The sequence below is a fragment of the Adiantum capillus-veneris genome, chromosome 6, assembly GCF_014529385.1.
Source record: "Adiantum capillus-veneris isolate H3 chromosome 6, ASM1452938v2, whole genome shotgun sequence".
NCBI lineage: Eukaryota > Viridiplantae > Streptophyta > Polypodiopsida > Polypodiales > Pteridaceae > Adiantum > Adiantum capillus-veneris.
This window is the reverse complement of record NC_140936.1, coordinates 134611351-134755529: the sequence shown is the minus strand read 5'-3', so window position 1 is coordinate 134755529 and position 144179 is coordinate 134611351. Positions and strand designations below refer to the sequence as shown.

Here is a 144179-nt window from a genome sequence, read left to right as displayed (position 1 = left end):
ATTGAATAGTCTTGAACTTGGTGCTTGAAATCATCACTCACAAGTTCAACAAATGCTGCAATCATTCGAGCTTCTGGAATTGCTTGAAGCCTCATCTTTGTCACATAGCACTCAAGATATCCTTCTGGATCATAGCCTTCGAATATATTAAGCTCATTATATACGGATTGCCTAGTGCTTTCAATCGCTTTTTGAATCCGGTCTTCTTCTTCAAGCCATTTGCATCTGTCTGCAAGCTCTTTCATTTCAGCATATAGCTGCTCCGCTTTGCTAGCCATCTTTACGTACTCTCACCACGGCTTGTTCACGTCGGGTTCACCAAAAATATATTGAGAAATTTGCGGTCTTGCCGGGAAAGCACCGGGCTTATGGCTGTGAGAGTTTGTGAGAGAACTCCAAAAAACTATATGAAGGAGTTAAATCATAGATGCCATGAAGACTAGGGTTTGGAAAGAAGTGCAATCAAAGAAGACCCACTCTTTCTCTCTTGCACTCACACACACAAAGAAAGAACACAAAAGAGAATGTCAAAACAATACGAAAATGAAAACATCAAGGCTATGGTCATATCATATCATGGGTAATATGAAAAGGTTAATAGATGAGTTAATGGCATTCAATCTTGGCTGACCAAATAGGCTACGAATTGTTCTTTGGAATTGTAGTTTTGTGCTTACCATAATATATATATTTTGTCTAGTGATTGGGATTAATTGTGTGTACAAATCCTCTTGGTTCATAGCAAGATAACTACGCTTACGTCAAAAAAAAAGTTATAGTCTATGAGAGGTAGTATGATGGGATCCGGTGATAGAAGTATTTCATTAAGCCTTTCTTGGCCAAAGAGAAACACTATACGTTGTTGTATCATCATGTGGGTTATTCATCTATGATAGTATGTGAGAAATGTAGATATGAGAGAAGAGAAGAGAAGAGAAGAGAAGAGAGTTTCCCACCCAAGCCCTATTCTTGCACGTAGGCAATAAGGATACTGTGGGGAGAGATGTACCTGTAGCAGGGAGAACCTAAAATTTGTAGAGAGGATAAATTAATAAGAGTGAGAGAGATAGATTTGGTTAAGGAGATGAGATTATATATATATATATATATATATATATGTTGGATTAGAGATGAAAAAGAAAACAACAAGAAATAAAGAAAACATCAATGTAGAACACATCTTACTTGACAAACCCTTTGACACCATTATTGATGGAGAGAGAAGAAGAGTGGAGAATTCCACTTTGATTGATACGCCAAGTGCAAGACCTTCTTTGATTAGAGTTGATCTTCCAAGGATAGCGTACAAGAATGGCTAGTCTTCCTCTAGGAGAAAGTGTAGGCTTGGGCTTATGTTAATGGCTAACTACAATTAGGCATTACTACTCACTCCCTCAAGAATTCCTCTCATCAATGGCTTGAATGCTTGAGTCCTTTTCAAGGAAGAAGAGGTCCCCTTTTATAGGTGAAGGGAACCCCCAAGGGTTTACACAAGAAGAGAGGATCCAGTGTGAACAGAAATTGGAAATGTTGGAAATGAGTTGTCCCTGCATGATGTGGGCAGACTGGGATTCAGTATTTTGATCATATCTCCTCAACCGTGGCTCCAAATAAAAAAGTAAAACTATGGGCAAAAAATTTAGCTCATTAGCTACGATTTTCATTTTAAAATTATTTTCCAATTCGAATTGGAACCTTGTGTAAAAAAATCATCAAAATAGGGTCCATTTTTGGCAGCAAAAGTCTTCCTGTGGTCCCCTTAGCTTAGACTTTTATTTGATTCCAAAGGACACCTCATGCCATATGAAAGCATGACATTGCTCCTTGACAAAGCTTTGTAATCATGCTTGCAATAATGAATTAAAATAAGTGTATTTTTGAAATCATGCCACCTAGTGTCCCACTATGATTTGATTCCCTCCTAGTAGCTATTTAAAAGAAATATAAGAAAAATACATAGAATATATATATATATTGGAGTTTACCCTAGATATAGGATCTAGCTAGGGTGTGAGATGATAATGAGATAGTAGAAATAAAGAATCAATGCTTTTTGCCCAAAGTTAAAGAGGCGGAGCTATTGACGCTTTTTCCATAGCATTTTCTGATGGTAAAGTAAGAATAGGTTACCCTTGAGAAAAATAATAGGATGAGATAGAAAGCATATTATTATACTTAAATATGCATATGTAAATTATAGGAAATATAACTATGTATCTAAAAAGTTACAAAATAACTCTTGTAGCATGCGTTCCCACTATGTATGTGTCATAGCACGACAACGCATGTACTCCACAACCCTTTGCATGCCCAAGACCTCAATGGGAAGCGATCCGGACTCAAGAAGTAAGAGCATGTAGGGTGTTTGTGTCTTGACTTGGAGAAAGTTGGTGAGAAATTGCTTTTGGACATTCTTAAACTCTTTCCAAGTAGACTTCCCGATGCTTCCACCCCACACCTCCACTCCATAAAGAAGCAATGGTGTCACCAATGTGTCAAAGAGGTACTTTTTGAGAGCCCAAAACTTGATCTCTCCAGCATTGCACATGTTCTCAAATGCATAATAAGCCCTCTTTCCGGCTTCCAAGTGACGCATTGCAGAATCCTTCCATTTATGATTGGATGGAACCTCAAGGCCAAGGTAGAGAGAGAGAGAGAGAGAGAGAGAGAGAGAGAGAGAGAGAGAGAGAGAGAGAGAGAGAGAGAGAGATAGATCAAAAAGAGAGAGAGATAGAGAGGGAGAGAGAGGAATAGAGAGAGAGAGAGAGAGAGAGAGAGAGAGAGAGAGAGTGGGAAAGAGAGGAATAGAGAGAGATAGGGAAAGAGAGAGAGAGATAGGGAGGGAGAGAAAGAGGGAGAGAGAGAAAGAAGTTAAAGAGACAAAAATTGGGATCCAAAGGGATACCTGAGCAACCAGCACCAAGATTACCTTCAAGGCGAGACGCTTTGTTGAACGAAGTGCTTGCTTTGCTTGGAGGCGCATGCATGACTCTGGGATGGACCTTCCACTTCATAGTTCAACTGCATGACCGAGAAGGGGAGAGAGAGAGGGATAGAGAGAGAGAGAGAGAGAGAGAGAGAGAGAGAGAGAGAGAGAGAGAGAGAGAGAGAGAGAGAGAGAGAGAGAGAGAGAGAGAGAGAGAGACTCAGTGAGGGGTGAAAGCATGTTAACCTGTCGCACTTTTTGTGCTAGTTAGCAGTTTCAAGTGAGCACATCTTCGAAAAGTTGGGCGTCCGGTAAAATTTTTACAAATGATATCAAAATTTGTCGGAGGTTGTACATTTGGATTCCTTGTTTCAAGTGCTTTCTATTGATATATCATATGTCATAGATCTTGGAGATGTAGCTCAAGTTATTGTACTAGTTAGCATATGTCAAAATTGTGCTAGTTAGCATTGTCCGGGACATGAAAAAGCATGACAAGTTAACATGCTTTCACCCTGAGAGAAATGGAATTACTTATTGCATTACATTGAAATTGTAACGTTACGATCAATTGATCACTTAGACGTTGAATTTAGGTGCAACCAATACAAATTGATGGCTACATTTACAACCATAACATATATGTGTGTACATATATGTTTGTTTATGCATGTATGTAGGCACTAAGTACGAGAGCAAGTTGACCTTTGGCACTACTAGCCTCTACTTAGGTCTACTAGTATGTATATGTATCTACGTGTTTGTGGGCTAATATCCTTATTGATGTATTTATAGATGAGTGAGTAGGGTAGAAAGCTTAATCTTATATTCCTTTTTGTAATGTAGATGTCAGATGAGAGACCAACTGGTGAGGAGCAGCTAGCTGGCTCTTCTTTTGGTTGGTTCACATCCCAAGTGGGCTCCCACCAGGGGTGGACATCGCCTCCAGTGGACCCAAGTCTTGAGTCGGTGAGAACAAGTAAGGAAATAAAGAATGTTTCTACGTAGTTAACCCTAAACCATGAGTGTCATAGGGTTATTTTTGTTATTTGCAGGCATGGCCATCCTACACCTACGCTTCTCAGGTTCAGATTTGACAGGGACGAGATGAACGTAGATCACGTCGGAGGAGACACACTTTATCCCCTTCTTTGTATTTTGGATACTGCATGCGATGGAGATCTGCACTTTCCTTATACTTGGATTGAGCTTCTTTGATATAAATTGTAAGTTCTTTGTGAATTGCAGATAATTGTTGTGTAAGATGAATATCAGTTGGATTCTTGACTTGATAGTGTCTGTGGATATCCTGTTTGGGATGTTGATCATAATTAGCAAAGAATGGAGTGTGATGGGTGGAGGCATGAAAACTGTTATTATAGGAGAATTCTGCTAGCGGTAGGATCTCGACCCAATTATCCTGGTGATAATTGATAGTATAGCGGAGATACTATTCCAAAACATGATTTACTCTCTCTGTTTTTCCATCACTTTGTGGGTGATTGGCTGAGGAGAGGTTGATTTGTACTCCGAGTAGCTTGAATAAGCTTTTCCAAAAGCTAGAGATGAATTGTGGGCCTTGATCATAAATTATGTCATCCGGTAATCCGTGATAACAATAGATATGCTGTAGAAAGAGTTTGGCCGTACCTTCGCTGGTGATGGTTTTAGTGGTTGGAATGAAGTGTGCCATTTTTGTAAACCGATCCACGACTACTAAAATGGAGTCGAATCCTTGTGACAAGGGTAGCTCTACAATGAAATCCATGGAGATGGATGACCATGGTTTGGTTGGAATGGGCAAGGGGTGGAGTAACCCATGAGGGCGATGACGAGGGGATTTTTGCAAGTGTCACAAGTGCCTACATACTCCTTGACAAGATTCCACATTTGAGGCCACCAAAAGTCACAGGAGAGAAGCTCAATTGTCCTATTAACCCCAAAATGCCCTGCTGATGGAAGATCATGCCGTTGCTGAAGTACCTCCAAGCGTGTTGGTCCTGACGGAATATAGAGAAGACCCTTATAGTAAATTAGTCCATCAATTTCTTGAAAGTCCTCATTAACCTCTTGTCCTTGTAGTTGTTGTCTAATATTCTGAGAAAGTGGGTCTTTAGCAATTTGCGTCTTCACCTTAGAAAGAAAAGTAGAATCTTCAGAAGCTTGGCTAATGGTGGCGTTTAGCTTAAGCTGCTCAGGTTTCAAAATCACCGACTCTTGTTGATCAAATGCTGCATCGCCTTCTCTAGGTGCAAGGTAGGATCTTCTTGATAAGGCATCTAGCTTAGCTTGTTGACGACTAGGTCTATAAGAGATAAGAAAATCAAACCTTGATAGGATACCACTCCACCTGGCTTGGCAACGATTCAAGACGTGGGATGTCATGAAGTATTCCAAATTCTTCTAATCTATGTAGACAGTGATCTTATGAGGAGCTCCTTCAAGTAGGTGACGCCAAGTGTCAAAGGAGTCGATAATTACTAAGAGCTCTTTGTTGTGGATTTCATAATTGATTTCTGCAGCTGAGAACTTGTAGGAATGAAAAGACACTGGATGTACTCGACCATCCTCTCCTAGTTGGGATAGAATAGCGCCAAGGGCAAAATCTGAAGCGTCTGTTTCTAGGATGAAAGGCTTTGTAGGATCTGCGTGAATTAGAATGGATGTGGTCATGAAAGCTTGCTTGAGAGTCTGAAATGCTTTTGTGGCCTCTGAGTCCTAGACAAACTTATTATGGCCTGTCAACCTTGTGAGTGCTGTAATCACCTTGGAGTATCCCTGTATAAAGATACGATAAAAATTTGCAAATCCAAGGAAACATTGAACATCTCTTACCGAGGTGGGTGTCTCTCAATCAAGGATGGTTTGAACCTTCTTTGGATCCATGGAGATTCCCTTTTCAAAAATTACTTAACCAAGAAATTCCACCTTAGATTGATGAAAAGAGCACTTCTCCAACTTTGCATATAACCCTGATGCACAAAGCTTTTCAGGCACTAATCGTACATGGTGCTCATGCTCTTCTTGATCCTTGGAAAATATCAAGATATCATCCAAATATATTACCACAAAATAATCCAAATACTCCCGAAAGATATCGTTCATTAAATGTTGAAAAACAGCTGGGGCATTTGTGAGACCAAATGGCATGACGGTATATTCAAAGTGGCCATACCTCCGAAAGGCTGTTTTCCATTCATCACCTTCTTTGATTCTGACTAGATTGTAAGCACCACGAAGATCTATTTTTGTAAATATTCTTGCCTTGTCAAGGTGCTCAAGAAGCTCTGGGATCAAGGGAAGGGGATAGCGATTCTTGACGGTGATCTTGTTTAGGCCCCTATAATCCACGCACATCCGGAGAGTTCTGTCCTTCTTTTTTGCAAAGAGTATTGGAGCTCTTGCTGGGGACTTTGAATGCCGTATGAACCCCTTAGCAAGATTCTCATCAATATTTTTTCGTAATTCTACCAATTCATCTTGAGATAGCTTGTATATTGGGCCAAAAGGGGGTTGGGTTCCCTCCTGAAGCTCTATAGCACAATCATAGGGTCAATGCTACAGTAAGAGGTCTGCATTCTTCTTCTCAAAAACATCATTGTAATCTTGATATTGACGTGGCAATGCCTCCATGACTTTTGTTGTCGACGTGTCGGTTGGTGTTGCAAATATCAGGAAAGTTGGATACTTTTTGGCTGCACGTATGAAGACCTTGGCTCCAAGATATATAGGCCTATTATGCCTTCCCTTCTTCTTTTGGACTTTTCGTGGTTCAATTCTCCGAGCCCTCCAATCAATTTCAGGATTATGTAATTCAAGCCACGGTAGCCCAATAACAATTGGACTGCTTGGGCTTTGTATAATATTGAACGCTATTCTTGAAACATGCTCCTGCAATGTTACTTCTATGGGGCGAGTTTCATACTTGACATCCCCTGAGGTGAGGGGACAACCATCAATGACTTCTACAATTACTGGATTAGACTTTTCCACAAGTGGTATGCCTTGTTCTTTTGCAAATTCTTTGTCCATGAAGCACACCGTTGCACCCGAATCTAGTAATGATTCACAATCCATGTGCCTACCCGGCATATGGATCTTAACTGGTAGCATACAACTTGAATTGGAATCAGCGGGAAGAAATAGATCTTTTTTTGCTTGTCTTTTGTCCAACCGGTCGGTCTCTATTGGGGTTGGACGTCCATGTTTTCCGAACACGTTGAGGCCATTGCATCATGAACCTTCATCCTTCTCTTCCTTGGACATTGTCGAACTATGTGCCTTTGCTCTCCGCAATACATACATAAGCCATTAATGCGTCACCTTTCCTTCTCCTGGGCTGAGAGAGGTTGAAACCGTGCTGAATCAATTTGCATGGGCTCAATGCTTGATTCATGGCCCTGTTGAGGTGTGTAGCCATTATGTGTCACTTCTGTTTGGGGTCGCAATGTTGTCCCAAGACACCTCTCTTGTCTCCTCTCAAATAGTCGATTATCACATTCTATTGCCTGAGAGATGAACTCGCTTAGTGTGTGAACCTTTGGCATAGTCAATAAAAGATCTTTTACGTCATCCTTTAATCCCCACCAAAATTGGCTAATGAAATATTCCTCATGCCAAGTCAGATCACAAGTGAGCTGTTCAAATTCGGATGCATGGACGGATGCAGGTCTTGATCCTTGGTGGAGATTTCTAAGTTTGGTTTCAGCAACCCTTTCTCTATCAGTATCCCCAAAGGTTGTAGAGAACTCCTGCACAAAAGATTCAAAGTCATGAAGGAGAGGAGATTATTTTTCAAGTAAGGGAGAAAACCAAGAGAGACCCGTACCTGAGAGGAGGGTCCCATTAAGGCCTACTTGAGAGGCATCATTTGGATAACGCTCTCGTTGTATTCGAATGAAGAGACACACTTGTTGGAGAAAACCTCTAAACTTTGATCTAGTCCCATCAAATTTTTCAGGCATGCTGACCTTCGGCTCCTTCTTATGTTGTTGCGAATAGCTGGATCTTGCAGCTTGTGCTTGATGTGTGCTTGTATCTTGAAGCTCTTGAATTTGATGTTGAAGATCTTTCAATGCCAGTCCCAAGATTAGGGGTTGCCCTGCTTGAAGTTGAGAGTCACTCTCGCGAAGTTCTTGTAATTGAGCTTGAATGCTTTCCAATGCATTGATGAGACCTTCCATCGTCGGCTCCATGATGGCTTGAGAAGATTAGAGATGGTAGTCTTTCCAAATTGTTATGAGCACGTATAGAGCTAGAAGAGAGCAAGAGGAGGCGCTCACAATGTACAAGAGCTTGGATTTGATGCTAAGCTTAATATTGATTACAAGACTTAATACTTTATTAAGAGAGCTAGATACAAGACTTGAATTACATGACTTGAATTATGTAATGGAATTTGCCTATTCAATTTGAGAATAGCGGAATTTAATGAGAGTACTTTCAAGAAATGATTTTGTGAGCATAGCGGGTAGACATAATTGAAGATAGCAACATAATCATAGCAATTAGTTAACTTGGCATAGACAATACTTTTGCAAGAGAGAGAGTTTAGAGAACATGACAACAATTGAGGACCGGATTTATGTGGAGCCGGTCCCCCCTCCGATAGGCATTTGTATTATGATTTCTCCCATAAAGAGAGACTTGTTACAATACAGTCTTTGTGTTCCTTGTGACCTAGGTGATGCCATGAAGATGGAAGGCTTCATGCACCACAAACATAACATAAACTTGAAGAAAGCTTTAACTATCCCAAGCCTCAGTCCCAAGACCTCAAACACCTTCGAAGGTGGAGAGAGCTAGCAGGGAATGAGGGTAGGGAAGAGAAAGAAGAAACATTTCGTAGGAGAAAGAATTAGTTCCTCACTTATCATACTCTTGTTGCTAGCATACATAATAGCATAGTAATGAAGAAGAAGGATATGGCAATCTTAAGCATTGAAGCATGGCTCTTGGTTGGATTTGCACTCCATAGCCAAGAGTGTTGGTGTAGGCTCTCAACCTCTACTTGCTTGGAGAGGGAGCTCTTTGCACTTTGCATATCACACAATGAGAGTGATTGTGAGTGTGTGTGGGTGAGTATACCCCCTAGGCACCCCCCTAGCTTGCTTGGGTCGACCCCCCCTTGTAGCTCATGCCTGAAGCTCATTGGACCCCTCCAGGCCTAGCCAATCACAAGCAAGAGCCATTACAAGCAACATGGGTAGCCTTGGGACAAGTGTCCCCCTTTACCCTTTGAGAGAGAGGACTTGATAAATGCTAAAACAATTAGATAATTCATGTAATTTATCATTGGACCCCTTTGAAGCCTAGCCAATAGGCTTCAAGAAACACATGAAGGTAACATGGGTAGGGGCCTGACATGTGTCCTTGCTGCCTCTTCAAGTTGGGCTTCCCTTGTGTGTGTGAGTGGGTGTTCTCTCTCTAGCCCCTAGGAAAAGGGCTCGCCCCCCCTCTTGTAGGAATGCTTTTGACTTTTAGGTGATCAAGCACCTTACTCACCAAGCATGACAAAGCACTTGAACTAGGGGGTGTTCCCACAAGCATCTCAGGCAAGCTTCTCAAGGCACCTCAAGTACTTTAATCATGCAGCAAGTCAAGCACCTCAAGCATGGAGCCAGTCAAGCACCTCAAGCATCTTAATCAAGCACCTCAAGCATGAAAAACACCTCAAGCATGACAAGCACCTCGAGCTTGGTCCGGGTTCCCACCTCAAGCTCAGCCCTAGCTTACTTAAGGTCAAAGGACTTTTACACACATTTATTGGAGGTCTTCAATGAAGCTAACCCTAAGGTCTTATGCTCCATTGGTTAGCCTTGCTCTTTGATAGACCATCTCCCTTTTGGGCCCCTTTACCATTGGCCCCGTGTTGAGATAGATCTATAAGCACATACCTATATCTTAACACTTGTTCCCGTTTATTCTCCCACATTAAGTGATCAATTTAATATGAGAAAATCATTTGGGTTAGTTAGATATTAGATTTTATGACATTACCTCTCTCTTGAAATCATAGTCGTCCTCGACTTTGAGGTAGAAAAGATAAAGTCTTAGTCATTAGTCAATCGTACTTAGCGGGTAAAGGATCCCTTTTTACCCTATGACATCTTTCCAAGATGGATGACTAATCCATTTGGTGCTTGGGAGACATAGCTGCCGCAAGCATGTCTGCTCTTTAGTCCATTTTATTCTCCCAAAGTAGAGTGACAAATTCTACTTGGTGTTTGAGAGACGTCGTCATCACAAACATGATTCTAAGCATGCATACTAGTTAAATTTTGTGCACAATTAAAAAGAGGACTAGTCATATAAGACAAAAACATGAGTTATTTAAAAGAAATTTGTACATTTGCTTACTCTAATGTAGCATTGTAAGCATTGACAAGGTTCATACTATCCTTAAGTTGTACTCCTTGCATCCATTTAGCATCTTCAAAAGGATAATTTTTGAACTTAATAAGATACCGTCGGATAATCTTACCATGTCGTAGTACCTTGTCTTCATGCCGAAGGATAGCTTCGGGTTGTAGCACCTCTTCTTGGTCTTCAACTTCGGGAGGGTCTTCAATAATTGGTTCAATTGGTGGCTCTCCTTTGTAGGGCTTAAGTAAGCTTACATGAAAGGCATTGTGTATAAGCCAATGGTTGGGCAACTTGAGTTGATAAGCCGTCTCATTGATAGGCTTCAAGATTTGGAAAGGACCATAGTATCTTTTTGCTAGTTTAGCATAATACTTTTGATGGCCCGTAGGATTTTTGCCCGTCGTTTGCCTTAATCGAGCCTTAGGAAACTTGAGTAAGACCCAATCATTTTCTTTGAACATTAAGGCTCTTCTGTGCTTATCAGCAGCAGCTTTTTGCCTTTGTTGAGAGATGGCTATAGCCTCCCTAATCTTTTGAAAAGATTCTTGTAGGTCACGGCTATACTCATCGGCGGCGAAGATTTTCCCATGTACTTTCAGTAGCAAGGGACTTTTAGGTCTTCCTTCTATGATCTCGAAAGGTGCTTTGCCCATAGAAGTATGTACAGTATTATTGTAGGCATACTCTACTAGCGGTAAATACTTTTCCCATTGTGAGTGTTGATCTACTTCGGTAACATAAGTCTTGAGTAGATCGAGTATCGTAAGATTGGCTATCTCACTTTGGCCATCCGTTTGTGGGTGATAGGCCGAAGAGAAATTCAATCTTGTTCCTAGATTTTCAAAGAGACCTTTCCAGAAATTACTGGTCATTCTAGGATCTCTATCTGATACGATGGATGTGGGTAATCCATGGTGTTTGAAAATCTGAGATATGAAGAGAGTTGCCATTTGATGTGCCTTAATAGTCTTTTTGACAGGAATAAAATGTGCTTGCTTGCTAAACCTGTCGACTATTGTCCATATTCCTGTATTCCCATGGATAGACTTGGGTAATCCAAAGATGAAATCCATGGATATACTCTCCCATGGTGAATTTGGAATAGGCAATGGCTGGAGTAATCCAGGTTGCTTCCCTCTATCATACTTGGTCTTTTGGCATACTACACATTTTGAAACATACTCTTGTATGTCCACTTTCATGGTAGGCCAATAGAAATACGTCTCTACTCCTCGGAGAGTAGGTTGAATACCTCTCTACCCTGCATATGGAGGAGCATGGGATTCATACATAACCTTCTCACGAAGGGAATGGGTAACACATAGCCTATTTCCGTGAAGAAGATAACCATCCTGCAAGGTGAATGGTTCCTCTTTCTTCCCCAAAGCAAGGGCTGACATTATGTCTCTAAAGTCAGGGTTAGTAGCATACTCATCTATCATAGAGGATAGATCATTGTGAGTAGCTATAGACACCGCATTAACTTTTGGTCGTCGTGAAAGTGCATCGGCAACTTGATTGTGCTTACCAGCTATGTGAGCAATATGAAAATTAAATTGCGAAAGAAAATTTGCCCACCTCATTTGTTTGTCAGAAAGCTTGGTTTGCGTCATGAAATACTTGAGACTTTGGTGGTCGGTTCGTAGGATAAATGGAGTCCCCAATAGGTAGTGCTTCCATGTGTCTAGGGCATGTAGAACAGCTAAAAGCTCTTTCTCATAAATGCCCAAGACTCGTTCATCACCATTGAGCCTTCGGCTCTCATATGCTATGGCATGCCCTTCTTGAAGCAAAACCGCTCCAAGGCAATCACCACAAGCATCACATTGGACCTCAAAGGGCTTTGAGAGATCCGGAAGCACGAGGACTGGTTGGGAAGTAAGCTTCTCTTTGAGTTTTTCAAAAGCATTTTGCTCCTTAGCAGTCCATACAAACTTAACGTTCTTCTTGGTTAAGTCGTGTAGTGGTCCCGCCACTTGAGAGAATTTTGCTATGAAGCGTCTATAGTATGCACACATACCAATAAAGCTTCTTAGCTCATGTAGATTCCTTGGGTTAGGCCATGATTTTATTACCTCTAACTTTGATGGATCCATACGAATACCATCGTGAGAGATAATATGGCCTAGATATTGAATCTCTTGAAGGAAGAATTCACTTTTCTTTTGGTTGAGAAAAAGTTTGTTCTCCCTCAAGGCTTGAAAAATCACTTGGAGATGTTGCTTATGTTCCTCCAAAGACTTGGAGTAGATGATGATATCATCGAAGAACACTCCAGTGAATTTTCGATATGGTCTAAAAATTTTCTCCATCAAACGATTGAACGTAGCTGGTGCATTAGTCAAGCCAAAAGGCATGACTAGATATTCATAAAGACCAAATGTTGTGCGAAACGCGGTCTTTAAGATATCCTCATCCACTATCCTTATTTGATGATAACCTCTCTTAAGGTCAATCCTACTGAAGTAGGTAGAGCCTTGTAGCTTATCAAACAGATCTTCTACCCGAGGTACGGGAAATCTGTTTTTAATAGTGATATGGTTTAGTGCTCGATAGTCCACACACATACGGTATGTACCATCTTTCTTTTGCACTAAAAGGACTGGAGAACAAAAGGGAGAGGAACTAGGCCTCACCATCCCTTTGTCTATCAGCTCTTGTACTTGCCTCATGATCTCCTCTTGTTGAGCTTGTGAGACTCGATAAGGAGGTTTGTTAGGCGGTGAGCTTCCTGGAAGGAGCTCAATACGATGGTCATCATCCCCTCGTTTTGGAGGTAGGTCCATAGGGATATCATTGATGAACACATCTTGGAATCCTTTTAGAAAAGTAGACAAGTCTAACTCTTCTTGATTCCTATCATTTTCATTTGATGAAACATTATTAGCTTTTAGAGACTCTTTGACATAAATCATGTACGCAGAAACTGAGCTCTTCATTGATTTATCAAAAGAAAGAGGATTTACAAGTGGAATAGTGCGACCACGCTCACTAGCATCTACATACATGTTCTTTCCCCTGTAGGTGAAGTAAATTCTCCTTTCAGGGAACTTCATGTTGGCAGCCATGCGATCAAACCATGGTGCCCCTAGGATAACATCCTGATGTTGGAGGGGAGAGATGAAGAAGTCTTCTTTGTCGACATAGCTTTGGACATGAAGCCTCAACTTCCCAATCAAGGGAGTAACGGAGGCTTGTTGTCCCTTGAAAGCTGCATCAGCTGTTACTATATCTCCCATCTCAAAAGCTTGAATGCCCAACTTGGTGGCCAACTCTATTGATATGAAGTTGAGAGTAGAGCCAGGGTCAAACAAGATGAAGGCATCATGCTCTCGTACCTTTCCCCAAGCATAGGAGAGTGATGATCCTTTGCAATGAGCATCCTCTTTTGGAGCTTCGATGGTGGAAGCCCTAGGAGTCTCATTGCGAGTATTCTTCTTGGGGCAAGAACGATAGCCATGTCCTTGCTACCCACACTTGAAACACTTATGGTCCTTGCGAAAAGCTTCAAGATCTTCAGGAGAGAGTTTGTTTTTACCTTTGTAAACTCCCTTCTCCTTGGACCGATTGTTGTTGTTGTTGTTGGAAGTGCCTTGGGAATTATTTTGAGCATTGGATTTCCCCTTTGCATCATTTTTATCTTTGTTTTCCATGGGCTTGACATTACGTCTAGCCCCTTGATGGAAATTGATGCGTGAAGCAACCATGGTGTGGTGGATTACTTCGGTAATAGTACCGGGCCGTTGAGAGTTGATATATTCGGCCATCTCTTCAGGTAATCCCGCACAGAATTGCTGTCTTTGCTCGGCAAAGTCTATCTTTTGAAAGACAGTAGCTTTGAGATGTAAATCTCAAAACTTATCTACATACTTGTTGATAGACTCATGAGAGAGGAGCTTCAAGCTGCGCCATTCGGTAAGAACTTTATCTTTAGTATCGCTTGGAAGAAATTGCTTCATGATGGAAACTCGTAGAGTTTTCCATGTCTTTGGGGCTTCTCCATTGCCACTAAGGCTAGCCCACCATTGACGAGCTGATTTTTGGAAGTGCATAGCTACATGGCGTAGCTTGGAGGACTCTGTGAAGCCCTCGTCCCCAAAGGCCGCATCAAATTGCTGGATGAAGGCCAACACTTTGTCGGTAGCACCAAAGGTGCCATCGTAGGTGAGAAAAGAGATACTCTTTCCTCCCTCCTTGAACTTCTTTAGCTTTTGTGACCTTCGCCATGCAGGAAATGATTTGAGATGCCCTCCCCTCTTGTATTCTCTAGGAGAATAGCCATAACTTTCATCGGAAGAGAAGGAAGGTGAAGAAGAAGGAGAAGAGGGTGACCTCTTCCTAGCCCTTTTCTTCCTTTGTTTCCTCTCTTGCCTTTGAGAGTGATGAGGAGAAGGACTATGGGTTGCTCTTTTCCTCTTGGGAGGAGTAGGCGATCGTCTAGACCGCCTTCTTCGTGGAGCCACATCTTCAGAAGAACTTAGACTTTTATTGCTTTCTTTCTCTTTGGATTCCTCCTCTCGAATGGGAGAGAGTCTTCTTTTGGGGGTCTCTTCAAGAGGCCTCCTAAGCTCTCTCTCCTCTTGGAGAGGAAGGGAAATTCCATAGGCACGAAGTTGTTGAGTAACTTCGGCTTGCAAGGTAGGGTTGCCCATAGCTTGTTGCAACCTAGTCACAAGATAATTCACAAACATGGGAGCATCATCATTAGCACCTTCATGTGCAAAATCAAAGCTATCAATGTTCATTCTACTCTCTTGATTATTGTCAACCATGTTAACAAAATTTTATGTATGTACTTAGTGTATGCTTTGGCAATTCAAAACCTTAGTTGCCACTCCTCTTAGCCTTTGAAAATCGGCTCTTAAGTATCTACACCCACGGCTCAAAGTGGTTAATTATAGAGAGTAGAGGAGTAGGTCTAACATAGCAGAGTTGCCAAGGGCTAGCTCCTTTCGGACTTCTTATGGCTCAATAATGGTAAAGCCATAGGCAAGTCTAAAAAGACTCCATTATTAAGTCCAAAGCTCCCGAGGTGTGCACCATCCCCCACATAGTGGGCTTAACAAAACCGGTATTAGATCCCAGTTCCACTTACTCTATTATAATGAACAACATCAACCATTTATAGGCTACTTAAGGACCTCTCTTCTTAAGCAAGAAAAGAGAAACCAAATGCTCTGATACCAATGTAATGGAATTTGCCTATTCAATTTGAGAATAGCGGAATTTAATGAGAGTACTTTCAAGAAATGATTTTGTGAGCATAGCGGGTAGACATAATTGAAGATAGCAACATAATCATAGCAATTAGTTAACTTGGCATAGACAATACTTTTGCAAGAGAGAGAGTTTAGAGAACATGACAACAATTGAGGACCGGATTTATGTGGAGCCGGTCCCCCCTCCGATAGGCATTTGTATTATGATTTCTCCCATAAAGAGAGACTTGTTACAATACAGTCTTTGTGTTCCTTGTGACCTAGGTGATGCCATGAAGATGGAAGGCTTCATGCACCACAAACATAACATAAACTTGAAGAAAGCTTTAACTATCCCAAGCCTCAGTCCCAAGACCTCAAACAACTTTGAAGGTGGAGAGAGCTAGCAGGGAATGAGGGTAGGGAAGAGAAAGAAGAAACATTTCGTAGGAGAAAGAATTAGTTCCTCACTTATCATACTCTTGTTGCTAGCATACATAATAGCATAGTAATGAAGAAGAAGGATATGGCAAGCTTAAGCATTGAAGCATGGCTCTTGGTTGGATTTGCACTCCATAGCCAAGAGTGTTGGTGTAGGCTCTCAACCTCTACTTGCTTGGAGAGGGAGCTCTTTGCACTTTGCATATCACACAATGAGAGTGATTGTGAGTGTGTGTGGGTGAGTATACCCCCTAGGCACCCCCCTAGCTTGCTTGGGTCGACCCCCCCTTGTAGCTCATGCCTGAAGCTCATTGGACCCCTCCAGGCCTAGCCAATCACAAGCAAGAGCCATTACAAGCAACATGGGTAGCCTTGGGACAAGTGTCCCCCTTTCCCCTTTGAGAGAGAGGACTTGATAAATGCTAAAACAATTAGATAATTCATGTAATTTATCATTGGACCCCTTTGAAGCCTAGCCAATAGGCTTCAAGCAACACATGAAGGTAACATGGGTAGGGGCTTGACATGTGTCCTTGCTGCCTCTTCAAGTTGGGCTTCCCTTGTGTGTGTGAGTGGGTGTTCTCTCTCTAGCCCCTAGGAAAAGGGCTCGCCCCCCCTCTTGTAGGAATGCTTTTGACTTTTAGGTGATCAAGCACCTTACTCACCAAGCATGACAAAGCACTTGAACTAGGGGGTGTTCCCACAAGCATCTCAGGCAAGCTTCTCAAGGCACCTCAAGTACTTTAATCATGCAGCAAGTCAAGCACCTCAAGCATGGAGCCAGTCAAGCACCTCAAGCATCTTAATCAAGCACCTCAAGCATGAAAAACACCTCAAGCATGACAAGCACCTTGAGCTTGGGTCGGGTTCCCACCTCAAGCTCAGCCCTAGCTTACTTAAGGTCAAAGGACTTTTACACACATTTATTGGAGGTCTTCAATGAAGCTAACCCTAAGGTCTTATGCTCCATTGGTTAGCCTTGCTCTTTGATAGACCATCTCCCTTTTTGGCCCCTTTACCATTGGCCCCGTGTTGAGATAGATCTATAAGCACATACCTATATCTTAACACTTGTTCCCATTTATTCTCCCACATTAAGTGATCAATTTAATATGAGAAAATCATTTGGGTTAGTTAGATATTAGATTTTATGACAAATTACTTGAGGAGGTTGGGACTTTCTAGGTTCTTCTTGAGGAGGTTAGAATCTTCTAGAACCTTCTTGATCCCTCTAGTTCTTCTAGAACCTTCTAGATCCTTCTTCAACTTTCTAGAGATTTTCAGAAACTTCTAGATTCTTTCGGAATCTTCTCCAAGATTCTAGAAACTTCTTGATCCTTCTAGATTCTTCTAGAGCTTTCTGGATCCTTTTAGAACCTTCTAGATCCTTCTTCAACTTTCTAGAGATTTTCATAAACTTCTAGATTCTTACGAAATCTTCTCCAAGATTCTAGAAACTTCTTGAATCTTCTAGATCCTTCTAGATTCTTCTAGCGAATGATGTAGGCGATGATGCAGGCAACGACTGACTCTCAAGCATCCATGAAATTTAACTGTTATGAGCATGTATAGAGCTAGAAGAGAGCAAGAGGAGGCGCTCACAATGTACAAGAACCTGGATTTGATGATAAGCTTAATATTGATTACAAGACTTAATACTTTATTAAGAGAGCTAGATACAGGACTTGGATTACATGACTTGAGTACAAGACAAGGGCTTGATTGCAAGGACAAGACTTGGACATAAGAACTAGAAGAGGGATTTATTCATAGGAGCCTCACAAATGGTGTTGGCAAGATTGAGGGGCTTGTGGCCCAAGAACCCTATTTATACTAGTGCTTGAGGAGGTTACTTGAGGAGATTAGGACTTTCTAGGTTCTAGTTCTTGAGGAGATTAGAATATTCTAGACCCTTCTTGATCCTTCTAGTTCTTCTAGAACCTTCTGGATCCTTCTTCAACTTTCTAGAGCATTTGAGAAACTTCTAGATTCTTCCGGAATCTTCTCCAAGCTTATAGAAACTTCTTGATCCTTCTAGATTCTTCTAGAGCCTTCTGGATACTTTTAGAACCTTCTGGATCCTTCTTCAACTTTCTAGAGCTTTCTAGAAACTTCTAGATTCTTTCGGAATCTTCTCCAAGCTTCTAGAAACTTCTTGAATCTTCTAGATCCTTCTAGATTCTTCTAGCGATGATGAAGGCATCGGCTGACTCTCAAGCATCCATGACACCAACCAGAGAGATGGTCAAGTATTGGGAGCGACATACAGAATTTGATATTTGGCGATGGTTGTTTGAAAACAACCATATCTCTCGCGAGAAATTCGATGCAACGATTGGACCACTACAAGCAGTAAGTTTAAACAAGTAATTTTGTATTAATTGTTTTGAGTTGTTGATAATTGTTTAATTTGGTTTGGGTTTACGTAAAGTCAAACTGATCCAATATACGTGCCTTTGGACATCGTGATGAGATAGAGGAGGATTAGATAGAAAAACGTTTTGTCCAAACTTTCGTAAAGTCTCAATGTGGCACAATGTTATACAACTATTTACTTTTTATTGTAAATTTTCTAAATAGTTGATCTTCTACATTTTTAATTGTCAAGGTAAGTAAATTCAATTTCAGTTCTTTGGTATTTTTTATACTCTTCCAAAAAACAATTGATGTTTCATTGTTTTATGCATAAAGGTGCTCATTTGGGCCACCCAAAATTGGGTGGCCAAATAAGCACCTTCATTTTTGAATGGGCGTGTAGCAGTAATAAGCGCGGTAACTGGTACGGTAATAGCTGTGGGTATATTGCCGCGACTATCACCGTGCTTATTGCTGAGAAACCACTACCGCGTACATAGCCGCGGTTATTGCCGCCCCCGTAATTTTTTCTCTCTCCTTTTTCCTTTGTTTTTCCGCGGCAATGTTAGCGGTTATAGACAACTCCTCTTATAGTGTAATTGCAGCTTTCGAAGAAGTTGTAGCCTCCAATTTTAAAGATAAGGTTCGAGAGGAGCTGGCAGAAACATATCCCACACACTGGGACTATTTTGCATATGGATTTGTTCATGAAAGCTCAAGGATTATCGCCTTAATAGTGAAGAAGATTACTGAAGAAAGGCAGATTGCCTTTTGTAAAGGTGAAGGGGATCAAATGCATCTTGTAGTAGGTTCCTTGGTAGTAGATTTTGTTTTTTGGATTTATGCTAAGTGGGGAGAGGTTTTGGTTTTGTGGTCAGTAAGTTTAGATGGCCAGCCTCCATTGGAATTCCTCGGACAATTGATGAAGTAGCTTCACATCTTTTGGATTGGTTCCGTTGCCGAAACTTGAAGTGAACGACTTGACGGCCATTCCGTGTGCAGACAGGCTAAGGCTAAGGCATACTTGAGTTTGCTAGAGTTCCCTAAATCAAGCTTGATGGTCAAGACATATGCACAATTAAATGGAGCATACTTGAGTTTGGCGGGATTCACTATGTAGGATTTCCCATAATTGAGTGTGTTAGAGGATACGACAAATATGGTTCAAAGATTTGTGATGGGGCAGCTACCAAATAATAAAGCTAGACCATTGATGATAGGGCTTAAGCCTTATTTTGTTGTGCATGTACTTACCAATTATGTGCTCTTGATGATCGAAAAGATATTTAAGTGCTTATAGTAGATGCAAATTGAGGACCGGTTGGCACAGACCAGAGGCTGTGCAGGTTCAGAGGGGGTGGATGTCGTGCGGCTCCACTTCCATGATAGGAAAAAGAATAATGAAGTTTATATGTTTATTGAGAGGTGACACTCAATAACGAGAAAGTTCAGTGCTATGTATGCCATATATGGTGCAGTTAATAGAGCAATAAGTGCTTGAGGAGCACCCATTCAAAATTTCCGAAGGATGGTTTAGTAAGAGCTACATGCAAGTTGCAACTTGTGCATAGTGATGTTTGTGGCCCATGCAAACTCCCTCCTTGGGCAATTACCTTTACTCTGTGACTTTCATTGATGATTATGTTGAAGTTAATGTCATGTTTGGATGCTGAAAGTTGAAGGGTCACAATCCCATATGCAATGTAGTAGTGCACGACATGGTATAAAGAGGCCCATTTCTCACAATGAAAGATCATCCAAGTTTGTTCTTTGAGTACAAAGCTCTATTCATTAACTTGTGATCACCTTGCACTTAACTCAAGGCCGTGTTTATGACTCCAAGATAATATATCTTGGAACCTAATTTGCTCGAGTCATGATGCTTGCTCACACACACCCTTGTCACTTGTGCATACACCATGGTAGAATATAGAATCCATCCACCCTAGTTCAGTTTGATCCCGATTTTCATAACATAGTATCAAAGCCAAGGTTTCTAGGATTCGATAGTGTCTTGAATCAAGCATTGAGAGAGTCCCTATTATGTATTTAATAAGGATCATATCCCACCCTAAATGAGTTGTTTATTAGGAGCATAAGACCCAATAAAAGAACGCCAACTCTAGATTCCATTTTGTCATTGCAAGAAAATCTAAGTTTCGTTTCGTGCATCTTGATCATTTTCATTTCACCGTCATTCCGATAGGGAACCCTAATCCTAGCTCTTGCGAGCTAAACCCTCTTTGCATTTTTATTGGTCTGCTATTTGGCTCACTAGGAGCTCCAAGGTCGCAGTTTTCCCTTGTAGTTCAATTTCCTGCTCATCAAATTAGTTCACCTCCTTTTCCTCATATGGAAGCCGTAGGCGGTGCAGATCTGTTGGGTCGCTCCTGCTACGAACTCTCTGGAAAGGCTTAGGCTCGCCACTTGCAAAGGAGGTATGAGAGAGGTGGCTCTCGTTGGTGAGAGGTCAGACAATCCTACAAGACAATTCTACAAGAGAGGGCATCGGGTATGAAGGCCGGGGGGCAGCCAAGGGAGTTGGTGGAGCACATTGAGACAAGGAAAGGTCACCATTGTATCTTGATGTCCAACCATGAAGTAGTAGCCCTGCACGTTCCCAAGCCTTCCATTCCGCCGCCCACAATCTTGACAGGTACATTGATCCGGATCGTTCCCATGTGGAGCATGAACTAAAAACGTTGTGGGGGTTCTTTTCAAAGCTAGAAAAATACATTCTCCCTAATCGGTGGAAATAAGGGAAAACTTGAAATTCTCCTGGTTGTTTTGGGTCAAATTTTTGAAGCCTATTCTATTGTAAAAGCACAATCATGAATGTGTGTGTGTGAACCGTGATAAAGGGTTGAAGCCTATTCCATTGTAAAAGCACAATCATGAATGTGTGTGTGTGAATCGTGATAAAGGGTTCAAACAACTGCCAATGATATTGTCCGCTTGGTAAGACTGTCCATTGTTTTGTATGCTAAATTCAGCTTCAAAAGGCTCTCCTATTTCTCAACCAAGGACGAAAATGACAAGAGGAAGAGGTAGAGGCCAAGATAGAGCCATCGGGACAATTCACATGCCACATATGTGGACAACCATGACATTTTACTCGGGATCTCCCTCAGGAGGCAAATTTTATTGAAGGAAGAAGAGGAAGAGGAGGTACCAGCAAGGGCATAAAGCCTCCAGGAGGATTGAAGATTGCTCTTAGAAAATTTGTAAACCCCCATGTGTGTAAGGGCACATGTCAGGACTTGGGCTAATATAAAGGGATGGGAGATCCGTGCTAGATCATAGAAGTCTGGGGCACCTTCTTTGGGCTACTCAATGTGGAGTAAAGGGATGAGGAAAGTGAAAAAATGTAGGGCATTTGTCAAGACTCGAGCTAGTAGCCATTGCTCGGATGAAGGAGTCTAGGGTAATAAGTAAGCATTTGTAAAGATTTGGGCTAGCCATTGTCAGAGGCTAATCTATCTTGGAACCTAATTCGCTTGAGTCATATTACTTTCTCACACACACCCCTCTCACTCGTGCATACACCATGGTAGAATATAAGATCCATCCACCGGCCTAGTTCAGTTTAATCCCGATTTTCTTGGCAGATTACTCTAGACATGCATGGGTTTATCTGCTTGAAGCTAAGTCCAAAGTGTTTACATGATTCAAGATTTTTTTGACTATGCCTGAAAATGTCTCTATATGTATTATAGACCCCCTCGGTTCAGATCGATGGGGGGAGTATATGTTTCATGAGTTTAATGTATTTCATGTTAGTCATGGGATAAAACACAAATGTACATTGCCATATACACCTCAGCAGAATGGTGTTGCTGAGAGGAAAAATAAGTCACTTACGGAAATGGCACGATGTATGGTCCAAACTCAAGATTTTCCACATTCATTTTGAATTGAGGCTATCATGTGTGCCACTTATGTACTTAACATGTGTCCTATGAAAGCTTTGCAATCTATGACTACTTATAAAGCATGGCATGATAGAAAGACATCTATTGATCACATGTGCATTTTTGGATGTTTGGCTTATGCTTTGGTGTCACAAACGCACTACAAAAAATCGGATGATAAGGCTGTCAAATGCATTCTTGTTAGTTATATACTAAAACCAAAGGTTATTGGTTGTACCACCCACAAACAAAGTGTCTCTTGGTTTCACGGGACATTGTGTTTGTGGAAAATTCTATTCAGTCCTTCCTATCATGTACTTGAGACAATAATGTAAGCTCACAGAACATTTATGACAATTTGTTGCCTCTTTAAGTGGTGGAAATCTGAATGTAAATTTGAACGAGAAAAATGTACAGCTTGTGGGGGTTTCTAAAAATGTTACAGATTAGCCTATTACTGATGCGGATGTACATGATGTACTTGATGTGGAAAGGGCTAAGAATGAGCAAGCTAGAGCTATACCAAAATGGCTGGTGCATACTTTGCATGATAGTAAATTGGATGCACCTTTGTCCAATCATACTCGTTCACATTCTCGCGATGCATCTTATGCATCAGATTGTTATGCTTTGGCTAATTATAGCTTATGTGATGTAGAGGAACCTCTAGCTTTTGATAAAGCACAAAGTTCAAAAAAATGGATGGTTGCCATGCAATTAGAATATGATGCACTTATAGAAAATGACACGTGGAATTTATGTGATTTTCCTCCTGGGAAAAAGTCCATTGGTGAGAAGCATGTTTACAATTAGTTAAATCATAAGTTGGATGGTGAGATTGATCGCTATAAGACTTGCCTTGTTGCAAAGGGTTATGCAAAACAAAAAGGTATAGATCAAGAAGAGACTTTTTCTCCCACTTTTGTAGGAATACTATGCATTTTCTATGTGCATTGTCAACTCATTTTGGATGGGATGTACATCAATTAGATATTTTTACTGCTTTCTTAAATGGTGACATATTTGAGGAAGTTGATGCAATGCAGTCTCACGGTTTTTTCATTAAAGGACAAGCAGATTGTACAAATATAAGAAAGCTTTGTATGGGTTGAAGAAATCTCCTCATGATTGGTATAAGAAAGCCGAAACTCATTTGGTTAAACGAGACTTTCTTAACAGTCCAACTGTCATAATAATCAATATCTAATTCTCCTAAATGATTTTCTCATATTAAACTGATCATTTAATGTGGGGAAGTGCCAGGGGAGAAAAAGCTAGAATATTGGTTAAGCTAGCAGACCGGCCACAGTAGAGATCCAAAGGAGGGAAAATAGGGATCCAAAGAGGGGGCCATCTGCAAAAGAGCCATGTGCAACAATGGGCTTAAAAGACCCTAAGGTTCAGCCCATTAAGACTTCCAAAATGCTAAGGTTCCAAAATGCTGAGGTTCCAAAATTCAAAGGTTGTGTCCAAAGGTCAACCCTAGGGGAAATTGGATGCTTTGTGTGTACCAAAAAAGTCTTTGCAATCTCTACATGGGAGGGGGCGAGCCCTTATTCTAGGGGATGAGAGAGAAAGTCACACACACACACACACACACACACACACACACACACACACACACAGAGGCTCCCATTACACAAAGGGAATTAGGGACACATGTCAGCTTCCTAGCCCAGATGCCCACAAGGTGTGCCCAATTCGTATTGGATGGCCTTGGAGGTGGACCAATGAGAATTAGGCTAGAGTAAGTCTAGTTTAATTAATTTAAAAACACTTAATAAAAGAACCAATGAGATCGAATTAAGTCTCCTAGAAGACTATTGGACAGTCTCCCAAGGGGTCCAATGAGCATGCAGGAGCCCAATGGCTTGCCTGATTCCTATTGGCCAGGAGGCAAAGGGGTCCAATGAGAGTTTAGTTTAATTATTAAATTACCTAAGACTCTCACAAAAGGGGAAAGGGGGACACATGTCAGAAGGCTATCACTTATGTTGCTTAATTGTGATAGGCTTGACTTGGGGAGGTCCAATGAGGGCTGAGCAAGAGCAAATAGCAAGAGGGCTAGCCCAAGAGAGAGAGGGGGCTGATTTTTGCAAGGCATTATCACACACACACTCAGAAAATCTCATGTGTAAAGAAAGAGAAGACTATCTCTTCCGAAGCTTTAATGGAGAGCTCATCACCTACTCCAAGCTTGTGAGATAGAAGCCTACATCGACATACTCTTGGCATGTGGATGCAAATCCAACCAAGAGCCAAGATTCAATGCATGCTCATCTCCTCTACCATGCTAATTACTAAGCTAAGCTATGCTAATATGAGTGATTATGTGAGGAGATGTACATCTTTCTCGTAAGATACTCCTTCCTTTCAATCTACTCTCATACCCTGCTAGCTCTCACCATCTTCGAATGCGTGTGAGGTCTTGGGTCTGAGAACGGGGATAATTAAAGTTGTGTTTACTAAGTGTTTTTATTAGTGCATGAAGCTTTCATCTTCATTGCACTAGCTAGTCTTGAAGGAACACAAAGAATTGTATTGTACAATGACTCTCTTGATGGGAGAAACCATAATAAAAAGCCTTTTGGAGGGGGGACCGGCTCCATGCAAATCCGGTCCTCAACTGTTGTCAATAGCTTAATTTGTCTCTCTTTTGAAAGTATTGTTGATGCTATCTAACTAGGTGTTATGCTTTTTGTTGCTCTCTCCACCCAAGCACTCTTGTAATTCTCATTAGGATTCTATTCTAATGAAATGCCCACTATGTTCATGCTAATTTCCGCTACACACAAGTTATTAGGCCATTAAATGTTACATTGGTATCAGAGCACAAGGTTTCTCTTTTCTTGCTCAAGAAGGAAGGTCCTCAAGCTAGCTATAAATGGTTGGTATTATTAATTGCCTGTGAGTAAGTAGAATAGGGATTTTTCAGCCTTACAGTGCGCCTGCCTTTGTGCAGTTAGCGGGGCATCACCGTTGAGAGCTATGGTCTTAATAGTGGAGGCCTACGGGGCTTGCCTACGGATTAACCACTATTGAGCTATTAGAAGCTGGACAGGAGCCGATGCTGTTTTGGTGTCGAAAGACACTCTCTTCTATTCCTTGCAATTAATGGTATTTGAGGTGCGGGTACATTAGCTTGAGTGCTTTTTCTAAAGGGGTAAAGAGGAGTAGCAACTAGGGCTTGAAGTGCCAAAGTAGACCTAAAAAGTTTACACCTAAAAGTTGTTAGAATGGCTGACAATAGTAAAGAGAGTGAAATTAATGTTGATAACTTTGATTTTGCTCATGAGAAAGCTACTAATGATGCTTCAATGCTTGTTAACTATCTTGTTTCTAGGCTTCAACAAGCCATGGGCAATCCATCTCTCCAAAGTGAAGTGCAACGGCAGCTCCGTGCTCACGGGATTCTCCAAGCTCATCACCATGACGAGAGAACACCTAGGAAGCCTCCTTGTGAGACTACCAAAAGAGGTCTCTCTCCGATTCTGGAAGAAGAAGAGAATCCATACAAAGGGCTCAAGAATTTACTTCTTGATGATGCATCTCCTTCCCAAAGGAGAACTCAAGAGCCTCCATCGAAGGAACAAGAAAGAAGTGAGTCTCCCGCCACCTCGGCGGAGATGGCTCCACGAAGACGGCGGGCTAAACGCTCTCCATCACCACCAAAGAGGAGAAGACCATCGCACTCTTCTCCATGCCATAATTCAAAGAGGGATGATAAAAAGCAAGAGAAGAAAAAGGCGAGAAATAGGACACCCTCTTCTCCATCTTCTTCATCCTCTTCCTCTTATGAAAGTGATGGTGAAGACGACAAAGATCAAGACAAGAAAAAGGCGAGAAAGAGGTCACCCTCTTCTCCACCTTCTTCAAATTCTTCACCTTCTCAAGAAAGTGATGGTGCAACCTTTGAACCATCAAAAAGAAGAGGCCATAGGAAATCCTATGCCACATGGAAGAGGTCGTCCAAGCTGAAGAAATTCAAAGAGGGAGGGAAGAGCATCTCTTTCCTTACCTATGATGGTACCTTTGGTGCTACGGACAAAGTCTTGGCCTTTATCCAGCAATTCGATGCGGCGTTTGGAGATGAGGGCTTCACGGAGTCCTCTAAGCTACGCCATGTAGCTATGAAGTTTCAAAAGTCCACCAGACAATGGTGGTCTAGCCTACGAGCCAACGGTGAAGCTCCATGAACATGGAAAACTTTAAGAGCTTCCATTATGAAGCAGTTTTTGGCCACCGATGCCAAAGACAAAGTACTCACTGAATGGCGAAGCTTAAAGCTCTCTCCCAATGAATCCATCCACAAATATGTAGACAAGTTTTGGGACCTACAACTCAAAGCCACTGTCTTCAAAAAGTTGGATTTTGGAGAGCAAAAGCAACAATTTTGTGTGGGCTTAACTGAAGAAATGGCGGAGTATGTCAACTCCCAATGGCCACGTACCATGTCGATAGTCATACACCATACTATGGTGGCCTCTCGAATCAATTTCCAAACGGGGGCTAAAAGAAATAATAAGCCCCCAGAAAACAAGGGTTCCAATGAGCCTAAGGGGAAGGACAATTTCCAAAAGTCTCCTAAGGGCAACTCCAACAAAGATAAAGAGAAGGGAGTTTACAAAGGTAAGAACAAACTCTCTCCTGAAGAGCTTGAGCGTTATTGCAAAGATAACCGGTGTTTGAAGTGCGGCGAACAAGGGCATGCGTACCGTGCTTGTCCCCAAAAGAACAACCGCCAAGATCCTCCTAGAGCTTCCTTGGTTGAAATCCAAGAGGAGGAGACTCACCAAACTCATCACAAAGGATCTCCTCTATGCCATACTTGGGGAAAGGTAAGAGAACATGATGCTTTTATTCTCTTTGACCCAGGTTCTACTCACAATTTTATATCTATAGAGTTGGCCACCAAGCTAGGCATACAATCTTACGAGATGGGAGATGTCCTACCTGCAGACAATGCCTTCAAGGGGCAAGAAGCTTCAGTCACACCCTTAATCGGGAAATTGAGGCTTCACGTCCAAGGCATTGTCCTAAATGATTTTCTCATATTAAACTGATCATTTAATGTGGGGAAGTGCTAGGGGAGAAAAAGCTAGAATATTGGTTAAGCTAGCAGACCGGCCACAATAGGGATCCAAAGGAGGGAAAATAGGGATCCAAAGGGGGGGCCATCTGCAAAAGATCCATGTGCAACAATGGGCTAAAAAGACCCTAAGGTTCAACCCATTAAGACTTCCAAAATGCTAAGGTTCCAAAATTCAAAGGTTGCAAAGGTCAACCCTAGGGGAAATTGGATGCTTTGTGTGTACCAAAAAAGTCTTTGCAATCCCTACATGGGAGGGGGCGAGCCCTTCTTCTAGGGGATGAGAGAGAAAATCACACACACACACACACACACACACACACACACACACACACACACACACACACACACACACACACACACACACACACACACACACACACACACACAGGCTCCCTTTACACAAAGGGAATTAGGGACACATGTCAGCTCCCTAGCCCAGATGACCACAAGGTGTGCCCAATTCCTATTGGATGGCCTTGGAGGTGGACCAATGAGAATTAGGCTAGAGTAAGTCTAGTTTAATTAATTTAAAAACACTTAATAAAAGAACCGATGAGAATTAAGTCTCCTAGAAGACTATTGGACAGTCTCCCAAGGGGTCCAATGAGCATGCAGGAGCCCAATGGCTTGCCTGATTCCTATTGGCCAGGAGGCAAAGGGGTCCAATGAGAGTTTAGTTTAATTATTAAATTACCTAAGACTCTCACAAAAGGGGAAAGGGGGACACATGTCAGAAGGCTATCACTTATGCTGCTTAATTGTGATAGGCTTGACTTGGGGAGGTCCAACGAGGGCTGAGAAAGAGCAAATAGCAAGAGGGCTAGCCCAAGAGAGAGAGGGGGATGATTTTTGCAAGGCATTATCACGCACACATTCAGACAATCTCATGTGTAGAGAAAGAGAAGACTATCTCTTCCGAAGCTTTAATGGAGAGCTCATCACCTACTCCAAGCTTGTGAGATAGAAGCCTACATTGACATACTCTTGGCATGTGGATGCAAATCCAACCAAGAGCCAAGATTCAATGCATGCTCATCTCCTCTACCATGCTAATTACTAAGCTAAGCTATGCTAATATGAGTGATTATGTGAGGAGATGTACATCTTTCTCGTAAGATACTCCTTCCTTTCAATCTACTCTCATACCCTGCTAGCTCTCACCATCTTCGAAGGTGTGTGAGGTCTTGGGTCTGAGAACGGGGATAATTAAAGTTGTGTTTACTAAGTGTTTTTCTTAGTGCATGAAGCTTTCATCTTCATTGCACTAGCTAGTCTTGAAGGAACACAAAGAATTGTATTGTACAATGTCTCTCTTGATGGGAGAAACCATAATACAAAGCCTTTTGGAGGGGGGACCGGCTCCATGCAAATCCGGTCCTCAACTGTTGTCAATAGCTTAATTTGTCTCTCTTTTGAAAGTATTGTTGATGCTATCTAACTAGGTGTTATGATTTTTGTTGCTCTCTCCACCCAAGCACTCTTGTAATTCTCATTAGGATTCTATTCTAATGAAATGCCCACTATATTCATGCTAATTTCCGCTACACACAAGTTATTAGGCCATTAAATGTTACACCAACAAAAAGCACTTTGTGTGTTGTTCTATATGTGGAATATTTTTTTATTCACTGGTCCGAATGAGGAACACATATTACTAAGTTTAAGGATGATTTGAATGCTACTTTCAAGATGAAATATTTGGGGCTACTGCATCATTTCTTGGGCATACAATTGTAAGCAATCTGATGATGGCATTGCCTTGTGTCAAACAAGTTACATAGAGACATTTCTATGTAAGTTTGGACTTGAGGATTGAAAACAAATTTGCACTCCCATGGAAACTGATTTGAAGTTGATTCTTCATGATGTTGGTGATCCCGCCAATGACACTCTTTACCAAACTATTGTTGCATGCCTTATTTATGTATACAACACAAGGTCAGATATTCAATTTTCAATCTCATGTACAGCAGGTCAGCATATTTATGCATGCATAGCCTAAGGCCTAAGCATTGGCAAGATGTCAAGCGGATCTTTTACATCTCAATCTCTTTCATCCCAAGGGGATATTATTGCCGCTACATTTATGCATAGCCCAAGGTCTAAGCATTGACAAGCTGTCAAGAAGATCTTTTGCTACTGGAGTGTCACTTTACATCTCAAGCTATTTTACCCCAAGGGATTATCATTGCCTCTAGATTTACATGCTCTTTTAGACTAAGATTGGGATGGTTGTTATTACACACGAGGGTCCACGAGTGGTTTGTGTTTCATGCTCGCTAGTTCATGCATATCATGGTTGAGCAAAAAGTAACCAAATGTGTCCACTTCCAATATCAAGACTATCCCAAAACATGCTTGCTACTCGCATCCTAAGCATTGGCGTTCCATAACTATGATGTCGGTGGCATACAAAATTATTGCCAAGGCAGTTCTCTTATCAGCATGGGTTTATCAAAGTAAAATCAATATTTGACAATATTTTGGCAATAATGGTTGGCATTGAGTACGTATCCTTCACGAAGCAGAAGTGAATTTTTCTTCAACTAGACTTGGACAAGGAATGTAATAGGATTATGTGGTCCTTCATTGCATATGTCATGAAATCATTGGGCTTTGGGCCTCGCCTTTGTAGTCCTATACACACTCTGGGTGCAAGCAGTCAATCTGAGGTCTTATTCAATGATATAATTGTGGGCTCCTTTGATGCTATAAGATCTATCAAGCAAGGATCACTACAGCACGTTACGCGTTTTTTGACGCGCAATATTTCGACGCACCGTACCTTTTCATGCGCATTTCGACCGGCATATCCCTCGTCGATACATATGTGGTAATACACGTAGCAATGTCTGTCGAAAAGCGCATATTTCTACGCATATATCGACGAAAAAAAATTGGGGGAAAACCAAATCCGCGCGCAGGCGATCATTTTCGCTTGCGAGCGCGCACACAGATCTAGCCTTTGAAAACCTGCAGTGCAGGTATTGTTCTCTCCCCCCCCCCCCCCCCCCCCCCCCCCCCCCCCCCCCCGCCTCCCTCCCCGCCCCGTGTAGGAGAGAGAGAGAGAGAGAGAGAGAGAGAGAGAGAGAGAGAGAGAGAGAGAGAGAGAGAAACGTGTGTGTGTGTGTGTGTAGGAAATCAAAGAGAGAGAGAGAGAGAGAAATGTGTGTGTGTGTGTGTAGGAAATTAAAGAGAGAGAGAGAGAGAGAGAGAGAGAGAGAGAGAGAGAGAGAGAGAGAGAGAGAGAGAGAGAGGAAATAGAGAGAGAGAGAATGAGAGATAGAGAGAGAGGGAAATAGATAAATAGAGAGAGAGAGAGGCAGAGAGTGATATAGAGAGAGAGAGAGATAGAGAGTGATATAGAGAGAAAGAGAGAAAAAAATAGGGAAATAGAGAGAGAGAGAGAGAGAGAGAGAGAGAGAGAGAGAGAGAGAGAGAGAGAGAGAGAGAGAGAGAGAGAGAGAGAGAGATAGATAGATAGATAGATAGATAGATAGATAGATAGATAGTTCTATTATCGTCCTAGGAGGTCAAATATGACCTATGGGACCAAATGAACATGTCACGTGGTGTGAGTGGAGTTCATAAGTGACTCTCGATGCTCAAAAATGGCTGAAATGAGCGTCGCAATAGAGAGTCCACATCGTGGTTGGGAGAGGAAGGTATGTAGGGAGAGATCATGGCTGAATATATGGGCAAAAGAGGACCTAATGTGGTCAAAAGCTGAGCACTCAAGTAGTGTGTGGTACTCACTCTCTCGCACTTGATGAGGGCATAAGGTGCAATGTCTATGACACTCCTCGCCAGTGCCCCAACGTCCTGTCTCGCAGCGTAGAGAATGGGAGTTAAGACGAATGGAGACAATGGTGCGGATTGCACTCAACGGGATGGGCTCAAGGATGTAGGAATGGGTTCGGTTACCTCGTTCCGAGAAGAAGAGAGATTTGTAGTTTGGGGCAACGTGTGTGGTGTAATGGTTGAAGCGAGAACCTCCAGATTTCTCCCAAGCCGTGATACATTGACGTTGTAAGAAGTCCTCATTAACTTGGGAGTCGATCGACGCATCCTTGACCAAGTGACATGCATCCCATCTTCCAAACCATTTCTTGATATCAAGCATCCACCCCGAACTTAGTATTTTGCTCTTGTTGCATGTCTTTTGAACCATTTGACTTGCTTCATATGCGATTCTAGGAAGTCGATGCAAAGGGCTACGTTGTGTCTTACGCATGTACTCCACAACCCTTTGCATGCCCAAGACCTCAATGGGAAGCAATCCGGACTCAAGAAGTAAGAGCATGTAGGGTGTTTGTGTCTTGACTTGGAGAAAGTTGGCGAGAAAATGCTTTTGGACATTCTCAATCTCTTTCCAAGTAGACTTCCCGATGCTTCCACCCCACACCTCCACTCCATAAAGAAGCACCGGTGTCACCAATGTGTCAAAGAGGTACTTTTTGAGAGCCCAACACTTGATCTCTCCTGCATTGCACATGTTCTCAAATGCATAATAGGCCCTCTTTCCGGCTTCCAAGCGACGCATTGCACAATCCTTCCATTTATGATTGGATGGAACCTCAAGGCCAAGGTACTTGAAGTGATCTACCACTTCAAGTTTCTCATTGTTGTATACAATGCATGGATTTTCATCATTGAGGGTCTTTACAAGCATAACCTTGGTTTTGGATCCATTCACGATCAGCCCGCTATGTAGGCAAAAGCGTTCCAAGACACTCATAAGCTTTTGTGCATCTTCTAAGGTATGTGCCAAGAGTACTACATCATCGGCATAAAGCAAAAGCATGATCACCGCATTTCCGATCTTAACCTCTTCTATGCCTTCTTGCTGCATAAAGTGAAGAACCATACATTCCAATTCATCAATGAGTAGCCCAAAGAGGGTTGGGGAAAGTGGGCATCCTTGTTTGACACCAATAGTGCTTGCAAAAAATTTTGAAATTCCATCTCCCATACGTAATCGACATATCACTTTTTGGTAGATGCGAAAGACTGCATGCATAAATTCTCTCGGCACTTGAAGGCTTTGCATACGTCTCCAAAGATTTCCTCGCGGTACCATGTCAAAAGCTTTCTTGAAATCCACAAAGCAACAATACAACTTTTTCCCTTTCAATCGAGACGCTTCCATAAGAACTCGAAGAGTGACAAGGTGATCAATAGTGCTATGATGCTTTCGAAAACCTGCTTGGCCAAGTGCACGTTTGCCATTCTTTTCAGCCCATTCACTTATCTTCATCTCCATGATACATCCAAATAACTTTGCCATCAAAGAACCAACCATTATAGTGCGATAGTTGTTCACATTGTTTACATCTCCTCCTTTGTGCAAAGGTTTGATCCAATTTGGACTCCAATCATGAGGCATGCCATACTGAAGTGCAAGGTTAAACATATCGCATATCCAATATCGTGTTTTCTTGCTTGTCCATTTAATCATTTCAGCCTTGACACCTTGAAGGTCACCTGCGTTGCGAGTAGAGAGAGAGAGAGAGAGAGAGAGAGAGAGAGAGAGAGAGAGAAATAGAGAGAGGGAGAGAGATAGGAAAATAGAGAGAGAGAGAGAGAGAGAGAGAGAGAGAGAGAGAGAGAAATAGAGAGTGATTATATATATATATATATATATATATATATATATATATATATATATATATATATATATATAGAGAGAGAGAGAGAGAGAGAGAGAGAGAGAGAGAGAGAGAGAGAGAGAGAGAGAGGTAAAGATAGAGAGAGAGCCAAAGATAGAGGTAGAGAAAGAGAGAGAATTAACTAGAGATAGCTACGGAGAGAGAGAGAGAGAGAGAGAGAGAGAGAGAGAGAGAGAGAGAGATAGTAGTAGATAGAGAAAGTAGTGGTGAAAGAGTTAGCTTGACTGACCAATTGTGTGAAACGGACACAAACTCTCTCTATCTCTCTCTCTCCCTCTAGAAGGAACTATGGAACTAAAAGAGGCAAAGGGGTTTTGCCCGCTACATGCATTGTCATGTACACTTGGGAGAGCACGTATGTGTCTACCCATATAGGATTTGACCAATAAAGATGAGATTTTGACCCGATGGTGCAGATCTTTGTACACCTCTGGACCGAGGTGTACGAAGATCGGGCAAGGCTAGAGAATGCAAGGTAGTTTACATTGTGAGGAGTATACATATTAAAATAACATTCATAATCATTGTAAATGGCAGTGTCATCAACTAACATGGAGGAAAAGATTGCATGCTCGTGCACGCTCTGCAAGTATCAAATCCTGCGCAAGCGTAGGATATGTAATGAGCATGTGCACAAGTACGGAGAGGTTGCTAGAGAAACTGTACCGAATCTACGATACGACTCCTACGGAACGGGCATTGATTTTCGCGACGTAACACCTACATCAGAGGGAGAGAGAGAAAAAGGATTATGCATGAAGGTCCGACCAATCCAGAGCCAAGAATGGAAGCAGAGGAGGACTTACAGACACAAGACGACAGCATGGAGGGGATGCTGGATGCCTTCTTCTAGACAAGCAAGGAGAACGCCAACGAAGCAGCACCAGAAGACGTGCGCCTATCTCTTGAGGACATGTTGAGAAAGTTGGCACGTCAACCAATCTATGAAGGCGCCAAAATATCTGTGCTTCATACTTGTCTGTCGTTTTTGAATCTGCAGTCAGTGCACGGGTGGTAAGATGCAAGCGTCACTACTTTGTTTAGGTACGCAACTTACAAAAGAGATTTTTCGATAGCAACGGTGACGTGCTTGGGGAGATTTTAATTTAATGTGGCTTAAACAAGTTGTTGCGGGAGCAACTACTATCGGCTGCAATGAAATGCCCCCCTCCAGGCCAGACGCAAAGCAACTATTGACCTCAGTTGGCTTGGACTACAACAAGATTCATGCATGTCCAAATGATTGCATTCTTTTTCGCAATGAATTCGCAGATTGTCTGTCGTGTCCTAAGTGCGGAGCAATGCACTACAAACAAGATGCGGTTGGCGAGTCAGTGCCAGCTAAAGTGTTGCGGCATTTCCCTATTATTCCAAGGATAAAAAGCATGTTTTGTTGTGATTCCATTGCAAAGTTGATGTAGTGGCATTCTACGAATAGATCCAGTGACGCAACATTTAGGGTGCCCGCTGATTCAAAGACTTGGAGGCACATTGAAGATACCTGGCCACATTTTAAGAGTGAACCACGCAATTTGCATTTGGGCATGGCAATGGATGGAGTCAATCCATTTGGCTCGAGAAGCTCGTCATGGAGCACTTGGCCTGTGTGCCTTGTCAATTACAACCTCCCTCCATGGCTTGCCATCAAGATGGGTCATTTGATATTAGGCTTGATTGTGCTTGGTAAGGTCAAGGCAAAAAACATGGATGTTTATCTAGCACCACTAGTTGATGAGCTCCAGGAGTTATGGCATGGGATCGACATAGCAGATGCGGTTGAACCAGCAGGACAATAGCATGCAAAGATCCATGGAATTCTTATGTGGACTATGCATGATTGGCCACGATACGGTGAAGCTTCTGGTAATGGTGGATGATTTACAAAATTCTCGCTATTCGCAAGCACTTTGCTGCTGTGGCAGGTACAGTCCCCAGCCGTTGGATGTTCTTTCTAGAGAGGTTCATGAAAACACTTCAGGGTTTTATTCACCAAAAAGCGCGTCCAGAGGGGAGCATGGCAGAAGGTTGGCTGGTGCAAGAGTCTCTTGTCTTGACAACCGAATTTCTATCCGTTTCTGACCTAGAAATGCCTCAACTATGGAGCAATGAGGAGGATGCAAGATTGGTGGGAGAGGAGCTGCAGGGGCAAGGGGTGCCAAAGAAAATGGACGGCGCCATGCGAGAAAAGATCATGAAGTTCTGTATACTAAATTCAAATCCGATGCACGAAGAAGAGAAGAGAAAGAGAGATGTAATAAGGAGAGACACATAGGGGATTCACACAGGGGCCCTACTGGCCATCACCAGTCTTGCCCACGGCATACAAATCTTCTAGTGCTCTAATCTGTGTTTGCAGCCCGCACCCGGATCATGTCTTCCAAGAGCTTTCTTGCCATGGGAGCTGCTCCAAGAAAAGACCTCTTCACCCGTCAAGATGCACGGATTACAATCCTAGAGGCACAAATTCAAGAGCTCATCAAGGAGAACTAATATCTTAAGCACCTGTTGCATTTGCTTGAGGAAGCCAAGGAAATAGAGAGTCAAGTTCTACTTGCAAAAGCTCACAAAGTCGAAGCTTCTCTCACTAAAACTGTCATGGCAATACAAAAAGAAATGAAGGAAACACACAAAAATACATAAAACACTACAAGAAAACCGACTGGAAGAGTCTCTTGGTCTCAAGGTCACGATTAAAGGGCTCAACCTCCCATGGTTCACCGAGGAAGACACACTTGAAGAAGCCATCACCAAGCTCAATGATATTCTCTGACCAATTCACATCAAGCTAATTCCATCTCTTGAATCAATGATACGAACAAACAAGTATCCTTACATTCAAGGAGAAAGAAGTGCGGGGAAACTACTACAACAATCTCGCCTCCTCAAGGGAAGAACGCTTTGGATTACCAAGGAACTGACTCCAAATCAACTCAATCTCAAGGCAAGCGAGCTCAAGAAGATGCACGAAGCTCATAAACAAGATAAATGGATCGTCTACCGAGGCGGTGAAGCAATCATCTAGGAGTTTTGAACTCCTAAACTGGCGCTTCCGTCTCTTGATCCCCCTTAGGATCAGCTACTTCCTTTTGCCTCTTTTTCCTTCCAATGGACCCTCAATCCTTAACTGATATTATCTCTTTGAAAACCCCGTTGTACGAAGAATAGAAAGAGAGACGCAATAAGGAGCGACGACTTCAGGCAAGGCCGAACGACTAGAGGCTTACCCTTGCCAGACCATCTCGCTCCCTACAATGGCATGGTTGGACAAGACAGTGAGAGCAACTCGACAGATCGGAGAACCTATATCTCCAGAAGAGGAAGATCTGGCTATTGGATGTGACTAGAGGTATCATAAATACATGGCACTGTGGTCATATGGAAATCATTTCAAAAACACAACAAATTGACAGCAGAAGAAACATTAGGAAAAGTTTGGACTAAAAAATGGGCCTTGTAAGAATTGTTGATGTGGCATAGCTTTCAAAGAGTGGGGATCGGTAAATTTTTTGCAAATAAGATCCAAACTTGTCGGAGGTTGGATATTTAGAATCTACTCTTCAAATGATATCTATTGATATATATAGCATGCATGTATCGGACATTGCCTTCATGTAGATCTAGAAAAAGGCGATTTTAGATTACCGTAACGGTAAAAAAACCTGGCTGATTGAAAAAAAATGGCATAACTTTCATAGAAGTCATCCAAACTTTTTGGACCTTGGCTCTCTAGAATCCATTTTTCAAAAATTTTCCAATGATAGGTCATATCATGGGGTTCTAGGCAATATTTAGAGGGGTCTACTGGGTTGCTTTCTTTTGTACAACTTTGATGATGTGGCACTCTTAAAAGGCCCAAAAATGAGTTCAAATTTTTCCTAATGCACGTTTGACAGTGTGGGATGGTTAGTTTCATGCAAAAGAGCAGGGCCAATGCCAGAGACACGAATGAGAGCACTAGCAACCTGGATTACTGTGGTCTGGTGTCAGATATCTTGAAAGTCAGCTTCAGACGGTTTGAGATGTTTTTGTTGGATGTGAAGTGGTTCAAGGTGATTATTTCTGGTCGCAATGCAACCGTATGCAGAGATGGAAACAAGCTTGTGCATATAGATTCTACAAAGGTTTGGACAGATGCGAGCGACACGTTTGCTCTCCCCAAACATTGCAAGCAAGTGGTCTTTGTACCGGACCCTCGAGAGAGACAATGGTGGTTTGTGGTTTAGGTTGCTCCAAGAAATAAACAAGTATTTGAAGGGCAAGAGCTCCTGGAGGAAAGTCGGCCAGACGACGCAGTACTACTGTGACATTAGATGAGATGGACAAAGGTATGGTAGAGGAAGCTGATAGATATACGAGGGATGACACAGACGAGGCAGATATGAAACTTCTAGATGAAGATGCAATGGATGAAGACAATCCGCCAGAACGAGTTGGGGCAGAGTTATGTCTGTAGGACTTTAGAATGGCAGACCAATCGCTAGAGATCCTGCTTCTATGAGTGTGGATGCATTCATGGGCTTCATCACAGGGATGACACCCACTCAGATGGCAGATGCATCTCAGTATTTGATAGCCAGAGGTACGGGTACCACGCCTTTGAGCTTCACACCCGAGGGTCCGACGCCAATGGGGGGGGGGGACGCCTATGGGTACGACGCCTATGAGGTATCCCATTACGGTCGGAGGTGGTGGTTGCTGTGGATGAATGCCCACAGATGCTTCGACCCCTCCTCGCTCACGACCCCCGTCCTACCCAGGCACACCTCTGGACACACCTCTTAGCACACCTTGGACACCTTGGGAGGCACACGATCCTAGTGCCTCCAAGGTCTATGTTGTACGGCCAGATGGACATGTTGACACTAATAGTGTCGAGACTGAGATGAGACAACGGGTTCGCCAGCTCGCGGAGTTGCAGTTTTCCAGCACCATCATGACGTCTTGGTCTCATCAGGATCGCAGAAAAATCAATTATATAGTGGAGACCATCATGAGAGAGTATCAGCCTGCTGCTCCGGGTTCAAAGGAGCTTCCGAGAAGGTGGATCACAAATGTTGCACGGGACACCGTGAAACATTGTCGAAATGCATCTCGTCGGGATTTTAAGCAGGGCTCGCCGAAGCCTTTGGGCATCTCACACGAGTCGTGGCACCAGATCAGGGAGGATGAGCAGACAGCGGACACGAGGTTCAGATGAGAGTGTCTCTCCGCGGAGGTACGTAGGACGACCAGGGGCACATCTCATCTTGGCAGTGGAGGCTTCGACACCTTTCGCTATGCGTTTGTGAGTTTCCAATCCAATCCTAGCTATGGCGTTTTTTTCAAGAGCGATGAATCATGTATTCTTAATTACTTTGGTTTTTGTATAAACGTAGAATCTTGCAATGCATCGAGCCCCGACATGCCAAGAGGAGACAGATGGATATCAGAGAGGCATTTATGAAGTATTGAATGATCTTGTTGCCGCAAGAGAGCCTGTAGACTGGGAGGCCTTAGAGTCTCCCTGATCGATTGAGGTGAGACGTTTGATCGAGACAAATAATACGTGTGAGTTGACTTAATTAATTAAGTATATGTGAAGTAATATCATACTAATTTTGTGACTTGTCCCTTTATGTGCAGGTTGTGACGCACGAGTCATCGGTGGATTTCTATATATGTTTTGTGAAACAGAGACAAATTTTTGTGTTTCTTTCTTGTATAGACATGGTTATGATTATTGTTTATAGACGTTATGGTTATGGTTATTGTTTTGTTTATGGTTATGTTTAACTTTGTAGTTATGGTTATAGTTATTGTTTTGTTTATGGTTATGGTTATCGTTATGGTTTTGATCAATATGGTTATGGTTATGGTTTTAATTTGGTTATGGTTTTGCACAAAGTTCGTTTCATTTCTTCCATCAAGTTGTGCCTTAAATCTCATGTGAGATCCTACATGGATATCATGTAGGAGGTGTATACATATGGTTTTTTTTTAAAAAATTATGTTAAAACAAAGGGAACTTTGCCGAAATTTCTATAGGAGCACGGTTGATTTTGGTGCTGCTCGCTTTCTTGGATAGAGGACAAGCAGTCTGGCTGTGTCCATCTTTTCACTCGACACAGCCAGGCTACCTGTCCTCTGTCCAAGTTTTTTTTTTTTTGATATGGTCGTCGAAATATGCATTGATACAGGCGTCAAAATACGCATCAAAAACAGGTTCGTTCGACGTAGATATCGACGCATATTTTGACGGTTTCATAGGGACGAAGATTTCGACGGTTCGCGTCGAAATCTGCATCGAAGGCACCTGTTTTTTTTGTAGTGGATGCCCCCTGGCACCTCTTCTCTTTGCTATTGGGTTGCATCCTCTAATAACGATGCTCAAAGATGCTATGACGCAGGATGAAATTCAAGGTTTAACTTTTCCCAACAAGGACCAACTCCTAGCCAAGATGTTTGTAGACGACTCCCTCCTCTTTTTGAAAGATTGCCCTTAGGTACTCAGGAAGGCGCTAGCTAGAGATTGTGCAGACATTTACTATGGATTTGGGATAAAAGTTTAGTATTGAGAAGTCTAGAGTGATCTCCCTAACGAAAAATGGCTCATTTGACCCTTCAGTTTGGTCAGGAGAGATTGTTTCTAAAGGAAGGATCTTTTGACAACAACAGAGCACCCCTTGGAGGTGGATGGTATACACAAGCAAAGTTTCTAGTGGATCCTGGAGAAGATCCAGAGAAAAATGAGAAGGTCAAAGTATATGTTGCTTCCCTTCCTTAATCGGGTCAGAGTGATCAATTCAATTATGCTTCCTTATATTTCCTTCAGCAGTCGGCTCCTCAAAATAACCAAATGTACATGGAAGGAATTTTTGAAATGTGTTAAAAGATTCTTATGGAGGAATAACATTAAAGCCTCCTCGCCATGGCAATGGGCAAAGTGAGAAGTTATAGCTCGATCGGTGGTCTACGGTGGCCTCAATTCTCAAATGTGTTATTCAGGTTGAGGCCCTATGTGCCAAGTTTTTGGTCTCAATTGCAAAATAAAAGACCAGTCTTGGGCTATCATGACCAAGGATATGATAGACAAGGCACAAATTTTCTCTAAATATGGTCAGTGGAAAGCGATCGAGGTGCACAACAAACTTTTAGCCCCGAGGTCGTCTAGCCTCAGATTGAGTGGCATCATGGGAGAGCTAGTGAAAATGTGCAATAGAGAGTCATGGAGTGTGGAATAGGGTGAATTAACCAAGTACTTCTAGAACACCATCTTGCACTGGTCCCTTGGCTGTCTAAAGTTGTCGTTGTATTTTTGGATCCTTATTGGAGAGAAATTGCAAGAAGAAGGAACAACAAAGGACTCTAGTGGTTGATCCACTTTTGGGATGGAAACATCAAGTGCTAGAAATGCGTTGACCAATTGGCTGCCCAGTTTCAACTCAATGGCACTGACAAGCTACTTGTCAACATAGCTGTAGAAGGCATGGACAATACTTTAATGCCTATTTGGGAATCCACTTTTGAGTGGAAAGCTTTGAAATGGCCCATGAGTAGCCAATTCTTTAAACTTCATACCAAGGGCATTTACCAAGCGTTAATGTACAAGGCTAATTAGTTTTCCCCGTTGAATAAACAATGGTCGGAAGCTCGATGGGTGGAGGTCACGAAGAAAATTTGGAATCCACAATGACCTCATTTTATGAAGGTATTTCTATGGAAGGTACTGTGGGTTTTACCGACAGGCGTCAAGATTCAGGCATCTAGTATGTTCAGGGTGTAGATTAGCTAGCAAAGACCTTGCCCACCCGTACCTTTTCATGGAATTCTCGACAATTAGAGGCCTAGTAGGAAAGGTGTGCAAATGGATATAAAGAACATGGAAGATAGGGTCTTTCAAGAAGTATTTGTCCCTTGGTGGAAAATAGTTTCAAAGTTCTGCGCTTCTAATTTGTAATCAAATTGCTAGATATTGTTTCTTCTGTAATATCTAGAAGGCCACGAAGTGTCGTGTCTTTGATAGAAACCTCCCTAAGGCTAGCTTCTCAAAGATTGTTCAAGAAAGTAAGGAGATAATATTTGTTGTAGGTAAAAGGCAAAACTCACTTAGGGCAACCCTCCCCATCCGGTTGAGCCTTTCTGTCTTTCGGTAATAGTACATTATGATGTACTTTTAATTAGGCTATGACGTAAATATATGTCCCTCAAGGCTCTCGGCATGAGCTTGAGGTTAATTTGTATATTTTTTTGTGGCATTTTCATACAACTAGCATGGTCGGTGGGCTTTTCCCACATCTCTCTCTCTCTCTCTCTCTCTCTCTCTCTCTCTCTCTCTCTCTCTCTGCGCTCGTTGTGTGCCTAGAGGCTGAAGGGGACACTGGCGATTGAAGCTCCTATTGACACGTGTTTGAGGGGAGAACCGGAATCTCTTCCCCCATTATAATTGTATAGATCACTCACAATTGTGAGGTTTGCAAAAGAAGAAAAAAAAGAGATTACAAGAAGCAAATAATAACCAATTTTACATTGAGTGTGATCATACAATGAATAAGGGTGTGATTAAATGTACTTGTGGTTGGGTATTAATTTACAACTTTTGAGTTTTTTCCATGTGCTCGTATGTACAAGGAGGTCCCCTTTTTTTCCCCCCTGAACTCACAAATTGTGAGTGGATCACTATGTACAATAAGATTTAACGTCCATAATTAAGCTTTGACCTCCTCAAGAAAAAAGATCCTAGCAAGAGCGTTGGATGCCACGTGATAGCGACTCACCCTCGCCATCACACGATCAAAATCTCTACTGAGAGAACTTGTAGCTATTGAATTTATAAAAAAACAATATAAGCTCACCAAAAAATGAAGACCAAATCATTCACAAATACATTCGCGATGAGGGTGTATGCCTTGCTACTTCAAACCAATAGAAGGACTATCAATGTATGAGCTAAACATGGTACATCAAAATATATTAAGGTAAGAGGTATCGATGATCGTTTGACGCTGTCATGGTTTGTGATGAGCATGGTAGGAATATGTAATTGTATAATTTTTCTAATATAATCTACTTACCATTATGAGTTTTTTGGGTTTTTTTTTTGTGTGTGGGGGGGGGGGGGGGGGGGGGGGGGGGGGGGGGGGCAAATTCATAGTTAATTTTTCAAGAACCATTCAAAAACATATATATAAGATAGGAGCATATTTAAATTTTTGGGAAAATTACCAAAATACCCTTTTAGCTTGTGGATATATTCAAAATACCTTTGTATCTACTATGTCAGGACAACGGCAAGGCCGGACTAGACAAGGGCAAGGCCAGGCTAGGTAGTGTGGAAAGGGAGTCGAACTAGGGCAAAGGGCTAGGAGCGATGCTATATAGTGGGTGGTTGGGAGGTGGACTCAAAGGTACTAGTTTCCCTTGTCTAACATTGGTATCAAGAGCAAGGTTCCTATTTTTGGAAAAAAACAGGCATGGTCCTTTGGAACCACAAAAGGCTTTGCATGAGTTGCATGTCGGGGTCAAGAGCACCGTTGAGCTCATCTCCTGTGAGGAGGATGACGAAGACGGAATGGGTGGGCAACACCGCTAGTGAGGGGAAGGGCCGAAACTGGACCTGCACCAAATCTCCCCCTCTCAGGCTTGACGACATCGCATGGGCCTTTTGAGCATTTCCCGTGCTTGTGGCACGTGATTTCGACCAACACCCAAGGCGGGGTGAACTTGGCTTGCACCTCGCACTGCCTGTGAGCCCGCCATCGCCTGTGTTATGTTTTTTGGACACCCAGTGGGTGCCCAACCCTTTGGGTTAGTGGCTACCCTAATTTTTTCCAGAACCAAGGGTCGGTACCCACAACAGGGTACCCCCCCTCCCTCTTGTGAAGCTTCAGGCAAGGCTCGGCATACCGAGATAGGCTAAGGCAGTCCGTGGCTCAAGAGCAAGGCCGGGAAATACCAAGCACAGGTTGCTAGTTCTGCTGCGTATACTGCATGTAATTTTTTGTATATTCATTCAAGTCATCTTTCAAGTTCTTCAAAATACAAAGACTAGTGCAGTAGTGGTGCTCAAGGCAACCACACCTACACTATCGGATTATTTTCTTGGAACCCGGAGCAAGATTCCATCCTCAGTGGCAATTGGAGCATGAACAAAATTGGCAAGGCTAATTACCGATATCAACGGGATTCTTTATCGGTATTTACCGGTTGCGGTACATCCTACATCTACGGAATATATTGTCGACATTAGGTATTTTTCTGGCTATTCCTTTCATTGCACTGTGTCACCATGGATTTAGATATCAATATGAATTTTGATTTCGAGCAAAATACACCTGATCCTACCCATGATGGCTCACGGTCGGATGCTCTCACGGAGAGTGCCCGCGATGCTACGACAGGTGTGACGATACTTATGAGTTGCTTGATATTCAAGAATTTCATGCACTTCAGACACGCATATCACTCATAGAAGGAAATTTTATTCAATAATTTCATGCACTTCAGACACGCATATCAGTCATGGAAGGAAATTTTTAATCTGGAAATGAAAATGTCACTACATTATCCACGTTAGTGATCCAATTAATGCAACGGCATTCCAAGGGTCCTGCTGACATGCCCTGTTGACACGCACATGCATGAGCACATTGCTACACAGAGGCAAGGCCCTTCTGATCATGGACAAGGTCCATCTGCCGATGCTTTTCACACTCTCACTGCAAAAGAGGTGGTTGAGTTGTTGAAAAACACCAAACCACCGACTTTTAAGGGAGAAGACCGAGATCGCAATAAGGATGCAGTGAATATCTTCCTCAGCAAGTGGAATAGAATTCACGCCTTACGACGTACTCCGGACACAATCAGAGCACTGCAAACAAGTTTAACTCTAGAAGGCAAGGCCTAGAAATGGTGGATGTCTCTCAAGGAGAAGAATATCATACCATAGAGTTTGGCAGCTTTTGAAACTATGTTTCGCAAAGAATTCTTGCCTACAAAAGAGAGAGATCGGAATTGGATGGCTTGGGACACGTGTTCCATGCGCCAATATCCATTATTACTGGAATATATATCTCACTATCGGGATGTTATCCTCAAGTTGGAAGACCTAAACACCTTTCAGCAAGTACGTGGGTTTATCCGTGGGCTGACGCCAGAGCTTAAGAAGCACGTCAAGACTCAAGACCCTAAAACACTCGAGGAATCCATACTGAAGCACATATTCACGATGATCTAGATGAAAAGAAATCACATCATAATCACGTGCCTGCTAATACACATGGTAATACACGCACACAATATGGGCACAATAAAAGAAAATTCATAGTAACCAATTCAAAAGCATCTAAAAAACCCAACGGGTCGAGAGGTCCTCTCTCTCTTGAGGACTTTGATAAAGCTAAGAAAGAGAAATTATGTTTTCAATGTTTAGGAAGCGGTCATGGCAAAAAGGATTGTCCCAAGGGGAAATCTACTGCTCATGGCAAGGAGAAAGCAGCACACACGGTGCAACTGCTACCTCTTGAGTCTTCCTCACAATTCTCTACAATGGAAGTAACACACACCGAGGTGGTGCATGAATGTTGTCTCACACCTTCCATGTGGCAACAGACCTTCGGACCACATGAGTTAGTACGTATGCATGGATCTGTGCAAGGACACAAGGTGCACATCTTGGTAGACGACGGTGCTACTCATAATTTTATCAATTACGGATTGGTGAAAGAACTCAAATTTCCTCAAACTCCGAGTACCCACCGCTACAAGGTAGCAATGATGAATGGACATGATACCGAAATCTGGGATACTCAAGTCCGAGCTATTCCGTTGGAAGTACAAGGCTACTCCATATCCTTGGATTTTCAGGTTATGAACATGGAGAGGGTAGACGTGGTCCTTGGTAGGGAATGGTTGCATAGCCTAGGACCATCACTGAAGCATAGCTATGAGCACAACAGCTTGATGTTCGAATCCCATGGTGCACATGTGTTGTTGTTAGGAGAGAAGGATGTACCTTCTTCACCATTGATATGTATAGTTGAGCTTATGCAGCTCGTTTCTAATAATGAAATAGATCAATTTTTATTGTGTTACTCATTGTCTCATTTTCTCTCTAACATTGAACCTGTTGAACATTCCTCAACGCCGCATGCTTCTCTGTCATCTCTTCCAACAATGGCTACTTCCAAACAAGCAAAAGTTGATAGTGAGTTACAAAATTTATTAAAGTAATTTCACGATGTTTTTCCTAATGATTTGCCACTAGGATTACCACCGACACGATCGGTGCAACATAGCATCGATGTGGTTACAAGCAGTAAACCTATCAGTAAACCGCCCTACCATATGAGTTACTCTGAAGCTATTGAGGTGGAACGTCAGCTTGCTAACTACCTTAGCAGAGGGTTTATTCAACCATGGGCTTCTCCTATTCTATTAGTGAAGAAAAAAGACGGCAGTATGCGCATGTGCGTAGGCTACCGTGGCTTAAATGCGGTTACTGTTAAGAACAAGTACCCATTGCCACGCGTGGATGCATTGTTCGACAAATTCACTCATGTTCGTATTTTTACAAAAATAGACTTGCGGTCAGGTTATCACCAAGTCCGTATTCAACTTGCTGATATACCCAATACTGCATTCCGAACAAGGTTTGGATACTACGAGTTTTTGGTTATGCCCTTTGGGTTAACCAATGCATCCGCAACATTCATGACACTTATGAATAGTGTCTTGAATCCGTATTTGGGCAAATTTGTCATCGTTGTTTTCGATGACGTTCTAGTCTACAGTGCTTCTGAAGAAGAACACTTACAACATCTGAGGCAGGTGTTTGAATTGTTACAAACAAATAAATTATATGCCAAGGAATCTAAGTGTGATTTTCTGAAAGAAGAAATTCACTATCTTGGGCATATTATTTCCGCTAATGGGCTATATATGTGGATCAATCCAAAGTGGACACAATCCAGTAGTGGCCTTCTCCTAAAAATCTAGAGGAGTTACAGATTTTTTAAGGATTTGCAAGTTTTTATCGAAGGTTCATTAAAAACTATGCTAATATTGTTGTTCCCATGACGGACCAACTAAAAGGCAAAGGCAAAGCTTTTCAGTGGGGACCCGCTCAACAACGCACACAATACTCTCAAGGATGCATTAGCTACAACTCCCGTACTAGCTATTGTAGATCCTTTGAAACCATTCATTTTGGAAACGGATGCCAATGACCATGCTATTGGAGCAGTCCTATTACAAGACGGATGGCCAATTGCATTTGAAAGCAAGAAGCTTGATGTAGCACAACAGAATTACTCTACTTATGAGCGCAATCTCTATGCAATAGTGTCTGCCTTAAAAAGATGGCGGCATTATTTGTATGGCTCTCAGTTTGAGATTGTGTTTGACCATGAAAGCATCAAATGGTTTACACAACAAACGGATTTGAAGGGTCGGAAAGCCAAGTGGGCCAAGATTCTTTAGGAATATGACGCCAAGCTCCGGTATTGTAAAGGACGATACAATGTGGTGGCTGACGCTCTAAGTCGTATGCTGGAAATCAATTCTCTCTTGTTCACGAAACTTTGTAGTGAATTTTTGGATTCTCTAAAGGGAAAATATGAGCATGATGAAGCATATTCCAAAGTGTGGTGCCATGTACAAATGAGGGATCCTTCTCACTCCAATAAAGGTAGTGTAACGTTAACCTCCACACATAGTTCTCCTCTATTGAGTGATGAACTACAGTGATGGAAGCATTTCACCATCGACAATGGGTACCTACTCCATAAGGGGAGTGTTTGTGTATGACGAACATAGACATTCGGCGCCAAACTCTTTATGAATGTCATGATAGTCCAAGTGCAGGGCACCCGGGTATCAAAAAGACTTATGCTCTCGTACGACAATAGTTTTACTGGCCAGGTTTACATGGCTTTGTTCAAGCTTATGTCTTGCATTGTCAAAAATGTCAAGCTAACAAAGCAGAGTGCCTGAAAGCAGGAGGACTCTTACATCGTTTGGAGATTCCCAATGGTAAATGGGAAAGTATCTCTATGGATTTTATTATAGCTTTACCAACCACTGTACGAGGTTGTAGGCCGGTTGACTAAACTATGTAAGTTTCAACCAAATCAACGATTAAGACTCCAGAACTAGCGAAGTTATTTGTGGACAATCTATACAAGTTGTATGGTTTACCAAGTAACATTGTCAATGATCGTGATCCCAAGTTTAACAATCATTTTTGGAGGGCCGTGTTCAAACAATTGGGTATACAACTAAACCTCAGTACAGCCGATCATCCAAAAACAGATGGTCAGACTGAATGAGTTAACCAAGTTCTAGAGGATATGCTAAGAGCATATGTTAGCAAGAAACAGTCAAATTGGGAAGAATATTTACCTATTCTCGAGTTTGCCTACAATAGTGCTAAGCATATCGCAACTGGATTTAGTCCTTTCATACTCATGTATGGTTTTCAACCTAGGTCACATGTTACGGTGGGGTTGTCAACCGAAAAGCTCCAATAGGTAAAGGATTTTCTCCAAGACCACATGGATATGCTGAGACTCACTTGTCAGAATGTCCGACAAGCGCAGGATCGGTATAAGAAGTACGCCGATGAGAAACGTCGGCAAGTTACCTTCAAGGAAGGGGAGGAAGTATTTTTACGTGTGCCAGAACATTCAGAAAGTTTGAAAACTGGGCCAACACCTAAATTATCTCCACAATATTGTGGGCCTTTTAAAATACTCAAGCGTGTAGGTGATCGTGCCTACAAATTATTGCTAAAGTTGGTCTACACATTCTCATATTTATCCGCTGTTTCATGTAAGCCGTTTACCTAAGCGGTTACATGGGGACGACAATGTCATTGACCAGTAGATTTTGGTTGATTTTGTTGAACCTCCTAGCTTATTGCATGAACTTGGATGCATTCTCGACTATCATGATTTACGTACGCGTCATCATGTACGTCCACAAGCCTTAATCAAGTGGAAAGATCGACCTGAGGAAGGCGTCGCTTGGGAAAACATTAGTGTTCTTAAGAAGAAGTTCCCCACTTTTGTTTTCGAGGACGAAAAGTCTTCTTTAAGGGGGGAGTAATGTTAGGACAACGGCAAGGCCGGACTAGACAAGGGTAAGGCCGGGCTAGGTAGTGTGGAAAGGGAGTCCAACTAGGGAAAAGGGTAGGAGCCATGCTATAGAGTGGGTGGTTGGGAGGTGGACTCAAAGGCATTAGTGCCCCTTGTCTAACATTCTATGGTTCAATTGTTCAAGATTTTCTAATATTTATTTCTTTTCGACAATTGAGATTCATGCTTGAGTGCTTGGCATGTAATTAGTCACAAATTATTTTGCAAAAAAAAGTAATTATGTCTAAAAATAATGAAGCAATTCATATCCAAAGTTTACATAATCAATCCAAATTCTAGTTTTAGCATCTTATTATATTGATAGACAGTCTTCTCATGAAAAGCTACAAATTTTTTTACCATTGGAGAAATTTAATCTCACAACCAAGATATTTTGAGACTTTTGGAAATTTTGAAGGACATTTTGGAAAGTTATGAAAAAATATTAGGCCTATTTTAGAGATTTTTGAAATTTGAAGGATATTTTAGGAATCTCCATAAATTACAAGTGTATTTTGGTAGTTTTGCCTTAGATTTTTCTCTTTAGTCCTTGGAAAGCTTGTTTGTGTACTTTTGATAATCACCCATAGGATGTGTGGGTATTACCGAAAATAAATTCAAAATTTCTCTACAATCCTTATAACCATAGGAAAGGGTCCATTTATACTATATACTAGTCATAAATAAGTAGTTTTAACAGACTCTCTGCCCGCAAGACATAGTCCTTTTCTATAGAGATTGGATCCCCCCCTCCCAAAAAAAAAACAAAGAAAACCAAAAGAAAAGATTTTTGCCTATGAAAGTCTAAGAAGATGGGATTTTTATTTCCTATAAATTTAAGAATTATTTTAAACATACAAATAGCGGATTGTGTTGAGCCTTGGATCTTTTTGGCATGCTAAAGGCCTTAGTATCCATACGGGTGAAGGTCGTTCAATTCTAGATGTTTGAATATATCTCTCAAGAAAGCCTTAAAAGTCTTCAAGCTTCCCACAATCGTGATTGTGCCCGAGGTGCCCTTGACTCTCAGACTTGCCTTGAGCACTGACTTTGACTCTATCCCATCTGTCCTCGACTCTCTAGCAGCATTGCTCTGAGTCTTGCTATATGAAGCTTTTGCCTGCCATGGCCACTCGAGCCTCATCTTGAGGCAAGTCTACAATCACCACGATTGTGGCAACACTCCTAAAGTGAAAGAACATAGCACACCTTCAAAATGAAGGAGAGAGGCTTCATAAGGAGAACAAGGAGCTAAAGCATAGATTCGTTTCCATCGAGGCTAGACTCACCATAGTGGAGAACCGTGAAGAGGAAGAGATGGAATAGATGGAAATCAAGTTCAATAACACAACGGAGGAAGTAGAGACCATTTTCACCTAGGAGGTCAAAACCCAATTTTAGGATATCATCTTTCATAAGGTTGAAGATCATATGGCATCCACACTACATGAACGACAATGCCAAGAAAAGGTTGAAGATCATATGGCATCCACACCACATGAACGACAATGCCAAGATAATATTGTCCTCTATGTAGTAATGGTTGGCTTTCTAGTGACTAGAAAGGGGAAGGCCCCCTCAAGTTTCATGAGGCCTTTGATTGCATCCAAAAAATAACCCACATGGTACAATGGTCCCCAACCATAGTCACCTCTCTTGTATCACACCAACCATGCAATCTTCACTTTCAAGACCAAGGCAGACCGAATCAAACTCCTTGATCAATCGAGGCTTCTCAAGGACACCAAAATTTGGTTTGCCAAAGATCATACACCCAACCAATTCAAATAGAAGAATGCAAAACTCCAAAAGATGCAAGAAGCGCGCACAACAGGGAAATGGGGAGTTTATCGAGTAGGTAAAGCCATTATTCAAGAGTTCCAAACTCTTAAACCAACTCCCCCTTCACCTAACCCTCCTTAGTTTTTATTCATTTCATCTTGTCTTCCCTTTATCACCCCTCATTGGACCCTTAGTCCTAAACTAGGATGTATCCAACAACCCCTTCACTTAGAAGGAGCTTTGTAATGTCTTGTTTTCAGTCCCATATGTCATATATGACCTTCACGGATGATGATTCAATCTATCTATACCTATTATAGATGCCATTATGAATAGAGTCCACAATCATCAAGAATGCAAAATGGACACCAACATGCATAGAGAAAATATCCCAGTGAGGTAGAGAAGTAGATCCCAGATAAATTCCAACAAAGGGGATCCAAAAAGATAAAATGTATAGCGGTGAATATAGAGGACCTTGGATTTTGCCGAGAGGTCAAAGCATATAAGTGCAAAAGGGTTGTAGTTTTTTTGGGATCTCAAGAGCATGTGTATGTATCCTTTCATTCAAAGTGTTCTTTTCCCTAGGCATCTCGGAGGCAAGGAGCAGCCACATGTGTTCAAACTCTATGTGTGCGGCAATAACAACGACAAAGGACCAAACATGCTTCCATACATGCATGTAATGACTATAAGGAAAAATTAGCTTGTATGAGGCAATTGGCACAGTCATGGCAAATTCTAAAAAGTGTCACATATGATGCTTATCGTAAAGGTTTTAGGTTTGTTCCTAGTGTTGGAATTAATGATCTTGCACAAAGGTTCTTAAGTCAACCATCAACTGCGTTAGCAGCCAAATCACTAGTTGATTTGACTCACTTTTTAAATTTCATTAAAGATGAGTATACAAACCTATTGAGATGAATAGAGCTCCCTCATAAGAGAAGAATATCAAGAAGTAGTGACCAATATTTGTTGATGTGGACTATGTGCTTGAAGAAGGCAATCATAGAACATATGACTTTATGTAAGCCAACAATAAAGATTCTCATTTGGCCATCCAAACTGGATGGCTAAGATGAGCATCTTTAATTTTGAAAAGTCGTGTAGCTGTGGCAATATACGTGGTAATATATGCAATAATTTATGCAGTTTTAAACACGATAATAGGAGCGAATATATAACCGCATTGTCGGGGATATGTGTTCAAAAGGAGAGTCAAGAAGGCGCGGGGACTCTCGTTGTGTGTGTGTGTGTGTGTGTGTGTGTGAGAGAGAGAGAGAGAGAGAGAGAGAGAGAGAGAGAGAGAGAGAGAGAGAGATCAGAACATTAGACACAAAAGCTATGACAATCACTATAATCATCAACAAACCTTCAATAAAAACTTGAGTACAACTTAATCATCAGTAGCCAAGGCTGGCCATTAACGACATTGTTAATCCGATTAATTGTAGATTAAAGAGTTCAAGCTCCCTTTACAAAAGCTAAGCCAAACTAATTTAGCATGCACAGAAATCGAGCGTCTGTCAATGCTCGATGTTGATGAATGTAAAACTTTTTACAATGATGAAGAAGAAAGCAACGGCAAAGTTTTGCTTATGCTTCTCCACCGCTACACACTCTCCCTACTTTCCAAGAGAGCTCTCCTCGATCGAGAGCGCCCTCCTCTTTCTCCTGATTTTTCTTTTACTCCTCTTGCTGAGAAAAAAATCTCTCCTTGATCGCCAAAACTCCTTCTCCTCTGATTGATATATGTCCTTGATTGCCAAACAAAACTCAAACTTCTCCTTTGCTTCATCCCTCTTCCTCGTTCATATTCTTGCTTACCTTCCAATCACATGCTTACTTCCCTCCTTGCTCCCAATCTCGGGCTTCCTTCATGATTTCTTAATCAAGAGAGATAGACCTTAGTCGGGAGAGAATATCCTTGAAGCAGCCCAAAATAGGGAGAGAGTTCCCACTCCCTTCATGTCGAGAGAGAGAGAGAGAGAGAGAGAGAGAGAGAGAGAGAGATAGATAGATAGATAGATAGAGAGAGAGACAGAGAGAGAGAGAGAGAGAGAGAGAGAGAGAGAGAGAGAGAGAGAGAGAGAGATAGATAGATAGATAGATAGAGAGAGAGACAGAGAGAGAGAGAGAGAGAGAGAGAGAGAGAGAGAGAGAGAGAGAGAGAGAGAGAGAGAGAGAGTTCATAAAGCTTCTCCCCTTCCTTGTTCTACCCTATCTCCTCCTCTTATTCATTCGTTTCTTCCCCACTTTCCTTCGTCCATACAACACTCCTCTCCCTCTTATCTATTTTTAGGCTTTCTCTATTTTATTTTATTTTTCATGCCGTCATGACAAGGCATGTGAATCATGTTCATGATGTGGCATGTGACATTCGACCGCCATCAAATGCAGCGGAACTAGAGCCAAATAGTGGTACCATGAGCCGTTGAATCTTTTTTGCTTCAGGGTCGACTTCTTTGAAGGCCCCCATAGTCTAGTGTCACGTGTGAGCCCATCTTCTTCGGTTTCTCTTGCCCTTGCCCTATTTGGCATAATCTCACACTCAATAGCTCCTCAAGCACTTGTTGCACTCTTAAGTGCACATTATTTGGCATGCATATCAACTAGGGCATTGTCCAATGCACATTATTCGGCCTAGATATCGACCAAACCACTGTCGAAATCTATTATTGCCAACCATGCATCAGCAAATTACCTCATTAGGCATATATCTTGACCAGGTAGTGCCGAGCACAAGTCTGCCATCATACCCCGCTATCAATGCACATTAAGAGATGGAATTCTGGACAAGATCCTCGAGCACTTATTTTTAAGCGCACCATATTTAGCATACATATCATTGAACGTGCTCATTACTGATCCCTGATCACTGCTCAATAGACATGTAGAGTTCAATTAGACTCAATTAACATCTTTTTGTTTTTTTGCCCATCATGGAAGCGGAGTGGCACAACATCCAACCCCTCTCAACTTGCACAGCCTCCGGTCTATGCCAACCATTATCCAAACTAAAAGAAAAAACTTGTAAAAATATAAGCACTACCCTACTGTGAGCATGCTTAAAAGAAAATTTCCAACCTGTGGACTTACTTGAATATACCCTCCTCCAGGATCATAGGAAAAACACAAGAATTTTCCAACCATAGAACATAAGCATGTATTGATCCATAAACCATAATTAACCCCTCCTGGATCATATGGCATATAAGTCAACCACCCTGGATCATACATATGTCCATCTTTGCCCGGATCAAATGACATATTAGTCAATTTTCCCAGAACATGCATATAATTGTCTTCTCCTAGAGCTAGCTCAAAATCCCCTACATCATAGGGTAGCATCAGATCCCATATAGCATCTGGTAACATTCAATATTTCCATATTCCATGCAACTGGCTCATCCAATTGTTGTTCATCGATCACGTGTAGGAGCATTGGTAGTGCACCTTCACCCCATCTAGCATTGGAATCCCAATCATGCATATCTGGATAGATCAATTCCTTGGTAAAATCCACCTCATTTGGCTCCCTATTTTTCATATGCTCAAAATCTAGTAGAGCATCATCCGCCAACAACTACATAAGGTCATCATCAACTGCATTGAATAAACTTGCTCATGCACAAATTTAGATTTTTAGACACACTTAGCATCTGTATTTGAGAATCCTTCCAAAGATTCATCCAATAAGCACATAAACTCTAGATCCACAGCTTCAAAAGATTCCTCCACCCTACACATCTTAGGCTGCAAACTAGTCTCCCGACATATGACATGCATATTAGACACATCTATTGTAGACTGTCCTTCAAGTTTCTCATCCTCATTCAAATATCTTTGAACTTCTGTAGCACAAAGTTCAGTATATGCACATTGAAAAAAACATCTATTGCCATGTCCATATCATTGGTATAATGCAACCAATCATATGCAACAACAAGAGATTGCACTTCATTATGCACCCCCTCTGAATAAGCATCATCACGTTCATGATCATTCTGCCATAGTGTAAGCCATGTCTTGATAAAGAAGGAGTCTGCACCCCCTCTAAATCAAGCACATACTCTTGCATATCCAAGCCCTCAAAATCAGGTGTATCCAGGCCCTGTAAATCTGGTATACCCAAGTCCATGTCCTACATCTCTCAACAACATCCTTGCTTTTTCCTATAGCATTTGCATCATCTATCAACTCTAGGGTAGAATCTGTACCACAAATTTTTTTTTCTAATTATGAGTCAATAGCAAAAGCATAAGCTATAACCACATCGTCATGCACGTCTACTTGAATATGGTTGCACTCATACACCTGCACAATTTCTTCTTGAGCTTTAGACACTTTGTCATTTTGATCCCTTGATTTCTTTTCCTCATGTAATGCTTGCATATGTTCTTGGCAAAGTTCACCTTCTGTACCTTGAGGCTGTATATCCTCACCCTAAAAAATTCTTACTTCATGTAATACATCTACAAAACCCAACTTTAACTATATCTTCACCATTAGCCTATAAGAAAGTAACATCTTGTAGAAGACACTCCTCAATCAAAACTTCTAAATTTGATCATACTTTCTCTCAAATATCTGAGTAAGTTTGTAGACTTTGAATCTGTTCTTGATATCTTGCATAATGCTCATCACTTACTTTGATAATAGCTTCTTTGAAATATTCCCAATGTCGTCGTAGGCTTCCGTAAGCTCTTGAACTTTCTCCTTTAAATTTGAACTCAATAACTGCTTAAAGGATCTAATCATCAACTCTTCTGGTATCCCTCTTGACTTAATTTCCAACTTATAGCACTCTACGTAGCCCTTTGGATCATAACCATCAAAGAATCTCCTCTCGTCGTATATAGCATCCAACGTTGCATCCAAAGCTTCATTCATTTGCTTCTTCATCTTCATCGTTTCTACTTCAAGCAAAGATCCTTGGACCAATTGGATCATCTTGAAAAATCTTGAACTGTTGACACTTTGCAGTAAACTCTTCAATCAACCTCATCATTTGTTCTAGATTCTCCATCTTCACCTCCCACCCCATCTCGTTTCGCTTCGGGTCCACTAAGTTTGTTAGAGGATATATGTTCGAAAGGTGAGCTGAGAAGGCGCGGAGCCTCTAGCTGAGAGAGAGAGAGAGAGAGAGAGAGAGAGAGAGAGAGAGAACATTAGACATAGAAGATTCGGCAATCACCATAATCATCAACGAACCTTCAATAAAGCCTTGAGTACACATTAGAAGATTTCGAAGGTCATTTGGAGGGCCTTCTAAGAAATTCTATTTCTCTCTCTAGAAAATCTTCTTAAAATGCTTATGCACTTATTGAGTACGTCGAAAAGGACAACTAGATACTTTGAAAAGTAAACCTAACTTTCTTATATTTTTTGAAAACGGTCACCTTTCCATTAAATGTGATTGTCTTTTTCGCGAGTTCGGTGCTGCTCATTCAATACAGCTTTTTGCATCATTAAGATTAAACGAAAAAAGATAAAACTGTGAGGTAATGTCAAAATTTGAAGACTTGGACACCATCAATGCGCTCAAATTGCTCAAATACCTAAAAATCGAATGTCTACATGTCCTATTCTAACACCTGGAGAGGAAGAAAATGCCAAAAAACCCCTAAAAGGGGATTTTATATGAACAGTGTGTGAGGGGCACTCTGAATTCTTGTGAAATGGCCTCTGCATGCCGTTCGGCTACTTCTCTCTTTTATGGGTTTATATATATATATATAAAGAACTATGTGAAGAATGTAAATCTTTTTACGATGATAAGAAAGAAAGCAATGACAAAGCTCTTCTTATGCTTCTCCAGCACTGTACACTTTCCCTGCTTTCCAAGAGAGCTCTCCCTGATCGAGAGCACCCTCCTCTTTCTCGAGCTTGTTCTCTCGCTCCTCTTGCTCGGAAAAAAATCTCTCCTTGATTGCCAAAACTCCTTCTTCTGTGATTGATCTGTGTCCTTGATTGCCAAAAAAGAACTTGAATTTCTCCTTTGCTTCGACATTCATATTCTTTCTTACCTTCCTAATCACGGGCTTACCTCCCTCCTTGTTTTCATGCCTTGCTCCCGATCTCCATCTTCCTTCCCGCTTGCTTAGTCGAGAGAGATAGAACTTAGTCGAGAGAGAATAGCCTAATTGAAGCACCCGATAGGGAGAGAGATCCCGCTCCCCTCATGGAGAGAGAGGGAGAGAGAGAGAGAGTGAGTGAGTGTTCGTCAAGCTTCTCCCATTTCCTGCTCGACCCTATCTCCTCATCCTCTTCGTTCATTTCTTCCCCTCTTTCCATACAACCCTCCTCTCCCTCTTATCTAATTTTAGGCTCTCTCTTTCTCTCTCTCTCTCTCTCTCTCTCTCTCTCGTCACGCCGTTGTGACAAGTCGTGTAAAGCATGTTGATAGACCTTCAATCGACATCAAACCTAGCGGAACCAGAGCCAAATAGTGGCACCAGGAGCTGTTGAATCTTTTTCGCTTGAAGGTCGACTTCTCCCAAGGCCCCCACAGTACAGCGTGAGCCCATCTCCTCCTCCTCCCTGCTCGTTGCGCTTAGCTTCGCTATTATTCTCCCACTTCCCCTTCTCTTTGCATTAAAGTTCCTTTAATTTGCTTTATTTTGGTCGCCAATTGCAGCTTTGAAACACGACGGTCCTAATTTTTTGGGCGGCCAATGCAAGGCTCTTTGATAATATCTCAAGAGAAGTTCTCATCCCCTTTGCGTCCGGTTAAAGAGCTAGAGCTTCTTTGCCACACTAGCCAGGTTGGCCATATCTTGTAATTCACTTGTTCCAAGAGACCACATTTGGAACACAACTCATCAAAAACTTTATGTGCTCCCGTACGGGCACCACATTTGATAACATAATGACCAAGTCATTGTTGAGCACAACATTTTTCCCTATAGCTTCGCTTGCCCTTGCCTTATTTGGCATAATTTCACACTCAATAGCTCCTCAAGCACTTGTTGCACTCTTAAGTGTGCATTATTTGGCATGCATATCAACTAGGGCATTGCCCAATGCACCATATTGGCCCGGATATCAACCAAACCAATGTCGATCACCAAATTACCTTATTAGACATATATTTCGACCACGGTAGTGGCGAGCACAAAGTATGCCATCGTACCCCGCTATCAATGCACTATAAGAGATGGCATTCCTGACAAGCCCCTCGATCACTTGTTGTTGTATTAAGTGCGCCATATTTGGCATACATATCATTGAACTTACTCGTTATTAAGTTCTAACCAGTATCAATAAACATGTAGAGTTCAATTAAACTCAATCTGCATCTTTTTGTTCTTTTTCTCATCATGAAAGTGGAGTGACTCGACAACGTCTAATGCTGTGTATATTGCTATTAAACCACTGTTGGTTCTTTGCCAATAACACAATGTTATTGTCACGCACACAATATTTTCTCTTTCTATTTTCTTATATTTTTGTTGATTGCTATCAAATCTAAAAGAATGGGCGAACCTTATTGGTGGAGCTGCACAGAGCGGCAAGGTGCGTGGGTGTGATTTAGGCTTCTGCAAGCTGCCGGCATCTGCAGCTGGCCGCACGTTGGCATCATCAGCTGCAGCTGGCACGTTGGCATCGTTTGCTATATTGTAATCAGGTCCTCCAGCTGCTGTAGGACGTGAGCCAGATTTATGGAAGATCGCGTTGACGCGCCAGGCCGTGAATCCGAAAAATATGAAGCAAACCACCAATACCACGACCGAACTTATGATGATGAAATCTGAGTTGTACTTGGAGTTTGGTGATAACAGCGAGATGACGCGTAGTCGCACGTTGGAACGTTCCACATACACGTCCTCCGATCCTAGATCCCATGTGTAGAAGCGTTTCTCCCTCTGTGACTCACTGTACGCGCCCACGGACATCACTGCCAAGAAGGACGCCGAGCTGAGCACTACATTGACAACGGCTAGCATCACCAGTACTGTGCCTTATATCACCCTGCATCGTCGTCGTAGAAGTCGATTAGGGCCCCTGTCATTGAAGAACAGGGGCCACCTCCATTGTATGATTGCTACTAGTAACTTTGTGAATTCGGGACCAGCAAAGGAAAATAGAACCGGAATGGCTGTGCTGACAACGAGTGCAGCAAAGGATATGGCATCGGTAGCCGGACCCTTTTCCATTGTGAAAGCCATAGTGTGCGCCCACAGGAAGCTATTGAGAGATGCTCTAGCATGGACTTGAATGACGTTGAGTAAGGAGGACTGGCTGGAGCTGGAGATGAGCAATGAAGGCACCTCGAGTGTGCAAGCTGCACTCATTTCATTCATTTGGTGAGGGGCATACTTAAATTCACTTCTGTCTCGACCCTTGGAGGAGGTCCAGGTACTTTTGCGACTAATTTGGTAAAAGGGGTCGGTTGTGCTTGACGTGTAGATCCCCACCATTGCATTGCAATTGATATCATTCATGATCTGACAATTAACAGACTCGTTAATTTGGACGCTATATTCCGAAGAGGCTATAAGCTTTCCACCTGACGGGAAGAACCTACAGGAATCTGCTAAGGTAACTACCAGCTGTAAGAACTTGAGCCCTTGCACACCATTGCAAGAGAAATTACTTGGATAACTATCCACACAAATATCTTCCCGGCAGATTGTGATATACTGCTGATCTGTCGAGGAATCAGTTGCAGGCAACTCCGTTAGGAATGCCTCCTCCGAACACTCCTCAAATGGTTGGCTCTGCCACTGCCCACTATCAACACCAAGCTTTACTTCAAGGAAGTTTGTGGTGGTTTTCCCAGAGTTATCATCCCTCTGCAACACGGTGACATCGCGGGAAGGAAGGGATACAGAGACTGTATGGCGGAAGCTGCTGGGCAGACTAGTTTTGCTCAGCTCTGGGGTGAAAAGAGCACATGATGTTACAGGTAAAAGGCCATACGAGGCCTCAAAAATGGGCCGGTATCTAAGGAAGGCAGGCTTTGGTGGGCACGGAGGGAAAGTTTGGTGGACATTGATGAACATGTCAAGCTCATCTGACGTTGGGATGGGATGGTGGATGGGGGTATATTATTGTTACTGATGAAGAAAGGAATGGCATTCACAAGTAGAGTGGATGTGCCCCGAAGCCAAAGGGTGCCATAGGAAAGCTGGACGTCTTCTTCAGCTGCAGGGGTCTGGTTGGAAGATTGATCATCTGGATTGGATGCCTGCGTGACAAGAAGAGGTACCATATAACCTTCATCACAGGAGCTATCATACTCGCACAGGAAGAAGATGGTCCACATGGACGCTTCGATGGTGCCTGTGCCTTTGACGGGTTTTTTAATTTTGTATCCAGCGGTGGAGAGACGATGAAGAGCCTGTGTGACATCAACAATGCCATTCACATTTGGGATTCCAGACTTCACCCAAGGGTTACTAGACGTGGTGCTGTTTTGGTCCGCAATATTAGCCAGCTTGGCCATCTCATCGGATCGCAGCGGACCCGCTGCAAAAAACCTCTCGATGGCGGAGTCATGCCAGGCAGTGTTTTCCAGCGTCCACCATGCCTGCCGATGTGCGCCCTCGCTCAGCTTCCGTAAGGCGTTCATTTCCGCAGCCTCAGGTGTGAACTTACCGATCCCAATTGAGCTCATGTAATTACTACCCTCGACCTGATCATCAGCGTGCATATGCAGCAGGCTGCAATATATTGCTACCAAATATCTTGTGCATGACAGAAACTGATGTTGCAGGATCCTCCTGCAAGTTATAGCTTCGCGAACCCGTAGCTTCTGCCTATTCATAGTGTGAGATAAAGGGAGAGAGAGAGAGAGAGAACACGCAGAGGCACAAGTTAGAGACAAGGCGTTAGCCAAGGCAATGTGCTAGAATGAGATGTGTATTGATTAGGGAAGACACACTTTTATATAGGACGTATGGCAGTTACAATAAGGTTCACTTCAGGTGATTCATGGGAATGCGGGCCGTTTGGCATCTGACCACGTGTGTGGGTTGCTGACTTGTGTGATGACATGGATTAATTATCTAACACGCCCCCATAAGACATGTCGTCATACAAGGGCATCCATATGTTATGGATTCATGGTGAATGCGAAGCTACATGCTTTGGTTTTTATACAATGAGCATGCTTATGCAACCTTTACATAATGGAGTCATGAACGAGGCTGGAAATTGATTCAGCCAGGGTCAATGGTTGCCTTCATCAAGAGTCGAATCTTCAACTCTGATCTTCGATTTGTATGTGCTTTAATATCATTTGACAAGTCCACTACGTGCATGCTTTCACGATCTTGAACATGGCATTTTCGCCCCCGCAAGAGAGATGAAAGCATGAAATCATTGGTTAGAGTCAAAGTTGATGTCGAGGTTAAGTGTGGAAAGGGCAGCAAGGTAAGAAATCTCAGAGTAGGTACCATTTGTTGAATGAACAGGAGAGCTTGCAATATGAGGGTTACACACACAAACTGGTGAGTTTGAGGAGTCAGCTCAGAATGGAAGCTAGGTAGGGCTCTTGTAGGCGAGGCCACCAGGGTCAAAAACAATGGAAGACGATGGGAGTAGGCAGCCATTCAGTGTTTGCATAAGACCTTTGAGTACTCCAACTACAATATTGGAAATGACTCCAACAAGGAGGATGTGGGCCAAAGACACTACAACAGCAGTGGTGTCAGAAAAGTGGTTGTCATTGGCAAATGTCAAAGAGAATCCATTCATGGCAGCATCAGATATCTGAGAGTCAGTGTGGAAGAATGTTTCAACTGGTAAGGGGTGAAATTGATTCTCAGGTGGGAGGTTTACAACCATGTAAGAAACATGTAAATCCAGCTTGAAGAATGGATTTGAATAGTTATTTACTGTAGCTTTAAGGAGAGGCCAGAGTTTGGATTTGCTCAAATCCTTGGAGGAAAGGTGTAAAACACCGCTCGATGTAGGAGGCTTGCGAGGTGGCTCACCATCAAAGCGGGTCTTCGGTGTTGAGCTGTAGGTTTTGTGCGGGGTTCTTCGACAAAAGCGGCATGTGGGACCAGCAATGTAAGAGGTGGCTCGATTACCTGCAACCAATGGATTTATGTAATTTTTTGCAGCATTGGTGGATCTATCAATGCTTTGAGGTTGGATAGAAACGTCCCAAGAGGCAGCCGGTGCAATACTGCGTGTTAAATTGCTCGCTTCAAGATGCCACCAAGCTTTGCGAGCTAAAACCAGGGAGTTGTTGGCAGCATGGGGCTGCACTGATTGAGAATGCAAGAGCTCCCCAAGGAAATAACTCTCCTTGTTGGCGCTGATTGAGAGGAGGGACTCAAGCGAGGAGGCGGCACCGACAGCACGAGGTACACTAGCATTCTTTGCAGCAGCATCTTTGGTTGCAACACCTTCTTCTGTAGGGATGGCAACTGAATTTTTGGTTGCTTTAAGAACTACACCAGTGTTGGCAGTGGCGTGGGCACCATCAGTTTTGATGGTCGCAGGGATTTTGTCAACCTAGGTTGCTATGGCAGTTGTACCATCTAAAATATAATCTGATGTGCACGCAGCAAGGGCAGACCTCTTTGCTGCAGTAGCTTTCAATTGGAAGGGTTTGACAGTGATAATGGCCGTAGCAGGGTCGTCTGCAGAAGGTGCGACAGCAACTGCATTAGCAGGAGCGTCATCTTCTGCAACAGGCTCGTCGTCTGCAACAGGCGTGGGATTCTTGTTGACTGCAGCAGCGTTGGCAGCAGCAGGTTGGGTTGCAGGGGTAATTACATGCCGAGGTGCGGCGGCACCTCCGACTGGAGCATTGGAAGGACCAGCCGCAGCAGGACGGGAGGCTTGAACCAATGCTTGGTTTGCAGGAGCCGGGTTCCCGAGAAATGCTGCAACGATGGTAGCATCACCATCACCATTCTCAGCAGCAAGGTTTGCAAGGAAGGCAGTGATGACCTGGTCATCACAAGCAACGTCAACATCTGCATATTTGCAAAAGGTAGGGCGAGCAGCAGTGCCTGCCGGAGGGGTCTGCGGCTGAAGCGAAGAGGCTGATGGAGGTGCAACAGCCGTGGGGCCTTCGGGCTTGAGGTGGGGGTACCTTCCCACAGTAGAAGGTCTGCAGAAGGCATGGAGAGCTTGCCGTATGGCAGCAATAAGAACCACCAGGAGGTTCTGCGCCCAGAGTTAGAGAGGCGCAGGTGACTGCATGGTGGGGCGCCTCACAGGTGTGGGAGGATCAGGCCTTGGCTGCGATGATACCATGTGAGATAAAGAGAGAGAGAGAGAGAGAGAGAGAGAGAGAGAGAACATGCAGAGGCACAAGTTAGAGACAAGGCGTTAGCCAAGGCAATGTGCTAGAATGAGATGTGTATTGATTAGGGAAGACACACTTTTATACAGGACGTATGGCAGTTACAATACGGTTCACTTCAGGTGATTCATGGGAATGCGGGCCGTTTGGCATCTGACCACGTGTGTGGGTTGCGCCTGACTTGTGTGATGACATGGATTAATTATCTAACACATAGAAACAATCGTAAATGCAGCTGCTGAATCAATCTGCTGCAGGAGTGGCAGCTAATTAGACAGCAAAATCCAAATTATGGCAAGCAAGGTTACGTTTGATTCGAGTGATTCGTAAGAGAGAGAGAGAGAGAGAGAGAGAGAGAGAGAAAACAAATGTCACCAAAAAAGAGAGAATTTTTTGAAATTTGAGGGGTATTAGAGGGGTTTTAATATTGGTAATTTTCCGAAAAAGAAAACAATATAAACGTGCTTCTAATGCAAGGCCGGCCCCGGCCGGCAGGACTAGCACAACGCGCAAGAGTTTTTTTTTTTTTCCCAAGTGGAAGCTTTCAGGAAATTCTGCATTTTCAAATCTACGATGACTAGTGGTTCATGTGCCCATCAAGACTAAGAGGGCTTTTACACGGAGATTTTCAAAAAGGAACGTTCCTTTTGAGTTTTGCAATCCCACGCATCGAAAGGAGCTCCCATTTATAGGAAGGGAAAGCCAATTTAAGTGTATCATTTCTACTTCCAACCATCCATCACGTCCAAACTATCCCAAACTACTCAAACTTTTGTGGTTTTGGAAAAGTTTTGCAAAAGGAACGATTACCACCTATATTCCCTCCACCTAGCTTCTTTTGGTGAGGGTGACTTTTGAAACTCACCGTGTGGAGGCCCTATAAGGGGGGGACACAGACGGGAGGGGGTAACGGTTATTGTTGACCGTTGGGTCAACAACACAACATAACTCAAGTTTCGTACCAAATTCTTATCTTTGGGGAGTTATGAAATGCTGCGGATTATGGCTATAAACGTCATTTGTAATGAGTAGTCATTCTAGTTTCAGAAGCCGAGGTGCAATGGCACTTCCAGATTGTAAATACAAAGACATTTGACCCTTTCAACCCCATTTTTGGTTAAACCTAAGGTAGCTTTAGTATATAAGGTACCTAAGTCATTTTGTAAAGAGGACTTTTATCATAATCAAACTTTAGCGCTGCCGTCTACTGTGTGTGAGAGAGAAAGAGAGTGAGCGTGAGCTTCATCCTCTTGCTATGCCCGGCTCGCTCAACACATTGGAGATCCGACTACACCATTGTTGTAGGCTCGAGGAGAGCTACGCGACGATGCCAAGCATTCCACGGGAGACGAAGCGCACACGCCGACGTATCCACGAGCTATTTGTGGCTGTAAGTGTATCAAACGATGTCTTTTTTCTGCGTTCTAGTAGTCTATAGAATCGTGGCGACATAAGCTACGCATAGGTACTCATAAATTTCAGTTTCAAGTACTTTCAAAATTCCGCTCTGTCATCCTACGCGTTTTCCGCATATGGGTTTAGAGTGAGGGTTTTGAGTGTAGAAGCTTAGGGACATGTGTATCCTAGTGAGGGGATGGTGTTCCTTAAGTTTCGTATGAATTTGGGATGATTTGGTGAGTTACCTTCCGTATGTGTGTATGTGGCTAGGTGGTGTAGTTGAGAGCAGTGAGGTTCTTGATTGTGGTTTAGTTGGCCTTCTAGAGTGTTGTATGTGTAGGATGATTTCAGCCTGACAAGCTAAAGAGATTTCCTCCATGTGCCTATCGTGTCATCTGTGTCCTCGATTGACATTATGTTGATCTAGGTAGTGTTTTGCATGCACTTCATGGGTGTGTGAGTCTCTCCCGTCCAACATTGGCACCGCGTAGGATGTCTTTTGTGTGATTTTGGACTCTAAACAAAATTCTGAGCATACCACAGTGATCAGCACCTTAAGGAGAGTCTGTGATTCAAATTTGTGGCAATTCTGAGCAGTTAGACATCCTACGCATAGGATGTCTACTGCATAATTCTGAAACCAAAATTCTGCTGTGACCATACCATGCTGTCATATAGCCTTAGGCAAGCCTCCTAGGCAAATTTGGTCCAATTTGGAGTTGATTTGACCTAGGAATTCATCAGACCAGACATCAGGTTTCTGGAATAGATTCTTGATCATTTGACCAGCCTATAGGTGTCAGAATAAAAAAGTAAAAATAGTTGTGAGCTTAGCACATCAAGGGGAAGCTACAGTGCAAGTTTGAGCTGAAACAGAGCAAAAAGACATCCTACGCGTAGGATGTGTCCAGCTTCATTTAGGACTCCAAACCAACCTATGAGCATACCACTGTGATCAGCACATCAAGGAGAATCTGGGGTGAAAATTTCAAGACATTCTGAGCAAAAAGACATCCTACACGTAGGATGTCTCAAGGCCATTTTTATGTCCAAATGAAATTCTGAGCATACCATTGTGTTGTTGGACTTAAGGGGAGTCTCTGGACCAAATTTTGTTAAATTCTGAGCAGTTAGACATCCTACGCGTAGGATGTCTCTAGGCCAGTTTTAGGGTCCAACTATAATTTTGACCATACAGAAGTGTTCACAGTGTCACTGAGATCCCAAATCTTCTTTCAAAATTGAATTTGGACTCATTTTGACCATTCTAAACTGCATTTCACTGTTTTGGCCATAACTTTCACAAACAATATCGGATCGGAAAAGTTTTCATATCAAAACGTAGCCTGAGAGTGGCTCTACCATTTAGTTCAATTTTGAAAAAAACGTCGTTTAAGGCCTCAAAATTCATCCGGAAATTAGGGGTGTCTAAAAGCGACAATTTGCGAGAATTGTGACGAAACGGTTGCGGTTTTGGACAAAGTTTCGACTTTTCCCTAACCAAAGCACTTGAACACAGTGGACTAAGTCTACTTGAACCAAGCAAAAGCTCTAAAGCCTAGAAATCATGTCTACCCTAGATTCAAACGCAGCTTACACAAGCTTGGAGATCCCAACGATAGAGGAATATCCTCCCACAATGGATCTTCCAAACTTGCAATTGATAGAGATCCATCATGTTGAGAGAGTTTGGATGATTGGTCATGAGAGTGAAGGACTATATAGATACATTGACAACAATGAGGTCAATCTCTATAGGTGCTCAGATCCATACCTAGAAGAGATAACGGATTACAAGCTCTTATATGTCTACACATACGGAGTCGACTGTCAATGGAGATCTATAGTTGTCGACAAGTATGGACGAGAATACAGAGTTGTAGAAAGCACAAATCCAGAGAGTGTACTAGAAAGAGGTGGATATTTGGTCAATGAAGGACCACAAATGCCTCCAGCAAACACGAGAATTCCTATAGGAATTCCAAGAAGAGAGCCACCAGGATTCCCTTCAAGAGCGATAACGAGAGAAGGATGGGGAGAGTCTTTGGTTAGACTTATAGACAATCAACGAGTTAGACCATCCCAAGTCCAGAAATGGGTAAACAGAAAATACTCCGGAGATAAAGATCCGAGAGATCACGTAACGGCTTTTCGAAGAGTGATTAAAGTAGAGGAAGTTTCAGATTTTGCGACATACAGTTTGCGGGATTTGGATTGACTCTAGAAGATGATGCTACATGGTTCGACTCAGTGGAAAAATGGGATTCTGAGACCCTAGACTCTGAGCTGTTTGAGGAGTTTATTGAAGAATTCTCGCCAAAAGGCATTGCTCACAACACGGTTTCGCAAATCCATAGATTCAAACAAAAAGAGAATGAATCAGTATGCAAAGCATCATTACGGCTCAAGAGATATGTTAAGCTCTGTACGAGAGCGGAATTACCTACGCAAGCACGACTGATGCTGATCTTTATCCAAGGAATGAGACATGCGGGCCTTAAGAAGGATCTGCATATGATAAGGAGGATGACTCTAAACGAGTTGATCAAAGAAGCTCTTTATCTAGTGGATAACTGTGAGGCATACAAAGAAAAGGATTTAAAGATACCAGCTACAATGTGGTATATCAACCAAAGTGGGTACTACCCTTTGGAGAAACAAAATGTAAGAGAAACACATGGAGTGATGAGGCCAGTACAACCTCCACCTCCTGGGTTTCATTCGAAAGAAAGAAGGTATGAAATGGACGAAAGGACATTGTGATTCATTGCAAATAGCGGCTTATATAGGTCAAAGCTTGCTTATAGCCAAGAGGAAATGCTAAAAAAATCTCGTCAACCAGAGATAGATTGTCACAAAAGTCGTGACAACCACTTGGTCAAACAGTGTCCTCATACGGAGATCACTGAAGTAAATGCCTATTGTCTTGAGTGTGGCATCACTCACTTGATCCCCGATTGCCCCGAAAAAACCAAACCAAATCAGGAAAATCGCGACAAATGTATCAGGGATTGTTCAGCTCCCTAGTAGCTCAGAAAATGAAAATGTCGTACCAGTTCAAGTGGTTACGAGCACACAAGCCCAAAAGAAAGCTGATGAGAATCCAGAGACAAAGAACACGGAAAGTGACATGAGTCCAAAGACAGATGATGGACCAAAGACAGACGCACCTAGTCAGAAAACCAAGAGCAAACGAAATAGTTGGAAAGCTAGAAAGACTAGGATGAAAGCACGTAGGGAACGAGAGCGAAAATCCCTAGCTGAGAAGCTTACCGAAGCCGAGGAAAAGATAAAACAACATGAGGAAAAGGAGGCACCTTCTCTTACACATATGGTTAAACCTCTAGAAGAACCATCCACGGATGAGAAACCGAGAAGTGCTAGTTCAGGAGGGTCTGTGTTGGCAGAAAAGGTTAATGAGATATTAGATGCCCTCTTGAAAGCCTATGATGTGAGGCTCAAAAACAACCAAACCCAAGAACACAGGTGGATGACATATCTCTATGCGAAACTAGAAAAGAAAAAAATTGAAATGTGCCAGAAAATGATTCAAATAGCCCAAGCTTTACTAGAACCACCAGTTGCAAAACCTGAGGATGTGATCCGTGTCATGCCTACACAAGTAATCCCACCAAACTAGGAACTAAAAGAGCCAGATTCTAGTCATGAGCACAGACCAAACCTCAAAGACCCAGCATTAGAACCAAGGATAGTACTGAATACCACGGATAACTCTTCCGAGGGATTTCACCAAGCTATACCTGAGGATTGTAAAGAGATAGATGGTCTTGACGAATTGTGGAAACAAGTTAGAGAGGCCAATGAAGCCGATGACCTCAGAAGACGAGTAGACAAGACTGGTGATGAACGAGGAGTGTTTCTACCACCAATAGAGGAATTTGAGACTGGATCTCAAATGAATCTAGACGTGCGATCGTATTGGGGCGACAAAGGATCTGTACAATCTATGGATAGTCAACCCCATTCGCTAAGAACACTACCGTCCTACATGGGAGAGTACAAGACCAAGTCAGATGTGGTTGCAGTCCCATCAAAGAGACTGTCTCCCAACAAAGCCATCGATTCAAAGGGGCTAGTAGATATTCTATCTACCCCAGTCACCTGTACAATAATGTTAGCCGAGTTTCTCAGAATAAGACCAAACATGTGGGCTAATGTGGGTAAATGTCTAGAGAAATTTGGTGTAGAAACCTCAATGACTCAAATCGAGGAAGGCATCAAAGAGCTTGAAATGCCTCAACTAAATACTAGGCCAGTGCCATTAAACAAGGTAGGCGAGTATTACGAGGGAGAAGATGGAAACACCACCATTCCTGTGGAATTCAATAATGTAAAAACCATGGCAATCCTTGACAGTGGAGCTGGTGTGGCCATTGCAACCAAAGAGGTTTGGAAAAAATGGAGAAAACCTGCCTTGATATCCACACGAATGACCCTGCAGCTTGCAGACGGACACAAGGAAAAGCCCATAGGACTGCTAGAAAAAGTACTTGTTACTTCTTGTGGCATTGAATATGAACACACTTTTGCTGTTGTTGACTTTGGCAAGAAGAACAACTATGACATCATTCTGGGAAGACCATTCATGCGACAATTGAAAATGGTTCAAGATTGGGGTTATGACCATATATACCTGAGACATATGAAAACCATAACAAAGATAAACTTGAGGGACCATAGCTATAGGGATGTGACGAGAACACCGGTAGAGGAGTTTGATTCCGCCACAGTAGCAGGATCAGAACTTCCAGCTTGGTTAGGTAAGCCTAAAGAACTGTGGATGTGTGGAGCTTCACAATGTGGTAGCTTGAAACGTGAGGAATGTATCCTAGAACGGGTTATAGAGGATATGGACTATATCCCAGAATCATTTTCTGAAGAAGAGTTAGAGCCTTTTGGATGGGAACACATCTTGGCTACTCTGGACGTGTGCGCCGTGGAGGATGCTCCCACAACAAAGTTTTGTGATGAAAATGGCTATGATGTTGTTCCTTATTTTGCAGTGAGTGTAATCTAGGAAAACGAAGAGATCGAGACATCAACAAGCTCTCGAAATAAGGAGCAAACAAAGAAATGTGGAGAATCAAAAGATGAAGAAGACAACGAGTTCTATGACTCTGTAGAACACTTCGAGCTTCAAGAAGATCAACGACCCGAGAATCAATGTCATCACTACACGAATAAAGTGCATCAAAAGTGGATTCCAAAGTCCTCCGTGAAGACACAGCCACCACAAGCATCCTCATACATGGCTCCTAATAAGGATGAAAAGACTCACATAGGAGGAATATGACTAGAGCAACGAGCTAACAATGCTCTAATCAATGGGCTAGAAAAGTCCTCTAGGAAACTACCACCGACGAGCAAACAGACAGTAACTTTCCACTACCAGCCAAAAAATCAAGGGAAAGTACAAGAAGTCAACCTTGCTGAGGATAGTAGCCATAGTGATGAATCTTACGACATCCCCTATCATCAACTCAGACCATCACTATCACCAACCCCTTCAGCAACAACCATGACAGGTCAAAAGAACGGGACAACAAGTCAAAGCCAAAAAGCTCGACAAATCTGGATACCAAAAATCCAGATCGGCCAAAAACAGATATGGATCAAGAAGACAAAGATCTCTAATGACAAATCACAAGATCCAACACCAAAACAAAAGCAAGGAAAGCGTGCACGAATGGGTAAGAATATCACAAAGTCGCAAGCTTTCACAACTCAGGTTTGGGCTCCAAAGAAGTTGATTCAAGCACAAAAAAGTCAGGAATTCATTTGGATTCCAAAACAACCACAGTATCAACTTTCAAAGCCTGAATCCCGTCACCAACCAAGCGTACAAGGGCTGAAGCAAAGACCACTGTTGACTCACACAACAAAAAGGTGGATGATCCCAAAGAAGTCTCTTCAAACACAAACGAAGTACGGGCAAGTATGGGTTCCCAAACGAGAGCCAGCAACAAAACAGCCAATAATCACAAAGAAATGGGTCCCAAAGAAGAACAACAAAACTGCTGTCAGTGCATCGCCGCTTGAATTCTTACAATTCTTCCTACGATTACAGTACAGTTAGAAGAGAGGAAGTCGCTTCAATCAAGCAACGATACAGGAGCTTCAAAGACCATTACATTGCTTAGAATAGGAATCCACGCCAACAAATGCCAATAAGCAAATTTCTTATACCCACATCTTGCACAACATAAATCTTTTCCATGCATTGACTGTGTACGCATAATAGGGCTACATTACAAGGCCTGCATAGGCACAACTTTTAATTGCCCAAGCACCACACATACCCTTTGCGATACCCTGTCGTAAAGGATGACTCCAAATAGGAAGGGGGGAGGCATTCTGAATGCGGACCTAACATTATGACTATTAGAGGGCAATGTTTGGTGAGATGCATTGAATTTTTCCATTTTATTGTGATAATTTTTTGATGAAATTTAGAGTATATGCCCTCATAGTAGTGTTACAGAGGAGTATGGGGACAAAATCCATATATGAGCCCCTAGGGACATGTGTATAGTGTACATAGCATTTAGATTTCTATTTGAATGATTTTTCTTTTGTTGAGTTGTTTTAAGATTTTCTTTGTTTATTATATATAAAAAAAAATCCATAATCCACATGAAGAAAAGATTGACGAGAGGCCTAAGCTCTACAAAGAGAAGAAGGTACAGGGAAACGATGAAACTTCACGAAGTATGTCTCAACAGCCACTACAACAGCCGAAGAACTTGTCACAAAGCAGTGTCAATAGGCAGCCAACAAGTCATAAAAGTTAGAATCGAGTAGCTAAGCCACAAAATGAGTGAAGTGTTAGTCCCAAAGCTTCAAGTAATATTCTCTGTGGTCTAAGCGTCTTAGCTATTCTAGGTACTGTTCAAGCTGGAAGAGTTGAGCATATTTACGTTGTGTCGCTCATGTTGGTATAGGTGAGCAAAAGAGTCGAATTCTAAGTACTTAAGTCTGGTGAAGTGAAGGAGAAGGTCCAAAAGACACTCACGTACTGAGCACAGTGAGATACGAGTGGAGAAACTTCTACATCGATAACCCTTCTTGGAAAGGTGGAAGCTATTGAGACATCTTTTGATGTCACATGTGCTACATTTATTCCTCAAAACACCCATCATCTCCTTCTTTCACATTGCATGCTTTTGTTGACAAATTTTTCATATGCATATAGAGTGTCCCATAATTGGCACTTGCATCAGGCACTCTTTCCATGTTTCACCCAAGCACTCACCTTTCATGAACATGTACTTCACGTTCAACTACTCAACTCCAATAAGAGCGTATACCAAAGGCATTTTTTTTTCCACCGGGTTTTTTCACTTTGGTCATCCAGGTTTTAGACCCTAATCTAAAGACACCTATCACCATCCTCTTGTACATATTCCTTCTACATCAACAATAAGGAAATGCTACTCAAATCAATTGAAAAATGAATTGGAGTACCAATTTCAGATCATAGCATACTTCTCCTCAATGGCGAGTCGAAGAATGGCCTACAATGACAAAGCTACAGACAACACTAACAACATGATTGCAGAGGAACAAAGAAGTCCTCAATGACAAAGAGCAGACATAAGGGTAATCAGAGGATCTCAAAAGCTTGTCCTTGATAATGCGCATCAAATGCTCGGCAGGGTTTTGAACCTCAAATTAGCATAATTAAGTCCTGGATTCGGCCTGACAGACAGACTTTGCATTGGAGTGCAACTTGGCCTAAAGAAGTTAAGGGTTTAGCCATACAATTTCTACAAAATCCTTACAAAGTTGTCATTGGCTCACAAGATCAGAAAGCCAATCACTCAATTCTACAGATTGTAGAAGTTGTTTCTGAGAATCACAAATACTCCGAATTGACAGATTTGCTGGAGCAAGTGATGGATGGAGCTTTCTCTATCCATGATGATAAGAGTCAAGTTAAACGACATTGGGTTCTTTTTGAATTTAGATATGGCAGTAGACCTATAATGACAGAAACAGATGCTGCAGCTCGGAGCGTGGATGTGAAAGACATAAAGTTCGTCTCATCAATTATGATTTTGAATCATGCGAAGACTATGTACATCGGATTGGACGAACAAGACAAGCTACTGCAAAGGCTATAGTCTATACTTTCTTTACAACAACAAAATGACAACAACGACCACATCGCCATCGACAATCAGGTCATGTCGGGGACGACATGAACGCGGAAGGGGGGAGTGTTGACCGTTGGGTCAACAACACAACATAACTCAAGTTTCGTACCAAAGTCTTAATTATCTTTTGCGAGTTGTGAAATGCTGCGGATTATGGCTATAAACGTCATTTGTAATGAGTAGTCATTCTAGTTTCAGAATCCGGGGTGCAATGGCACTTCCAGATTGTAAATACAAAGCCATTTGACCCTTTCAACCCCATTTTTGGTTAAACCTAAGGTATCTTTAGTATATAAGGTACCTAGGTCATTTTGTAAAGAGGACTTTAATCATAATCAAAACTTAGCGCTGCTGTCTACTGTGTGTGAGAGAGAAAGAGACTGAGCGTGAGCTTCATCCTCTTGCTATGCTCAGCTCGCTCAACACATTGGAGATCCGACTGCACCATTGTTGTAGGCTCGAGGAGATCTATGCGACAACGCCAAGCATTCCACGCGAGACGAAGCGCACACCCCGACGCATCTACGAGATATTTGTGGCCGTAAGTGTATCAAACGATGTCTGTTTTCTGCGTTCTAGTAGTCTATAGAATCGTGGCGACATAAGCTACGCATAGGTACTCATAAATTTCAGTTTCGGGCACTTTCAAAATTCGGCTCTGTCATCCTACACGTTTTCCACAGATGGGTTTAGAGTGAGGGTTTTGAGTGTAGAAGCTTAGGGACAGGTGTATCCTAGTGAGGGGATGGTGTTCCTTAAGTTTCGTACGAATCTGACATGATTAGGTGAGTTATCTTCCACATGTGTGTATGTGGCTAGCTGGTGTAGTTGAGAGCAGTGAGGTTCTTGATTGTGGTTTAGTTGGCCTTCCAGAGTGTTGTATGTGTAGGATGATCTCAGCCTGACAAGCTAAAGAGATTTCCTCTGTGTGCCTATCGTGTCATCTGTGTCCTCGATTGACATTATGTTGATCTAGGTAGTGTTTTGCATGCACTTCATGGGTGTGTGAGTCTCTGCCGTCCAACAGTTATCTACTATTAATAGAGCGCTCCCCCCCAAAACTAAGCTAAAGGGGGAGTACAAATCGCAGCCATGGAGCATGAGCTACCACACGTGGCAGTGACGACAGTGATTGTGTTGCCTCCCATTCAAAATGTTCATATTTAATTCTGACCTTGTGTTGCGTATCTTGTTTGCAATATATAGAGAGGGAGAGAGAAAGAGAGATTGGAAAAGAGAGCGCAAGTTTGATATTTGATTACCCCCCTGCGTGTGGGGGGGCTCTAATTGACAAGGACCTCCCCAATGGGGATCAATGGTCCATGTCAAAAGGTGCGGGCGATGCTCATCTATGTTGTTGGATCACGGATGTGATCAATTGTCATGATCACACCGTGATCATAGTGTGATTTTGATATAATCACAATATGATCGCTATGTGAGCTATGCATGGGGTGTGATCCCCATGTGATCAACAGAAACGTCAAAATTTGAAACATCCTTTATATGTTTAATTATGCACTCCCTCTCAACTCACGACAAATAGCTCAATGGTAAGGCATTGGATCAGTGTACCAAAGGTGGTAAGTTCGTGCCTAGGTGCTCTATCAGAACAAGGGTAGGACCAGTCACAGCCAAGGGTCAGGATGGACATGCAGTCAAGGGGGTCCCTATATTTAGCAGGCCAAGGGCCTATATAGGGCATGGCTGGGTGGAGATTAGAATGTTTAGTACCCATGTCCTTTCACTGGTATCAGAGCAAGGTGGAAAGGAGGAAGGAGGGTGGAGCCATGGCGCAGAGAAAGCATGGTTTTCTTCTCTCTCTCTCTCTCTCTCTCCGATTTCTCTCCCTCTCTTGTTCGTGGACCTTGGCATGGCGAAGCATGGCTTTCGCCAAGGAAGGGGGCATGAAGGCGTGGAGCCACTCTTGCCTTGCATGTTCATGCAATTTCATGACGAAGCCGAGGAGGTCGAAGGGAAAGAAATAGAGCCACAACGAGGGTAGGGCTGCCAGTGTCGGGCGAGATGGAGGTCCGTGGGAAATTCCCCTTGTGTCAGGGAGGGAGAACAAGGTCGACCAAAGAATTTTTGTGCGTGTTTGGTACCGTTGAGGTCGCCATGCTGCGAGGAGCATTTCACGACACTACACCATGGCTAGCAGAGCATCGTACTGCGTGGAGTCTCTCTCTCTCTGGCTTGTCTGCGTCGCCTACAAAGCCATAGCCAATTTTTGGCTTTGTTTTCAAACGATGTCCGGCCAAGGCCATTAGCCTTGGTCAATCAAGTTTTAAGGGATGTACCCACCCAAAGGCATCAAATTCAAGCTACGGAGTTCCCCTCTTGCTATGGTGTGGGAGCAACAACAGGTTCTCCACATTGTATCGCATGTTAAAAAATAGACAATTCTAAAAAAAAATTAGGTTTGGGAGGCCGACTTGCAATCTCAAAGCTTTATCATGAGCCTGCATGGAGTTGATTTGTGACCTCAAATCCTTAATGACATCCTTTTACATAAACTATGGGGCTTGCATGGGAACAGACGAGAATTTACCATGAGGGATTTCTCGCAAACGGCACGAGACATGCTCGGCATGAAGGTATGTTTTGTTTGTGTCATTCATGTACATGTTTTTATGATTTGAGTTTGGAATTTTTTTTCGAGAAGGTCAACAATCGGTGGTAATTATTTTCTATATGACATCACCATAAGATACACCATGGTAATTCAGTCATGTTTTACCAATGGATCAAGGCTCCAACAAGGCAAAAATGCCTAGCCGTAAGGGCAAGGCGAGCGTGGCTCATGACTTGTAAGAAAAACTTATTCGAGAAATGCTCAATGGCATCCCATAAACCTCAAGACAGAAGTGGGTTTGATCACGACAATGTGGCAAGGTTGCCTAGCAACAAAGGCAAGTCCGACAGGACCTGTTCCTTGAAAAGAAAAGATATATGGCAAGGCCGACCAATGATGTCAATACAAGCACTCGGCAAGCATATTTCTATCTACCAAGGCATGGTTCCTAGGTAGTTGTGTGTCCTCCATGCAGTCAGCCAACAGACAGAATCCACTCGTTGTTGGCTAGAGTGATCCAACGAGTTTTCACAAAGGTACTTGAGAATGAGCATATGCAAAGCCTTTTTGCACAGGTATGCTTTGTTTCTATCTTTATTGTTGATAGTTTTATGCCTTCAATGCGGTATACTATTCGACAAGGTTGCCGATCACTAGAATTAATTTTCTTCTAAGTTTGTTGAATATGAAAAATACCCTATGATGCACTGAGCAAGTCTCCATGAATTTAGTTGGCCATTGATTTCATTGGCCGGTATCTCCTTAATGTATTCTCTTGTGCTGTCGAGCAAAGGGGAAAAGCAAGGCTTTCTGATCATTAATTGCAATTCCAAGCAGTTATCAAGCAACTAGATCAGGCTTGACTTCTAGGCCAAGGAATTTATTAGTTTGTCTACGTGTTATTTCATTACATGCCAAGTGGGTGTATATGATATCCGCGAGAACTCTCTCTCATGCAACAGCTATGGCTATGAGCCATCTTCCAGCGAGTTTGTCCTTCAGGACAAACTTACGTTTTGCTTGTTTTTCCATGTTTTCACATTTATTTTCAAAAATATTGTATATTGTACAAAGCAAAGTGCTTTGACAGTTTCACGTGAATCAAGGCTTCTAACGTGTACACTGATACATCCCATTGACTCCAAATCAAGGGCATTGGTATACACATTTACAAGACTGTTAAACTATGGATATCTGCTCCCATTTTATGTGTGGAAACTTCAAGTTAGATGTCTCCCTAGCAGTACAGGCTACCGTGCAAGGCACTTTTGTTTTGGCTCTCACTTTTGAGGCCATCACTCTCAACAAGGGCTTACAATTCTACATGCAAGGCATGCTAGCTAGGTGGCATTTAGGACTTATTTCACACGCAAAGTGCCCTATTAAATTCATCCGCGTACCGTCACAACCCCTACCAGATTGATGGGTCAAGATGTGACTCGTGTTCTCGGTTACCTCTCTCGATGAGAGCGCCATACAAGAAAATTGTTGCATACTTATACGATACGCTGCAAGCCAGGCACAAGATGCATAAGAGAACGCAGATTGGGTACACACTCAAGAAACTTAAGGAAAGTTCCTTAGTCCAGCATGCTCTCTTTCTTTTTTCTCTCGAAGAATAATGACAACTTTCTAAGAAGCTTTTGCTACATATTTTGCTCGTGAGTTAGCCTGAAGCAAGGTGCTCTAACTCTCAGCTAGGAAGTGGCCAACACGTCACCCAAATTAGTCTTCATCGGCTCGTTGATTGGACACTAACTTGTTATTGGCATAAGGGCCATGAGCCACAAAGGGTAAGAGCCATTGGCAGATTTTGGGTGGGACCCAACTATTGGCATTCCTTGGGTGATTGTTCTTATGATCGAATAGATCTGCCCAGTGGAGTACACATCGAATACATCGACATTAATGGATGAGCAAGAGTCTTGTCATTTCAGAGGATTAGGGTGTCATTTTTGCACTGTATGTTTCTAGTGTGATGCTCAAGTTGAGTTTTTGTTACCCTTGCACTTATATCAACTGATCTATACCATGAAGTCTAGAGGCAGCAAAAAATTGAGACAGCATGGCTATTGATACTAGCTAGGCATCTCCCTTGTGTGGATTTCTTACTATCTCTATAGCACTACGAGTGTCTATGGCATCACAGTTTTGGGGTACGCCCCAGCGAGTGCTTACTAAATCACTCCATATGCATTGGGGATCACAGTTTGATCTTTTATACTTTCAAGGAAAGAATTTCGCAATCTACCACTCGGTAGCATAAAAATTCAACTTTTTAAGTCGATTTTCATCAATATGTACATGGTTAACTAGGTTGGTTATCGTTACCTGGTAGTTGCGCAGTTCTACAAAGGGTCTTACCAAGGCATTTGACTACGTAGCTTCTACCCAACGGGTTTGGATTGCGAAGGCAACACCCAGGGTTTCTAGTGCAATGATGCTTGTTTTTTCACACATGGACGACGTGTTCTCTGTATTTGAATACGGGTAAGAGAACATTCAATTCAATCTCCAGGTACGCATCTATTGATTTGGTGTTATTCCAGTTTTTAGTATGCATTGCTTGGTTCTGTCAAGTCATTTAAATATGCTTGAATATTTCAGGGCCATGCCAAGGGCATGTCAAAACAAGTATTTTGGGCCGTAGTTTCCAAAGTACATTATGCTGTTACGAATCCACTTGTAGGATTCGATTTGGCACATGTTGTCACATGGGATACAACATGGTCTAGGAACTCAAGGACTTCGGTTTAGCTAGTGTGGAGCAATGACTGAGGGTCCCTCTCACTCTTGTCGTAGAGTGTTTAGAGTTACCTCCACACACAAGTACATCTTGTACTTGAAGGATGTTTTTTTTCAAAAATCCTTACATGAGACAGATTCCACATGTGGAGAATATGAGTCTCTGGACTGACACTGGCGCCATTAATTCAATTATGTGTCACGACAAAGTTTCTAGGTACTGGTCACATCTGTTTTTTAGACCATTTTTAGCACGGCGTATGAAGAGAAATTTCAGTGTGGCAAAAAATTGTCGGATACTTAGAATGACTTGTTAAGGTACAAGTAATGCTAAACAACATTACAGATGGTTGTTTATACATATAGCAAATGAAAAAGTTTCATTGTTTATACCTAGAAGTGATCAGTGTTTCACCTTCTATTATGGTTCAGATGTTTCAGCAAAGCTTGCAAAAGATTGCAAATGAAGTATTTGGTTTCTTTTTAGAACTATTTACATTCTTTTTTAATGTGTGCTACGCGCATCACATTTGCCATAAGTATTGGCAAAGATCACCATGGATATACAGGTTCGGATCTATATCTTGCTAAATGCATGCAGACTAGGTGTTATGGGCCCTAGTGTTTAGCAAAGGCTGATTTGGAATGGCATGCATATTCCTCAGATTGTTGCTTATGAAGAATTTTGCACTCTATGTGCCCTATCTCTATGAGATTACTGTTGGGTCTACTAATCACCAATAGAGGTCATGGCTCGGTTTGGGTGTTTGTGGATTTTTCAAGTTAACGACGACGGTTATTCCAGACATTGTTGATTCCTCAACAATGTTATATGCTATTGTGATTCCCCATTTACCAGTCGTCTGGGAAGACTGTCTGTAAACCGTGGGGGAAACACACCTCGGTACTGTCAGTATCCAAGGGGATTGGCAGATTACAAAGTGTAACCTTGGGCTAAAAGGATATGCAAAGTGCGTACATTAGCACCAAGCAATCCAGTTAATAAGCATTTATTGCTCTTCTTGGAGTTTACTTACTATTAGTTAACGCATGTTGCGATTAAGTAGTCTCTTCATGTCTAAGTTAGGCTCTCCACCTTGAACACTCGTTAGGGTGGGGTTGTTTACTGATGATGAAAATTGGGAACAAGTCAAGGACTTAAACTTGGATGATGAGTTATGTCAGCAAGTTATTTTCATGAAAAGTGATAGGAGGTACTCTTTTTGGTACATCTTTGTTGTGATAAACTCATTTACCATGATCTTGAGCATTCTAAATGGAGTCTACACACCATGTTTGGATAGGAACCGGTACCATCAGATGGTTACAAATGGACAACAATGTAGAAAATCAAGATGTTACTCTTGGTTTCATTGAACTTCCTACTGACCTAGGTTCCGCTCAAATGAACCGTTGGATCCATGAGGGATGTTACGGTAGAAGACATTAGTGTTCTTATGAAGATACCATCACTTGTGTTTTCACGAACGAAAACGCTTCTCCAAGGGGGGAGTAATGTCAGGACAAGGGTAGGACCAGTCACGGCCAAGGGTCGGGATGGACATGCAGTCGATCAAGGGGGTCCCTATATTTAGCAAGCCAAGGGCCTATATAGGGCATGGCTGGGTGGAGATTAGCATGTTCAGTCCCCATGTCCTTTCATGCCCCACTCAGGTGGCATCTTTGTCTTTCCAAGGCCAAAAGATTTCTTAGAATTTTAAACTATTCCCCTTGTCCATTGGATGGCCTTGAATGCAGCTTACATGCACACTGTTTATCCCCATTGGGAAAAGGATATCAACTAGTCTTGTGGCTCAACGTTGAAGGGCATGTGCCCATCCTTAGCACTAAAGGGCACGGGTAGATTATGAATGAATATTTTGTTGCTCAATGAAACCCTAGATATGGCTCGGGAGAGTGTCTCGAACTCCCCTCTTGGAACCATTTCCTCCTCTGAAGTCAAACCCACTCTCACCAACAACCACCCTCCCACCAATTCTTGGCACCCATCACTTCCCCTACCTCACAAACCTTCTCTCATCCTGCTCAACAACCCCCCATCCCATGATCCTCATGGCCCCTGGCCGAACAACACATAGCTCTTCAACAAGGTTATCGCCTCCCTTCCTACTGACCTTGCTAGTAAGCTTAAAGTTGCAAAGGTGCTAAATGTTCTACATGGACACAGACCCCCCCAAAAGACCAATTTAGGAATTTTGAACACTACAAGAGGTTGTGTGCTCTTGTGACGCTGTTAGCGACGGAAATACACTGGGTTTTTATAAGCCCCGGCGTCACTAATAGCGTCGCTACGAGAGCGTCGCTATATGCGAAGCTATAGGCGTCGCTATATAGAGACGCTCATAGCGACGGTCATAGCGACGGTTATAGCGACGTTTACACAGAAGTCTATAGCGACGCTCCAGAGCCATAAATAGCGACGGTTATAGCGACGCCCGAGAGAAATTTTTTTTGGTGACAGGGCATTGAATGCCCTCCCACCCATCAACCATATTGTACTTGATTCACTAATTTTTAAAAAAAGTGGAAGGGTAGATAATAGACCCAAAATAGTCACCCACAAGACGCATTGTTTGCAAAATTGATAAGCGTAAAATTGACAATTGTACACATCATAGGCAAAATGAATTGATTGGCAAATGTAATAATGACAATTGTACAACATCATAGGCATAAAGAATTGATTGGCAAAAAGACGTATAAAATCCGTCTCATGATACATAAGCTATGAGAAACCCTAAACTAATGCTATCTAGCTACGGCTAAACTGACGTCGTCTAGTCAGACGTCTCATCGCGTCCAAGCGGCGTATCTGTAGGATTCTGCAAAAAAGACAATAAGACAGCTTTTAGTAAGTATAAACATATAACGACATTTATAAAACAATACAAAAAATAGAAAAGAGTAAACCCTAATACTAACCATGCCACCGCGAGAGCTGAGAATGTCCATCAGGGCGTTTAAGCCCTTCATGCCTGCGTACTCGCGCTCGTACGGTGTGGGATCACGTCCTGTCATCGACCACTGTCAAAACATACAAAGATTTCATTATGTTAGAATTAAAAAACTCATATACCCTAAACTATCGAACATAAAGAGCAATGCAAAAACACTTACAAAATCGACCTCAAATGATGCCCATCCACCGCTCCCCAAGTGGTGCGAGCTCCCTGCCTCTACTCGTGCTCTGGCTGCATCCTTTTGTTGCTTCCACTTGTCAGGATTCTCGCGCGCTGCTTTCTTCGCATTCTTCCAATCTTCTTTGGCCAGCCAATCTGGCCTGTTCCACCCATGCTTGATTGCTTTTTGCACTTCGGAACGCTTGTGTTTGCAGTATTCGCGCATTCGAATCTTCATCAGGTCTTCATTGAAGCGCTGATCCCGTGTTGGAACGGGAAACTCATCAGGAAGTATGCTGATGACTCTGTCTTTTAAATCACTTGGTACTTCACTCCATTTGTTTAGTATGTAGTGTCTAAACAGCTGAGAGCAAAGACCACGCATGCGCGAGATCACCTTCTTGCCGTCATCATCCATGATGATGCCGCCGCTGAAGTCGACGGAGTAAGGCAAGCCCTCTGGCCGGTGACGCGTGAACCTGGGTGTCCCGGTAAGGGTCTCTAGCGGCGTTTCGCTGGGGGTACGGACGTCAGGTGTCTCCACCGGCGTCTGGGCCCCGAAGCGAGGAGTGTCGAGTGGGGTGGATCCTGGCGGAGTAGGAAGAGGTGTGTAGTTGCTAGGAACAGTCAGCCGCACAAAACCTGGCGTAGATGGCGATGCTGTGGCTGGTGTGGGGGCGGCAAAGAAGGGGAGGGTAAAGAGCCTCGTCGAACACGAGGCGGTGTGGAGGCATCGGCGGCGGAATCCCCACAACAACCGCCACCGCCACCACTAGAGCGCCGGTGTCTAGACGAGTGTGAAGATCGTCTCGTCGACACCGAAGCTTCGGAGCGCGCCGAATGCTCCGAAAGAGAGGGAGATGCGGATGGAGTAGGAACGCGCGATGATGCACCAGAGCGATGAAGCTCCACGTACCACTGTCTCTGCTGCGGTGACAAAGAAGAAATAAACTCCTCATCATCCATACATGCATTAAACACACGAATATTTAAACTTAATATTGAATGAATAGAGTAGACAATGACGCAAAGACCATTAAATACTCTGATACCAACCAACCTTCTGCCATGCTACCCTCCGGACGTGCGTTTTGACGCACATATCCCTTAAGCGTTTTCATGAAACGCTCTAAGAAGAACATCCATCTGGAATGAACTGTGCCAGCTATTTCCACCTCATCAACTATGTGAACAAGAAGATGCACCTGAATGGTTCGCATTGTAGTAGGAAAATGTTTCTCAAACATGCACACAAGCTCCACAGCATTTAGTTTGGCGAATGGTATGGAGTCTACGTTGATCTCCTTTTGTGAGATCCATTGCACCAGCTTTGCAAGTTTGTAGACTGTGTTACGGATGTCGAGAGACAAACATCCCTCAATGGCAACCGGTAAAATAAACTGTAAAGTATGTGCAGCAATGATATTAAAGTCCACATTTTATGCAATGATATTAAAGTCCACTATGAACGTACCTGACACATTTTATGCCAATCGTGTGACTTCAAACCGGTAAGCTTTCCTTCTTTAGTAAAACACGTTCGGAGCGAGTGCATTACGCCAGTGGGGGTCCGCAAAGATCGAACGGTCTCTTTTACTTTGCGTTCTTGGGCTCCTGTGAAAATCCATGGTGCTTTAGGGAGTTTTATCGATCCATCAGACGCTGTTTGCGGCCAATATTGCTCCATACGATCCACATTTCTAAGGTCAACTCTGGCTCCCAAAGTATCTTTCTTGCCGGTCAAATGGTCCCATAGTAGATTACCCACATTCTTGAATATGTGCATTGGATCGAGCAAGTGATTGATCATGAGTCGGGGCCAGTATGGTAACTCGTACCATAGAGATAGTCTCTTCATCCCTGGAGGCAATCCGTCATCGCACATCTCCTTCTGCTCTAACCATGCTTGTGTAGACATCCTTGGTGGCTCTCTTCCCAAAAATCCATCGCGTAACACATGATTCTCTGGAAGATACTCTTGATGACCTTCGTAGATTTGCTTCTTCAGTGAGGGTGCCCTACGTGCATTCAGTCTAGGTCCACATGTGACACATGCTCTGTATCCGCTTGTTTGAAACCCTGCATGTATACACATGATAATAGATCAACTATGGGAAAAAACAAGATTTACAGTGTCTGAGTGAGGAGTGTCAATAGATCACCTGAGCATTCTGTTAGCCCGGGATAGTCATGCATGGTCCACATTAGAATGCCTCTGATCAAAGCATTCCGTCGTCCTGTGTGTCGGCTCATATCCACCACCTCTATGCCAATCCACAATTGTTGTAGCTCTTCCAATAGTGGACGAAGATACACATCCATATTCTCCACTTTATATCGCCCTGGCACAATCAAGCTTAGCCATAGGTGCCCCTTCTTCGTAGTCAACCACGGGGGAATGTTGTAGTTGACGATGACAACGGGCCATACACTGTAAGATGTTGATCTTTGACCAAATGGATTTACGCCATCCATAGCCAGGCCTAAGCACAAATTTCGAGCTTCCCTGGCAAAATCCGACCATGTTCCATCTATATGTTTCCACGCTATGCAATCTGCAGGAATTCGTAGCACACCATCCGAAGATTTATTCTCCTCATGCCATGATGCTAGGGCGGCCATGGACTTACATTCGAAGAAATGCTTGATGCGAGGAAGCAGAGGGAAATGTCGCAAAACCTTTTGTGGAATTTTTGTCCCGTGGAGATCTACTCGATATCTTTCGGAATCACATTTCGGACACTTCTCCATGTCTATGTATTCCCCTCTGAAAAGAATGCAGTCATTAGGACAAGCGTAGATAGAATTGTAATCCATCCCCAAGTTTCGCAAAATCTTTCTTGCTTCATCTCGGGAATCTGGCATCACATTGTCAGCTGGTAGTATGTGCTCTTTCAGCAATCTACACAACATAAAAATATGATACAGTCGTGTAAAAATCTATCAGATCATTATACATTTAGAGTTTTATTAAAGTAAACTAATTGTAATAGATCACCTGAAAAGCGTTGTGACGCTAGTGTCACTCCATCCAAACTTTGCCTGCATGTTGAGAAGAACCAGAAGTGCTTTCAATCTAGACATACGTTCTCCATTATACAATGGCGTATCGGCTTCACTTTTCATATCATCATAGATAAGCCTTTCTGAATCCATGATCGTCTCGATCATTTCATCAATCTCGGGCTCAAACATTGCCTCGTTGGGAATGTGCTCTGCATGATCATCCCCCGAGCTGTCAGAGGCTACATCTTGTGGCCTCACATATGCTGCTTGACCAAAGCGCTTGCGACCACGTCTATTGGGTTGCAAGATTGCTACTTGTTGGCCAGCGTCAGAGTCCAACGAGTTATAATTGGCAACAACTCGATCTATAATAGATGGATCGAACTCGCCAAATTCGCGAACGTGCTGCAAAGAAATACGTCTTGTCCGTCGCACAGCATGCTTGCATTGATTACAAGGACATAAGACCCTCGTTGAGAGATAGGTGTTTCGGTTGGACGGTCCCACATCCTCGTCGCTACTCATAATGAGGATAAAAAAATTATAACCTGGACAACAAATTTAATATTCTATTGGCATTCTTCGTCTTATCTCTCTCTCTCTCTCTCTCTCTCTCTCTCTCTCTCTCTCTCTCTCTACCTCACATTCTCTAGTCATGTCCAATCCCCGCACACCTCAGTCTAGAGGTGCACGGAGATCAGAACCACTGGGTTATAATCTCGTCTTTATTGGTCAATACCTATATTTGTGGGTACAAGAAATCTACACACCCACGTCTACATGATACTGCATGTAGTGGACAAAACCCCTTTGCCTCTTCTCTAGCTGTAGCACTTCACTTCATCTTAACATCTTTTCACAGTAGATCTTTTCACTGTTCGTCTAACTCTAAACCCTAAACCGTAAGTAATTCTTGCGTGGACTCGATCTAACGTAAATAAGTGTAAATCTAAATAAACGTAAATCTAACTAAAAATAAAGCTAAATCTAATTTAACGTAAGTCTAATGACTAGAGGTTGTCTAGATGGTCATTGTGTCGGGGATGTAGTGACTCTTGTCGCGCCCCTGAAGATCCACCTTCTTCCCTATCTTCTGAAGACATTTCACCAGTACTTTTGGATCGACAGAGCCCACCATGAGTGAAGGCAGCAATACCCTATATTCCATTGAGGGCTTTCTTCACCCGCTTCATGCAGGCATCGCAGTCTATGGAGACCTAAATCTAATCTAATATAACGTAAATCTAAATCTAGCTTAAAGAAACGTAAATCTAGTTAAAAATAAACCTAAATCTAATTTAATGTAAGTCTACATATAACCTAATCTTTAACGTCTTTTAAGATAGTTTCCTACGACGTTATAACTCTCTTCTTCTTGTGTGTGTGTGCGTGTGTGGATGTGTGTGCCAATAAAAAGAGATAAATGGTATAACCTTTCTATCACCCATGCCAAGTATGATAGATTGATTATGCCATTTCCCTCTTGAATAATAGGTCTTGAGTTCAACTTCTCGTCGGCTAGATCTTTAGGTCTTTTAATTTTAATTAGTTTCCTACGACGTTAAATTAGTTTCTCTCTCTTTCTCTCTCAATGTGTGTGCGTTTTTTTGGATCGTATGCATGTTTTCTCTCTCTTTTCCTCTCTCAATGTGTGCGTTTTTTGTTTATGCATGTTCTCTCTCTCTTTTCCTCTCTCAATGCGTGCGTTTTTTGTTTATGCATGCTCTCTCTCTCTCTTTCTCTCTCAATGTGTGTGTGCATTCTTTGTTTATGTATGTGTGTGTGAGTTTTTGTTTTTGTTTGTACTCTCTCTCTCTCTCTCTCTCTCTCTCTCTCTCAAAAACACTATGTGTGTGTGTGTATGTGTGTGTGTGAGAGAGAGAGAGAGGGAGAGAGAAAGAGGGGAAGGGAACATGAGAACGAGGAGAGGGAAGGAGCATACCTGGCTCTCCTTCCTCTCCTCGTGTGTGTGTGTGTGTGTGTGTGTGGAGAAGAAAAAAGAGAGAGAGAGAGAGAGAGAGAGAGAGAGAGAGAGAGAGTGAGGGAGAGCGTTACCTGCTCCTTGCTTGAGGGCGCCGAAAAACTCAGATCTGAGATCTGAGTTTTTGGGCGCGCTTGGTTAATTTTTTACCCCAGCCGGCGTCGCTATGAGCGTCGCTATAAGCGTCGCTATGAGCGTCGCAAATTTCTTTGTAAATTTGCGACGCTCATAGCGACGCCGGGAATTTTTTTTTTGAGCGTCGCTGTGTGAGCGTCGCTAATATGAAGAGCCTCTTGTAGTGTTAGAAATAAATTCACTAGCTAGTCGTACATTGCAAACTTACCTTGGTCGCGCAACCCCGAGAGTACTCCCACTCTTCCTCACTCACTTCGTCACCGCATTGTTGTGCGCTTTTCAATTGGTTGTGCAACCATCTTAAGCTCATGAATGTTGGTAGGCTCTCCAGACCCGTCGGATAGTGCATCGATGGTCGTCTTCCCCGTCTCCACTCGATTCGTGCCCTTTGTCGCTCTTGTTTTGCATCCTCATATTGTGAAATCCACTTTTGCATCACTGGATTGTGAAGCATGCAAAATCGGTTGATTTTAGCCTCTAGATCTTCCGTCATCTTCTTCTCAACACCGAGATTGCACATGACAATCCCAGATATGCGCTCATCATCTATGGTTTGCCATAGCGTGTCCCTGGCTTTATCAAATCCGTCTAGCCACTCTCCAATGGACACTAGGGACTCTAATACCAACCAACCTTCTGCCATGCTACCCTCCGGACGTGCCTTTTGACGCACATATCCCTTAAGCATTTTCATGAAACGTTCTAAGAAGAACATCCATCTGGAATGAACTGTGCCAGCTATTTCCACCTCATCAACTATGTGAACAAGAAGATGCACCTGAATGGTTAGCATGGTAGTAGGAAAATTTTTCTCAAACATGCACACAAGCTCCGCAGCATTTAGTTTGGCGAATGGTATGGAGTCTACGTTGATCTCCTTTTGTGAGATCCATTGCACTAGCTTTGCAAGTTTGTAGATTGTGTTACGGATGTCGAGAGACAAACATCCCTCAATGGCAACCGGTAAAATAAACTGTAAAGTATGTGCAGCAATGATATTAAAGTCCACATTTTATGCAATGATATTAAAGTCCACTATGAACGTACCTGACACATTTTATGCCAATCGTGTGACTTCAAACCGGTAAGCTTTCCTTCTTTAGTAAAACACGTTCGGAGCGAGTGCATTACGCCAGTGGGGGTCCGCAAAGATCGAACGGTCTCTTTTACTTTGCGTTCTTGGGCTCCTGTGAAAATCCATGGTGCTTTAGGGAGTTTTATCGATCCATCAGACGCTGTTTGCGGCCAATATTGCTCCATACGATCCACATTTCTAAGGTCAACTCTGGCTCCCAAAGTATCTTTCTTGCCGGTCAGATGGTCCCATAGTAGATTACCCACATTCTTGAATATGTGCATTGGATTGAGCAAGTGATTGATCATGAGTCGGGGTCAGTATGGTAACTCGTACCATAGAGATAGTCTCTTCATCCCTGGAGGCAATCCGTCATCGCACATCTCCTTCTGCTCTAACCATGCTTGTGCAGACATCCTTGGTGACTCTCTTCTCAAAAAGCCGTCGCGTAACACATGATTCTCTGGAAGATACGCTTGATGACCTTCGTAGATTTGCTTCTTCAGTGAGGGTGCCCTACGTGCATTCAGTCTAGGTCCACATGTGACACATGCTCTGTATCCGCTTGTTTGAAGCCCTGCATGTATACACATGATAATAGATCAACTATGGGAAAAAACAAGATTTACAGTGTCTGAGTGAGGAGTGTCAATAGATCACCTGAGCATTCTGTTAGCCCGGGATAGTCATGCATGGTCCACATTAGAATGCCTCTGATCAAAGCATTCCGTCGTCCTATGTGTCGGCTCATATCCACCACCTCTATGCCAATCCACAATTGTTGTAGCTCTTCCAATAGTGGACGAAGATACACATCCATATTCTCCACTTTATATCGCCCTGGCACAATCAAGCTTAGCCATAGGTGCCCCTTCTTCGTAGTCAACCACGGGGGAATGTTGTAGTTGACGATGACAACGGGCCATACACTGTAAGATGTTGATCTTTGACCAAATGGATTTACGCCATCCATAGCCAGGCCTAAGCGCAAATTTCGAGCTTCCCTAGCAAAATCCGACCATGTTCCATCTATATGTTTCCAGGCTACGCAATCTGCAGGAATTCGTAGCACACCATCCGAAGATTTATTCTCCTCAGGCCATGATGCTAGGGCGGCCATGGACTTACATTCGAAGAAATGCTTGATGCGAGGAAGCAGAGGAAAATGTCGCAAAACCTTTTGTGGAATTTTTGTCCCGTGGAGATCTACTCGATATCTTTCGGAATCACATTTCGGACACTTCTCCATGTCTATGTATTCCCCTCTGAAAAGAATGCAATCATTAGGACAAGCGTGGATAGAATTGTAATCCATCCCCAAGTTTCGCAAAATCTTTCTTGCTTCATCTCGGGAATTTGGCATCACATTGTCAGCTGGTAGTATGTGCTATTTAAGCAATCTACACAACATAAAAATATGATACACTCGTGTAAAAATCTATCAGATCATTATACATTTAGAGTTTTATTAAAGTAAACTAATTGTAATAGATCACCTGAAAAGCGCTGTGACGCTAGTGTCACTCCATCCAAACTTTGCCTGCATGTTGAGAAGAACTAGGAGTGCTTTCAATCTAGACATACGTTCTCCATTATACAATGGCGTATCGGCTTTGTAGACATGTAGTAGTGTTAGTGTGTATACGCACTTCACCAGGGGCACTTTTCTCCCACTGGGTTTTTCCCCCTGGACATCCGGTGTGAAAGGACACCTTATCTCTTAGGGTTTCATATAAGCTTTGTAGCTCTGAGTTTGTAGAAACAATTATTATTCCAATACAGAGAGATAGACTACAGAGATCTCGTACACAAGCTCTGTGTCTTCTCCTTCTCCATCTTCTTCCTACTCTGAGTTGCTGTCTTCCTTCTGTTTCCTGTTTCATCATCTTCAACAATTGGTATCAGAGCAAGGTGATTTCCAGAGCCTCTACTTGCGTTTTCGCGTCCGCGCGCGCAATCGCAGTTTTCAGGCAGTTTTCGGAAAATTTGTTCGTGGGAGCATCCTCGACGTTCCGGGAGTATTCTGATCAGGCAACCTGGGCTTTTACCTCCCTTTCGAATCCGTTCGAGCCCTCAGAATTTTGTTCTGAGCAGCGTAGCAGAAGTTACTTTTCGGAGGCGTTTAGATCAAGAGGGTGTGCTTTTTGACAGATTTTCTTCAGGTAAACAGTTCTTTTGGGAAGTAGCTTGTCTTAGCTTTGTGCTGAGATTTTGTGTAGAGTTTTGCTTGGATTGGAGAGGAGATTTGTGAATCTCTTGGAGGTTCTTTTGCTCTCTTGTGTGCATCTACAGTATGGCTCAATCTACGGAGAAAGAGATTTTTGGTGCGTTTACATCCGAAGACAAATTGGATGGTACCAACTATTCTCTTTGGTCTTTTATGGCCAAAAATGTTTTGGTTGGTAAAGGATTGTGGGATTATGTATATGGAGATGAAGTTCGTCCAGTTAGCATTGCACCTGTCACGCCTGGTCGTGGTGCGGCTATTGGTGCAGGACCCTCACAAGTCACTCCAGAGCAAAAGAGATGGGATACTAAAGATGCACAGGCTATGGCTGTGATTGCCTTAACCATAAAGAGGACAATCACACCACATATCAGATCTTGCAGAACTTCTGAGGATGCTTGGAACACTCTGCAAGCTATGTTTGGAGGAAGAAACGCTGCCAGAATAGAGTTTTTGAAGAAACAACTTGACAAAATACAGATGGACGAAGGTGACGATATTGTCGAGCATCTTACAAAAATCAGGGATCTTAAAGAGCAATTGCTTAGCATTGATGAAGTGATTCCAGAGAAGGACTTGGTTTCCAAAACACTCAATTCACTACCACCATCTTATTTGACTTTTCAGACTTCTTTGACTCTGTCTTTGCGAGCTAATCCTGACCCTCTTCATTTTGAAGAGTTAGTGGCTTTGCTATTGCAGGAGGATCAATCATGTAAGAACAAGTCTTTACAGGTGGATGGTATGGATCATGCTCTTGTTGTACAGAACAAAAACAGGGGTAAAGAGAGTGCTCATTACTCCAAGTCTAGTGCAGGACAATCTTCAGAGAAGTCTAAAGGTGATTCTGACAAGTCCAAGAAGAAAGGTAAATGTCACTACTGCAAGAAACCTGGTCACTACATTAGTGAGTGTAAAAAGCGAATTGCTAAAGAAAAGAAGAAAGAGTCAAGTTTGGTTGTTTCAGCTTCTGGTGATTCTTCTACAGCTAAAGAAGAGTCTGCAAACTTTGTGCAGGATTCTTATGCTTTTGTAGTATGTTCAAATTTTTCTGCTTACAGTGTTGACAAGACACAAATGATTTGGTACTTTGATAGTGGTGCATCCAGGCATATTACTTCAAGAAAGGATTTGTTTTGTTCATTGGATGCAGCTCCAACAGGAAAGAAGGTGACATGTGCAAATAATGCTTCTTATCCAATCAAAGGTGTTGGTAAGATTTTGATTACCATTTCAGATGGTTCAGATTTATGCTTGCCAGATGTCTTATATGTTCCAGGGATCAAGAAGAATTTGTTGTCTGTATCCTCTCTTGCAAAAAATGGTCTTCGGGTCATTTTTGAGGATGACAGATGTGTTGTATGAGATCGAGAGAATGGTTATTATCTTATCACTACAGGTACGCTGGAAAATGGACTATTTGTGCTAGATCATTATGAAAAGCAGATTCAGGTATGTATTGCAGAAACAAAGACTCAGGCCATGCAGGATGCTGAGTTGTGGCATGCTAGATTTGGGCATGTTGGTTATGGCAGTTTGATGACTTTACAACGTCATAATATGGTGCATGATTTGTCTTTATTGGAGATGCCACCAAGACATGTATGTGAAGGTTGCGTTCTTGGAAAGATGCACAAATTTGCATTTTCGCAGGATGGTTCAGTTAGAGCGACACGAAAGTTGCAACTTGTACACAGTGATGTATGTGGTCCTATGAGGACGCCATCTTTGGGAAACAGCCTTTATTTTGTGACCTTCATTGATGACTTTTCCAGGTTTTGTTGGGTGTATCCACTCAAAGCAAAGTCAGATGTGTTTGCAGTTTTTCAACATTATGTCGCCATGGTTGAAAATGAAACGGGTTGCAAAGTACAGACTCTTCGTACCGATCGAGGAGGTGAATACATGTTAGGTGCATTTAAGGATTTTTTGGGAAAGAAAGGCATTAAACACCAATGCACTATGCCATACACACCACAACAGAATGGTGTTGCAGAAAGGAAGAACAGGTCTTTAATGGAGACAGCTAGATGTATGCTCAAGGCTAAGAGTTTGCCTCATAAGCTATGGATGGAGGCAGTTGCTTGTGCAGCACATGTTTTGAACAGGTGTCCTACTCGTGCCTTGAAGACCATTACTGCATATGAAGCTTGGTATGACAAAAAACCTTCAGTCAGTTATCTTCGTGTTTTTGGTTGTCTTGCTTATGCTCACATCCCTCAGCAGTTACGTGGGAAGATTGATGATAAGGCAATCAAATGTATATTTGTGGGGTACAGTAGTGGAAGTAAAGGTTATAGACTTTACAATCCTGCTACAAACAAGATTTTTGAAAGTCGTGATGTAATTTTTGCAGAAACTACTGCTCAACCTATGGTTGCTTTTGATGTACCTCATATGCAGACACATGATGTATTTGAAGGTTTGCTTCCTTCTTTTGTGGAGAATCAAGAATCACAACAGGTTGATAATCTTGATCAATCTTTTGATCAGCATGTGACACCTCATGATGTAGAGGAAATTGTGCGTGAAGAGCAAGAAGTTCTCAGGGAAGAAAGAACCTTGCCTAAATGGGTTCAGAAAACTTTGCAGGATAGCAAGTTGGATGCACCGTTGCCACGGAAAACACGTGCTGGTACTACTTTTGGCAGAGAGCAAGTAGATTTGGCTTGCTTTAGCACTCTTTGTGATGCAGATGAGCCTGATTCATTTGAACAAGCTTTAGAGTGTATTCAGTGGAAAGATGCTATGCAGCAAGAAATTGATTCTATTCATAAGAATCATACATGGGATCTAGTGGACTTGCCTACAGGTAAAAAGCCTATTGGTACAAAGTGGGTTTTTAAGGTAAAAAGGAAACAAGATGGTACTGTTGACAGGTACAAAGCAAGGCTTGTGGCAAAAGGCTATGCGCAACAGAACGGCATAGATTATGATGAAACCTTTGCTCCTACTTCTCGTGCGTCCACAGTTAGATCACTAGTTGCAATTGCTGCTCATCATGGTTGGAAAGTGCATCAGTTGGATATCAAAACTGCTTTTTTGAATGGTGATTTGCAGGAAGAAGTTTATGTAATTCCACCAAGTGGTTTTGTTGTAAAAGGTCAAGAGCAAAAGGTATGTAGATTGCGTAAAGCTTTGTATGGTCTCAAACAGGCTCCAAGAGCATGGTATGAGAAGATACATACTTATTTGATTGGCTAGGGATTTCAAAATAGTCCAACAGAAAGTACTTTGTATGTCAAAAAGAGAGATGGAGTTCTCATTATGCTAACACTTTATGTGGATGATATGCTTCTTACAGGCAATAATGCAAATGAAATTGAAGCGTTTAAAGATGCTTTGAGAAAAACCTTTGAGATGTCTGATCTTGGTTTGCTACATTATTACTTGGGTATTCAGTTTGTGCAATCAGAGGATGGCATATACATGTTGCAGGCAAAATATTTGCATAAAATTTTGGACAAGTTTGGTATGCAAAATTGTAAGCCAATCTCTACACCCGTAGAAACTGGATCAAAGTTGAGCATGCACGATGCTGGAGAACCTTTTGATGTACATACTTATGCAGCAGCGGTTGGTTGCTTGATATATTTGGCAGGCAACACTCGTCCAGACATTCAATTTGGGGTTTCACAAGCAAGCAGATTTATGCACAGCCCAGGTATGCATCATTGGCAGGCTGTGAAGCGCATACTTCGTTACCTTTCAGGTACCCCTAATCTTGCCATGTTCTTTCCAAGGGGGGATATGTATGGAAAGCACAGTTCTATGCAGCTTCTTGGTTACAGCGATTCAGATTGGGCTGGTGATTTTGACACACGGCATTCCACAAGTGGCAATTGTTTTTTCTTGGGAAATGCATGTATATCTTGGCTAAGCAAGAAGCAACCCACAGTGGCTACATCAACTTGTGAAGCTGAGTACAGGGCAGCTTTCACGGCAACAGTTGATTGTGTATGGATACGCAGGTTATTGGCAGATCTTTGTGAGTGTCAACAGGCACCCACTACCATTTTCACTGACAGTCAGAGTGCTATGGCAGTTGCAAGGAATCCAGTATTTCATGCAAGAACAAAGCACATAGAGGTTCACTACCACTATGTCACGGAAAGGCTACATGCAGGGGGGATCACACTAACTTACTGTCCTACACAGGATAACATTGCAGATCTATTTACAAAGGCGTTATCACGAGAAAAGTTTGAAGCTTTCCGAAAAGCTTTGGGCTTACTCTCATACACATGATGATCTGCTACCTTGTACGGATTCACACTATCACTACAGGGGGGATTTGTAGACATGTAGTAGTGTTAGTGTGTATACGCACTTCACCAGGGGCACTTTTCTCCCACTGGGTTTTCCCCCCTGGACATCCGGTGTGAAAGGACACCTTATCTCTTAGGGTTTCATATAAGCTTTGTAGCTCTGAGTTTGTAGAAACAATTATTATTCCAATACAGAGAGATAGACTACAGAGATCTCGTACACAAGCTCTGTGTCTTCTCCTTCTCCATCTTCTTCCTACTCTGAGTTGCTGTCTTCCTTCTGTTTCCTGTTTCATCATCTTCAACAGGCTTCACTTTTCATATCATCATAGATAAGCCTTTCTGAATCCATGATCATCTCGATCATTTCATCAATCTCGGGCTCAAACATTACCTCGTTGGGAATGTGCTCTGCATGATCATCCCCCGAGCTGTCAGAGGCTACATCTTGTGGCCTCACATATGCTGCTTGACCAAAGCGCCTGCGAACACGTCTATTGGGTTGCAAGATTGCTACTTGTTGGCCAGCGTCAGAGTCCGACGAGTTATAATTGGCAACAACTCGATCTATAATAGATGGATCGAACTCGCCAAATTCGCGAACGTGCTGCAAAGAAACACGTCTTGTCCGTCGCACAACATGCTTGCATTGATTACAAGGACATAAAACCCTCGTTGAGAGATAGGTGTTTCGTTTGAACGGTCCCACATCCTCGTCACTACTCATAATGAGGATAAAAAAATTATAACCTAGACAAAAAATTTAATATTCTATTGGCATTCTTCATCTTATCTCTCTCTCTCTCTCTCTCTCTCTCTCTCTCTCTCTCTCTCTCTCTCTCTCTCTACCTCACATTCTCTAGTCATGTCCAATCCCCGCACACCTCGGTCTAGAGGTGCACGGAGATCAGAACCACCGGGTTATAATCTCGTCTTTATTGGTCAATACCTATATTTGTGGGTACAAGAAATCTACAGACCCACGTCTACATGATACTGCATGTAGTGGACAAAACCCCTTTGCCTCTTCTCTAGCTGTAGCACTTCACAACATCTTAACATCTTTTCACAGTAGATCTTTTCACTGTTCGTCTAACTCTAAACCCTAAACCGTAAGTAATTCTTGCGTGGACTCAATCTAACGTAAATAAGCGTAAATCTAAATAAACGTAAATCTAACTAAAAATAAACATAAATCTAATTTAACGTAAGTCTATATCTAACCTAATCTTTAACGTCTTTTGGGATAGTTTCCTACGACGTTAAAACTCTCTTCTTCTTTTGTGTGTGTGTGTGTGTGTGTGTGGGTAAACCTAAATAAACCTAAGTCTAATCTAATATAACATAAATCTAAATCTAACGTAAATTATGTTATATTAAAAACAAAGAACTAAACTAACAGGGATTATAAGAACCTTAAAACTGATTTAACACATAATTTTTCACATAACTCGGCAAGAGTTGGCATTCTCATCACTAAAGATGTGAGAGTTAACTTCCGGCGGTGACGCTGCCTCATATCCATCCACATCTGACGAGAGCAATTGGCCCTTTGGACCGTTCTTGCTCTTGTTACTAACTTTGAAGTTGCTGTTGAATGACTAGAGGTTGTCTAGATGGTCATTGTCGGGGATGTAGTGACTCTTGCCGCCCTGAAGATCCACCTTCTTCCCTATCTTCTGAAGACATTTCACTAGTACTTTTGGATCGACGGAGCCCACCATGAGTAAAGGCAGCAATACACTATATTCCATTGAGGGCTTTCTTCACCCACTTCATGCAGGCATCGCAGTCTATGGAGACCTAAATCTAATATAATATAACGTAAATCTAAATCTAGCGTAAATAAACGTAAATCTAACTAAAAATAAACCTAAATCTAATTTAATTTAACTTAAATAAACCTAAATCTAATTTAACGTAATTCTACATCTAACCTAATCTTTAACGTCTTTTAAGATAGTTTCCTACGACGTTATAACTCTCTTCTTCTTGTGTGTGTGCGCGTGTGTGCCAATAAAAAGAGATAAATGGTATAACCTTTCTATCACCCATGCCAAGTATGATAGATTGGTTATGCCATTTTCCTCGTGAATAATAGGTCTTGAGTTCAACTCCTCGTCGGCTAGATCTTTAGGTCTTTTAATTTTAATTAGTTTCCTACGACGTTAAATTAGTTTCTCTCTCTTTCTCTCTCAATGTGTGTGCGTTTTTTTGTTTATGCATGTTTTCTCTCTCTTTTCCTCTCTCAATGTGTGCGTTTTTTGTTTATGCATGTTCTCTCTCTCTTTTCCTCTCTCAATGTGTGCGTTTTTTGTTTATGCATGCTCTCTCTCTCTTTTCCTCTCTCAATGTGTGTGTGCATTCTTTGTTTATGTATGTGTGTGTACGTTTTTGTTTATGTTTGTACTCTCTCTCTCTCTCTCTCTCTCTCTCTCTCTCTCAAAAACACTATGTGTGTGTGTGTGTGTGTGTGAGAGAGAGAGAGAGAGAGAGGGAGAGAGAAAGAGGGGAAGGGAACATGAGAGTGAGAAGAGGGAAGGAGCATACTTGGCTCTCCTTCCTCTCTTCGTGTGCGTGTGTGTGTGTGTGTGTGTGTGTGTGTGTGGAGAAGAAAGAGAGAGAGAGAGAGAGAGAGAGAGAGAGAGAGAGAGAGGGAGAGCGTTACCTGCTCCTTGCTTGAGGGCGTCGAAAAACTCAGATCTGAGATCTGAGTTTTTGGGCGCTCTCTGTTATTTTTTTTAGCGCAGCCGGCGTCGCTATGAGCGTCACAAATTTACTTGCAAATTTACAAGTAAATTTGCGACGCTCATAGCGACGCCGGGAATTTTTTTTTTTTTTGAGCGTCGCTGTGTGAGCGTCGCTAATATGAATAGCCTTTAGTTGTAGTGGAAAAAAATGCACAAAAATGGGACAATTGTTCTTGCTTCCATTTCTTGAGGGGAAAGGAATTGCATCTGATGATGTACATTGTTATTGTTATTGTCAACAACTCTTGAGCTGACACTAATGAGCTTATAGGATGCACTCATCTTTGTTGTCTGCAAGTCTATTTGATACACACATGTGTGCACATCCATGTTGTTGTGAGTTGTTGATAGTTTTTGTGTGAAGCGTAGGAAGTTAGAGGATATACTCATTCGTTTGTTGCGAGTGCGCACACATGGGCACACAAGCCAAAGCATGTGAGTGAGAAAAATGGATCAAGAGACTGAAAATAACTTTGGAAATGTGGATGTCTAATTTGTAAACTGAATGTAGTTTTGCCTTGCTCTAGAGTTAGATATGGAGTGCAAAGCGCTCATGGAGTCTTGTGCAAGAAAATGAGCATGAAGTCTTGTGCAGTTTTGCATGCATCTTTGTATGAGCGCCTTGACCTATGCTTCATGGGACTCTTAATTCTTCATCTCAACGCGTTGCACAAATCTGTAGTCGTGCCTACCTATATATAGAAACAATCGTAAATGCAGCTACTGAATTACGCTGCTACAAGAGTGTCAGCTAATTAGAAAGAAAAATCCAAATTATCTCCACCAACATGGCTGGCGTTGGCTAGATTGGTGCTTGCCGTCGTGGCATGCACGCCCTAGCCGGCGGTCTCCAGTCACACCTCGCGGGCTACTGCCCGTTGACCAAAAGAATGCTCAACATGGTGCTCACGATATTGGACCCACCGCCTGGGATCTCAGACTCTGGAGCTCTACCGCCTGGGATCAAGAAAACTCTTTATCGACTTCACTCGGGATGCTCACAAAAATAGCTTCAAGAACCTATTGTTAAGCAGTGCATTGTTTAAAATTAGGCATGTATCATATCAGTGTGTGAATTTATGCACTTGTAGTGGGAATGATCATCAGCGCGCACGTGCAGCAGCCTGCAATATATTGCTACCAAATATATTGTGCATGACAGAAACTGATGCTGCAGGATCCTCCTGCAAGTTATACGCGAATCCGTAGCTGCTGCGCCCTATTCATAAAAACAATCGTAAATGCAGCTGCTGAATCAATCTGCTCAAGGAGTGTCAGCTAATTAGACAGCAAAATCCAAATTATGGCCAACAAGGATGTCCACCAAATTAAAAGGAAAACAATATAAACGTGCAATGTCGGATGTCCACCAAATTAAAAGGAAAACAATATAAACGTGCTTCTAATGCAAGGCCGGCCCCGGGCAGCAGGACTAGTCAGTGGTATCAAAGCACAACGCGCAAGAGTTTAATCTTTTGCCAAGTGGAAGCTTTCAGGAGATTCTGCATTTTTAAATCTACCATGACCATCGACTAGTGGTTCATGTGCCCACCTCAGGACTCCTCAGGATGCTGAGGCAATTGAACCTCTTTTACCTTCAGTTAGCATTACCGCCTGCTTTTTGAATTACGGATTCCTTCTTTCATTGTGTGGTTGAGTTGTGCGATGGGCGGGGTACGCAAGTTCCATTTCTTGAGGGGAAAGGAATAGCATCTGATTATGGTTATTGTCAACAATTCTTGAGCTGACACTAATGAGCTTATAGGATGCACTCATCTTTGTTGTCTGCAAGTCTATTTGATACACACATGTGCACATCCATGTTGTTGTGAGTTGTTGATAGTTTTTGTGTGAAGCGTAGGAAGTTAGAGGATATACTCATTCGTTTGTTGCAAGTGCGCACACAAGCCAAATCATATGAGTGAGAAAAATGGATCAAGAGACTGAAAATAACTTTGGAAATTTGGATGTCTAAATTGTAAACTGAATGTAGTTTTGCCTTGCTCTAGAGTTAGAACTAGAATTTGGCCAAGCTTGGAGACTTGGATGGCTAAGTGTGGAGCCTACAGTGCTCAATGTCTCTTCTGTGAAAGCATAGTCTCTATTTTTTTATTTCAAGAAAAACTCAATTTTGGAATCCGGCATTAGTTTATGATAGAGACACATTAACAATTTCATGTCCCAAACTAAAAGAATAGGGGCTATTTTTCTTCTTAGGTACTACTAAATTATGTTCTACCATATTTCATGTCTACAGGCTCAAATGCTAAAACTTGAGTTTTAGTCAAGCTCAAGTTTGAAACTTTACTTAGCTAAAACACGTATATTGTTGACCATAATAGCAAACAACACAGATTTCAAAATGAAGTCTCATGGTAAAGGAGCCACTAAAAGGATGGGTCCCTGTTTAGGCAAGCGTCGACCCTCACATAATAAGAAAACTCTGCGGCACTTTAGAAGTAGCTCCCATTGAGAGAGTGTGTGGCTAGTGGATTTGGGTGGAAATCAAGGCTATCCAATCAACAGTTAAAACCTTGCTGTCATTCGTATCTCTAATTACCCCCTCGTTGAGTTTGCCGTTGGTACCTCCTTTTATTGCAAATAAATCTCTAAATAGTGTTGTTCGTCACAAGAGGAGCTTTGTTCGTCCTAGCATTTTTTATGTACAAACAGCGATTGTGCATCGCTTTCACATGAGCCACTCCACGTTGGAAATAGTGCAACAGAGGTCTTTCAATTTGTCACCCAACTTGGGTGCCTCTAAGCCGACTCCTCTACCCTACTAGCCTACTATGTGCACTAAAGGCCAAGAGACCACCAAAACTCCATCAGCTCCAAGGTCCCTTGCATGAATAACACCTAGTTGGGTACATGGTGCCTCCTACCCAAGATCTCATGATGTTGTGGATGTTACAATTGTGGGAAGCAATATGAGAGTTTGCTCAAAACTTCCCATGGGTATCACTAGAAACTTACAAATTCTCTCACAACTTGAAATGGACAATTAGCTTCCTAGTACTTTTTATGAACATTGTAGTGTAGGTGGATGTTTGAGGAGCCACCGACATCGAAAACTCCAATTCGTGTTTTAGCTAAAATATATACTATACTAGAAGAGTAACCAACCCAAAACTCTCAAATGAAACTTCATGTACAAACTTAAAAGAAATTTTGAACATTTCTTATGTAGGAGATCGAGTGGATTCTTTCTCACTCTAATTTGTATAGGATATAATATCAAGAGCTTTCACTACAAGTTTTAGACATTTTCTTACCTATAAAAAGTGAGTATTAATTCGGGCTTTCACACCCTATCGTGTGAAAAACTTTTTAATAGAAAAAAAATATGGATTCCTATGGAGAAGTCATGTTTTCACTTTTATATATTATTTTCATGCTCGTATTCTACACTAATGTTTTTTTAAGCGATTAAAGTTCAAAAACTCCATGTATTTTGATATGTTCACTCCCTAATATTATACATAATATCCTTGTACTTTACATTGAGATTTTTTCTTTATGATTCATTTCTATTGGTACCTGTAATCTTTTCAACATTGAAAACATTTCTATACGTGATATAAATATAAATCTTTTACAATCTAGCATACTGTCAACATGTTTTCCTATAGAATTATTCATACCTTTAAGGGAGCATGAAAAATTCTAATTTTTATGCTATATTTTTTTTTCGTGGAGAAATTTCTCCATGCAAAAAGCAAAAGTCCTTTCAGATCATAATCTTTTTCACTTAAAAAATTTTCACACATGTAATGTCTATGATGGTAAGATATTAAAGAAAAATCATTCAAAAATTTTGCACGCAAACCAACGCGCATGCGCGCACAACAAGTTCAATAAATTTTTCCAATTGAAAAATTTAGTGGAAAAATCGAGATTCACACCTAGTGAGTGAGAAAACGACATTTTCACACGTGCTACCTTGAAAATTTTGAGCGTAAAAAATAGCTTTTTGAGTGAAAAAAATATATTTCTCACTCTTGGAATAGTACTCACGGTGTCTTGACTGTTCCAAAACTTAGCGGAAAATTAGTCCACATGCATTCACTACATTCCAAGCAACTTTTCTATTCAAAAATAATTACTAGTACGTATACTCATGGCGCCGATGTGATTGTTCTAATACTTAGTCGGCATTCACAACACAAAAATCATTTATTTTATGGAATTTTAAAAAAAATTATTGTGAATTTTTTATACTTCCTCCAAAATTATCTGATGAAGTGTGAAAATGAGTGGAAAAAACGCCCTTTTTCTCAGCTAGTGAAAATTCTAAAACTTGCAATGTAAAAGAATGTCTTAAAAATAAATAAATTAGTATCACTGATATTAAGGAATGTCGAATTAATATCACTAATTATTAAGGAATATCGAATTCATGCTTTTTAGAATTGTAGTCTTCATGATGTGCAATATGCAAGAACTAAAAATCACAATAACCAACACAATCGATTCAGGGGAATCTCATTTTGAGATAGTCACAAAAAATACAATAATATTATCGAATAGAAAAAACTTACCAACCTAAAGTACATAAAATTCAGCTTCAAACATTGTTCAAAAAGATCTAGAAGTGCTCTTAATAATATGTCAATGTTTAATTCACTGCTTTGAAGGAAGTAGGAATGCCATCTACAAGATTTGAATAATGAACCGATGACCATCCTTGTAAAATATCCAGACATATGCTCTAATCTTGCCATGTGCTTACTTCACCCTCTATCCAGTGTTCACTCTCTAGATCTTGATGTAGAAAACCTCTTTTGAAGGCATCTTGTTGCACATTAACATCAATTACCACTGCATTTCTAGTAGTAGTGTGGCTTGAAACTAGCACTATGTCTCCCTTTTCCATCCAAGACTGAGCACATCCTACAAATCCAAGCTTTAATAAACGCGTATGAAAGTGAATGTCACTCATTTTGTAAATCACTTTATCGCTCGTGGTATTCAAAGGTAGGAAGAAGCATTTGTGTAGAATTGTTTATGTTGGCAATGAACACCACCTCTTGCTTGATTAATTTCATTCCTGTCACTTTATCATCTTGGAGATCAATATCTATTGCATAACCTGCATTCATAAACTCTCTGGCAAAGAGGAGCTCAATGTTCCTTTTATGCTCATGTGATAAGAATTCGTGAATATTACATACACCCCTTGATATACATTAACGACTTGCATTGGCACCAGGACAGAGACTGACAATTACATTATCATTTACTTCATACCGTTCAGCATGCATATGGACCCTTGAGTAAAAATGCCCTCAAGATAAAGGTTTCCTTGATTCCAATAGTTTTTCAAGCTCAAAATCTCCGAACTCTGTAAAGCTCTTCTTTTCCTTTTGCGAGGACTAAGAGAAATTCCTTTTCTATCAATCATTTGAAGGCAAGGACAAGGACTAAGTCTATGTGCACTCTCATACAATTCCTTCGCCGATTTTTGTGAGGTGGAGAGAACTAAGCATGATGTATGCCAATTTGCACAATATGAAAGATCCACATGAGCTCTAGCTAATCCTTGTGGAAACTAAATATTCCTATGTATGGTTGAGAGTATCCTTACATAAGGAGAAAGACCATCCTTCTCCACATCTAGCTGTTTCAATGTTCTTCAAAGTAGCACTTGATTGTGATAATTTGTGTATGCCAACTCAATGAACCTATTATTTGTCGGTATCTCCACAATTCCCTATTCAAATTGATAGCACCAAATTCCATCATGACTACCATGGCGTATAATATCGTCAAGAATCTCTCCACAACCTGCAAATGAACACAGAAAATCAGTCCATTACACTTTGATCACAAGATTTTTTAATACAGATATATTTTATAAGGTATTAATTAGATACATGTACCCGCAACATGTTCAAGTGGTGAGACATTCTCACCCTCTTCCTCCTTTGAATAATTCTCCATACGGAAAACAACTAACAAGTAGCTGTAATGCTTTCTAGACCATCCATGGTTGCGAGTATAGTTATAGAAGATATGAGATATGTCTACCAAAATTATTCAAACATCTTGCAAAGTCTTCGGGATACTTTTCACCGTATTCAAAATGTGTGGTAAGCACCATTGTATGAACTTTTGGTGCTCCTCTGCTATAAAGGTACCATGATGTTTAACTGCATTTAATGGCCATCTCCCACTTCTACGAAGAGTCCGTGGTATTGCATCAGATACATCTTTCATAGCATGATCTATACTCTTTTTCGTTTCATTTGATGCTCTTTCAAAAAGAGTTTTCGTGAATTTCTTGAAAAGATTCAATGCCAAAATATGCATAACATCATAAACAAGGTCCAAACTTATATCAAAACCATATAAATAGTATAATCTCCAAAGTGGTGATTCTCCCGTTAAACCTGCCTCTGCTAGAGCTTTACTTCATTGATCCTTTGTTTTTTTCCATTTTGAAACTCTTATTGCGTCAAGCATCTCGGTAGCACATTGCTTGGTTGGTGGATATCGTGCAAGATATCTACTATCTGTATAATATAGATACTTTCGAATCCACACCCCCTCTGTCACCTGCTTCATAGGAGGCTTATCTCTTCTGCATCCGGCCTTTCCTCCATCTTTCAAATGCCCCACTTTGCATTGTGCAAGGTGATCTCCTATCCATGACATCAAAATTGCCCTAAGAGTACATAAATCTTGCATAACCTCTTGTGTGTCGTCAAAAATGGCAGTTGTTGGATAGTTGATGTTGACATAAAATCCATCTACAAAGGCTGATTCAAGCTCACTTACTAATGGTTCTAAAAAACATGGAAATATATCACCATATTTCTTATCGAGTTTTAATAAACTCAATGGAAAAAATATCATTGGCAGTGGACCAATTAATGATTTTTTTCCTCCATTAAGCACTACTCTTTCAATGACTCCACTCTCTTTTGGCTTTGTTGTCGCCATTTGAAAACCATCCCAATGGCACATCAATGCAAAGTTTCGAGGATCTCCCTATAAGATACCAATAAATAATTAATGTTCAAGTTTTACTAGAGAAGAATTTTAACACAATACTTTGAAGAGACTTATACCTTAACAACCATTCGTGTAGTTTGAATGCGAATTCTGCATAGAGAGCATAAAATATTGTACTCATTGTCTTGTTCTTTCCACCCATATGCAAGCTCACTCCTTCGTATAGCTTCTGGATATGTTCTATAGTACAATGTACAGTGGCTATTTGGACATGGAAAAGGAACATCCCACTCCTTTTTTATCCCAAAATTCTTGATACATTTTTAATTTATCTCCATCCCAGAACTCCTTCACATTTCTATTGAAAAAAATATTTGGACACCAATCTTATTTTGCTCGCCACATAGTAAGAAAATCATAACAAAAAGTTTTACTTTGACATAGAATTTGAAGCTGCTTGATAATTGATAAATACTCAAAATGCACCATGCTTTTTCTATCCTTTTCGCAATCATGGCATCACTCGTAGCACACTTTACAATTACTCTTAAGTTTTGGCCTTGACACAGTGGAAGGGCAACTGCATGTCAAAATATCTCCTTCATATAGATCTTCTGTATGTGGAGGACACAACATGGGTTTGTGTTGTTGAGTCTCACAACCAATGCATACTCGCCATTGTTGAGGATTTATCAATCCCTTTTCTTTATATCTTTGAAATATTTTGTTCATTGTTTTAGGTGTGCTCTGATCCATTCTAGGAAATTTCTTTTCCAAAAGAATCTTTAACAGCGATCTGATCTTTAATTTGCTTTGCACGGTTGTTTCTCGCTCGGTGTCTCATCTCCAGAAAATATCATTTTCATGATGTGACTTCGCATTACTAGAGGTGATCTAATCCAGTTTTCTAGCTCATTGAGTAAATCTGATCCACAACCTCTCTAAGAGCTTGAAGCTTCGTACTCATCATCCTTTCTACTATTATGCTCAGATGGCTATTCCATCTCATTTTTTGGCTATAAATTGCAATATATTTTTAGAAAATACACCATATAACTAAAGTAAATCTGCAAAATTTATGAGATTTCAAATTATGTAAAACCATATAAGTAAACAAGGAGTTATAACTTGATAAAATATAGTTAAAATGACATCCAAATACTCCAAGTTTTAAGAAATACGATAAAATTTCAATATAAAAGAGAACATGAGTATAAAAATATCATAACCAATAAAGGTTTCAACATACAACTTGTGAACAATTTAAAAATACAATCATTTGTTGAGATCTTGGTCAAATTGGTCTCCAACAAGATCGATGCTACACTCATGGCATTCATCATCTATCTCTATGCTGATACAATGGCAATCCATCTCCTCACATGCTGGTCCCATATTGGCAACACCAGCAAAGAAATCAATCACCACTTCTTCTTTTTGAGTGCACATTGAGATTAAAAATTTGCAGCACAAAAACGATATCATAAAGTAGAAATAAAATGCAATTATAATCGTAAACCTCCAATGAGGGACAAATACCTGCAAAAGTTTTGGTGTCACTCAGCAGCCCCTCGAGGAGTTCACCATGTGAATTTGATATCAAACTGCATTTCCTCCCTTAAGGTAGCTCTATAAATTTGTCTCCATGTAGATCAAATGAGCCTTTTATGACAGTTTTTGTTGCAGGTCCCTTGTCCAAATACGTGTCCTTTCATGAAGGGAAAAGAATTAAAGTGACTACAAGGGTAGAAACTTGCAAAAATAAACTAAAAGAATAAAAAAAGATTAACTTTTTAACATACTACAAATCTTAAAAATGATTTAGAAGCTCTTTTACTTGCATATTCAATGTCACTAAAAATAAGTTGTTTGTTCTGTTGTGCGGTTTCTAAACACAAAGTGTGGACTATTTGTAATTGTGATTGTCTTAAGACATTGGAAACAATAATTGGCTGATGTTGTATGCTCGGGGGGTTCACTATGTGTAAAACTATCATATCACGTGTGTTCAAGACATGTTTGTAAAACCCCTTATCTGTGAATTTTTTAAAGAATATAATGTACCCTTTTCTTTTAAAGTCTGTAAGTTTTTTTAAGATATGAAAAGATAATTCCCTTTTGTATATATATTTCTGTAAGTTTCAAGAACTTTAAATATCCTTCTGTTGAACTCACGTGATAGGTTACATTTTTATTAGGTGACCTCCCCGGGGTTGTATGCTACTCGTTGTGATGAAAAACTCTTCGACTGCCAAGAATTTCTCTACAATAGCAATAGATGCATGAAGATTCTCCCTTTTCCACTCATCCCATCCTGGGATCATTGTTTCACCCTTAAATGGAGCAAGACTTGATGGACGATCAACCCATATGAGTCTGCAAGGCGGCTCGCTAGGAGAATGAATAGGTCTACTCACTTTTTGCGAAATATTAGATATTTCCCTATAGATAGAACCATCAGGGTCTCTAGTTATCTCTGCTTTTAAATCACATATATTCTCATGTAAACAAAGATGCAATGGTGCAAAAGAATGGATCAAATCTTTTGGATACTCTTCAGATTCTTCAGCAACCTTTGAATATTTCCTCTCTTCACTAACTCTTCTTTTTTGACGTTTCTTGCTTTTTGATTTCTCCCTTTTATCATTGTCCGTGTTGATGATTTAGGTCGCTTATTGCTTTTCAAATTCTTTAAACTCTTTTGGGTCTTTGTGAGAGAGGAGCTCGTTGTGGGCACTGCATCTTTTTCCTTTCCACCCTTTGGCATTAGCTTTGTACGAGGACTACCAATGTTCTCAACAATGGTCATGCATTTATCTTTGTGGTGAGAGTCATCCTTGAATCCTTTTTTACGTATCAAATCTGCATACACTCAAAACTCTCATATGGGGCTACATACACAAGATACATGCATAGATGTATAGATAGAACCAAGTTACAAAACTATTAGTGATTTAAGAGAATAATATTTGTCTCACCATTATACAAATTCTTCTCATCCTCTGGATATTCGCCTTCTGAATATTCTAAAAACCATGGAATATCTTGTAATGATTCTGGTAGTGCTTTGCCTGTATCTAGCCATGACCGGGGATATAGAGACTTGTAACGAGCAATATCAGCTCGTTTCCAGTCTTCAGCCTCAAGTGGAATCTCGCTAATCTCCTCCTCTCTCAATATTTTTGCAAACCACCTGGCCAATTTCATTACACAACATCTGAAGAAATGATCAACTAAAAAACTGCAAATTGCGATACAAGTCTTGAGTACATTATACTTACCAATAGGCAAATCTACAACTAGTAGCCTCCAAATATGGCATCTTCTTCTTTGACATTTAAGGTGTCAATTTCAGTAGCTCCTTAAAAGCATGCGTAAGATGTTTTTGTTGACAATCATCAAAAAATGTTATTATAGCCTTGCTAAATGCATTGAAAGATACTTCTTTAATCCCTCTTATGAGCTCTATTGCTCACTCCACAACACACTCCCAATAAGAGTAATGTGAAACATAAGAACGCCATTCTTTGTCTCCTCCATCAAAGCCCCATAATCTTTCAGTGTCTTTGTTGAATATGCGATCAAGGGCAAACAAATTTCTACACATGAAATATTCAAAACTAAAATTTGAAGAATAGAATGCACTTCAACATATCAAAAATCACATAAAGCTTACCTCTCTGGTGAGATCGGTGGTTGAGTCGAGGTAACAAGCTTGTCAAGAGTTACATTATGGTCACTCTCCCAATCTAGACCATAAAGATTATTAGCCCACCTATCTCCCAATGCAGGGTTGGCTATTGCTGCTAGCTTGAACCCCTTTCCCATTTTAATTAGATGCTGCTCCACCTCATGAATGCAACGCTTGTACTCGATATCGTAGTTCTCACTCTCTGTTAAGACATTACCATCTGATATTTTTATTGTTAACTCCTCTTTAAATTCAGTCTACAATAACAATCAAATAGGACAAGGTAGTCAATCCACGATGTCATAAAGCTAGATCAAAGTTAAAGAGAGTTACCGAGTATAACAACAACATGAGAAGACCTAGTGGTATCTTCCACCAGATCCACGGATGTGTTTTCTTATCCTCAAAAGCAATCTCTTGGAGAGATTCTTCATTAAATTACTTCTTCCAACTTTGCTCATTTCCAAGTCCAAGCCTTTTGATTATAAAAATATCACTTGCAAGTATCCGCTTGATATGGGTTTGTGTCAAGCTTCAAAACACAAGTCAATATTACTACCAAAGCACTTGAGATGAATTAGAGAAGAGAAGCATAGGGAACGTGACGTCTTCTACCTGTTAAGACAATCTAAAGTCCACAACATTGAGCAATCTTCATGAGCCAAGAAGCATATCATGGTGCATTTGACACATACTTACTTTGAAGGATCATCACAACAAGCTATATGAACCCTTGTTAAGATTACAATGTGAAAAAATATTTGAGATCACTACCACTGAACCACAATGAGTACATACCATTATTAATTTTTGAACTCCAAGCTCATAAACGATTATTTTCGTCCAATACCACGAGCTTTCTGCTTACAAGGTGAGCCCAACCTTGGGAAAGTGAAAGCTGCTTGTCAAATTGCCAATTGATATCTCCCCAAAAGCAATTATCCCATTTTGTCTCATCCTCTTCAGTTACATGGATGGTCTCTCCATTGGGAAATATTTCAGAGACAAGAAGTTTTTGGGACTTGGCATATAGCCCACCTACCTGAACTTATACCCTAGCTCAGCAACATTACCCCTAGTACTACGTATGGCTTCATGGCCCACTAGCCGAAAAAGGGGAACCCAAGGAAGCTCGGTCTCGGTTTGAACCTCATGTTTGGCTACCCAGCTTTGCAAAAGTCTTGCGTCAATCTCCACATACCTACCATTTCATCTTTGAATGCTTACCAAAGAATTTTGACTTGAGCTACCACCATGCTCACCTCTAGCTAGCAAGAATATCCCGAGATTGGATGCTAACAACCTCTCCTAATTTAATTTGGGTGCTTTCCCCTTTCCCCTCCATCACCTTTTATCATTAAACATGGCCAAATTAAAACACAAATTCTTGATTAGTACAATCAAATCATCCTTGAAACATGGATCACAAACAAGTAAAGTTAAAATAAGCTCACAATGAGTGAGGCTTGGTGCTAAGACCAACAAACATCTTAAAATATACAACACTTTGATTAATATAAAGCAAGGGTTTTAGCCCCTTCTTTGGGCCTTGTTTTGGAGATTCAAGCTCACAAAATTACACTCCGGATCAACCAGCAAAACAATAGCGTTTTCAGCCCCAAAACACGAGCAAATAAGCCCTAAAACAATAGCAAATCATCCAAAACAGCATGTTTGCAACCCCAAGAAAGTAGCTTTTTATCCCTACAACACAAGCATTTTGACACATAAGGTCCGAGGACGGCAACCACCGGATTAGCTAACATTTTTAGATTTTGGCGTAAGTACCATATCAACCTGACATTTTTGTAATCCATCCCAAGACAGTAGATCAGTCAACGTTTTCAGTTCAACCCTCAGATTAGCGAGCGTTTTTCAATTCAACCCTCAGATTAGTCAATGTTTTTTAATTTTTAGCCATTGTTGATAGCGACATTAGTAGATCAACCATAGCATTGTCATCGATTGTAGATCCTATGATCACTATCCTAATATTTCTGCATCTCATCCCAAGAATCCACATCATGATCTCATTAGCGTCACAATATCTAGGAACATTGTATTATCAGTTGTGGAATTTAAACCAAATACCTCACTAAGCACTCATCCCGAGCATTCACCATCAATCACTTTTGATGCACATTACAAGTTGTCTCTTGGAACAAGATGGTTGCAGGATATGCACAACATAGCAAAGTGAAGAGTAATTGGCCAGAAAATGTGTCAAATTTCTACTTTCACGCATATGCTAGATGTGATGCTCTCAAAAAAGCACGTAAAGTTCTTGATGATCATGCTTTCCAGGATGCTGTCTCTTGGAGCACAAGAAGTTCTTGATGGGATTGTCACAACTCGGTGGCATGGCTGCCCTGGTGGGAACCCCCGAAAATGCAGACTGGTGATGTGGTTGCACCGTACGGACAGCTCCCGAAATTTACAGCGAGTTTCACAAAACACTGATGTGGCAACATAGTACGACAAAAAAAAGCAAAAGCGTGGGCTGTTTTTGGCTATGTAGATGGGCTACTTTTTCCTACGCAAATTCAACCATCTTTTTGTTATGCAAGACAGAGAAAGAGAGGCTTGCTTTATTTAAAAAAGGATTTTGATTATCAGCGTTTGGGCTTTGCTTTTAGCATCCCTTGTAAAACCTTTATAAGAGTCTTTGGGCTCTCACTTCTCAGAGCATCTCGCCGCAGAGTCTGAGAGTGAGTCCCGACTACTCACTTGTACTTTGAGTTGTAGATTAATACAAAAAGAAATATCGAAAGGGGCGCGAGTCTTTGAGACCAATATCTCTAGGCACAGAACTCCGCCGCGGGCCAGTGTCGAATCAATTGTGGACTGTGAGCTGTTTTGAAGTTTCCTGTGGTGTCGCAGTAGAATTTTGACTTGGAGTGTCCAAGTCTGTTACAAGGATTCTTATCCAAAAGGTCATCTCTTAGAACACGTTAATTACAAGACATGTTCATCACAAGTGACTGTTGGAATTAGGGTTGGAAAGAAACACACACAGCTTGGAGAAGACGAAGGAAGCTCAAGGCACACAATAGAGAGTGTGCTACTTAGTGTGCAATGGAAAGATAGATAGCCCTAGAGTGATAGGCATATATACAATGCACGGGGGAAAAAACCTCCTAAAGAGGGAAAAATGCCCCAACGGTCCTAGTGTGTTCACACACATCACTACCACATGTATATGGTAACAAATTGGAATTAGTGTTGCAGAGAGACACACACAGCTTGGAGAAGACGAAGGAAGCTCAAGGCACACAATAGAGAGTGTGTTACTTAGTGTGCAATGGAAAGATAGATAGCCCTACAGTGATGGGCATATATACAATGCACGAGGGAAAAAACCTCCTAAAGAGGGAAAAAATTTCCCGGCGGTCCTAGTGTGTTCACACACATCACTACCACATGTATATGGTAACAAATCCCCCCTGGAGTGATGCGGTGAACGAGAGCTAGCACATGAGTAAAGGGAAGTGCCATGCCCTAAGGACATGATCAGCCCACAAAAGGGAGTAAGCCCAAAGCTTTGCAGAAAGCTTCAAGCTTCTCACGAGACAATGCCTTTGTGAAAAGATCTGCAAGGTTGTCCTGTGTTGGCACATAAGCCAAGCTGATCTCTCCTGCTGAGAGCCTCTCCCTGACATAGTGGTAATGCACCTCAATGTGCTTTGTGCGAGCATGAAAAACTGGGCTCCTCGCAACTGCCAATGCGCTCTGACTGTCAGTGTAGATAGTGTTGGCAGTGTCCTGTCCAACACCCAAATCAGCCATAAGGCGTTTGAGCCATACACACTCAACCGTAGTTGTGAAGACTACCCTGTACTCAGCCTCACAACTGGGAGTGGCCACAGTAGGTTACTTCTTGCTCAACCATGATATACATGAATTGCCAAGCATGAAACAAAAACCACTTGTGGACACTCGTGTGTCAAAACAACGAGCCCAATCTGAGTCCGAAAATGCATGTAAGTCTTGGTCGATTTCATATGTGAGGATGATCCATGCAAAATATTTGTCACCTATGAAAACATGTAGATAAATTACTAAAGTATTCATGGAGATAAGTTCAATAACACATGCTACAAATACTTGTCTTGAATGTCCCAAATCATATTCAGGAGACAAATTTGTTGGTTCCAAGTAAGTGATGGCCTGTTTGGAGTGCCATTTTCCTTGAGAGCACAAAATTAATACATAAAAAACTCCTCTAAGAAGATACTTAAATGTTATGTAATTGACCAACCTCCAATTGAACTTCACAAATATATTTCTTCCTTTCTATAGTTGAATTGATACTAGACATTTCTTATAAAAATGAGGAAAGACTTGTATCCTTGCAAGGTTGTACCTAAAGAGTTAAAATGTCACAAAAAATTAAGCAAAAGATTAAAAGTATAAGAAAACATTCTTACCAGCTCTTTGGAAGTTGTTTTATTTTCATTCATACTTAGATACACAACCGGAACTTCTATCACTTGTCCCTAGATTCAAATATACCGAGGTGAGTTACTAATAAATCCAAAAAATAACTATATCAAATGACACAACATAAACTCAATCATTACTCACACTTTGCAATGATGATACTTGTATGAGGCTTCCGGGAATATAAAGTTCAATGGCATCATGATTGATTGATTCAATTTGAACCCTCCATTGGTCATACTGATTTCCACCACTTAGCTTTGAAATAACTACTCATATGCCAACTTGCTTCATGTTTGCATCAAGAAATAGAATAAAGAAAAACTGTTGTGGAATACCTTGAAGAAATAATTCACATCTACATTGGATACTCTCCTTTTATATGATCTTGGATGATCTCATGATAGTCACCTTCTCTTGTAGTACACTTGTTGGAACATAGAAAACATCATGCACGGTTGGTGTATGCAAGGCTTCGCTATCATTTCCTTGGCTTGCATCTTCACTATCCAAATCGACCATTATTGCATTCAATTTTTCACCTTCAATGATTTCTCCCGATATCTCTTGGTGGAGATCCTTCTTTGACATATGATTGCCTTTACTAGTGTTTGGAAATATTGGCTCTGCTTTGAGCTTCATATACTGTCTATGCTGATTTAGTTTGAGAAAAAATTGTTGCTCTGTCATGTAGTCACTATCTTCTAGTTCTTTCTTGTTACGCATAGGAGACAATGTCTTTCTTTTTTGATGGATGAACTTATCAACTGCCTCTCTCATTTTCTTGTCCTTATCCAAGTCTGCATATAAGAAATTTTTAGGTGAAAATAAACCAAGTCCTTGCTCAGCCTACCTGTGAATTCGCTCCAAGTTTCTATTATATGCACGATGCTCCAAAGAAAAATTCTTGTGAATAAAGGTTTTCTCCTTTGCGGTTGTTGGAAAGATTGGATTCCTGGATCTTGGTGTAGACTGAAGATTTTCTTCGTTCTCCTACTCATGTGACATTGAGGATGATTGAAATGTGGTGAGTGCCTTTTGATCATTTGGAACTTGCTTCTCTCTAAGCAATGAAGCCCGATCTCTCTCTGCAACTTTACTTTGAGCCCAGCTATGCAACGCAAACCTATGTCCACTTATGTCAACTCCTAGATCTTCCCATGAAGCAACAAACATGTACAAAAGACTTCTTCCATTGACATTGTTTCCGCATATGCTGCGTGTGTACGATCTTGACCCAAAAATCCTTCAATGAAACATGAGACTTGATGAGCATCCCATTTATAAATGCTCGCCAATGGCTTGTATTTCATGTTAACTTAAATAAAGATAACCTATTCAAAAAACACATGAATTAAAATCCAATGGTAAGAACCATAGAACGTAGATCAAATAACACTCGTTAGAAACCAATACAATACCATTGCCCCACTCATTATACCTAGTATGATTCTAAATTCTAAAATCCCCTATTTATGCCATTTTTATTTGCGAAGCAACACAAAGAGAGACCAATGTAACTAATAAATAACTGATAGCAAACTATAAACATCTCTCATGTAATTTCACCCCAATAAGCATTAACAAAAAAATTTGAATACATAGCTAAAAAATATGCATAATTTCTGTCTTTTGTAACACTCATAAATACAAAAGAAAGAAGAGAAATGTATATAGTCTCTCCTAAATGGTGATGGCTGTATTATGTACATTGCCATTTGAGAGAGAGAGAGAGAGAGAGAGAGAGAGAGAGAGAGAGAGAGAGAGAGAGAGAGAGAGAGAGAGAGAGAGAGAGAGAGAGAGAGAGAGAGAGAGAGAGAGAGAGAGACTTACTTCTCACTTGCAAATGCACTTTCAAGCCCACTTCAAGAACTTGTTGCAGATGAGGCACCACTCAAAAGCTACGAATGCAGAGGTGCCACTCAGAATCTACGGATGCAAGAGGCGCTTCCAACTTTTGCATGATGCAGTTGACATGATTGCCCATGTTCACTTCTTTTCAAACTAAGGTAAGCGTGAGTATTTTGGGCACCCAATTCTGGGTAAGTTTTATTGTAAAACATCATTGAAAGTCCTTTTTAAAAAAATTTAACAAAAGAAACAGTCACGGCGCTGTGACTGTTCCTTCATTGAAAAGAAGACGTTTTTGAGGAGCTCTCGAGTGACGTAGCTTACCATCTTCTGCAATCCAAGGTTTCTCCGACGGCATCACCCACAAAGAGGCTTAGCAGTGCTCCCTCAGCGTGCTCCTTGCTTACAACCTTGTGAAGGTGAAGGGAGAGAGCTGGTTGGCTCTTCTATCGAAGACTAGAGAAAGAGAAGCCAGAGTGACAACAAAAAGAGCTACAAAGAAGATGTACGCTTCATACGGTTATTGCAAGGTGTTGTGCAAATTTTGCAGCTTACGTGCAAGGATTATTTTGCAACGGCACATTCTCCAGGTAATGCCCACTTCTTGTCCCATTTGTGTTCACATGTGGTCATGAAATTAGTATTCGTGCAATAAAAAAAGGCATAATGGTATACATAAGAATAAGCGTGTATCTTTTATTGGACGAGAATTTTCTAATATTTGTGGCCTTAACGTATTGTTAGCATCAAGGACTTTGCAGTATATTTGATGGCTCATCAAAAGCATCTAAAGCATCTAAGCATCGCTTGCTAGTTTTCTTAGATATTGGGATCTCAACTTAGAGTAGTTTAAGCTTGACATTTTGCAAATGGATTATGTAAGTTAGAGGTAAGACAAAGTCTCGACCGTTTCAAAACCTCGGCATAATTGATTTTGTTGTAGTTAGTGACCTCTCAGAATCTAGGGCACAAGATATTCTCAACATGGGTAGGTCCAGGAATAAAGTGGCCTATTTTTCGTAAATTCAAATCTCTAGATGTAGTCTCGTGGACAACATTTTCATGAAAATGTGCCTAACAATGGTTGCAAATATATACATGGTTTAACTTGATGATTGCCATGGAATTCCATGGTTGATTTGTGTTGGCATGACTCATCACTACTAGTAGATCCAAGCTCTCACTTGTGTTTCCTCCTCCATGTGAGCCATTTTCACAACCATGTTGGGCATATCCTACAATCAACATATTCTATGAGACGACATGTTTGGATAAGAATCCCATCAAGAATTTCGTGTGCTTTCATAAGCACCACATTTTGCATACATAATGACCATTTGATGGTGCTAAGAAAATCCCTAAACTTCCTTGCAAGAGCCATGTTATGCCTATTTTAGGGCCAAAACATCACGTGCAGTGGAATTGAAATGGTGAAGATCTAGTTTTACACTTCTCAAAAATCCTTCTACTTATTTCCTTGCGTTGGTGATCCCGTTTTGCTTAGATGATGGTTCCTTTTACTTTCCCCATAAGAGAGGGGCTGAGAGAATGCAATAGAAATGGGTAGAGGGAGAGAGAAAGAGAAAAGAGAAGAGTGGCACCCGATGGGGTCCCAATGAACCCTCTCAAGAGCTCCCACACTGTTGGCGATGTGGTATTTACTTTAGATTGCATAAATGGGATGTACACACAATGCAATACCTCAAGTGAAGACTCTACTGACTTGAATGATGACTCGGTGATTTGATGCACCTTGGATCTCGATGTGGGATTGCGGATGGCCACAGAGGGTAGATCTGGGGCTGATTTGTGCTCCCGATGTGAGAGGAATGAAGAACTGAGATCTGGCTACAAAAACACAGATTTGCACAAAAAACACACCAAATCTCTTAAGTAGAGAAGGGCTGAAAACTCAGATCCCAATGATGTCAATGATGGGCGGCAATGGAGCTCTTGATGACGGCAAAGGAATGGCCAAGGTGAGGGCTCAATGGTCTGCTAAAGTGTCGGATTGCATATAAGATACGTAGCATTAGCAAATCTTGCACTGCCTCACTGGTGATGGGAAAAATGTTGGCCTACTCAGCCAAAAACTGAAAACGCTAGCTTGCTCTGATGCCAAGAAGTAGCACTAGAGTGTGGTATTAGGCATGGATCTATTAACATGAGCTGATACCGAAAAAAACACTGGTTGATCTTGCTGGCTGAAAATGCAAGGCTGGCTGTTTCAAAAACACTGAGGAAGATGCTCTCTTGCAACTGCCTCTGCAACTTGACTTGAAAATGGAAGCTCTCTTGCTCACCTCTACTGTCACTTCCATGCGAGCCATTGTCATAGCCATGTTTGGCATATCTTGCAATTAATGCATTCTAAGAGATGAACTTCTAGACAACAAGCCCATATAACACTTTAGCATACATATCAACCACTTGCAGGTGTGCAAAAATCCGTCATCTTCCTTGCCACAACCATATTGGGCGTATCTTGCAATAAATATGCTCCAAGAGAGAACATTCTAGACCAAAGCATGTTTAGGGACAATCATGAGCTTCAGATTATGTTGAAGGAATGCAATACCTCAAGTGTAGATTGTATTAATAGAAAAAAAATAGCGTTGACATACTCACGATGCCGTGACTGATTATATCCCAATTCTAATGAAAAAGACAAAATTGTCATTGAAAAAAAGAGTTTTAACACCACCTTTTATAGAATGAAAAATTGTATTGAGTAGCAAATAATTTAGCATGCGTCAAATCTTGATAGGCACCGAGTGCAAACATGGTAAGAAATATTATAGGTATGAAAAATTTACATTATAATTAGAGAAACGTTATGCTAAAGAGTGAATAATAAAATTGGAAAAGATATTTTGCCTACAAAAAATTGATGGCATAAAAAATATGCATGTAAAAAAATAGCAATTATTAATATTTATAGCATAAAATAATGCTAAGTGGAAAAAAAGTTCATAAAGAAATGAGTCATTTTTCATAGGCACAAGCGTAAGAATGGTGACAGGTATGAAAGATTCATATTATAATTAGAGGCTAGATAGTGAATAATCCTCATGGGAAAATTCTTTTGGGTGCAAATATTCTATGCAGGTATAAAAAATTAGAGGCTAAATAATAAATAATCCTCATGGGAAAAAAAAATGGGTGCAAATATTCTATGGTATTAAAAATGTATATGCAAAACATTAGAGGGTTTTTAATTGTTATAGCATGAAACATTGTTAGGCATGAAAATTTGTCATTGTCAAAATTACCAGTTTACATATTAGAGCGGAAATGATTTCCATGAAAAAGTTAGTTCTAGTTTAATAAATACATGGAAAATAATATATACATGTGAAAAAATAAGTACTATTAATGCTCATTGGGTGATATATTTTGAGGTACAAATGTTATAGATGTCTTTTTGCATGGATCAGATGCGAATATTTCACCCTTAGTGCATTGGCTAATTTAATGGCATCGATATTTCATCACAAGCATTATAAAAATTTTGCATAGGAAAATCACTTTTGATAGTGAAACAACAAATCTACACTCGTCGGACTTTTTCTAGTTGACAGTAGAAAAAATGGGTAGAAAAAGTGCCATTTTTCTCAAGTTAAGAAAAAGTCTAAAACTTGTAGTGTTTTACTTGGGAGACACCACATATCTATTTGTGTCAAATTGGAAGGCAAGGGCCACTAACCCCATCATCATCTCTACAAGAATTTTAAATTTGATGGAGGGTACGTCTACACCATCTGATTTGGCCTACACATGATGCATCTCGTAGCTTGTTGATTTTGCAGAAGGGCAGCGGGCTTGTGTGAAGGGGATGAGCTTGACGAGCATGAATTGTCTCTTCTACATTGTAGGAGATCAGTAGCCAAAATTCTTGCTCCTTACCAAAAAAAACTCCCAGCTATGGCGGGCTTGTAAAATCCAAGAGTTGGTTGCGATAGTTCCTTAATTTAGGTCCCATCTTGCAGTCCATTTATGTGCAACTCTTAGAAGAACAAGGTTGTTGAGGGAAAAATCTTCATGCCTAAGGGTAGCTAGGTGGCTCGCCATCATATGCGAGTATGTCAAGGCTCAAGGGCATGGAGTAAGGAAGTAGATAAGCTTGGCAGTGATGCCCTACAAGATCTAGCATGTGTGGAAGCATACACATCAACGGGCACAATTTTTGGGCGAGTCTTTTCTGGAGAACGCTTTTTAAGAATCAGGCGAGTAGATTCCCAAAAGAAGGGACAATCTACCCATCTCTCTCTCTCTCTCTCTCTCTCTCTCTCTCTCTCTCTCTCTCTCTCTCTCTCTCTCTCTCTCTCTCTCTCTCTTCAACTAAAATTTGATTGTTGTTTCACGACCAACTTACATTCAAACAAAAAACACCATGGATCATTCAATACACTATTAATAAGAGAAACAGAAGTTCCTTACACACAGTTATGGTCTATTCATATAGCAAACCCCAAATCTATGTGCTCCATTGCATCAAAAGTAAATACATATGGGGGGGGATACATCATGGGTGACATGGAAAGAAGGACGGTGGGGGGCCATATGCTCTAGGAGGAAACAAAGGTCGTGCCAATGGGGGAAGTGCACCAAATGGTGGGGGAACTCCTCTAAATGGTAGAGGGTACGAACTTTATGTGGGGGGGGCTGTAGGTAGTGAAAGAGGCAATGCATGAGGGCCTCAGATGTGGAGGCAATGAATGCACTGGGAGACGGTCCAATTGCACGCCATGCCAAAACTGGGGCCGTGAAAGTGGCATACGGTGCTGCTATTGCCCCGCCCGGACTGTTGAGTGGTGTCGCGAAAGGTGGGTCGAGCGGATGAAGCTGCTCGGACACCTGCTTCGGTTGCTCAGTTGCCTGAGCTCTGACACTCCTATGAAACATCAACGTCGAGCCTAAATCGGAAGGTAGGCGCTGAGCTCGCTCCAGACAAGCACTGGAAACTCCCCAATCATTCTCACAACTGATGCAATGTCTACGTAGTAGTAAACATTGTGCTACCAATGTCCCAACTCCTGCAAAACAATCCAACACAGCATCTCCCATGTCTGTGAAGGTACCTAGTAGCCATCTACAAAAGTAAAAGTAATCTTTAGATTTATTATACCTATAGTTTTATAGGAACAATGAGAAAAACTTCCAAAAAGTTTCTACCACCTGGAAAACGCTGGATTCCTCTCAACACCTCTACGATAAGGCCGGCCCATAGGATTAAGCGTCCACTGTGTGGAATCTGAACCTGGTAGTTTCTCCCACAACATGTCATCATCTGCAAAGAAGCCACGTACATTTGTTGCAATGTCTCTATCCGCTTGATCATACCTCGGAAGCCGACACCCACCAGTTCTAGGGGGTGAAAAAATGACCAGCAACAAAGTACCAACCTACGAATGGAAGTAAAACATTATTATTTTGAAATGCAAACATCGAAGTTACTATTCATTATCAAAAAAAAAAACATACCCCCTCTAAATAGTTATGAACAGTCGTACAACTGGACTCCGTCAGCCGTATGTACAATATCTTTAACAACTGGAAACCAGCTCCCTGTGCCTTCGAAGAGCCAATGGCAGATGTTCTGCATGACATGTCACCACAACCATGCCATCAACCAAAATAAACTTGATTTCTAGAAGGAATGCCGCATCCACAAGCTCACTATCCCATTGGTTCCATAAAGGTACCCCACCGGTGCTAGCTGCATGTGGCCTAGTGTGTAAGGGAAAGGCCATGTACACAAAATGTACGCCACCCAATCTCAAGCTGGGGTTCATCTGCCCTGTTCTTGATAGAGAGCCTAAGAATCTACGTAGTGACTGCATAGAACTGCATGCAATCTTCGTTAGCACTAAAATTGTGCACATAACTATGATTGTAAATTAGCGTGGCTTACTTGTCATTGAACAGCACATCTGGAATAGCTTTTGCCAGCTCTTTGGCACTAGCATGCATTGCAAGATGGCGTAGCTCTACATGCATATCTGTATGTAGCAACATAAGATCAAATATATCTTTCAATCAATGCTAAAGAGAACAACACAACATTAACCATTTTCACGTACCTGGATGGTTATCTCCCACAACTCTGGCCATGTGTGATAGGTCCTCTGCATCCCTGCCATGTGATGGTGAACATGGAGGGGACTCGTGGATGCCCCCCACTGGTCTTGGAGTGAAGGATAGTGTCGGTACACTGTGGATCATAGCACCAAGGCTATGAGCACTATCCGCTGACTTCTACAGAATACTCCGCAACCACATGCTCGCTCTCACTATCACTAGAAACTATAGCCCTCTTCTTTCTCTTTCCACGTTGCTTGTCAGCCGGTTGTGCTTGCGAGTCTTTCTTTGAGGTCTGTTTCTTCTTGTCTTGTTTCTTTGATGTGTTTGGAGATAGAGAATCCTCTATCACAACCGCTTTCTTCCGTGACACAGTATGCACCGCTATTAATTTAAAAAGAACAGTTATTGAGCCCATGTTGTATTGATGCATGACAAAGGTAAAAACTATATAGAATGATACCTATGTATAGATCTTCCTCTTTGGGTGGGTACTCCTTGTCCGTGTAGTCCAGCCACCAAGGACACTTGAGCCACGCTCCCTTTGGCTGCAAGTCGTCTATCCACTCGTCAAGATATAAGCCCGTCTCCTCTCTCTCCGACATGCACCATGCATCACTAGGGTGCTCGGGAGGGGGAAAGACAAGAGCATCTCTCCACCATATACAAGACAAACTACAATGTTTTGAGCCACCAAGAACAAGATTAGTGTGTCCTACTACATTCTTAAATTGTCAATTAAAGATGTCAAATCTGTACAACAAGCGTCGTGCAGTGCAAGCAAAGTGGGGTTGCTCTTCGGGATCCTGTGTGGACTTGATCCGAGCACTCCACTTCTTGAAGGCCTTCTCAAAGTGCTTGCGTCTGTATGTCAATAATGTGTGGGCAAGTACGCAACCCTGCCTACCTTCAGCCTTCTCGTGTTGGATAGCGACATCATGATTCTCGGCCTCCATTTTCTCGGCCATCTCAAGCACTCTTCTGCAGCAAATAATAAGTCACAAGTTACATTATCAACAAATTGCTAGCTGGTGCACATAATCACTAAATCTAACCTTTCCAATTGCCACCAATACACGTGATATTGAAGCCATTGGATCCAGGCCTTCTCCGTCAAACTTATGCCATTATCCTTCAAGGATGCATCACTGCCTTGGAGAAAATCAAGCAAGTGGCACTTCCTAGCAAAGGAAAAGCGAGACTTATTTTTTATTGCTACATAATAAAAAGAGAAATATATCAAATTATTTAAATGACTTTTACTTACTCTTTTGGGCTAATGTGTGCACGCGCAACCTTTGCCACTCTCGAGGGTGTCATTTTCGTGGTCTTCTTGTCCCAACCTGTAAATGATATACATTTCTGGAAAAAATCATTGCCATTCTCTGGATTTACAATGGTGGCTATCTCAAGCCCTTTGCGCATAAAGTATTGACCCATTTGAGATAGTGCTAGATTGATGCTTTCCTCGTATGCGTCAGATGCCAACTCGTAGTCAAAACTCCCTTTTGATGGCAGCCCTTCAGTTTTACTACTAAGCATATGATCAAACTCTTCCTATCATTTTCCAAGGACTCAATCAAAATACACATAATAAGATTTCGCAATCAAAACATATTCTCATTTAGCATTGGCATACCTTCCAAAGTAGTTGTGCAAGGACATCCATTGGCAATTTTAGCCACTTTGACTTGTTTGGACCTCTAAAATTCAAAGCCCTTTTGCTACCAAACGTACTCTTTCAGGGAATTTTTGCAAAAGTGAAGTAGGGTCCGTCAACCCTAGCTTTCTCATCATAAAAATATCATGAGCAGTTGTGTGAGGCATTGAAACCCTCGTGGCCCTGTTTAACACTCGATTTTAATTTATATACTTAAAAAATAAGATGCATTTACATTCACACAAAAAAAGGGCTTACCTATTAATCATTCCTAAAACCAATAGAAACTCCGCTGTCTCATGGGGCTGAAAATCAACTAGAATGCACTCCACCTTTGGTGCCTGCTCAATTGGGATGTCATTCTCGTTCATCCAACCGCATCCATGCCTCCAATTAGTGATTACCATCCCAAACCACAAAGTACCTCTCGACCATGTGACTAAGCTCGGGGATTTGACAAAGCTCCTCATCCAAATCATATGACATTGCAAGATCCCTCGAACTGTGAACACAATGAGAAAATTGTTTGTGATCCTCCCCAGGAATCCGTTCACTAACAATAAATATTTCCATGGTTGGCTGGTAGCTTTTATTTGCAATGAAGAGTTGCAAATCGGCCACATGGTCATCATGCGTGCGGATGGCGGGGTTTGAAAGGCATCGACATAGAGGCAAGCATGGAAGTTTTTCATCGTATGGTGCTCTATGAGAATCCACCCAGCCCAATGAAATGTGCTTGTTGACAACGTTTTCAAACGCTTCATCTCTTACATCTTCAATAGCGGTACCTCTTTCCACACGATGACTGGGTCCGGCGCTTGATTATGTTGTTCCATCCACTCAAGTTATGATGAACACAATGCAATCTAAAGAACTCAAGGCTTGAGATTGTTCGGTATCATATGTGCATAGCGGAGGTACGTCTTGTGATGTAGTAACATCAACCTCATCCACCGCACCAGTATTTTTGGATTGATTTCTTGTTCTCATGCTTGCACTAAAGAATTAAAGAAGATAGTGATAGCCGTTTTTTGGCTCTCCATAATTGCCATAGTAAGTTACTCCACCCTACCAAATTCACCCAAACGCTATGGCTGTCCCTACCATTTCACTGTACATAGGCGTGTGTGAGTTAGGGGGCTTTTCCCATATCTTCTTAAAAACCCTCAGCTAGCTAGTCACTGGGCTAGTTGAGCCAAAAAAATAAAAAATAAAAGTATATTATGGCCTCTTTTTGTGTAAATATTTCATTGTATATATGGCCTAAATATAGGGATTTTTTATAATTATTTTGGTATTTTATTTAAATATTTCTACTTAGGTGTGTGTTTTATTAAACCTAAGTACACCTTCTTTCATCCTCTTACACCATAATTATATTTTTTGCCAATATGTACATACTCTAACCTCATATTTTTCTTTTATACAAATCACTCCCACATTTTCACCCTCACCCTCGTGAAAACAAAAAATTGATTTCTACTCATTGGTTACGTTTATTATATTATTTACTTGCATACCTTTTCCTCTTTCACCCAAAATAATTCAAGGAGGGACCATATCATATGATTCCAATATCTTTCCATATCCATAACTCCTCCATATTTTTATTATTATTTTTACTCATTATTCTAACACCATGTGCTCATTGAGCTAAAGTCCATGAATAGTCCATACACTAGTCCCACCATGTATATATTTCTTTATTCACCAATAATCCTCCTCCATGCATGGATCAAGGGCAACTTGGATGCTTTGTATTATAATATGACAAAGGAGGGGCTCACTCTTGGATGCATTGTACAAATTCAACAAAGGAGGGGGCCACTAAAAGACTTTTGCAGGCATAAAAACAGGTTTTTTGGTGAAAATTTTGGCACCTATCTCCACTCTGAATTTGGAGCGGTGGTCAAAAGAGAAAATGTATCCCACGCTCTGAATAATCACCTCAAATTTTTTCATGATTTTTGGAGCTACCAGCGGTGAGCTATGATTTTTTGAGTGGACCCCAGTCTGCCCATTTTTCTCACAAGTAGCCCTTAGTCTTCTCTCACCCTTCCACACACCTACTCACTCTTACACATCCCTCCCTCTCCTTCTTGTAAAACAACCTCCAACATCTCACATAGCACCCCAACACTCTATGCGTGAGGAGAGACTTAGGTGTACCAACCACTTGTGAGCTTCACTCTTGGTGTGAGAGAAACCTTCAAGCTACACATTGCAAGTGAAAAAGCGTGAGTTTCACAAATCTCAAAACCACTATTGTATATGATCCTTCATCATCAATAAATTGAGGTTTGGTGCATCAAAGGCGTGATTCGACGTTCAAATCTTCGTCCTTCCATTTGTGCAATACGGTTTGGTGAATTCAAGGTGACTTGTGTATTTTGAGTTTTTATCGGTTGATCTTGATTTTAGAAAGTGTTTAGTGTGTTTTTCATTGCCAATTTTTTGTCCATTGTAAGAGGGTATTGTGGTGAGAGGTCTCCCATACCCTAAGACAGTGTGTGTGTGTGTTTTGGCAATGTTTAGCAATCACTAAGCATTGAGTGAGTTTTGTACAAATTCTACGATAGCATCATAACGAACCATCTCCATTTGCAAGTCACAAATAAGGTATTACGCAAGATCCTTTCCTCTCTCTCTTGCCTTTGCTCTAGCTCTCTCTGGTCCATTTCATGTGTGTCTTGGTGTGAGGTTGCTTGTGTGTGTTGTGTGGTGCATCTTCTTGGTTGTGCCAAAATCTCTCTTGCGTCCTAGTTCGCATACCATAACTAGGTGCTGCCCCTATCTTGTTGGGGTTTGGCTGTGGGTTTGTTGTTGTGTTGTGCTTGTGGTTGCCCCAGCCCCAATTGAGCATCATGGGAGCCTTGAGGGGTGTTTAGAGGTCGCCTCTCTTGTTGCCCGCCCCGGACCGCCTCAATTTTGGTGCCCCCACGGAGGACAGGCTTGTGTATGTTTTGTGAAGGCTCAACCTTTAGCATAATCAAGTAGCTTGCATGAATCACGAGAATTTGTATGATCTCTTCATTCCCATTGCAAGGCAAAAGGTACACATAATTGTTAGTACTAAGTTGCAATTTCAGCAAGTAATTCGTAGAATTTTAGGTCCTCTTAGGTTGGTAGAGATAAACGAATCAGTAAATCCTTTTATTTTGCCTCTCATTAGGTACGACCTTAGTTTGGACGTCTATATTTTTGTTTTGTTTTAAGAATTAGCTCATGCATAGACCATGGATAATAGCCTAGGAATACAGGTTTTTCCCTTTCATTTCACTCCACACATTAGAGTAAACATTGCAATTAGTAGAAAAATCCATTTTCAACAGCGTATGGTATTCATGTTTGGTGCCCAAAGAGTAGGAGAAATTCTCGCGTCACCAAACCCTGTCATTCTACCTCTTATTGATTATCATAGGTCATTTGATGTGAATATTTTTATTTTGTTGTAAAATAGATTGCAATTTAGAAAATATTATTGTGTAAATCTTTTAAAGAAAGAAAAAACAAAAACGCGTCACTTTGAAATCAATTCAACGGAGAGCCAATGCCAAATGTCTGGATATCCTCTTTTCTTTGAAGAGCCTGGAGAGGATGCAGAATTATTTCTAGCAAATTTCAAGATGTCTTGCCGTATCAAGAGGACAGTAACTGATCAAGAACGTGTAGAAATGTTTGAGGTGGTCCTTAGGAAAGATGCTAGCACTTGGTTTGACTCTTTGCTTGAGGAAGTTAAAGGGAATTACACGGAAGTTTTGAATCGTTTCAAGAAATACTTCTTTGATCCCCAAAACACTCAGAAATTATGGCAAGACATTGTTTCTCATAAGCAAAAAGACTTAGATGACTACTACTTATACAAACACGAGTTTCTACGTCTTTGGGCTGTATGGGTGAGAAATGTTGCTAACCCTGGTGATGGTGCAGAATTTCTCAAGAAGGAGAGGTTCATAGCTGGACTCTTTCTTGACCTTAAGGTAAAAGTTGAGGCCGGTGCACCTGCTACCTTTGATGCAGCTGAAACTAGGGCTGCTGAGAAATATAGGAAACTCAAGTGATTAAGGGGGGAGGTTCCAATAGAAGGTCTTAGACCCAAAGGTAAGTCACAAGAATCAACATCTAAGGAGCTTCTTGAGGTAACGGCGGAAGTGATTGAGAAGTTAAATGAATCTTTAAGCAGCTTGTCAATTCACCTTGCACAAGCTGTAGGTCCAAAGGGACAAGCAAAGAAGTCTGAAGAGCGAGACCCGCGACCTAGGAGAGTCTTGCAATGTTGGAATTGCGGTGAGTCTGGACATGGGATGTATAATTGTCCTTGGCCCCGTGGGGAGCCAGGGAGACCTAACTTGAATTACCCAGTGATGAATGTAGGTGAAGGAACTAGTCAGCAACCACGGCTTATACAAAGGCCAAATGGAGCAAGACCACCTCCACAAGGAGTGGAAGGAGTTCCACCTTTGCCAGACCCAAACGTGCATGTGGTAGAGGTGAAAAATTCAAGAGAGGTTGACATGGAAGCAAATGGCATTAAGCGTGGCCGAGGGAAAGGTAAGGAGAAAGAAGGAGTTACATCACAAAGTGACCATGGACGAGAAAAGAAGGCAAAGGAGACCAAGGAAGCTAAGAGGACTCGACGTCGTATCAACCTCCAAGAATTTCCTCTTGGACATGGAATGGCTCCATACAACCTGTTGGAAGACATGAGAGGTAAGGGTCCTGATATCTCATGGCCTCAATTTCTTGCATTATGTCCACAAGTTAGGAGGGATTTAACAAGGGCAGTTAGCACTAGGAGAAAGGTAAAAGAGAGTGTGCCTGTTGTAAAAATTGCACAAGCTGAAATGAATGAGGATATTACACCTGTGCTAGATTGTTACATAAAAGGGAGATTGGTTAGGAAAGGTCTAGTGGATGGGGGTGCACAAATTTGCATCATGACAGAGGGACTCATGCAAAAACTAGGCATGCACATCCATGAGACACCTGAAATTAAGGTCAAGATGGCAAACAATAGCAAGGCTAGGTGCGTAGGCATTTGTAAAAATGTTTTTGTTGAGGCCTTTGGCATTAAGAAGGCAGTGGATTTCTATGTCATGTCTACCAAAGGAAATGGTTACCCATTTATCCTAGGGAGACCATGGCTAATGAAAATGCGAGCTTTGCAGGATTGGGAGAGTGGAAAGCTAATTTGCAGGAACGACAATCATAAGAAGGTTATCTTTGACATGAAGGAGCAACGCCAAGAGGAGCTCCATGAAGAATCATCTCAAAGTGAGACGGAAGAAGGTTGGACCGATAACACTTCAGAAGAAGAAAGTAGCGGCAGCATTACTGAAGAGGAGTCTTCCATCGAAGTCATGGGGGTAAGGTTTAAGCCAACCAACCAAGAGACCTCTTGTCAAGGTTTGGAGGAGGTAGGTTCCCAAGGGAGATTTAACATTTGCGAGTTTTTCATTTCAATTTTTTTTAACAATTTTAGCAATCTTTAGAGTTTTTTTAACCAAATATGTGTCATAGCATAAAGTATCTATTTAAATATAATTTTCAATCGTCATAAGACTCCATATATGTGTGGTTGACGGAGAGAGAAAGTATAAATTCTAGAGAGATAGTATTTATGCGAGTTACCATTGAAAGAAGAGATCATAAATCCTTGAGAGAGAGAGTGACTTCTCTTCTAGAGAGAGAAAGTAAAATCATAGAGTTGTATATCACTACGCAGAGAAAGAGAGAGAGAGAGAGAGAGAGAGAGAGAGAGAGAGAGAGAGAGAGAGAGAGAGAGAGACCGAGAGGGCATAATGACGGAAAAAATGTAAACAAATAAAATCACCATTTCACAATCCATGCCATTAGAGTCAAATATGCTCGCAACGCATGTGATCAGAGTCAAATAATCCACAGCATATAAACATGCGATAAAGTAAAAAATCATGCAGAATAGAGACAACACTAATTTCAGAGTTAAATATAATCCACAACATATATAAATGTGATGAAGTAAAAAAGAATGCCAGATAGAGACAATACTATTTTTCCCAAGCAATTGCTTTTTGAAACAACATAAGTTTGAGGATGTAAGTACATTCGCAAAACTACCACAGGATAAGATCAAAATTAGAGTACAAAAAAGGATAGTCGCCATAAATGTAATGGTCACTCTAAAAGGCAAGTAATTTGCTCCCAAATAGCTTGCAAGATGCTTCATATCTTTTGCTTGAAATTTGAAATCCTTTGCTGCATAAACAATGTTTTTTCAAGATAAATAATCACAAGTATAATAAACCAAAATAAATACAGAAAAACACTTTCATATCATAGATCAATATTCTAGTTGAGTGAAAGAAGCATACCAAACCAGTTGTAATTAAATGGAGGGAGAAATCATCCTTGGTTGTCCAAAAATAAAAGCGATGTCCATTGGTGAGAGGGTTGGCTGATGAATAATCATGTGCTCCTTAGGTTCAAGTCCGAGCACTTTTGTGTACACATAGTACACATGTTTGCATGCCAAAAAGGATTTGTTGGTATTCTCTCGCTTCTGAAAATCCGGACACGTGCATGCTGGACTCTGTTTTATATGAATCTCATAATTATTTTCAGTGAGAACTCATAAAACTACATGCTCTTGAGACCTTTTCACTTCATCCAAAAATATAATTGTCATACTATTACATGCTTCCAATTTTTTCATGGCCTCTTTAGAGATTCCATGCCTCCACTTTTTCTTCCTCGAGCTGCCACCACCTTCTTTGCAGTCGCCAGCAAGAGGTTGTGGATTTACCATTGAATTCTCTGTCCGAAATCCACTCTGATGCAGCACGGAAAGTTCCTCTGTGGAGATATCTGTCCCTCTTGATACTGGCCAAACATTTGGAGCACGAGGTAAATCTTTGACTTGTCTTTTGATTGATTGGGTATGCAAAATATCATGATTACAAAACCATAACCATTGCTTGATTGTTTTACCCTTGAACATTCTTTCGGACCATATACATGGAGCAACAAGACCAATTGAGTGACTATGCAAGATATTGTCACAATTTTTTCTCCCTACTGTTCCAAAACATTTTCTTTGACTTTGAATGGGCATTCTCCTGAGGGCCCACTGAGTGCGTGGCACATCACTCTCAAACACATTGTTTGTTTTAGATGACAAAGGTGTGGTTGTTTCTTTTTGAGATCCAATATCATCATCACTGTCACTAATTTGCAGCGGAATGTTAGAAATACCTGGTCCTTGGGTATCAAACTTGATTTTTTTTTGTCGACCACGATGGTTTCGTTGCTTAGATTCCATGACATATTCCGGCCGATGGGAGCTACTTGTTCCTGTTCTGCCCCTCTTTTTGCGTTGTACTGTTTCTTTGTCTCCATGCAAAATTGGCTGCGCATACATGGGAGTCCCTGCAACAGCCTCGTGTAATAGATGGGCCACGTTGGTTGGAGTTGGAGTTTGCTGAGATTCAACTCGAGAAAGCAAGGTCTCCATTGTGGGACCCGTTCCTATATAACACCCAATAGTATATCCCAAACGCTTTGCACATTGAATATATGAGTTTATAACATCTGTTACACATGCATCATACAAGGATATTTTTCCCTTTCCACCTTCACCTGCTAACCAACTGGCATGTACACTTTCTGATAAATTAACATTGGGAATTTGTGCCCGCTCCCACGGACTTAGACCACCCTATGAAATGCAAAAAAACATGAATTAAAATTTATAAATTTCATGTATGAAAAGAAAATTTTCTAAAAATATAGATTGTCATAAAGGTACTTACATCTGTTCCAATTCCTCCCCAGTGTGAAATTCGTTGCTCCCACCATTTAAACCATCTGCTCACTCTTGTGATGCTCTCTGTAGATAGATGTTGTCTCCACCACTTTTGAATTGAAAGTGCCTTTTGAGATGCAAGCACAATGGTCTTACAAGCTCTCCAGTCCTCACACATATCAATGTGTTTATTTGTTAGATGTTGAGGTATCCACTTTTTAGCATATTTGTGGAGACTCTACTCCCAATGAAATAGGCATGATCGTTCACGTCCCTCCATGATATTATCTGGCCCGCCATTGAAGACTGTTCGAATAGCATTCCAATTTGCACCAGCTTCATCAGACATAAAACCTGCAAAGTCAGCTGCACCATGTCCGTACTTTTCCATTGTTGAATTAAGGCTCTCCCAAAAAATAACTTGAGTCTTTGCATCCTCCTCTTTAGTTTCACATATAGCAATTATTTGTAGTGATCGTATGCTGCAAGATATTCAACATAAACATTTTCACACATCTTCTTTTATTTAATGATAAAAAAATACGAGATATTTAAATACTTAAAGATTACCTTGGATCATAAACTGAGCATGACATTGTTGCCCATCCATCTATCATATGGGTAAAATCAAAATGTACCCACGCATTTCTCAAGTCACCAGTTTCAGTTCTTTTCATCCGATTTACTAGATCAATCCCAGAACCTGGTCCTTTAGTGGACATTTTAACTAGGAAGCACTTGTCAACCTCTTCATCCTGTCCAGGAAATCTACTCCCATGAAAAAAAGGAAACATGCACTTTTTTTGAAGCAATAAAATATTATCATATCCATCCCCAAAACAGCACCTTGACTCTTTCTCTCCTTTGAAACAATTGAAGAAAACCTACACGATGCATCACAAGAAGGCTAAATTTATAATAGTTAAAAAATTAATAAATTCAAGGAACCAAATTGAGTTTTCTTACCCTTTGGTTTGAACCAGTGGCATCATTTCTTCCAAAAAATCATTGAATTGTACATCGGATGTAGCTTCAGCTTCCTCACCAATCAAGGAGTGAAGAACAAGTTGTTGAGCCACCAACATTTGAATTTTTCTTGGGCCACCCTTTTCTATTTTTAGTACTGCACCTACCAGTTTCCGCACTCTTGAAATAGCAGCCCTAGAGGTTCCTGCCTTAACATTATGACAATGTTTACCAACATGTATTGCCAGTCGCGACATTGTACCATCTCTAGGCAAAACATAATAGATTTTGCAGGGACAAGCAACAACACAAGTAACAACCTTCTGACAATAATGACAAGTTATTGTTGTATTCTCTTCCATTGCAAGGTAGTCCTTTTTCACCTGTCTATCCAAATATCCATGAAAATCTCTACTATTGAATTCTTGTTCCTTAATATAATGAGGACACGTTGAATAATTACACTGCATGAATCCCAAACAGTGGCTTAGACGAATTGTGCATGCTATTGCCATGGTTGTCACAGATGGGCGAGTCCACAAGTGACCATCAAAGCGTTGTTCCATCCCTGTCATTTGTTTTGTTTTATCCTGAGTCGCAGGTAACTCAAAACACAAATTTCCATCATAATGTTGTGGAAGTTCAGCAACTTGCAAAGGAGCTCCACATAATGTTAACAGATCATTTAACTCTTTTGCCCCTGGATTTTGTTGAATCCAAATGACAATTGACTGAGTTTTGAGCTGTCCTATATCGTCACCACTACTTTCAAGATGCACAATGCTTAAAACATCTTCAGATATCTCTTTGTCATTTCCTTTCTCATTGTCAGATACCTATATAAATGTGTCTGAATGAAGCATCTCAAACAAGCTCGAAAAAGGACCATCTATTAAGAAATGCTGATGACCTTCTATATCCCACTATGGTTGCAGCAAGACTTTTGTTAGGCCACAATCACTTTCAATAAGAGCAGATAGTGACTAAAAATGGCAAGATGGAGGCAGCAAACTCTGCAAATAGTAAGCACTAAGCAACAATGAGTTTCCCTTCAACTGAATGTCACGGTTGACTATCTGACCACCAACCTTCCAAGTTATTGTTACTTTCATGTTGGACATATTCTCTCAAGCAACAGATTACAGGGTGGAGATGCGAGAAAACTGTGGTGGATTAAGTGAAGGTGGTGAAGGTTAATGAAAGTTAAAGATAAAGTGAAGGTTAATGAAACTGGTGAAAGTTAATGAAAGATGTGAAGGTTAATGAAAGTGAAAGATTGGTAGGTAGACGAAAAGACAGTTGCATAAGATCTTGTGACAGCTCAAAGAATAATGAAAATCATAATTGAAGAAGTGCATTTAATATATGACGGTTCTGAATGTATGTGCAGTGGAATATTTCATCAAATTTGAGGGGCCATTTAATTTCTAAATGGTGGTTCAAGGACTGCATTTAATGCAGTCTAATAGTGTCTTCATCTTTTGTGTATGTGTGTGTGTGTGTGTGTATATATATATATATATATATATATGATTGTGTGAGTGTGTGTATAAAAAACGTAACATTCTATATGACTGACTTTGTATAAAAAACGTAGCAATTTTTTTAGTTAAGTTATATATATGATTCCATCTTGCCATTTTATATATATGTGTGTGTGTTTTTGGTAGTGTGTATATATAATTATTTTAGTTAAGTTATATACATTATTGTGCGTGTGTATAAATGATTTTGTGGGTGTGTGTAAACAACGTAGCATTTTATTAAGTTAAGTGTATGTGCACATAGTTTAAGTTAAGATATTTTTAAGTTGAGTGTATGTGCATTTTTTTAAGTTAAGATATTTAAGTTGAGTGTATGTGCACATAAGATATTTAACTGTGCACATAGTTTTTACATTTTGTGTGTGTGTGTGTGTGCATGACTTAACTTTAAGAATGCTACGTTTTTTATACACACAAACACATACAATCATTTTTTAAAATATATGGTTGTGTGTGTGTGTATAAAAAACATAGTATTTTTTTAGTAAAACTATATATATGAATCCATTTTTTGTATATCTTTGTGTGTGTATATACATATATATATATATATATATAAATGAATGTGTGTGTGTGAGTGTTTATACCACAATATCATTTTTGTAATATATGGTGTGTGTGAAAAAAGTAGTAGTTGAGATGAAAGTGGAGTGAAGTTTAAATGGAGTTTTAATTGAGATTGAAGTGGAGTGAAGTGAAAGTGAAGTTTTTCTGTGAAGAAGGAGATGAAAGTGGAGTGAAGAGAAAGTGGAGTTTTGGTGTGAAGAAGAAGGAGTAAGAGAAGACAAGGTACTGTGTGTGTGTGTGTGTAGATTTTCTACTCACGTGTGTGTGTATGTGTGTGTGTGTGTGTGTGCTTACCTGCGTACGCTCGCCCGATCCACCGGAGGAGGTCCAATGGAGCTCCCCCATGCCTTGAAAGGCATGGTGAGAAGGCAACGCGCGCGCTGCCCTCTCACCATGCCTTTCAAGGCATGGGGGAGCTCCAATGGAAGCTCCATTGGAGCTCCTCCATGCCTTGAAAGGCATGATGAGAGGGCAGCGCGCGCTGCTTTCTCACCATGCCTTTCAAGGCATGGAGGAGCTCCAATGGAGCTTCCATTGGACCTCCTCCGGTGGATCGGGCGAGCGTGTCCAGGTAAGCACACACACATACACACACTCACACACACACAGTGATACACATACATCAAAACACTTGCACACATAGCACAAACACACACAGAGTCATGTATACGCACACACATTACACTTGCATACACACACATACATACATACATACATACACCCACATATATAAACACTTGCATTCACAACATCAACACACTTGCATACGTAGCACAAACACACACACAATCATGCATACAGACACACACATATTACACTTACATTCACACACACACACAATCATGCATACATCCACACACACACACACATATAAACACTTGCATTCACACACATCAACACACTTGCATACACACATATTAAACACACTTAGAGTAACAATTACAATGATGTAAGAACAGGTCGTTGTAGAGAAGAGGTATACAAATGTCAAAGTGGATTTGTATTTTTCCTTGCCATGAGCAAGTTGAGAATGGTTTTTTTTGTAATTTGCATTTTACGCCGTTATGCTGCCGAAATTTAGAATTTTATATTTGTATTGTCAAGAATATACACACATACACATATATAAACACTTTTATTCACAACATCAACACACTTGCATACACACACATACATACATACATACACCCACATATATAAACACTTGCATTCACAACATCAACACACTTGCATACATACACACATACACATATATAAACACTTGCATTCACAACATCAACACACTTGCATACATAGCACAAACACATACACAATCATGCATAAAGACACACACATATTACACTTACATTCACACACACAATCATGCATACATCCACACACACACACATATAAACACTTGCATTCACACACTTTAACACACTTTCATACACACTTACAGTGACAATTACAATGATGTAAGAACAGGTCATTGTAGAGAAGAGGTATACAAATGTCAAAGTGGATTTGTATTTTTCCTTGCCATGAGCAAGTTGAGAATGGTTTTTTTTTTTTGTTTGCATTTTACGCCGTTATGCTGCCGAAATTTAGAATTTTATATTTGTATTGTCATTGCTAAGAAGATTTTTGTTGTTTGTGGTTAATAGATTATGGCTCGTACACCATCTAAACGTGGCAGGATAGGTATCTCTCAAAGTAAGTTCAAATCCATTAAGCTATTTGTTTTCTTTTCTTTTGTCTCATCATACTCACTAAACTATTTGTGTTCTTATTGTTTTTTGCTTGTAGGAGTAGGATACACATTAAGGTCTGGCACTACAGGGCATAGGGCCAATGCACGATCTTCCATTGCTTCTTCCAATGTCCATCGAAAGGAGGATATTTTGGGTGATATGCATGAAGAAGAGGATATATTGAGTGATGTGCATGAAGAAGAGGTGTTCATAGATATTCATGCTACACAAGGTGAATTGGTGGCTCACAGCGTGTCTGAAGCAACAATAATTGTTTCTAAACCTCTCGATCATCCAACAGTATTTGGAAAGGATGTTCATGGTCGAATATTAGAGGAGATTGTAGAGGGTTTTATTGTAAAGAGAGGTGGGGAACCTCCTCGAATTCCTCTTTGTAGATTGATGGAAAATGAAGCCATTAGAGCGGTGGGTCCAGGAACTGAGGGCTTGGTGAAAAGTTTTGAGATGTCTGGATACAGTGTGCTTGGAGCTCCATTTCTTGTGTCATTTAAGAAGCCAGGCCATGATCAACATTATGTTTCCGACTTAGACAAAGATGAATGGGGGCCTATTTGGTGAGAAATAAGCGATGATTTTGATAATTCCCTTCCCCTTGAGTGGGAAGACTTAAGGGGAAAAAAATTTATCATTTGGGATGGTAATCACCGTTTGAAAACTTGGATGCGCTTAATAAAAACACATAAGTGATTTCTTTTTTGTTTAATGTAAAGTTGACTTGTATTACTCTATGCTTTCTAATTTTCTTTTTTGTTGTTGTAGAATTTTCAATGATAAAGTGGAGACATTGTTCTGTGAAATGTCAATTTGTCTTTGTTGATAGAAGTGCAGAGGGGGAGCTTATGCTAGCTTTGCGCTCTCAAAATGAGTAAGCACATTTGTTGTTTTGAACGTTATTGCTATTACTTTATCGATGTCATTCTACTGCCATTTAATTTAAGATATTGTGGTTTAGGATTGGTAGAACCATTGTGAGCACAAATTTTGGGCAGGAGATCTTCTTGTTCCAAAAACTAGCTGTGGCAAGCAAAGATTCTTTAATGAAAGACTTTCCCCAAGATTGGATTCGATGGATAGAGGTAGAGCTTGCTTGTGAGAAGAAGGCATCTAAAGGGAGTTGGTACAACGCTCCTGCTCTTTTATTAGCAATGCTCATATGGAAGGTATATTTTTTTGCCTTAAAGTACACTTTTTATGTAATTTCTAAAGCTTGACATTATTTTGTAAAATCTTACTTTTTTTTTCATTTGCTCTACAAAAGGAAGACTTTGACTTGTCTCTTATCAAAGAGATGCAAGAGATCAATGATCCCTCGATTTCACTGCCAGAAAAGGAAATGGTTGCTCGAGGAAGAGTAGAAAAAATATTCAAAGAAAGAGCTTATAAGGTAAACACTTTCTCTTCTCCCCATTTATGTTTGAATTTCTATAAAATTGTAAGTTGACATGTCATTTGAATTTGATATATTTGATTGAAAAATTGATTTGATTTGATCTCGTGCTAATGTAACATAGATGTTGGCCATTTCCAACCCCGCCAATGGCCAAGGGTTCTTCTCTTTATTATTTAACTTCAATTGGATAAGAGAAAAGGATCAAGTGGGCCTTACAAGAGACAAAGTCCACTCTTTGGCAACTTCTAAAATATCACCAGAGAGGTAATAATTTTTGGATAAAAAATACACATGAAATCATCAAATGAATCAATGCATTTATGGTTTGTTTATTGTTTGCTCTATAGGAAAAAGGAAATATTGCACTCTTTGATGCATTGCCATGTAGATGATGTTACTTCTGAGCGTTATATTAGTGCAATGAAATTTAGAATGTACTTGCGTAAAGAGTGGTATTGGGGAAGTATCTTGAAGCAATGCTTGAGGATCAAAGGGAAAATGATTGAAGAAATGCCGGAGGCTTTGAAGCATGGTTTCATCACCAATTGAGGGACCACATTGATAAAGCTTTTGTGGAGCTTTGGAGTAAGCTCAACACAAAAGAGTCGGATGAAAAAATTCCAGAGCTTATGGAATCTTCAAGGAGAGTATTATTCAAGTAATACAATTGATATCTTTATGGTTGTTATTCTATTTTTTACTTAGAGTTTGTATAATAAATAAGTCACTTAGGAAAGGAGCTCAAGCAAAGTTAACTGCATTTTATGTAGATGGCTAATTCAGCTTTACGATCAAACTTTGTTGGAGAAGTTGTCAATTGCTGTTGAAAGTTGGAGGGACCTCTCTTGTGAGGAGTGTATGTATCCACTATGGATGAGAGATTATGGTTTGATTGCTTGGGAAATTGAGTATTGCCCTTGGTGGCTAGATTACACTCGAGGCACCTACCCACGTGATGAAGGGAACTTATATAAAGGTTATTTTTGGCATTTATAAAAACTACAAAATTGTTAAAGTGCTCATACTATTTAGATTATGTTTGTGAGAAATATAGTTTTGTTTGCTTTAGAGCACGTTCTTGAAAGAAATGAAAATGGTATTGAGGAGATTGGCTCAGCTTCCAAGAAAGCCACCTCTTCGAAAAGAGTAAACAATAGTACAATCTCCTCTATAAAGAAACGATTGGATTTTGTTAGATCCAAGAAGCCCAAGAAGTCTCCCAAAAAGAACCAAAAAGGTGCTCAAGGCTCCACAGGTAAACTTGCTTGTATAGATATCTAGCTGTCACTTTCTTTCTACTCAACAATTCTTGATGAAATATTTTATTTTTTTATTATGCAGTGCCTTCCATAGATTGTGATGTGAACGTTATTGGGAACATGGTAGATGTTTACAAAATTTCTCTCGATGATGAGAAATGGTAAACACATGTGAAAAGAAAGACTAACTATGTGCGGTGTGTGTTATGAATGTTTGAAATACATTTATTTGATCGTATGCAAGATCTTGGACTTTCTTCATTCAGCCCATGTTGATGGGGAAAAGAGCAATGAAGTGGCCTCTCTTTTGTTTGCGGATTTTTCAACAAACTTTAAAGTTGAAAATTTTTCAGAGAACGAGGTATGCATCCTTCAAAACCACAATGGACAGTCTATGATAGTTTTGGAACTTTAATTAAATTAACAATGCGTATTATGCAGGTCCCTCCATGGAATCAATTCTCTCGAAAACTAAGTAAGAAAGTGGCCGTAATAGCTTCAAAGTATGTGGCAGACAATGGGTGGTACATCATCCTAAGCTCCACTGATCACTTTGGCATTATGTCTAGACATGCCATCGAGATGGGATTCAAAATGATGCACACCATCCTTATTTTGATCCCCGATGGTTATGTGCGAAAGACCATTGAGATTGAGAGAGTAAGTAAATTTATTTGTTGATTGAAAAGCATGCTTGTAGTTTTCTTCAATTAGATCACATTCTAGTTGTAATTTGTAGGTGGAAACACTATTGCTAGGATTGTTTTATCGTAAGGGTCAACGTCCTATCTACGATCGACGAGATGGAGAGAGCGTGGACAACAACTCTTTCGATGCCAATTCCGGAATACTGGTGGAGCGCGTCGACGGAGAGTACATTGGAGGACACGCTCTTAGAGGTGCCGCCGAGCGTAGCCTTGACTTCTTTCGGTAAGAATATATGCTTCCTACTATGCGTTATTGGACTATGTTACATAAAGTAAAAATACGTATATTTTTTGCTTTTTTTAGCTGGCTTGTGCGGACATTTACTGCGGAGTACATGTAATAATAATCAATATCTAATTCTCCTAAATGATTTTCTCATATTAAACTGATCATTTAATGTGGGGAAGTGCCAAGGGAGAAAAAGCTAGAATATTGGTTAAGCTAGCAGACCGGCCACAGTAGGGATCCAAAGGAGGGAAAATAGGGATCCAAAGGGGGGGCCATCTGCAAAAGAGCCATGTGAAACAATGGGCCAAAAAGACCCTAAGGTTCAGCCCATTAAGACTTCCAAAATGCTAAGGTTCCAAAATTCAAAGGTTGTGTCCAAAGGTCAACCCTAGGGAAAATTGGATGCTTAGTGTGTGCCCTAAAAAGTCTTTGCACATCCCTACATGGGAGGGGGCGAGCCCCAAAGCTAGGGGATGAGAGAGAAAGCCACACACACACACACAGGCTCCCTTTACACAAAGGGAATGAGGGACACATGTCAGCTCCCTAGGCCAGATGCCCACAAGGTGTGCCCAATTCCTATTGGAAGACCCTTGAAGTGGACCAATGAGAATTAAGCTAGAGTAAATCTAGTTTAATTAATTTAAAAACATTTAATAAAAGAAACCAATGAGAATTAAGTCTCCTAGAAGACTATTGGGCAGTCTCCCAAGGGGTCCAATGAGCATTCAGGAGCCCCATGGCTTGCCTGATTCCTATTGGCCAGGAGGCAAAGGGGTCCAATGAGAGTTTAGTTTAATTATTTAATTACCTAAAGCTCTCACAAAAGGGGAAAGGGGGACACATGTCAGAAGGCTATCACTTATGCTGCTTAATTCCTATTGGCTTGACCTGGGGAGGTCCAATGAGGCAAAGGCCAGACCTAATTAGCAGCTAGGGCTCGCCCAAGAGAGAGGGGGGGCTGATTTTTGCTTGGCATGGACACACACACACTCACACTTGACCATGTGTGAAGGAAGAATACTCTATCTCCTCCCAAGCTTTAATGGAGAGCTCATCACCTACTCCAAGCTTGTGAGATAGAAGCCTACATCAACACTCTCTTGGCATATGGATGCAAATCCAACCAAGAGCCAAGCTTCAATGCATGCTCATCTTCTCTACCAAGCTAATTACTAAGCTAAGCTATGCTAATATGAGTGATTATGTGAGGAGATGTACATCTTTCTCGTAAGATACTTCTTTTTCTTCTCAATCTACTCTCATACCCTGCTAGCTCTCACCATCTTCGAAGGTGTGTGAGGTCTTGGGTCTGAGAACGGGGATAATTCAAGTTGTGTTTGATTAAGTGTTTTGCTTGGTGTATGAAGCTTCCATCTTCATTGCACTAGCTAGTCTGGAAGGAACACAAAGAATTGTATTGTACAATGTCTCTCTTGATGGGAGAAACCATAATACAAAGCCTTTTGGAGGGGGGACCGGCTCCATGCAAATCCGGTCCTCAACTGTTGTCAATAGCTTAATTGCTCTCTCTTTTGAAAGTATTGTCGATGCTATCTAACTAGGTGTTATGCTTTTTGTTGCTCTCTCCACCCAAGCACTCTTGTAATTCTCATTAGGAATCTATTCTAATGAAATGCCCACTATGTTCATGCTAATTTCCGCTACACATAAGATTTTAGGCCATTAAATGTTACAGTACACCTACATTGTTGATATGTTTTCTGGATGTGGTGGCTTGGGCAATGTTTGCGTTGAGTTGTCTAGACACTGTCTCTGCATAGATAGTGATTCAGAGGTCTTCCATCAACATCTTTCACGCTTCAAGGCTCCATGTGTATGTGCTACTTCAGCAGTTGATGCAGATAGCGATGAGGAGATTGATTGGCAACAATATGAGCCCGGATCACATTGCCCTTGATTGACATCAACATTGGTATTATCTATCATTTTTTCTAGTTTGTGATTTTTATGGAACGACGTGTGACCATGGTGTTTGGGTGCCACTTTTTTGGTATTACTGAAGACATGTTGTTGGTGTTGATCGTCCTTATCAATTCAGCCATGATTTCATATTTATTATACTAGATAGAAGTTTGTTGAGAGCTTTGGATTTACCAAAGTAATATACCAACATATGCTTTTTTGCTTATGTAATTTCTTCTTCCCGTGAGCATTCGCTGCTGCACGGAAGCAAGTATGGAATGGGAATTTTTTTAGTTTGAATTTTCATACCGTTATGCTACCGAATTTTGATTGCTCATCAATATCATCATGCTTTTTGTTCATGTTTGAAAACATAATCATGATTTCACGTATACAGAAAAGTTAGTCAAGCTTCACGGAAGCAAGTATGGAATGGAAAAAAATTTTGTTTGTATTTTCGCGCCGTTATGCTGTTGAAATTTTGATTGCTTGTGAATATAATCATGCTTTTTGTTCATGTTTAGAAAGATAATCATGGTTTCATGTATACACAAAAGTTAGGCAAGCTTCACGGAAGCAAGTATAGAATAGGAAAGCTTAACAAAAGTTAAGCAAGCTTTCACAGAAGCAAGTATGGAATGGTTTTATTTTTATTTTTCACGTTGTATGCTGTCAAAATTTCATTTGCTTGTCAGTATTTCTTTACACTATCGGTCTAAGAATATATATAGTTTTATATATAATATTTATATTATATATATAATACCTTTTTATTTATTTATTTATATGTGTGTGTTTATGTACGTAAGGAGATCTTCAACTCGGTAAAGTGTTTTTAAGTACTTGTTTATACAATATATATAGTTATTTATACGTGTGTTTTTATGTACGTATGCAGTTCTTCAACTCAGTAAAGTGTTCTTAATTACTATTTTATATGCAAGAGTCTATGCGTGTTTCATTACTTTGAGGTCTTCGCCCAAACAAGTACAACCATCAATATTTTTTAGATTCCTAGTTTCAAATTGGCTTATTAGGCATTCATCCTTGTTTGCAACAACACCTACATGGACAGGAAAGTATATTCTACTAAAAGTAGGGTAAATACTAAAGACATGCTCATCTTTTTCTTGCATTATATAAAAAAACTCACATAGATTTTCTTTATATTTTTGGCTTTCAAACAGCTTGTAGTTACATTTGACGGTTCAGTTTAGCTACAAGATATCAACAATACCCTAAATTATGACAGATCTTGAAGATGTGTTAGTAGACCAGGCCGATTAAAAGTATCACAGCTACTTCAATAATAATAAGTCAGACAGAGACATATGAATTATTCTCGCCAAGGCACTGAAGAGTGGAACACCATCATATAGTTAAAATAAGCATCATATAATTAAAATAAGTTGCTTACATGATTACGTAGGGAATCAAACCTGCACACACACACACACACAGTACAACTTGCATCACACTAGTACAATTTATCATGTGCTAGTGCATATTTATTTAACTATATTATTTAGTGCATAATTATTTAAATCTTGCCTCAATCTTCTACCACATTAGAGCCAGAGATGTCGACCAGGTTTATTGTGCGTTTTCAGATAAGCAAATGGTCAATCTCCGCCTGTAAAGCGGCCCTTCGAGAGCTATCTATGTACCCCCATGTCTCCCACTTGCCCAAAGCTTCTCGCATTGTCTCAAAGCCATCATTGAGTTCCTGGTCTCCGGTGTTGCGAGCGCGATTAAGGTGGTTGAACATCCGGATCGCCTTGTTTGTGTCACGCTCTCTTTGTGTAAACGCCTTCTTTTCTTCAAGGGGTGCGTTGGGGGGGATTTTGTGAAGCTCTTCATGGATTTTTGCAACTACCTCATTACCAGTACTAGCATATCCTATAGGCATTGTATAAGTACAGGGAAAATGAAAAAATCTCTCTTGATTAGCACCTCCGATTCACTTGTGCAGCATATGGTGCTTGCCTTGTAACATTTATATAGGCTAAAGCACCATGCTCTCAAAAAGCATTGATAGTGATGGAAGAGTGGCATGTGTTAGTGACATGAGGGGTCCCATGCAGCATATGCTAACTGCTAAATTGGAGCGTGTAATAATATATGCATGATTTGTCAATATGAATATTATAATCGTCTACTACTCCACCACTAACTTTTAAAGTGGGGTGTGCAATAAAATATGCATGATTTGTCACTACGATTATTATTCCCCTATAAGATTTATAAGCATCTAAAAGTGCAATGAGTAGACAACACTAACTGCCTCTCTAAGGGCTCGGGAAACACTATGATTATTATTCTTCTATGAATACTATAGGCATATAATAGTGCAATGAGTAACCACCACAAACTGCCTCTCTAAGGGCTCGGAAAACATTATTTGTGGACCCGGCTTTGGAACCTTTTCACACGCATATGAACAGGAAAACTCTCTCTCTCTCTCTCTCTCTCTCTCTCTCTCTCTCTCTCTCTCTCTCACACACACACACACACACACACACACACACACACACACACACACACACGTGAGTAGAAAACGTGCACACAACCTCCTTCTTCACAACAAAACTCCACTTTCATCTCAATTAAAATGTGGGATATTTATAAAATATATAAATTAAACCAACACATAAACAATTCTATACCAAGATACTAAATGAATCGAAATAATTTGAACCGGCTTGAGAACCTTCTTGCCCAAACTTGAGCCGGACTTTTTTCATTTTGAACCTATCTTTCCTCTCTCCCCCTCATCTCCCACTCTCTCTCTCTCTCTCTCTCTCTCTCTCTCTCTCACACTCACACACACACACACACACACACACACACACACACACACACACACATGTGAGTAGAAAACGTGCACACAACCTCCTTCTTCACAACAAAACTCCACTTTTACTTAACTCCACTTTCATCTCAATTAAAATGTAGGATATTTATAAAATATATACATTAAACCAACACATAAACAATTCTATACCAAGTTACTAAATGAAATAATTTGAACCGGCTTGAGAACCTTCTTGCCCAAACTTTAGCCGGACTTTCTTCATTTTGAACCTATCTTTCCTCTCTCCCCCTCATCTCCCACTCTCACGCTCTCTCTCTCTCTCTCTCTCTCTCTCTCTCTCTCTCTCTCTCTCTCTCTCTCTCTCTCGTTGTCGGTACTCTCACACCCCGATCCTATCTCTATTTCACAAGTATGTTTTTCTCTCTCCGTTTAATCCTTCTTCTCTCTCCTTCCCTCGGTAATTATTTAACATACCACAACGCCACCTTAGAGAGCATACATATGAGTGGAATCCATGCTTCTATAAACTCGAAAAAGCATCACCTGTAGCAAAAAAACACGAATTGATTAACTCGCAAATAAAATTAACCCGTTCCCAAGAGATCCAAAAAGTGGAAGATGAAAGAATGCTAGAAGGTATGCTATCTACAACACTTACAAAGGATGAAAGAGAGGAGTTCAAATGTGTGCTAAGGAAATTTACTAGGCTTTTTGCTAAAGACTACACCGATGTGCATGGAGTAGATGCTGTTCAACACAAAATTGAGCTGAAGCCAGAGGCCACACCTAAGGCTCAGAAGCTACGAAGGCTAGGAGTCATCAAGGAGCAGGCTTTACTCAAGGAGGTAAGAAAGCTTCTAGCAGCAGGTTTCATTTATCCAGTGGAGAATTCAGAGTGGGTCTCTCCCATTGTTGTCACTCCTAAGAAAAACTGAAAGTGGAGGGTGTGTGTGGATTACCGTCCACTCAATGAGGCAACAAAAAGAGATTACTTTCCCCTCCCATTTCAGGATGAGATACTAAATGAGGTAGCTGGTCATGAGAAGTACACTGTGTGTGATGGCTACTCAGGCTACTTTCAAATAGGTATCGCATTGGAAGATCAATTGAAAACAACCTTTATCACTCCTTGGGGTTGTTATGCTTTTAGAGTCATGCCATTTGGTCTGACAAATGCTCCTGCAACATTCCAACGTTTCATGAACATGGTGTTTCAAGAATTCTTTGAAAATTCAATTAGGGTGTTCATTGATGATTTTTGCATTTATAGCTCAAAATCATCACATCTACAAAGGGTAGAAGAAGGTTTAAAGAAGCTCTATGACATGGGAGGTCAGCTCAACCCCGACAAGTGTCACATAGGTGAGGATGAAGTAATCTTTCTTGGTCACAAGGTTTCCTATAAAGGTATTGAGGTGGATCCAACAAAGGCTAAAGCTCTCATTGAGCTACCATCACCAAAGAGTCTTAAGGAGGTCATCTCATTCATTCAAAAGGTGAAGTATATGTGACGGTTCATTCACTTAGCCTCGGAGTTACTTCACCCTTTGCAAAAGTTGACATAACAAGTAGAATTTGCATGGTCTAATGATCTTGAAGAGTACTTTTGTAACATTAAAGTCATTTTGTCAGAGCTACCAGCACTCATGCCTCCTTGTTGGGAGTACACATTCTTTGTTAGCTCTAGTGTTGAGAAGGAAACAATTGGTGCAGCTTTATTACAACAAGATCCCCACAGTACCAGGATGCGACCCATCTACTTTGCTAGTAGGGTCATGAATGCCTTGGAGAGAAGCTACACAGAAGCAGAACTCATGATGCTTTCTCTCATGTTTGCGGTGAGAAAGTTTAGATCCTACCTGCTACCAAAACCTTTTGTAATCCTCACTGTAGAAAATTTGTTCCCTTATGTGTCATCTCAAATAAATATTAGTACTAGGATCTCAAAGTGGATTATGGAGTTGTAAGAGTTCCAATACTCTTTCAAGGTAGAAGATAGTGTGCGTGCACAATTGGCAGGGATCCTTACTTATAGGGTACATGAGAAGGAGATTAAGGTGCTTGAAGTAAAGACCCTACCATTGCCACCACCTAAAAGTATTCCTAATGCTTTTACCTTGTTCTTTGATGGAGCTTTTCGACGAGCCACAGGAAAAGCAGGGGGAGGGCTAGTGTTGCTCAACCCAAGTGGAGAGGTGGTCATGAACGAGAAGGTCAATCTACCAGGTTCAACTAGCAACAATGAAGCAGAATATGACACACTACTTCATAGTTTAAAGATATGCATTGGCCAAGGTATACAACGTCTCATGGTAAAGGGAGATGCACTTCTCATTGTTAAACAGGTTTTAGGCATTTGGGCATGCAAGAATGGAAGCTTAAGGACAAAAGTTCATGCCATTCGTAGGATGTTTAATCAGTTTGAAGAAGTGTAACTATATCATATTCCTAGGAAACAAAATGAAGATGCCGATTTACTTGCACAACAAGCAGTTACATGTGTCGAGAAAGAAGTGCAGGTCATCATGGTGGCAGCAGCTGTCAAGCAACCGAGATACCAGGGATTGGAGTCATTGGCTCCCATTATTGGCTACATTTTGGAGGGCGAGTTTCCACAAGACTTCACTAAAGCTCAGAAGAGGAGACTCATGAAGAAGGCAAGTTTCTATCTCTTCCTACAAGGCTCCATCTATCAAAGAGGGAAGGATCAAGTGTGCAGAAGAGTACCAACTATCGAGGAAATTCTAGCCATTCTAAAAGGTTTGCATGAAGAGGCATGTGGTGGTCATTTTGCCCAAGAATCAACTGTGAAGAATATTTTGCTTGCGGGGTATGTTTGGCCAAGCTTGCATGTGGATGTTCAACATTGGTGTAAAAGCTGTCACAATTGTCAAATAAATGGAAATAGAAGGTTGGTGCATGGCCCGAGGCAAATAGTGCTTGCAAATGGACCCTTTGAAAAGTG

General features: G+C 41.2%; 1 pseudogene; it reads right to left on the bottom strand.

Moving 5' to 3' along the window:
* Positions 1-59733: 59733 nt before the first annotated feature.
* Positions 59734-62151, bottom strand: LOC147456316 (uncharacterized; annotated as a pseudogene).
* Positions 62152-144179: the final 82028 nt, after the last annotated feature.